The following is a 144179-nucleotide window of genomic DNA, read 5'->3' on the forward strand; positions in this document are numbered from 1 at the left end:
TTCCTCCGCGCCGCATTCGCAGGCCGATGAGGGAACCAAACCCCACTTGTGCATGTTGGAATGGAAGCGACCGACTCCGGTTCGGATTCTGTTGAGCTTGACCCAAGTCGGCCGAGGCAGGTCCATACCAGGGGGGCACGCCACCGGGTGAGGTATAAATCGATGTAGTTTCGTGTCGGTGGCACACCACGCTGCATTCCAATTGTCTTCCATGAAGTGTGCTGCGCTGATGGCATGATCGCTGAATGGATGTAGTAATTCAACAGCAGCTGGCACAAAGGGGTGTCTTGACTTTAATTGCCGGGGAGATTCCTGAGGTGGGATGTTAAGTTTTGCATGAAGCAAGTGGTTAGGATCCCCCGCCCGGCGAGCCAGGTGTATAAGGGCTCCCTTTCGGCGAAGCTCAGCAGGTTGGATGCCTGCGAGGATTGGTAAATACTCTGTTGGAGTTGGGCGCAGGCATCCAGTTACAGTTCGCAATGCGTCGCTGATTGGGCTGTTGATGAGGCGGGTGTGGGCACTGCGGCACCAGGCAGGGGCGCAGTATTCAGCAGTGGAGTGAACCAACGCCAGGGTTGCAGTGCGCAAGGTGTCAGCACCTGCACACCAAGTTGTGCCTGCCAAACGTCTCAGCAGGGCGACGCGAGATGTCAGCTTTTTGCGTAGTGACTGTAAATGGTGACGGTATGTGAGTGACCTGTCAAGTGTAACCCCAAGGTATACCTGAAAACACCTGAAAAAATATTATAAACTTAATCTTCAAAAAAACCTCAGAAAGGGTTACCCCCATCGGTTAACTCAAAAGCCTCAACTAAAGCGTCCGGACGTTTTAATATTATGAGATAGCCTGGCCTACATGAAAGTATGCTTTCTTAAACCACGGTGGCCCAACACACCAGCATCAGCCTACGTGTTGTAATATTTTGCATTCTTCAAACTGTAAAGTGGTTAACTGCATATCTTTTTGGAAAAGTAATCGTTGTAGGCTACAGGTAAAGACTAAACATTTTTGAAGATGCAACAGCCATTAGGCTACTAACTTTATACTTCGCTATAGTGTATTTTCAGAACATTATTAAAATTTGATAGATCAACCAACTAAACACTAATAATTAAATCGCAGCTAAAATTTGTTGCATAGCGTAGGCCTACCACGCGTATAGCCTACTGGTAGATTTGCACTGAAAAGAAGTGGTGTAAGTCAGGGCTTCCCAAACTTATTTGCTCCTGACCCCTTTTAATTTTTTTTTAAATTTTGTGACCCTTACAGTTGAAAAGATAAACAGTGCGAAATATATATTTGTGATATATGAAAGCTGCATTCGAACAAAACTACTGTAAAAACAAGCTACCGGTACTCGAAACCTGCTACTTTACACGTTGCCTATTGGAAAAAACGGAATACACATTTATTCAGTGTGATGGGTGAGACTGCTTTCTACTAGAAAGCAAGTTAGAACGGTATTTTCTTGCGATTGCGATCAACTTTTAAAACGTTAACTCGCACAGCAGATACATGGAGAAAAACGGAAGGAGTGCTGTTACTGCTGAGTGGGATAATTATAGGTAGGCTATTCTGCACTAACGAGCCAAAAAGTGTGCTCTTTTTAGAAAATTCAGGCCGCAACTCAGAATCAGAAAATAAATCGGCAAGTAATTTCTAAGATTTGGAAAAGAGGTGCATTGTCTAATTCTGGAAGAAAATAGCCTAGGTAGCCCACTTCTAAAACTGTTTCAACAAATTGAACAAATGGTCGATAAAAACAGACTTAGGCCAAATAACATTTTGTTTCACACCATTACCGCATTACAATTTTGATAGAGAGGTGACTTTTTTAACCATAGACAAATAAAACCAGTTGGCATTTAGCATAATTACATGAAAATAAACTAAAAATTACAAACGTTTTCGGCCATACTCCAGTTAACCCTATTCAAGTACCGGTAATCAACTGACTGAGGTTCTTCATAAATTGAAATTACAGATCTGATCTACATGGGCCTACACAAAAAACAGAAACGCATAAGAATGAAACGGCAAAGCAGAGGAGAAGCAAAATCACATTGACTTGGAAAAAATACAAATCAATGATGCAAATTGCGTGAAAGCATTTAGCAGATAGGAGGCGCCTGTGGCAAACAGCTGCCCATTGAAGCGAGGATTGCAAAATTTTATGAGCAAAGCCTCATCGATTTTAGTATCAAATCCGGTGAAGCATTTACGAACAATTCGAAAAGACTCCTGGGATGGTTTATTGCTTGAACAAGTTTGACAATCGAGTAGCCTATATGATCTTCAATGGCACTGTTTCTGTTGAGAGCAGTTAAATCCAAATGCTCCCTCAGTCTTGTGGCCAAATGTAGGGTGGACATACCAACGTATGTACAGTCCGCGTCGAACGAACAAGTGACCTTGTGTTACGGACAATCGTAGGTCTACTTAACCTGGAGTCTTACGTCATTGAATATTGCTAAAATGAGCAGAGATTTCATCATTCTTTTGCAACACCTGTGCTGAACTATTTCATCATCTTAAATCTTGAATTACGAAATGTTGCATATGCCAAATTTACCTCGTGCTGAAATGACACAACAATACTATCGACTATTACGTCACAGATGCAAGGTATGTGGTTTGAAATATCCCAAGTCAGTTTCGTCATGTTAGAATAATTGTCGCTAGAAAGGTTGGTCGAATATTAAAACTGTTTTGCTTGTGCTTACCAACTAGACGAAATTCCGTCTTTTATCCCAGAAATCTGTTTTGTGTTGACAAGTTTTTTAGCGCGTACTTGTTGCGTCTCCTTTTTGACAGCCTGTGGCTATTCTTTGCTGAAATACAATTCGTGAAAAGACGTTTTCAGAATTTTGTTTTACCAAAATATAATGACTGAATTCTAGGTTTAACTTCTTATTATTTTTATCACGTCTATTTTAACTTGAAAATTACTGTGTTCGTGACTAGAATTACTCGTAACCCTTGTGAGTAGTCTAAGTCCTCACCAAATCAAATGTCTTGCCTATAAATGCCAATTAACGCAAACGCTCTTGTCAGAAACAACCACCGAGGCTCCAGGAAAGCAACTTGCAAAGTTGCTTTCCCCAGGTTTAAAAACGTCAAAAAACGCCTTCGTTTTATCCAATCTTCACTCGTTTTGCTAAACGTCACCAACTGCTTAGCCAATCAGATGTGTTATGGTTAGAGTTGTTTTCCCAGTGACGTCAATGCGTAGCCCACAATCGCCAGACCAACGGTGGGCAAACTGCGACTCGCGAGCCGCATGCGGCTCTTCAACATAAATTTTGTGGCTCTTGTATTGAATCGTAATATTACAAAAAAATTAAAATTATACTTTATAAATACATTATCTCGGACTGACAACCAAGCAGTGGCGTACCTAGGGTATAGCAGGTATGGCTCGAGCCATGGGTTGGGTGCCACATTGATAGGGGGCAAAAATCGGTTGGTATAAATTAAAACTTGTGACTTAGTATAATGTCTTCAAAATCTAATTTGCGGCCAATACAACACAAAGATCAAAAAAGAGTCTCTCTTTTACTGTAGCCATTGCTAAACAATGGAATTGTGATTTTGCAAAAGCAACATTGTGCTTCTGGCTCATTTTGCGTTCAGTCAGCAACAATTGGAAGTTTAGTAAAGTCGCTAAAAGCAGCGATTAGTTGAAGCTTAGAAGTAGTACCAGAACTTACTTATTCATTTTTACAAAAATTTATAACTTTGTAAAATCAAAACATCGTGCAACCTTGACAAATGAACACTTGGAAGAATTAATTCGCACAGCATTAACAACTTAGGGTATCGTCCAAATTTTCAGAGATTAGTGAGTCAAGCACAAAACTCATATGGATAAACAATCATTGTGTTTTTATTGCTGTTATATTATGCCAACTGATTTTGCGGCTCGCTGGTGTTGATGGTTTATCCGCGAGCGGCTCTTTCTTTGAACAACTTTGCCCACCCCTGCGCTAGACTATCTCGTCATACGCACAGAATGGTCTCTCGTCACGGTACACAGCACAGCATCATCAAGACGAAAAGATTGTTGCTGTTTTTTGATGTCTTCTCGCTATGTAGGGGAGAGTGGGGCTAGTCGGAAAGTTTTTTTTTTAAAGTGAAATTTAAAACAATTGGTGCATAACCTGACAACTTGAAGCGGCTTAAATCATCATCTATGATGTCCTCTATCATACAACCAAAAATAAGTATTGAATCAATTCAGCTTTTAATGAAAATTTAAAATAAACAAACATACAATTGATTTTTCAACTAACCCCATGCCTGGGGTTAGTTGAAAAACGTCAGTTTAATGCCCACTAATGAACTGGATACTCTTTTTTCAACCAAAAAACATTTACATGGGGTTGTAAGCAAATACAGGGTGGTCCACAAAAATGTGACATATTTTGTTTATCAGTCATTTCCATAAAAATTAATTTTACCTCTTGATTTTCAGGTTAGTTATGGAGTACAGCTATAAGTTTTATGTGTAGCAGTATGGAGCCGGGATATCAATTTTCAGTGGCTGAGCGGACAAAAATCATTGAACATTACTTTTCGACAAAATCTGTAATTTTGACCCAGAGACATTTTCGTCATGACTTTCCTGGAAGGAAAACACCGTCTCGGAATTCTATCAAACGCTTGTTGGAGAAGTTCAGAGACACTGGCAGTGTGACTAACAACAATAAGAACCATTGTGGTCCACCTTCCACCGCAAGAACTCCCGAAAAAGTTCACGATGTTCGAATTCGTGTGGAGAAGTCTCCACAGAAATCCACCAGAAGACTTTCTCAGGAAGTGGGGATTTCAAGATCTTCTGTCAATAGAATTATTCATGCTGACTTGCAACTTTTCCCATACAAAATTCAGCTTCTTCAGACTCAAAGTCAAGCCAACAAGGATGAACGATTTGAATTTGGTCAGCAAATCAGTGAACGGATTGAGAACAATCCCGGTCTTTTGGATGTGCTTCTCTTTAGCGACGAGGCCCACTTCCATTTGAGTGGCCATGTGAACAAAAAAATATGAGATTTTGGGCAGAAGCACAGCCTCATGCGCATGTGCAAGCACCCTTGAGTGTAACAAAAGTCACAGTTTGGTGTGCAATAGGACATAATGGCATTTTTGGTCTCTACTTTTTTGAGGACGACGAGGGATGCCAGGTGACTGTTAACACTGAACGTTACATCAAATTGCTCAGACGACAATTCATTCCAGCAGTAAGGAGGAGAAGGGGGACCGACTTGAATACAGCCGTATTTCAGCAAGATGGTGCCCCACCACATTGTTCCAATCGTACCCTTGAGTATCTGCATCAATACTTTCCTGGGGATCGATTGATTTCAAGGAGGACCAACAACCCCTGACCGCCATATTCACCTGATCTTAACCCTCCTGACTACTTCTTCTGGGGATATCTGAAGGATAGAGTCTACCAGGACAATCCTGATACCATTGACAGACTGAAGGAAAACATTAGAAGAGAAATTAGAAGAATTCCAAGGGACATGTTAGGGAGAGTAATAGACAATTTCAATGTGAGAGTGGCAGCGATGATTCAGCAGCAATCGAACATATTATCAAATATTAAAATAACTCAGAAACCGGTTCGTTTTTACCAAAGCGCTTTTGAGGGCAAAAACTTATAGCTATGACCCATCTCCGGCTGAAAGGATTTTGAAAAATCTTCAGATTTGTAGAAATTATGAACAAACGAAATGTGTCACATTTTTGTGGACCACCCTGTATGTTTACTTGCTTTAAAATTAAAATGCAATGAATTCTACATCTAATCATCGGAAAAACATTTTTTTAATAAACGCATTGTTAAAACTTGTGATGCCGCACATATAGCACTTTCCAAGTTATTCAAATTAAAATTTTACAATGTTTGTCTGCTTAAAACAAGTAGGCCTACATTGGAACTTATACTACTTATTATCATACCACGACGATATACTCGTATCATACTACATAGTTATGCTGTTATTAAAACATTTTCCAACTAACCCCACCCACTATTTTCCAACTAGCCCCATTAGCATATGACAAACTATTTTCCTAAAATATTCAAGCATGGTGCATTAAACTAAAATTTGTTTATTTCTTAGTGTTGTAGAACACCTACAGCTGACACACACCAAAAACTTCTTCCTATCTTTATCGATATCGACGCATGAGATGTTTTTATATACGCTAAAAAATTTACTTCGAAAGTAAGAAAACACAAAATTGTCAGCCAAACAAACATACCTTGACTCAACAAATCGAAACTAACATGTATTGTGTGTTTTTATAAACTACTTCACATGTTTGCAGTAAATATTTAAAAAAGTTATGGAGAGTTAAAAAAATGATCATTTTTCAACTAACCCCGCCTTTTAAGTAACCCCACTCTCCCCTACTTTAGCCTAATAGCTTTCATAGTCATGCCTTTGCCCTTTTTACAGCGTTGATATAACGTTACTTCGCCAATGAACGTTCAGGTGCGGATGCAATATTTAGTTCGTTAAGCTTCTATACGCAGGAGGCAAACTTATCCAGCTTTTTGTACAAATTGCTTGCGTTTTCGAACGTTTGCGTTTACGCTGACGTCGTCAATATTTTTGTATGCGCGTACATCACTGGAAACAGGTTTCATTTGGCCTTTTTTTATCTGCGTAGCCGAGCGGTGAGAACGTCTGCGCGACGTTCGAAAGGACGTGGGTTCGACTCCGTTCCAGAGCACGCGGCTGTGTCTCGGCGAAAGACTTTTAATTAAAGGCAATCAATCATTTTATTTTTTGTCATTAACGCGTCCGGGACGAAAAAGATACTAACTACAAAAATCTATATAAACCTACCAGCACGTTAACGAACGGGAAAAGGTGGCAAAACCTTGAAAGGTTTAAAACGTGCCTGAATGAAAAATTATGTAGTAGGCTATATATCAGTAGCCTAGTTAGCACGGCCACAAAACCCAAAGGCAAGCCAAAATAAAGGGAGCAGCTGACTCGAAGACTATATGTCACTTCGCTGCTTCCTGTCGTCTGTTGTATCGCATCTGTGATCGCAGTGTACTGTATGTTATCGCAATGGGCGCAAATAAAAGCATGATTATTATTATCTAGTATTTTCCTTGTTTTGGCCTTATTTTGTATTATTTTGGCTTTAAGACCTTTTGATAGTCTGGCAACTCTGTTTTATACAGCCAATGCCAATATGCTACTTATTGCCAAGGATGCCAGAGCTTGGTTTTTCCACCTAGATCTGGGTTTTTTTGACCACATCTGGGTTTTGAGTTTTTTTTTTTCAAATTTAGGTAAATCTAGGTTTTTTTTGTTTTTAACTTTGTACAGGGCTTGCACGGTATTAAGGCACTGGAAACCTTGGTAAATGGTTGCATCAGCTACCGTACTGTACGGTAGTTAGTCAGTGAGGTACAGTTGGTAAGCCTAGTCTAGTGAGTTGTTGTGAGCAGGTTTTAATTGATACATATATTTGTCATCATTTATTACGCTTCTCAGGCGTATTGGTATTAGGCTGCGTAAGCTATAAGACTCAAATACGACTGTTAGTGTAGACCCAATGTTATAAACTTAACTAAACTCTTCTTCTACAGTACCGGTATTCTTAGAAAAATGAGTGATGAAAATGAAACACCCAAAAAGAAGCAAAAATTATGGTATGGACAATCATTTAAAAAGGACTGGCTAAAAGTACCTGAATTCAAAGATTGGTTGCAAATGAAAGAAGATGCTTCAAATAAAATCAACTGTTATTGTAAATGTTGCAAAGCCATACTGAAAAATGCTAATAAATCAATGTTGTTAGCTCACAGCAAGACTGAAAAGCATAAACAAAACTACAGTGCTGCAAAGTCTCATGTGAAAATCAATACCTTTTTAACACAAAATTTAGCCACGCAGTCAGATCAAATTGCCAAAGCAGAAGCATTGCTTGCTGGTTATTTTTCTGAGCATCATGTACCATTCACTCACATTAATCATCTTGTTGATGTTTGTAGGAAAGCATTTCCTGATAGTGCGATTGCAAAAAAAATAGATATGAAACGCACCAAGCTTTCATACACTATCCAAGATGGTTTAGCTTACCATGAAAAGTTGGCTATTGATGATATATGTCAAAATCAAAAGTTTTCCATAATCATTGATGAAAGCACTGACATTTCTGTTACTCAAGTTTTGGCTATTGTAGTACGATACTTTGACCAAAATAAAATGGATGTTGTTGATGCCCTTCTTGACATGGTTGTAGTAGAAAATGGGACTGCAGAAGGGCTGTTCCATTCTGTTGAATGTCTTTTTGGTAAAAGGAATATTCCTTTAAGTAATGTTATAGGATTTGGAAGTGATAATTGCTCCACTATGACAGGGAAGAAAAATGGTTTTCAAAAGTTGCTGAAGGATAAATTGCCATCAGTTTTTATTTGTGGTTGCATTTGCCACTCTTTTGCTCTATGTGCAAGCAATGCTGTGTCTGTGTTACCTTCATATTTGGAGTCACTATTAAAAGATTTGACATCTTACTTTTCTAGAAGTAGTAAAAGGCAGAATGATTTTTCTTTGATTCAAAAAGCTGCTGATACAGCTCAACATAAAATCCCAAAATTAGCACAAACACGATGGCTTTCTCGAGAACAGGTCATCAGCAGTATATTAGAGCAGTGGGAAGCGTTGGTTTTGTATTTTCAGTCTCAATGTAAGACTGACAAGGTTGATGGTGCAAAACGGATTTATGATGCACTTGTTAATCGTGGAACAAAGCATATGCTTGCTTTTTTACAATATGTTCTTAAAAAGGTAAATAGTCTCAACCTGGAATTTCAGTGTGAGCATTTTCGTTTGCACAAGTTGTATTTTATGGTTTCTACAGAATATAGAAATATTTTGAGTCTTTTCATCAGAGAAGATTACATCATGCACAGAAAATTAGGAGAAATAGATCCAAGCAATGCTGAAAATCATAAGAACATGTCAGCTGTGCACCTTGGTGGACGGACAATGGCCCTGTTGGAACAGGAACCCCTTTCTGTTGAAAGTGTTTGGAGATTTAAAACTGATTGTGTAAGATTTCTTGTGGAACTTTGTTTGCAATTTAAAAAAAGGTTTCCATTCGATGAAAATAGCTTGATTGCCAAGTTGAGAATTTTAGATCCCACCAACGCATCTGGTATGCCATCTTCCATTGCTAATGTAGCAGCCCATTTTAAATCACTGGTCACAGAAAACGAGTTAAACGATCTAGACGATGAATGGAGAAATTTCAGAATGATGATAGAGCTACACTCCAAGTGTGAGAAAAACAAAATTCCTGAGTTCTGTTACGAACTCCGAAAGCTAACTGATGGTGTTGATCAGCCAAAATTTCCTTTGTTATCTAATTTTATGACAAATTTGACTGTCTTGCCCCACTCATCAGCATGTGTTGAAAGAATCTTTTTTCAAGTTAATTATGTAAAGACAAGTACCACCAACAAACTTAAGGTTCAAACTACCACAGACAGAATTCTTGCAAAGCAGATTGTGACAAAAAACAATGGCACATGTTCATCATGGGAACCTGGAAAAGCGTTACTTCAAGATCTGAAAGATGGAAGTGCTTACAAGAGGTATGCTCGGAGACTTGAGCAAGCGAAGGATGCTGAAGAAATGATCCAACTTTATGAAAATGTGGATGACTAAAAATTGGAGTAGTACAGCTATTTGTGTTACTGAACATTTATTTATTGTGAATTTGAGTTATTCTTTTTAACGTTATGTTCTAATGAAAAAGGCTAAGCAGGGTATATTGCTAAGAACCAAGTTAGTTGTACACCAAACTGTAAGCAGACATGATGATTCTCCTCAGCCGCAGTCTACAACTCACACAGCGAAAAGTTTAGTTCAAAAGTCAAAACTAACCTAAATAGCTAGTCTATTCAATCATACATCTAGTCAGTTTTAGAAATTTTGGTTAAACACACATTGAACCTTGCTAGCTAGACGCTTTACCATAAAGGTAATTTTGAGCCAAAATCTTTGCTGTAAGCCCATATAGGCTTACCAAGCTCTTGTTTTTGTATATAGTTATATTTCATATTAACTAGGCCTACCATATTGTATACTGTATAATTATGGGTCCACGTCTTTTAGGCGCTGACAGTTAGGCGCTGGTCTAATAGGCGCGCACACTGTGGCGTCTGGATATTTAGGTGCGGAGCACTGTGGCGCCCGTTCATTTAGGTGCTATTCCTAGTAAAGTCTGTAGATTGTATCAGCTTAGCAGGTAGAGGCGTAGGACAATGCTTTTCACACAAAATATTATATTGAACAGGAAAATATATTGTTTTGTTAATGCGTGTGCGTTGTTGGTCATGGCTTCAGTGAGTGAAGTTGCTTAATCCGCCAATGCTTTTTCACACAAAATGTTATATTCAACAGAAAAAATATATGGGTGAAGCTGCTTAAACCGGGAATGATTTTCACACAAATTGTTACATTGAAGAGAAAAATATGTCATGGCTTCAGTGAGTGAAGCTGCTTAAACCGGCAATGATTTTCACACAAAATGTTATATTGAACAGAAAAATATGTCATGGCTTCAGTGAGTGAAGCTGCTTAAACCGGCAATGATTTTCACATAAAATGTTATATTGAACAGAAAAATATGTTGTTTTTTTAATGCGCGTGTTCAGCATTTATTTCTTGTTAGTCCAGGTTTGCGTTGGTGAAAGCTTTATCAATAAATTATTCAAGTTTCCGAACATGTATGAGTTCACTTTTAGTTAAGTCAAATAATAATTACACTAAACATCAGTAAAAAATGTATCGTAGCCTGTATTCAACCGGGCGGTAGGCTTAAGTGAAGACTAACTTAGTTTTCCGTCAAAACCCCGACTAGGTTTAATAACGAGCGAAGTCCCACCATTATGCTTGAAAAAATTGCTGCTGATGGCTTCATGTATACGTTGCAGTGTTTGATTGCGCATTTTTCGTATTTATTAATTGTTTAATAAAAATCTTCATCCTTCCACCTCGTGTAGCCTACCTTCTCAAACAAAAGAGCTTGCTATGGGTTCTTTGCTGTAGCCTAGGCTACTTCCAAAGTCAGGCACTGCACACCAAAACTTTAACCACCCGCTTCAATATAGGCTAAGGTATGATTTTTTTACTGATGTTTAGTGTAGTTATTATTTGACTTAACTCTTTCGCACCACCGAGGTCAAGACGTTTAATCTAAATAACCAGACATTTTTCACACAAATCTGTTGTATTTACGCCGTAAAAACATCTCATGTGATCGACGTAGACGCACAATCTTGACATCAAATGAAAGCATACATCTTCAGCTATCCGAAGATGCAAAGCTTTGCAATAAAATTTAAAACATTCAATGTACAACTAGCAACTTTCCATACGGTGTTTTTTCTAATTTCTAAAAAAATTAAAAGTTGGCAGAAAAGTGTACTTCATTATAATCTTTACTACCCAAGCATGATAAAATAATTTGAAAATATATGTAGTTTAATCGAATGCCAAAACAATCCTGCACATGAGAAAAATTTTACTTCGTTTCTGCGCGCAATGCTTTAGGAGGTACAGCAGAATGATTATGGAGAAAATTTGGAAAATTTTAAGCAAAAAGTTTACGTAATTTAGCCTACAGTCTTTTTGATCGAGAAACATTTTGTGTGAAAAGCATTGCCGGTTTAAGCAGCTTCACTCACGGAAGCCATGATATAATTTTCTGGCAAGCTTACTAGGAATAGCACCTAAATGACCGGGCGCCACAGTGCTCCGCACCTAAATATCCAGACGCCACAGTGTGCGCGCCTATTAGACCAGCGCCTAACTGTCTGCGCCTAAAAGACTTGCTCCCATAATTATATACACGTGTTATTATTTGCAGCTTTCTAAGGCTTCTGTGTAATGATTTAAAGTGGTGCTAAAAGCATACGTAGGTTTTTTTAACTGCTTTACTACATATTTTCTGGACCTGGGTTTTTTTTGTCTCATCTGGGTTTTTTTTAGCACACAATCTAGGTTTATTGGAAATTTGTCGCTGGCATCCCTGCTTATTGCAAAGGTTAATGTGAGTGTGAGATCTCATGTGGATTCATTTTGGGCAGCCCATTTGCACAACAACGGGTTGAATTTAGTTTGGGTTAAATTTCCCACATTAGTTCAGAATATTAGTAAGTTAACTTAATTATAATAGCAACATAGATATTTTTACACATTTTCCTCTTTCACCTTCCCTTGAACTACAAAGAAAAGCTGCTGTATACAAAAACAGAGAGAAGCATACCTACATGTAGTAAATGAATGACAGCTAATAATGAAAAGTGTTGTGGATTGAATTTGCCAGTTCCAATATTGATGTGGAAGAGCAGTCATAATAATAATAATAACTTGTTGCTTTATATACCTCCGCACTTACAAGTTTTGCCATAATAATATTAAGATGCTATAATAATTAGATTTTACAATAATTCTTATTTCCAAATTCAAAACTCTATTGATTCTAAAAAACTCTAGTTCAAAAATTGGTGTTTTAAATTCTGCAATTGGAACTCATGAAAAAAAAAATTCTTTGAGACTCATTCCATTACCTCTGTGTCATCGAAGCTTAGTTGTAACCCCAGCAGCGGTTCTTCTTTCATCATGGGATTATAAGCGTTTCAATAAATTCAAAACCTAAACCCTGGCAGATGTTACGAAGAAGTTAGAATAAGAGCTTGAAAAACAGGGTGCTGATGGTTAAAAAAAGGAAGTGGCTCCATTTACGGCGCCGTAAATACTGTACAGCCGTTTCATGCCTTTTTTTTAATCTTTACGTCGCGCTGTTGCTGGGAAAAAGTGCATATATAACGTTTAAATTCAGCTGTTTTTGCCAAGAGTGGCGCATGCGATCTTTGTCTGGCTCGTACTCCCAAGGATATGAGTTCGATTCCACCATAAGATGATTTTTTTTTAAACTCAATTTTAACTCGAAGTGACTCAATTGTTAGGCTAGTGGTCGTTCAGTTTAGTTTGTTTTTAATTCTGACCATCACAACAAAAAAACAGTATATATATGACAAACATAGCAGAGGTCTAGAAAAAGGTAAAAGCGACAAAACGCGGACGTTATAGCGTGCATGATAGCAAAGCAGGACAATCAGTTTAAAATATGGCACAATCGTAACACCTAAAATTTTTATAATTTAGAATTTTTTTTTACTCATTTTAATAGTTTAAGAAAAAAACTCATTAGCCTTTTTTTCTTTTTGTTTTAAATTTTACAGAATTAACTGAATTAATTAAAGAAAATTAGTTAATTCTTTTCGTCACTATAGTATATTTGCTAGTATAGACGCCTTATCAGTTAAAGTGCAGATTTATACTATACTTTTATCCTTTTAACCAATATTTTCGTATTGTTGATGTGTTCCTGGTTAGGCTTATGATGGTACTATTCTATGGGTGCAACCTAGTTCGTACCCTGAACAGTTTGTACCCTCAGTTTGTACCCTGAAAAGATCGAAAGAAAAAATTAAAAAAAGCTGAAGTCGCTGATCGCAGTTTAATAGCACAAAGCCGAAGTCGCTGATCGGAGTTTCCGCAAACAAACTTGAGAGTTAGGGTTAGCGGAAACTGCGGAAAAATATTTGCAGAAACTGCGATCAGCGAGGGTTAGGGTTATAGAGCAAAGATTACTCGATGGTTAGAGTTAGGGTAAAGGTTAGCGGAAACTGCGGAAAAATGTTTGCGGAAACTGCGGAAAAATGTTTGCGGAAACTGCGATCAGCGAGAGTTAGGGTTAGAGCATAGGTTAGTCTATGGTTAGAGTTAGGGTAAGGGTTAGTGGAAACTGCGGTTAGCGGAAGCTACGGAAACTGCGATTTGCGAGGGTTAGGGTTAGAGCATAGATTAGTCTATGGTTAGAGTTAAGGTTAGCGGAAACTGCGGAAAAATGTTTACGGAAACTGCGATGAGCGAGGGTTAGCATTAGGGTAAGGGTTAGTGGAAACTACGATCAGCGACTTCGGCTTTGTGCTATCTTTCTCTCGGTCTTTTCAGGGGGAAAATTTTTAAATGTTTGCGGAAACTGCAATCAGCGACTTCCGCTTTTTTTAATTTTTTCTCTCGATCTTTTCAGGGTACGAACTGAGGGTACGAACTGTTCAGGGTACGAACTAGGTTGCATCCCTATTCTATACCATACTCCTTCGTTCCATTTCCTTGTATTTCGCCTGTGATTGTTAGTTTTTCCATCAACTCTTTGACGTAACAAAAGTAAAACGTTTTTCATTCTTTTGCACTTTCATAATTTGATTTTTTGTGGTGTTTGCTTTCAGTTTAACTAAAGACGATCTAGCTCAGTGGTTCCCAACCTTTTTGACCTTGCGGCACCCTATCAAAGAGATAAATAGTTTGCGACACCCTGGCAAAACTGGATCAATTTTATGAGGTTTCTGTATTTCAAATAACTGTATGAAATAACACAGAATGAGTTGTATTTTACAGTATAGCGCGCGTAAATAAATGTAGGCTAGGCGTAGCAACCGCTCTCCGTTCCCATCCTTGCAGGCATCCAACCTGCTGAGCTTCGCCGTAAAGGAGCCATGATTTCCCTTGCTCGTCGCGCGCTGGACCCCGGCCACCTCCTCCACAGTACACTCCAACGCCTACCTGGAGGGCAGCAGCGACTGAAATCAAGACGCCCATTTGTGCCCGCCGCACGACAGCTTCTGAACAACGTTGAAGATTTTGGAATAAGTGCGGCACACTGGACGAACTACACATGGAACATGGAGTGGCAAAACAACACCTCCCGACTCCGTGATTTCCTACCCGACGTCGATCCCCACCCTCCGGGAATGTCTCTCGTAAGACTTGCGTGGGTCCGGCTAACCGCCTACGAACCGGCGTTGGTCGCTTTCGTTCAGACATGTGCAGATGGGGCCTGGCTCCCTCACCGGGATGCGAGTGTGGCGCCACAGACCAGACAGTAGATCATGTCGTCCATGACTGCCCAATCCATCAACCACCACATGGAACGCTTGGACTGAAGGCCCTGGATGATGAGACTGTCGAGTGGCTGATGACATCATGCCCAAGCATATAGTCCGGAAGAACAGCTCATACGACGAAGAAGAAGACAGTGAACGAATATTATGTATTGTACCACCCTGGCGAGTGACGTGTCATCTCGTACTACAGATGCACACAATGTAGTATTACAACATAAATAAATATTAAGCACACACCGCATGCCACATTTATTTTTTATGTTTTAAAATTGCATTGTTTGCGTCTGTAGTATGAGAAGGTGTTTTTGTGCGTATTGTTGCTCTCTTGTGCGTACTGAAATCTGAAAGCCTTTACTTTAGTTGGTTTCAGTCTAAGCCAAAACACTTATCTTAATACGTCATCAAACAAGTGAAAAGTCAGTAAACTGGTCGGACTAGTGAAAAATCATGCGGGCTATTGAAAACAGGGAGCAACTAGTCCAGTGGGCTAGTGAAAAAAAAAGTTAAGATCGACCCCTGAAATGTTATTTGGCATCATTTAGCCATATGTTACAAATTTTAGCTCAATATCTGTTGTAGTTTTAAAAATATGATGCTTTAAAGTTTTAGGTACCGTACCCCCTAAACTTTTCCGCATTCGTTTTTTTGGACCATTTTCAATTAACCATATTATTTGCTCCGAAGGTTGTATAAAGTTTATTTTTTGGTAAAATGGTTCACTTTTAGCTACATTACATGATTGGATTGATTGCCTTGTCAAAATGTAATTAATTTGCAGCATTATGGAGTAATCAAGCCTCAAAGTAGCTCTTTTCTTCACCAAAAACGAATTTTGTGCCATATTTGGAAGTCTGTAACTCTTTTATGAAAAGTAGGGTGGTTATTATATTAATCATGTATGCTCTTTCCCTACCAGGCAACAACTTTACCAAGTTTGATAAGTAACATTATAATATTTATTAGAAAGTTACAATGCATAGAAATATGCACCCCGAGCAAAAAAGCCAAAATAACGCCATCTTGTGGTGTAAAAATACCCCCGTAAAAAGTGTTTACAAAATAATATTTTTAACCTGTTGAAGAACATTACCTTAGGAACTTGTGTACAAAGTTTTGACTTTGTCACTCAACTATTAAGAGGTAAGTGGGGGGCCAATTTTAACTGCCCATAATAAAAAATTGGCTTTTTTGCAGAGGAGTCATTCCATGCTTAATTTAGGGAAAAAAATATTAGTACACCCATGGTTCCAGAATTTTATGATATATTGTGTTCAGATAGAGCTAATTGAGACAACTCTTTAAAAAAAAAATTAGCGTTCTATTACCTTCGGTTCTTGCGATATTGAGGATTGCAATTTGGCCACACGAGGTGCAAATTCTGGTTACGCATGAGTGATTTTTAAGTATATATAGACACTCTTTTCGTCTTTTGCTTTGAAAGAGATAAAGAAAAAAATGCCTATATTGTGACGTCATGACCGGTCAAATAGTGTTTCAGATTCAAAGACCGGCGCCGGTCAAATAGCCAGTGCCTATTTCTTATATAGATGGTAGAGAGAAGAAAATTGCTATTTGGGGGTTTTCAGGGGCACTTAATTCAATAAAAACAGTTCCAAATGGCTCAGAGCAGTAGTTTTGTCCCTACAGTTATTTTTTGCTCCTTCACTTCAACTGCTTAAATGGTTGAGTGACAAAGTCAAAACTTTGTACACAAGTTCCGTTAAAGGTAATGTTCATCAAATGGTTAAAAAGATTATTTTGTCAACACTTTTTTACGGAAGTATTTTTATACTACAAGATGGCGTTATTTTGGCTATTTTGCTCGGGGTGCATATTTTGATGCATTGTAATTTTCTAATAAATATAATTTTACTTATCAAACTTGGTGAAGTTGTTGCCTGGTAGGGAAAGAGCATACAGGATTAATGTAATAATAGGGGGGTATGTTAAAAGACGAATTTTGAGTACAAACTCTGAGTACCCCCCAAAATTATGCCACTGGGAGTAAAAAAACATATTAGGAAAAAAGGTTTGGATTGCCTCTCCGGGAACTCCCCGCTATCGGGGGGTTTTATGAGCGATTGTCAAAATACATGTGATTTGATACCTAAAATTTGAACCGGTTGTCATAGAAGGCTGGGACCAGTCTCAAAATTTTTGTTTTGAAAAGGTAAGATAGGAATGTAACTGTTTCAGAAGTGTCAGGTGTATGGACAGGCCCATTTTGGCCCAAAACGTCCTATTTGGCCTATCACAATTGTATGAAATTCAAAATTTTACCTCAATAAGTTTGAAACCGGGGTAATATTTTGTTTAAAACGTTATGATTCGAATTAGTACTTTTAAATGAATCATATGCATGTCTAGTTGTAGAAAATTGATTGATTATATGACGTCATTACGTTTAAAATCAGAGACATTTTGGGTAATGTCGTAAAGATTGTAATATAGGCATACAGCCAGTCATTATAAAGCATTTTCAATTTTCTTGCCCATGTTTGCTCTTTTGGAATATAAATATAATATGTACGTGTCAGTTACCAATGCGACATATATATATTCAGTATTATATACTGTTGTGTATATAATACTGATAAAATAATAAGAACAGGATGCTATGTTTAATATTTAATGATAGTTTATTTGTGCATTTGCAGTTTGTGTATTATTTCGTTGTTTTGTTTTAGATATGGACAGCTTTGTCTGACGCAAATAAGTATATAATAATAATAGTTATGTTTCAAAGGTCCAATGTTATAGAAGTATTGTGTAGTTCTAGATATCAAATTAGTGTTTTTTTATCTTTTCATTAAGAGCTTCATTCAATAGTTGAACTGTTTCATTTGAAACACAGCATTTGATTCGGGCAGATCTGACATATGACACACTGACACAGTAACAAGAAGTTCAGGATTTTCAGGGAAATCCATATTTCTCCATCTCTACTGTTGCCAACCTTCTTGAAGTATGTAAGTAGTACGGTAAGGCATCATCATTCACAACTTCAACAATGTTAGCAAAGTACCAGTGTTATTAGCTTCCTTCAATCCAGATGGCAGCTATGAACTCACCAACTTGATAGGCTTGTGCTGCAAAATCAGATTCTTGGTCATTTGATGTGGAGCTTGAATTTGCCTCTGTAAGCAATGCATAGCAGAAAGCACACTTTGGAGGTCTGACATTGTTATAGTTGCACATGAACGTGAATTATCTAACTAGCTGATAAGGTTGTTGGTATAGTCTTCAAATCTGGAATTTTTATAGTCTCGCTTCAGTCGGAATATTGAAGCACTTGATTTTAGGGAGAGGCATGTCTTCTTTGCATAGCGAACTTCAGTGCAAAGTCTTTTGTTCTTTATGTGATCTGTTACAGCATCGCTTTGAAGGTAAGCACTCACTTCCTCAGAAGCGGTAAAAGGCCCTGGTGGATTTTGCGCTTTCAGGAAATCTAAATCAGCAAGTTTACTTTGCTCTGCTCTGATATTAAGAGCTTCTTTTTTAGAGTAACCTTTTTCTTCATAAGCTTTCATCTTTTCATTCCATTGCAGTCTAATTTCTTTGCTGTCTTATTTCTGTACTGGTTTTTCCCATTTCTTTTTGTCAATCTTCTGAATATTTTCAAGTAAATCCGTGCTTTTATTGAGAACTACGCTTCTGGAGACTGTATCAAGATTTCTTTCACCATAAATATTTATCTTGCAGTTCGCTAATCCGACACTACGTTCTTCACCCAGGTTGTGGACTGGCAGATCATCCAGTTTCTGTAGGACATCATCACTTGCCGATCCAATTTTCAACAGTGATCCTGTGTCCTCATTTGCAGCAGGACCAAAACCAAACAGAGACCCTTTTTGAGTTGCCAAGCCTTTTGCAAAAGATTGAAGGAATAGAGCAAGCAAGCTCTTAACTTCGTTACAGTGTTCTTGCAAGCAAACATTGATCGAGCTGAGAATTGTTGGTTTAGGCAATGTCGATTTGAACATATCAATTGACGAAAAAGAAGTAACACACTCTGATGTTTGCAGGAAATGATGTGCCTGAAGTCAAGTCGGGCATATGTGACTCATGAAAAAATATTACAACCCTATCATAGCTTATTAATCAAAAATTTTAGGCCCATTGCCAACTCATTAAGGCCAATTATTGCCAAATTTTCGATTTTGTACCATCGCGGTAGGCTAAATGGGTCATTTTGGGCCAAACTTGGTTTGTACGGACCAAACTATACACCTGACACTTCTGAAACTGTTACATTCCTATCTTAACTTTTCAAGACGAAACTTTTGAGACTAGCCCGAGCTTTCTATGACCACCGGTTCAAAAGTTAGGTGTCAAATCCCATGCATTTTGGAAATCGCTCGTTAGACCCCCCGGTAGCGGGGAGTTCCCGGAGGGGCAACCCAAAAAATTTTTCATAATATAATTTTTTACACCCAGTGGCACAATTTTGGGGGGTACTGAGATTTTTTCAATTTTAACATACCCCTCTAGGATGGTTATTACTAATAACCATCCTACTTTTCATGAAAAAGTCACAGACTTTCAAATATGGCACAAAATTCGTTTTTGGTGAAGAAAAGAGCTAGGCTACTTTGAGGCTTGATTACTCCATTATGCTGCAAATTAATTGCATTTTGACAATGCAATCATGTAATAAACAACACGACACGTCGCAAAAGGAGATGAGAGCTTCATCAACACCATCAGGACATCATCATCTACCAGCTCATCCGTTCCATCACTCACCAGGACAAGAAACAATAACTTAAACTGGATATCAAACCTCAATCGTCTTAGGCTACTGTGTGATGTGCAGTCTAACCATAGAAAGAGCTCAACACCTGCTCTCCTGGGCCACATTGAAACAGGCTTTTGCCTGAGGATGGGTTTCTTTTATGTCCGGTTTTCTTTCTCCATCCTATTATTATTATTATGACTGCTCATCCACATCAATATTGGAACTGGCAAATTCAATCCACAACACTTTTCATTAGGCTGTCATTCATTACTACATGTGTGCTTCCCTCTGTTTTTGTTTTATTTTTTGCTATTTGTTTTTTTTGGTTTTGTGGCCGTGCTAACTACTGATATATAGCCTACCACATAATTTTTCATTCAGGCATGTTTTAAACCTTTCAAGGTTTTGTCACCTTTTCCCGTTCGTTAACGTGCTGGTAGGTTTGTATCAATTTTTGTAGTTAATTTTTTCTTTTTCGTCCCGGACGCGTTAATGACAAAAAATAAAATAATTGATGATTGATTGATAATATAGCTAAAAGTGCATCATTTTACCAAAAAATAAACTTTATACAACCTTCAGAGCAAATAATATGGTTAATTGAAAATGGTCCAAAAAGTCGAATGCGGAAAAGTTTAAGGGGTACCTAAAACTTTAAAGCATCATATTTCCAAAACTATAATAGATACTGAGCTGAAATTTGTAATGCATGGCTAAATCATGCCAAATAACATTTTGACCAAGTTTGAGCAAAATTGAAGAGGGTCAAACTGATAGGTCTAGGATGCTTGGCATGGAATGACCCTGCTACAACATTCACCCTTTATGCGTTAGGCTGCCTAGGTGTAGGGGATTACCTGTAGGCCTAATTGCTTTTATAAAATTTGGTTCCTGAAAGTGACAGACAACGTACCCGCCTCCATTTTTCTGTTGATTTAGCAGCTGATGACGTTGAATCAATGACACATATCCAATATCCATGTGTCTTAACTATGAGCAGTTTTTGTATATTGCAACAAACTATGAGCAGTTTTTGTATATTGCAACAATGAAACACCCTAATGTGCGTATTTGCAAACGTTTTTTCAAGGACCTTTGAAAATCGTATTTGTTAAACAGTTACTCTTGTTTTTATTGGAAAAACATTTCCATACTCTTATCTCTTAAGCGTGTAATAATTTGGTGGTATTACTGTGTGTATTAAAATTGCACATTTAATGATTGCTGTTTTAATTTCAAAATGCGTCCAAATCACCACTGTTATTCTGGCAGAATAATTCCATGTGATCCACTTTATATAAAACAATGCATAAAAAAGGAATGATTGATAATGCGATGACAGCAACAGGCCTCGAAATTCGTTTTTGTTGACGGCGGACAAACGTGTCCGGTCTGAGCAGCTATCTCGGCGGACAAATTAAGTCTCACGGCGGACACACCAGTTTTAGCGTCGATCGTCATGCTTAATCACTTTATCTTGATAATTCTTCACCATTTGGGAACTATAGCTACGGTTTAGAAGGCTTGTTAAAATTGCAGTGAAGTCACTCTGAAAGGCTTTTATCAGACCAACGACTTGCGCTTGAAGAGTCAAAGCGCCCTGTAGTTGCTTAATACGCCGCATAACTGATTAACTTCCACCGAACGAGGTCGTGTGGCTTCTTGCGTCACAATGCTCTGGGGCCTGGGCACGAATAGGAAAACTTCTACACTAACGCTACTATTTTCTGCTGTGCAAAGTTTCACTAGGCTTTTTATTTAGGTTTATTTTTGCGTGTCATGTGAGCGAAAGTGAATTTTCCCTAGGCCTTTTCTTTCTTACTGTAATATCAAAGCTTAAAAAATTTTGTAACCAACCTTGCCTTATCAATATTACTCGGAGATCAAAGCCAGAGATTGTGACGTAAGACGTGAACAAAGTTACGCGTGAATAGTGTAGAAGTACCGTACTCCCATCGATTCTTGGCGAAGAATTCACCTTTGTTACGCTGATTCAATGTCATCAATCGTTGAAGCAACGTAAAAATCGAAAGTTTTCCTGATTGAATGGAAACTAAGGGTTACGATACAATATTCACATTTTCTAGATGCGTGCTAGAATGCGAGGGAAATTATATTCTCGCACCAATTGTTCGTGGTATGCAATGACGATTTGTATCGCTAGTTCCTGTGTTCTTTCTCGGCGGACAAATATGACCGATCTAGATGGTACTTCCCGCGGACATCACATGCTGTGACGGCGGACATGACCGCCGTGTCCGCCGTGAATTTCGATGCCTGCAGCAACAACATGAAGGACCTGAAAAAAGAACTTCTTGACATAAATATTTATTTTTATGCGAATCGAAACAGTGTGTCATTGTTTATATTATAAAAAATGTAGTTAATCAAAAAACAAGTCACATAGTTAGTGCAAAAAAGATAAATAGATAAAACCAAGCAACCACACGGCATTTAACATAATATATTAAACTGAACATAAACTATAATTTACGATTGTTTTCGGCCATACACATGTTAGCCCTTTTCAAGTAACAAAAAAATAACTGATTTTACATCTACATTGAAACAAATAACTGATCTACACAATAAATTGAAAACGAAGTGCATAAACCTTACACAAGTTGTGAGCTTGTGATAACATTATTGATAAATAAACTGTTAAATTTTTTTTTTATTAAATTGTTTTGCAAAATATTTACAAGTTTGTGAAGTGTACTCAATTACGTCAATGCTTGCAAATACTCACATTGTCCTTAATATGAAGCTATGTTTCGGATATAGGAAATTAACATTCCTTCTCACATATCTAGGCTGGATGAGATATATATTTAAATTGTCATTCTTGTCCAATTACAGTTAGATAGGCTACTAGGTGAAATACATGCAACCATTTTTTGATGGGATAGATGGACAATGCATAGTATGCTAACATTATGATAGGTAATGTTTTGAAGTTTGCTCGGCAGGGAATATGGGCATCATTATCAGGAGGCTGTTATTACGAATCCCGATTTAGCAACTTTGCTAATGTATTTCATCTGTATGCCTGGTTCTTTCTCTTGTGCTTTCCTTTTACTGTTTATTTGGTAAGTAGGATGTTTTTTGAACTTTTCACTTCACATTGTAAGCTATTTTGTTTAATTTGCTTTCATTTTACTAATATATTTAGTTCTAACTTTTTTCTTTCGTATGAAACAGGATTATTCAAATTTTAGGGCAGGTAATGGAAAGCCAGGTGAGTGTAGCTTTGTCCAGTGCTGCTATATCATGCATTTCATTTGGTGCTTTGAATAATGTGGGACATTTAAGAATGATATGGTCAGCAGTTTTTTCCTCTGTCGCATTTGCAGGTTGATGAGGGAGCCAAACCCCAGTTATATAATACATGTTAGAATTGAAGTGGTCGACTCCTGTTTGGATTCTGTTAAGCTCAACCATAGTCATCCTAGGCAGGTCCATACCAGGGGGGCATGCTACAGGGTGAATAAAACCATGGAATTTGCTGGCGGCAGCACCAGGCCTCTGAGTATTAGGCCTCTAAGCTTTTTTATTTTTCCGGCGACTAAGCACGATTTTCTGGCCACCAAGCATTCTTCCCGGCAGCCAAAATAAAAAGAACCTGTTAAAAAGTTGTGGTTTTAAAAATCTGTTGGTTAGGATCATGTTGTTTTGCGTTCACTCACGTTGGAACAACGCAAACAAGGTCCTGAAACATATTTGCAGTTGTATTTAAATGTATATAATACTGCTTCCCAAGTACGGAATGGCCCGTTTAGGTGAGTCCGATTCGGCGAGTTCCCTATTCGGCCATTTTTTGAAATGTTGGGTAATTATTGGGTACCCTAGCCTAATTATCATTGCCGTTTTTACATCGTTTTAACGTCGTTAAACTTTGAAATCGTGCAGAAAAAAATAAAATGTTTGAACTATTAAATTAAAGTTCGTCATGTTTACGTCTATAAGTTAGAAATTTTGAATAGTTAAAATGATTAGTTTGGATCAACAAATGTGTGGCCTACAGCTTGGATTGAAAAGAAATCATCAGGTACCGTAGCCTAGTTATCCGGACCAGCAGAAATTGCCATTTTTACATCGTTTTAACGTCGCTAAACATTGAAATCGTGTAGAAAATGCACAGCCACCAAACCTAGAAAAGAAAGCGAAAAAAGAAAACTTTTATTTTGTCGATTGTAAAAGAGACCTACAATTCACACTTGCAAGAGCAACAAGGGCGATTTAACACAAAAGAAATTCAAAAAGTGGCAAGTTTACCGAAGTTTTTACTTTGAGAGTCTCGCATTCAAAAACTTGGTTGTGATGTCATAAAAGACTTAAAAAAATAAACATTGCAGGAAACCGGCTCAATGTGACTATCCGGATTCAGAAAAAAGTAAATAACAATAGAGATATATTTAAATGAAATAAAATACAGACATACCACTTCTGTTCAAATAAACTTTGTTCAATCAATTTCACTTTCCAAAAATTTTACAAAGGTTACAAGTGAAATAATTTTATGGCGATTTTAATGCAATTATACTGTATTTTCACCAAAATGGTAGTGATAAAATTGCAAAAAAAAATTGTAGTCAAAAGCAAATTAAGGAGAAATATTATAATTGCGACAATTTGTATAAAACATTAAAGCTACAGAAGTAAAGTAGTTTTGATGATACAAATTTTGGTACAAAAAATGAAAAGGTCTGGCAGCACTACTTCTAAAAATATAGTTAGGCTAGTAGGTAATTTGATGACAAAAATAACTAATATATTCTAAGTTTGCATACAGACGGTGACGTAAGATTCAAAGGACCCAGCCTAACAGTTCGTATTTACATTGATTCAATGTCTAAATATTGAATAATAGTCAATCGTTGGATTTGCAGAAGGCGTCTTTGGGTTTTCAAAAAATTCGCCGAATAGAGAACTCGCCGAGAAAGGCTCTCGCCGAATTGGGTACTCACCGAAGCGGACTTACCGAATAGTAGCAGACCCTCCCATGTAGGTGTAGACTCTAGAGCTATACTAGTTTTCATTGGGCGAGACCCAGACTTTTTGTGAAACTTTTATCAGCAATATTTTCATCGGCTTTTTAGAAACTTGCCTTGTATGTGAAACAAGGTTGCAAATGCGAGTGAAGAGAAAACACACACACATACAGGTTTCACACACAAACAGGGCTGCAAGTTTTTCTTTCTTGTCGAACGACCAAAAGTTCTACGTTTTTTGTCGAATAGTAATATGACGTCACAAGAATCAGATAAGCATTTGGTCACGAATTACCACACAAGTTGTGTGGGTGTACTTCAGTGTCACATAAGTTTTTAATCGCATGCTGTTTGAGTGATTGCAAAGGAGTATCAAGCGCTAAGTTGCAGGGTTGAAAAAAACCCGTTTTTTTTAAAAGCCCAAACCGCATGGGTTTTTTTGAGTTTTATTTAAAAAAGATGCAAAAAAGGTAGATTCATGCTTATTTCACCTCAAATACTACTTTTTACCAATGAAGTGCCTCTCACTCACAGTACATGCTGGCATAACTCAATAAAATAATGCACTAGGGCTGTTTAACTATGAGGCCTTCTTGCATAAATGAGTTTTAGTGTAGTACCAAGTGGCATTACTTGATTTTTGTGTACAGAAATATCCACTGTGTTTTCAATTTATCCTTGGAAATTTCCTTCACAATCACATCCTTAAGTTCTAATTTGAAGTTTGTTTTAAGTATCTTGAAGTACTTTGGTTCATTTTTTCAATTTTCTGATAAAAATTGGACAAATATGATGCTCTGGGTTTTTTATGTTTTTTTTTTTGGTTTTGTGGGTTTTTTAAAAAAAAAAAACCCGTTTTTTTTTGGGTCGGGTAAAATACCGACAACCCTGCTAAGTTGTCTACTTACCGTACGTGTATATTATTTGTTTTGCTCCGGTTTTAAAAGAGAACTGTTTTAAACACGAAACTGAGCATTGCAAAAGAAAAAAGCCCTTAGGCTATACCGCTAGCGTAACCTACTGCGTGATAGAGATTTTTCCTTGGCATCTTTTTAGTCTCGCAGTCTCGCTCAGTAAGTAAATAGTTATGTACATACCCAGTCCCGCACGCAAACACAGTTAGGAGCAAAATATGCAAGTTACCAAGAAACACAGCGAAGATAAAGCGAGAAATGAATTACAGGTAAAAGAAAACAGAACAATACTACGATAATAATAATAATAATAACAATATTTATATAGCGCCACATCCACAATCAAACTATGCTCCTGGGCGCTGTACATGACAATGGTGATAATTAATGCGGTAATTTCAGTCATAATGTTCATTGAAGTAGAACGTTTTCAAGCGAGTTTTGAATTCATTTAAATTTTCTGCTTCTTTCACACAAATAGGCAAACAGTTCCAGCAACTGGCAGCAACAACTGGGAAGGTACGATTTCCATACTGTGTCTTATATGAAGGGTTGCACAAGAGCAATTGATGTTGAGAACGCAAAGTTCTGGCAGGTTTATAATGAACAAGCAAAGAAACAACGGCGTAATGTTACAGCGTTTAAGGTGTGCCGGGATGGCAAACAAGCCTCTTGGTACAACATTGCAACAAACGAAATGCAATGATGTTCGAATCACGAAACTAAATGCATACAAGAAAGAATTAATTAATAACAGTGAAAGGAACGAACATTAGTAATAAGACAAACATCAATGCCAGGGCATGCTTGCTACTAGATCTTAATTTTGCTGCCTCTGCATGACTTTAGACTGGAGATTTGCGTTATGTATTTTTTTAAAGATAAAATTGCCAATCGTTTCAGAACAGGCAGTCAAGTGCTTTTTGCAACAATGGTTTCGCCAGTGAAATCGGTTGGCCGCACATGCCAACGAATAGTTCATCTTGAATAGCTTCGTCAGACAGCGGCTTTAATCGCGAGTCGTGCAGTGAGTAGCTGGAGCAGAATGACTCGACGATACTTTCGTTACAACAGCGCGACAGGTACTTCAAGCAGAAGTGCATGAGCTCACTTACATCCTGGCAATTTTTTTTCTTTATGAGGACGTTGTACCACAAACTTTCAATTGAAGCAAAAAGCTCTTCAGATGCTAAGCGCTAATGAAGCGTGTGGTACAGTGAAATGAAGGTTCCTGGTTAACATCCGCACCTGCGGGTAGGGATGGGCAAAATAGAATACCGAATATAGAATAACCGGTTGTAGAGCCAAACCGGTTTCAAAATGCATATGAAATCGGATAATTGAAACCGCTTTAACGATCGACTTCGTTCAAGTCCGTTTGATCGCAACGAATTCGCTACAGCGAAAGTACAATTGTTTATCGATTTAGTGCGATGCGGCGTAGGAAAAACGCACGAGTTTCATTGTTCGCATTAAAGAGATCTTTCTTGTCAAGCGCTTTGTAGTCCTCACAATCTTGCGGAAGTGTGGCACGAAACAGCTTAATCCGCTTTCAGGATTTTTCTCTATTTCGGTACCACAAACCTAACTTGTTTCTGGTAGAATAGAAGGGTCGACTAGCCTTCGCTCAGCAACTCAACATCGCGAGCTCCCATTCTCGCATGTAAGGCAACCTCTCCCCCACCGGGGACCCCTAACGCTAAGCTTCTCTTCCTCGTGGGAGACCCCAAAGTTTATCCGCTCTGCCTACGGGCAGACCGGGTATAGGAGTCAAACGTACCTGTGTTACGGTCACGTGATGGAGACGTGGGCGCTGCCTGGCTTTATAAAACTTCTGTCGCCCGGCCCGTCGTCAGCTGACCTTTTTGCGTTTGCAGAAAGCAAATCCCGTCTCCCTGGCCCGTTCCGCCATTCTAACTTTTGCGGACGAGTCGCACAAAAATCTCGATCCACACTTTCCTTCCACAGGTACCTAGACTCCCCAGCCTGGCCCCCGCGACCTAAGCTGGTGGATTTCCCTTCCGGGTGCATCGCCACCCCATAATCACGCCGCTCCCCGCCTCCACGGGGCGTGGCAGGCCGGTTCTTTAAAGTCTCTGACCTGGCTATGTTTATTGTGTTCTTCTCGCCGTGTCAATTATTTTGTACTCGTGCGTCGTTGACCAAAATAAAACAGTTCATCATCTAGGGTTGCCAGACACCAGCATGACCTGATGTCTGGCACCCTATTTGGGGTACCGTATTTGTCTGGCACACCTATTTGGTCTCCCACCCTATTTGGGGCAAACTTTCAGAAATCTGGCTGTTTGGCCCCCAAATTTTGGGTTGGCTCTTTATGAGCAGGCTGAGAATTATTTTCTAGATTTTAATGTCAGCAATATGGCAATCAAAACGTGTTTTTTGGCAACTCTTGACTTTCTGATTTTTCACCCTGTTTTCTTTTCACACCCGGCTCGACATCAGCATGACCTTTTTTAGTGAGTTGAAGGGTTAGCTCTCCAATTTTGGTTGGCTTATTGGCCCTTTTTGAAAACCAGTTGGTTTCCTAAGTTTTAATTTAGCCCTTTAGCTTTTTTGGGCCTTGTTTGGCCGTTTTCAAAATGTGAGGGATTGTGGAATGTTTTTTGCAAGTGATTCTTTTTGCCTTGTCTTCTGGAGAAGGTGGTAACAGAACACTAGTAAGGATACTGTGGCAGTGTAATACCAGTACAGGTGTACTATTTTATTTCAATTGTGCTTTTGGACTTGATCCAGGAAGACTAGGATGCCAAAGAAGTAGAAAGCAGGATATGAGAGCGGTACCGGTAGGAAATACAATAGTAGGCCTGTGGTAATTGGAGAAACTTCGGATGGAAGGATGATAGTGAATTGAATGTGGAAATGTTTATTTGACTGTTGGATAACTTGCTCGGGGGAATTTATTGGGGTCACATTTTCTGCATGCCTTTTTGTAAATTGTTTATTTGTTATTGTTGTGTCTCTCCAGAAGCATGATCTAACATGCTGTATGGTCTGTGACTGTATATGTTATGTTTCAGTGCTGAAATGTCTGTATTGCTAAGAGTGTGTTGTTAATTCAGTGAAATTGCTTCTTAGTACTTGAAAATTGAGCTGGCCCTATTTTTGGCACCTTGTTTTAGAAGTTGGCTCTTTTTTGGCCCTTTTTAAACGTGCAGTTGGCTTCTTGCCAAATTTACATCTGGTAACCCTGCCTAACGCTCAGAACAATGCAGGGCACTCCACCTTTGCATGTCTCGGGAAAACCCAGCCCTGAGACACTGGTGGTGGTGGGGTGTTATGTGGCACGAAACAGCTTAATCCGCTTTCAGGATTTTGCTCTGTTTCGGCACCACAAACATAAGTTGTTTGTGGTAGAACACAAGGGTCGACTTGCCTTCGCTGAGCAACCCAACATCGGAAGCTCCCACTCTCATATGTAGGGCAACGCCGACCACAGGGTGTGAGGACTAGCGACCCTCCCCGCAGAAGTACGTACGGGTAGCTGGCTTTGTCTTAGCTTTTACTACTGGTATGCCGGTACAGTGACATGGACGACTTGTTGAGCGGTGGGATTGAAGATGCTACATGCAGTAGTAAAGATGAATCAGCAAATTTGGTTTCACCACCTTTAGAAATAGATACCTATCTCACGTTGTTGAACGCATCGACTATATCTCTTCAAAATGCCCTTGTTTGGTGGAAAGCAAACAAAAACCAATTTTCTTGTTTATGTCAGTTAGTTTCAAAATATTTTTGTGTACGGTACCTGCTACATCTGCTTCTTCAGAGATGTTTTTCAAGTGCAGGTTTAACTGCCACTAAGTTGAGATCTCGTTTGACTGGTGAAAATTTAGAAAGCCTAAATTTGTTACACTGCGATAAGCATTTTTTGTGATGTTCATTGTTTTTGTAAAGTCATAAAAATCATTAAAATGTGTCATGGTAAAAACTGTCAATTATTCTAGAATAGATATCTGTATTCTATATTCGGTTTCAGTATTCTAGAATATTCTAGAATAGCTAATTATTCTATTTTGCCCATCCCTACCTGCGGGCTCTAGAAGATGGCGAAAACCAGAGAGCTCATCACTTGTAGGTGTTGAAGAGCGTGCTGACATGCTGCTGTTGCAATAAGTATCTCACAAAGTCAATTTTATTAATTGGCTCATACGGCGAAATGCAAACTGGCAACTGGCATAGATGTTCACAACTAAAAGTAGTCTACTACGGTTATTTTATCTATAAAAGAAACTCATTAAATCGAAAAGCACGAAACGTGCGTGGCAAAATGTTTGATGCCAGGCGTTAGAAATTCGATCAAAGCATTTTTCCATAGTGTTCAAAATGTTTTTCTGGAAGAGAACTTCTTTCCATAAAAATAGCGGCTTTTTCATCTGTATTTTTGAACATCTGGTTGGAAATTAGGCTGTTTTCTAGATGTGAAAAACTTTCGTAACAAGTATGCAACAGATTCATTTTAACTGAGCAATATGGTTGATTGGCTTATACGACGAAATACAAACTGGCATAGACGTTCACAACTAAAAGTAGCCTAGGTTATTTCATCTATAAAAGAAACCCGTTGTGTTAAATAGCACGAAACGTGTGTGGTGAAATATTTGATGCCAGGTGTTAGAACTTCGATCAGAGCATTCTCCCGCAGTGTTCAAAATGGCGGCGCAGACGCCTTGGGAGTTTCTTGCGTGAAGCGTCGCTTTTTGGCTTTGCCTTGTAGCACCTGGCGCAAGAAAACTTTACGTAACTTGGCACTCTTATGATTGCATCACGTTATGCCCCCCCCCCGATTGTTCTTCAATCTGACGACGTGTAGTCCTCTCTCAGTTATTTTTTCTATTTTTATTTTTTCCGTAAGGCTTGACGTTTGTAGAATAGTGACGGCGCGTGTCAAGCGACGTCGTTGCCGAAAAAGGCAAAAATCGCAGCTCTGCACACAAATGGTAGAGGAAAAAAAAGTTTCTAAGACCAACGGATCGCATAAATGTTGGCTTGTGGAAGCTGGTGATCAAACATGGCCTATCGGTTAAAATTGCAATTTTTGAAATGTACGTAGCAATTCTGAACCTAAATTTTGTGAAAAAATATTTAATCTTACTACTTTTATATGTACCTGAAGGCCACTAAATCACCCTTTTTGACTTCCATTTAAAAAGAAGGGGTAATCTGCAGCTGTTAATACTTCCACCACTCTTTTATGATACAGGATTAACATTTTTATAACATGTTTTGCTATTATCGAATACTTTATGTTTAATGATTTACTCAAATTCATGTTTTTCGATACCAAAATTGCAACTCTGCCCAAACTACATATTCAATTTTCCGAAATTTTACAGCAATGCTTGTCGAGTTATGAGCCATCAATTATTGGAGCGTTGTAAAAAAGATTGTTTGTGAAGGCTAGTAGCTGGCTAAAAATTTTGGTAAACTTTCAAATTTCAAAGTGCTTCTACCAAAAATATTATATTTCACTACAGAAGCATCTTTTTTCAAACAACCTTTGTTAACTTATTTATATATGGCCATATTATTTCCAGATAAATTTACAAAAAATATTTTAAAAAGAAATTTTTCCTGAGGAGTTGTGCCCCTTAAAGGCATGCTGTTGATTGCGGAGTGGCACCCTTTCAACTATAGCCTTAATTTCTCTCATTTATATACAGTGAGCTGCTCAAAGAAGAAATGCTTAAAGCTTACTTCTTAGGGCGTTGGCTTGATGCACTCTAACTGCGTTTAAGTATATCTCTTCCTTTTCCTAATTTTGTAGGTATGACTGTTAATATGCACTATATTTTCACTGTACAAATTAACAGCACTGATTTTAATGAATGTGTTATACCGGTATGTGCTTTTTTGTTTTTGGCTTAGCCATCTTTTTGTTTTACTGATGTCACTTTTTGTGTATTTGTGATGCGTTTAAGTGAAATTATGTATCACAAAACTGTATGTTTACACAACACACTTTATATTGGAGTGATGAGGAGACCATAGACTCAGAAGCTAACTTACTAGGCCTATAGCTTTGCCTAATAACTTACATGCATATAAAAAGTTAAAGCCATTGTTCAAAATGCAAACTTTTTAAGTACAGTATCAGTTCTGTATGAGAAAGAGGGGTGCACTTACAAATTTTTATCGGATTGGCCCATAAAGCAAGAGCAGGATCTACAAAGGATACAGGTAAATAATGATCCGTGCAGATGTAGACTGTGATTACAACTGTAATCGACATCGAGCAAGTGACTGTAATCTCTTGCACAAGACATCACTCTAATCTTCGTATAGCTGGACTTCATTAAGGCGAAAGAACAATCAAAAGGAATGATCACACTTAGAAACATCTATAATCATAGAGCAGCTAAAGAGATAAATTGATCGTACAACATTCGAGAGTTTTCAGACAAAGAACTGTGTTGTGTAACACAGTGCATACCAATTCTCCCAAATTTAACCAAAATTACAGAACTTGTAGGTGTGCGTCACGCAGTTGTAATGTCCATTGCAACCAAGTTAGCACACACATTCCCAACAATTACGCACAGTTGCACAATAAAATGCACAATCATAATAAACTTTTTTTCTGGAGAAAATTGGTTAAACACATCAATTGAATAATCTTATAAAAACGTGTTGCAAGTAGGTGGTACGATTAACTTATTTTGTTTGTATAGCCTATTAATTTTCGTATATCATAGTTGTATCAAATTTTTATTAAAATAATAGGAAAAAAGGACCTTCGACTCCAGAAACTCATATGGCGATGATACTTTTTGTTTACATATATCATGTTCAGTTTGTATTCAAGCAGGCTTAAAATAAGACACATCATGGTGAAGTCCTTGGTTAGAATGAGATGGCTTGGGCATGTTGAACACAGCACTAGCTGGATCTCTTTAAGTCATATGCGTCAACATGCCATGCCACACAGCGGGGTCAAGGTAGACCAAAAATTTCTTTGGAAAGAACTTGTTAAGTGTGACATGTATAATTGTGTATTTTATGCCGGTGGTCTTACTACAAGGTATTTGGAAATATTTAACTTGCAACAATGCAACATCTTGTTCATTGTTAATGTTTTGTTTATTGGTTTAGTTGTCATCATTTGAAGATGCTACTGCATTTTGCTCATATGTCGTAAGTTTGGGAATCTTGTTCACTGTTTTGAAGTTGGCAAACTATCACCTCCACCGGACATTCGATCACGGAGAACAGCTGCAACGACAAGTTGCTGATAGTAAAGGTATGTTAAACAGTGGACTAGTGGACTCATCACAGACCTGTTACCGGTATTGCTCAATCTCGTGATCATTACATAAAATAGATCACGTTAACAAATTTAAATCAAGTAAGTTTCAGAACCTAAATCTCATTATATACATGGAGTCAATCTCCCCAGTCCTACTTTACTCTCCTTTGAGCAACATTGTTCAGACTGTTTTTAAAATTTTTATTTAAAACTCAATGACATCTATTAATACTATGTGTTGTAGTGGTTTTCATAGTGACACAAATTTAGTTGTTATAACTAAAACATAAAACTAACATTGATTGAAAAAATTGCTATTTTCCACTTAACATCAGAGACTAGAAATACTTTAAGTGCTGAATACATTTTTTCATTAATACAATTGTAATGAATATATAGACTGTACAAAGTGTACAACTGTACATGTATTGTATAGGTATACATTCATATATACTTTTGAAAGTGAAATAATTATAAATTCTTGATCAAGTTCACTTTACTAGGCTACTTGTTTAGCTAATGTGCACTTGTGCAGTATCCATTCTTTGACTAATTAGATAACCACTCTATTCTACCTTTCTTTCAGTAATGTCATTTATTGAGCACTTTCACTAAACAAGTTGCATACTATCATACAAAGTAAGGAAAGCTTTTAAAAGCAAAATTTTAATGTAACTCGACATTTAATGGATATTTTGACCACTTGTATTTTAAGTATTCATACTATATTGATATCTTATAATAATGCTCCCTAAAGAAAATGTAAATTTTAATTAGCATGTGATTCGTGAAAACAAAAACAACCAGTATTCAACTTGATGTGCAAAACTTTGTTTGCTTGTTCACTTTATTTAATAAGATTCCAGCAATTCTCAGTCAATACAAAATCTATAATGTTTTCTGCATGATTAGACGAAGAAAAAGATGCTGAAGACAGCAATCTGAATGCAGTCGCCCCCATCGATGAAAACTCTGTTTTAGTTCCTGTCGAGGACCACAAAGACGAGTAGGTTACCTTGTAGACCATCTCAATTGAATGGCTCTTTTTTTTGGCCTTATAATGAAAACATCAACTTTAAAGAACAAACACTGCAATATCATCACTAACAATTCAAGACTATCATAACTAACATGCTTGTTATTTCAACTAAATCAAATAGAAATAAGTACAATAAAAGGAAGAGCAGTGCCTCATGTACCATTGTACCATGCCTTGCCTAGTACCTTGTGGAAGATTTCAATGCAAACTAACTTTTATCAAAGTAGACGTGGATTTGTCCGCAAAAGTACCAAGTTTGCAACTAGGATCTAAAAGTTAAACAAAACACTCCAAAAACTTAGTTTCAAACAAAACCAAGTTGGACTATCAAACCAAGTTGGATATCAGTATCAGTAAAAATGTAACTGCAGACGGGAGCACGTCTTTTAGGTGCTGACAGTTAGGCGCCGTTCAAATAGGCACGCACACTGTGGCGTCAAGATATTTATATGCTAAGCACTGTGGTGCCCGGTCATTTAGGGTGCTATTCTTAGTAAAGTCAGCAGATTATATCAGCTTGGCAGGGGAGCAAGTCTTTTAGGCACTGACAGTTAGGCGCTGGTCTAATAGGCGCGCACACTGTGGCGTCTGGATATTTAGGTGCGGAGCACTGTGGCGCCCGGTCATTTAGGTGCTATTCCTAGTAAAGTCTGTAGATTGTATCAGCTTGCCAGAAAATTATATCCTGACTTCCGTGAGTGAAGCTGCTTAAACCGGCAATGCTTTTCACACAAAATGTTATATTGAACAGAAAAATATATTGTTGTTTTATTGATTTATTACTGTTTTAATTGTTGTTAGTCCAGGTTTGCGTTGGTGAAAGCTTTATCAATAAATCATTCAAGCTTCCGAACTTTATTGAGTTCATTTTTAGTTAACTCTTTCGCGACCACGGACGTATACACACGTCTTGGGATTTTTGCCATGATGACCAAGGAAGTATCCCTACACTGTCCAAGGTTGAAAGGTAGCCTATTTCAAGTAAAAAAAATGTAAATGATGGCAAATAAAATTTTTCTCATGTGCAGAATTGTTTTGGCATTCGATTAAACTACATATATTTTCATATTATTGTATCATGCTTGGGTAGTAAGGATTATAATGAAGTAGGCTACACTTTTCTGCCAATTTTTAATTTTTTTAGAAATTAGAAAAAATACCGTGTGGAAAGTTGCTAGTTGTACATTGAATGTTTTAAATTTTATTGCAAAGCTTTGCATCTTCGGATAGCTGAAGATGTATGCTTTCATTTGATGTCAAGATTGTGCGTCTATGTCGATCACATGAGATGTTTTTACGGCGTAAATACAACAGATTTGTGTGAAAAATGTCTGGTAATATTTAAATTAAACGTCTTGACCTCTGTGGTTGCGAAAAAGTCAAATAATAACTACACTAAACATCAGTAAAAAAAATATCATACCGTGGCCTATATTGAAGCGGGTGGTTAAAATTTTATTACATGTAAACTAAAACATTACATGTAAACTAATAGGAAAATCTATCTAATAGTTTTTAATGTAGGCTACAGTTTTTCAGGCTATAGCTTAACCGCTTTGGACATCTCAAGTTTGTACACACCATAGCATTAATTAATCAAAGTTGTGCGCTTTTAAACATTTTGAAAGTCATTTAACAAACAAGCACTGGTTTACTATTGACCTAGTCAAGAAAAGCATTTATGTTGAAAAATAGGCTACCTGAATACACTATTACTCAGCGCTGCCACTCAGCATTACTCAGCAACTTCACTCACTGAAGCCATGACCAACAACGCACACGCATTAACAAAACAAATTTTTTTCCTGTTCAATATAATATTTTGTGTGAAAAGCATTGCCCTACGCCCCTACCTGCCAAGCTGATACAATCTACAGACTTTACTAGGAATAGCACCTAAATGACCGGGCGCCACAGTGCTCCGCACCTAAATATCCAGACGCCACAGTGTGCGCGCCTATTAGACCAGCGCCTAACTGTCAGCGCCTAAAAGACGTGGACCCCTTGGCAGGTAGGGCAATGCTTTTCACACAAAATGCTATATATTACATATTGTACAGAAAAATATATTGTTTTTTTAATGCGCGTGTTCGGCATTTATTTGTTGTTAGTCCAGGTTTGCGTCGAAGAAAGCTTTATCAATAAATTATTCTAGTTTCAGTCTTAGAAATTAGCATATATTAATTTTCGGTTGATTCAACATTCGAGTTAATTTTCAAATCGATTTAATTTTCCCGGCGGGATATATTGCGTAATAACATTGTCGAATAAGAAATTTACGTTTGTTTTACTTTAATTCGACATCTAGCGACGTTGAATTATCATAAAATAATGTTGATTGCTCAACTAGGTACCAGTAACAAATTAATAGCTCCCTGCGAGAAGATTGCCTCGATTTACGTATACACTAACATAATTTCGGCACAATTGGGATACTGTGAGCAACACAAAGTCTGTTTGATAAAGAACTAGTTTTCAGAATCATCAGATGCTGTATCGGAGAATGAAGTTGTCGCGTCATCACTGGAATCAGACGCATCAAGAGGTTCATCGCTTGGCTGTAAATCTACACTGTCTTCGCCGTGGCCTCGGCACTTTTATTGCTGACGCTAATGCGCCATTCATGCATCTGCGTCGGCAATCACTTCGGCAATTGCCGATTGCCGAAGCTAATTTTGAAGACTGAGTTTCCGAATATGACTGAGTTCACTTTTAGTTTAGTTAAGTCAAATAATAACTACACTAAACGTCAGTAAAAAACATACCGTAGCCTATATTCAAGCGGGTGGTAAAAATTTTAATGTGCAGTGCCTGACTATGCAAGTACAGCAAAGAACCCACTTAGCAAGCTCTTTTGTTTGAAAGGTACACGAGGTGTAAGGATGAAGACTTTTATTAAACAATTAATAAATACGGAAAATGTGCAATTAAACACTGCAAATAATAAAATAACCAAATAAAATAATCCCCCTAAAAAACACAATGTAGACGTTACTAGGAATAGCACTTAAATGACCAGGCGCCACAGTGCTCCGTACCTAAAGGCTAAATATCCTGATGCCACAGTGTGCACGCCTATTTGACAGTCGCCTAACTGTCTGCACCTAAAATACGTGGACCCCTGCAGACTGTGGCATACTATTTCGTTTTTTTTTTCTTTTTTTGCGCAAGGCTCAGATTTCAAAATGGATTCCACTACATCTTGCAGGTTTACAATCTTCCATATTATGAAATGGATCCTGTTTCCTATACCGTTGCGGCCTACCAGCCTCAGTGCAGTAGTATGGCCTGGGTATGGCCACGGAGATATATATCTCCGTGTGACGTTTTCCCATTTGTGGAATCCAAAGAGGTCCAAAAAATTGTACTACCGCCAACCCTGCCAAAGTGCTCGAACTGCAGGTAGTACTTCAGAACGACCCAACGCCAACGTGTGAAAAGCATTGCCAGTTTAAACAGCTTCACTAACGGAAGCCATGACATTTTTCTGTTCAATATAACATTTTGCAATCGGCAATTGCCGGCGTAGATGCATGAATGACACATTAGCATCGGCAATAAAAATGCCAAAGCCACGCGAGCGTTTGTAAGGACCACAGGATTACAAAAGAAAAACTAATTTTCTTAGACTACACCAGACTAGGATGTTGATTCAATCTTACCATTGCTGGATGTTTTTTTTTGGGTTACTTCCTACTTCGCCGGCGCTTAGACACGTGCCCAGCTGGGAGAATTGAATCTTTTTTAGAATCATCACCCTATTTGCACTGATTTAACGCTCAGTAGAATCAAATTATTGTAAGCATCTACTCCTTATTGCGCCTCGCTTTCTGATATCTCGCCGAGCTGATAGAGCATCTGATGATACCGATTCTGACCAGTTCTTTATCAAACAGACTTTGTGTTGCTCACAGAGTCCCAGTTGTGCCGAAATTATGTTAGCTTATACGTAAATCGAGGTAATCTTCTCGCAGGGAGCTATTAATTTGTTACCTGTACCTGGTTGAGCAATTAACGTTATTTTATGATAATTCAACGTCGCTAGATGTCGAATTAATGTAAAACAAACGTAAACTTTTTATTGGGAATTATTGTTACGCTACATAACTGCTGGGAAAATTAAATGGATTTGTGCTGACTCGAACGTTGAATCAACCCTAAATCAACCTTAAATAAATCCCCCCCCCGTGAGTTATTTAACGTGAATTACCATAACAGCGTGCGTATCGCGTTGCTCGCTTTATTGCTACTTTTAGTATTATTACATCACAACAAATCAAACAATGCGGTCATGATAGACTACTCTAGTTAGTATATTTTTTGCTTCTCATTTTACATGTTTTTGTACAATCTTTTTGTAATAAATGTTCACAGCAATTTCCGAGGCAATTTCAACATTTGCCGTTTGGCCTCGGCAACGTTTTTGCTGAAGTAAAAATATGCTAATTTCGAAGACTGAACTAAACAACATATTTTTCTGTTCAATATAACATTTTGTGAGCATTGTCCTACCTGCCAAGCTGATACAATCTGCAGACTTTACTAGGAATAGCACCCTAAATGACCTGGCGCCACAGTGCTCCGCACCTAAAGATCCTGACGCCACAGTATGCACGCCCATTTGACAGGTGCCTAACTGTCTGCACCTAAAAGACATGGACCCAATATGGATTTGTCAGTAACCTGTCATTTCCAATGGCATTGAAAAATTTCAGTGTGTTTGTTATTGTGTTTGAAAGTTCTTTCAACAACAGTTCCACATATTCACAAGCTTGATAAAAAAATGCAGCACCAAATACAGTATATCATTGAAACTAATTTCAATAAGTTCATAAAAGATTGCAATAAAGTCAACTAGTGAAAATGGGAAAATGTAGCTTTTATTCCTTGTTTTTTGTCTTATCTATCCAAGCTTAAAACGAAATGAAAATAATAATTTGAAAGCAATATAACAAAAGCAGTAGGCTTCATCAAATATAGAAGATTGTATTTGAATAAGGACCTTCTGATGATTTCCTTTTAGTTTGAAATAGGCTATAGAGGTTTTTAGTGAATAGTAACTATGTTTGATGTAATTCGCTCTGCTTGGCTTTTTGCTTGGCATTGAGCACTTTTTCTAGTGTATTAATATTATTTATGGTTTAAATGTTTAATAAAAGCAGTACAGTATTAACTATTAACATTCCAAAACAAAACTTCGTGTCTAAACATTTCATCAAAATTTCCTATAACTTAGCTGATGATCCACTGGGATGTGCGGTGTGACAAAACTTTTTAAATAAAGTAAACAATATCACACCAAATCAGAAGAACCAATTTATTAAAATATAGAGCTTTCGCCACACAAGTGTGGCTTCCTCAGTATAATCTTATTCAAATAGTAGAATCTATTTGAATAAGATTCTATTTGAATAAGGTTATACTGAAGAAGCCACACTTGAGTCTATAAGCTCTATATTTATTAAATTGATTCTTCTGATTTGGTGTGATATTGTTTTCTTTATTTAACTACTAACATCGTAAACAGAATAATGATTGCGATTTTTTATTTTTATTTAACAGAATAAAAGAGCTGCGATTTTTTCTTGTTGAACGACCAAAAATTCTGCATTTGTTTGTCGAATAGTAGTATTGGCCACAAATTACCGAAAGTTGTGTGGATGTACGTCAGAGTCACTTAAGTTTTTAATTGCATGCTGGTTGAGTTATTGCAAAGGAGTATCAAGCGCTAAGTTATGTACTTACCGGACATGTATATTATTTGTTTTGCTCCAGGAAAAGAACTGTTGTAAATTCGAAACTGAGCATCACAAAAGAAAATGAGTCATTATGCTATACCGCTAGCGTAATCTACTGCGTGATAGAGATTTTTTCTTTTGGCACCCCTCTAGTCTCACTTAGTACGTAAGTGGTTATGCACCTGACCGCACGCAAACACAGTTAGGAGCGAAATATGCAAGTTACCAAGTAGCACAATGAAGATAAGCGAAAAATGAACTGCAGATAAAAGAAAACGGAACAATACTACGGTAGTACGAAACAACGGCATCACAAGCCTCCTTGTACAACATTGCAACAAACTAAATGCTATCACTTACAGTCCCACAAGAACGAATTAATTAATAACAGTGAAAAGAACGAACATTAGTAACAACACAAACATTAACACCAGAACATGCTTGCTACTAGATCTTGATTTTGCTGCCTCTGTATGACTTTAGACCGGACATTTCCGGTCCTTTTTTTTAAATGTAAAAATGCCTACCATTTGGGAACAGGCAGTCAAGTGGTTTTCGCAACAATGGTTTCGACAGTGAAATCGGTGGGCTGCACATTAGGGTGGCTCGTTTTTGAAATTTTTTTTTTAATTCTCTTGGGATTATGGGGAAATGGTGCCAATGAGTGAGAAAAAACTCATGACAAAATTTGAGATTTGTAACAAATTGTCTTCAGCATCCTCATCGGGCTCAAAAATCAAAAAATGGGGTCAAAACGCAATTTTTTGTAAAAATATTTTTAGTTTGGGTAGATTCAATAATGTTTAGATATATCTAATTAACCTAAGAAAAAAATTAGAGTCATTTAACCTCTTTCTTCAGCTTTCTCACAGTTTCTGAAAACTTCCATTTTGCTGAAAATTTTGCAGTTTTGTGTGTGGTTACATAATACATAATTCAGATAATACGAAACCAAGGAACTTTCAGAAATAATTAATTAAACTACCATTCAACGTTTTATAGGCAGAGAATTATTGCGTTCATAAACGTAGTTGCACTGATGAGAATTTAATATTCGAAAACGCGTTCTGCAACACTGTTTTTTTTTTGCACTCTGCAATGCTTGATGCAGATTTATCTGTAGATTTCCATCACGCATTGAAGCGGTGATCTGATAATGAAATTTTCTACGGTTTGAGAAAAAGTTTTCTCTGCCTATAAAACGTTGAATGGTAGTTTAATTAATTAATACGTAATTGCGTTAGACATTTTGCCAGCTATAAAACGTCATTGTATTTCTCTTTATAGACCTGCCCTGAGCTGTTGCGTCATTTTTTTTAAGAAATCGGGTTAATTTGGTAGGAAAAGTGACGTCTTTTATTTGAATTTATGTCACTGACAAAGTTCGTAGTTATGTAACCACAAACAAAAATGCAAAATTTTCAGAAGCTGTGAGGAAGCTGAAGGAATAGTTCAAATAACTCCAATTTTTTCTTAGGTTGATTAGATATATCAAACAATATTGTATCTACCCAAACTAAAAATATTTTTGGAAAAAATTGCGTTTTTGATCCCATTTTTCGATTTTTGAGCCCCATTAGGAGGCTGAAGACAATTTGTTACGAATCTCAAATTTTGTCATGAGCATTTTCTCACTCATTGGCATTATTTCCCCACTACCCCGAGAGAATTAAGAAAAAAGTTCAAAAATGAGCCATCCTACTGCACATGCCACAAATAGTTCATCTTGAATAGCTTCGTGAGACAGCGGCCTTAATCACGAGTCGTGCAGTGTGGAATCAACAAGTATGGCATCCAACAGAGTCATTTTAACAGAGCAATATAGTTAATTGGCTAATACGGCGAAGTACAGTCTGGCATAGACGTTGACAACTAAAAGTAGCTTAGGTTATTTCATCTATAAAAAAAACCGTTGTGTCGAATAGCATGAATTGTGTGCGGCGAAATGTTTGATGCCAGGCGTTGAAGCGACATTTCTTGCGTGAAGCGTCGCTTTTAGGCCTTGTCTTGAAGTACCTGTCGCAAGGAAATTTACATAAGTCGGCACTCTTATGATTGCATCACCTGATGCTCCCCTCCCCTGATTGTTCTTCGACCTGACTTGACGTTCTCTCTCAGTTTTTTTTCCGTAAGGCATGGCGTTTGTCGAATAGTGACGGCATGTGTCGAGCGGCATTGCCGCCGAAAAAGGCAAAAATTGCAGCCCTGATTGTGAGAAAACGTTTTTTGTTTTGGTTTTGAAGTTTGCATGTTAGTAAAGTGAAATGCTATATAACTCCATATCACGCTGGTTCGACTCTCGGAGTGTGCACTTGAGACACGCATTTCAAAGACAGCTCACCCAGAAGATGGAATTGTTTGAAGACAGTAACACTTAAACAACAATAGGAAAACTATACTTTATCAATCTCGGTGACCAGGTCTGCCTTGGTGGTTCAAACCCTCTAAGGGTATAGTACGAAACTGCCAGGATTAATCTTTCAAAGTTTCTAAGCTTTCCCAGCCAAGGATAAAGATTCAATCAATCTATCGGCATGAATTAAATTTGGTTAAATTTTGCATCAGATATGCTGTTATGTTTGTCGGCAGTCAATTCTAGCACGGAATGGCCCGATTCGGTGAGTCCGATTCGGTGAGTTCCCTATTCGGTGAGAGCCTTTTTCGGTGAGAGCCCTATTCGGTGAGTTTTTTTTTTAAATTATTGCGCGCCGTAGCCTAATTATCATTGCCGTAATAGGGTTAGGGGTTAGGGGTTAAGGGATAGGGGATAGAGGTTAGGGGATAGGGGTTTGGGTTTGGGTTTTTTTTGGGTTTTTTTGGGTTTTTTTTGGGGGTTTGGCTTTTTTGGGGGTTTGCGTTTTTTGGGGGTTTTGGGGTTTTTTGGGGGTTTGGGTTTTTTGGGGGTTTGGGTTTTGGGGTTTTGGGGTTAGGAGTTTTAATTAGGCTACGGTACCCGATAATTTTCAAAAAAAAATTCAAAAAAATCACCGAATAGGGCTCTCACCAAAAAAGGCTCTCACCGAATCGGACTCACCGAATAGTAGCAGACCCTATGTAGCAAGAATTGATAGTAATCGACACCAGTGTTTCGCCCATGAGGTTGGGCTCATCAGTATTGCACTAATTATTCATGCTGTAGCAGACAGTATATAATTTAGCTTATCTGCCCATACCTAGAAACATACCTAGAAACGCAGAGCGCTACACATGCCACAAATTCCTTGCTGTTCTAGCAAGTTCAGCCTTGTGCTGACTGTCAGGAAGAGCACTTCTTTTTACAGACGAATTTATTTTCACACGAGTCAGTTCAATCATAACCAGATAAAAATATTTCGATCAGCTAGCAGCTAAATCATCAGTTAATCTGAAACCAAACAGCACAAAAAATCAAGTGATGATGGTGCAAAAGGATGAAAAAGGTTTCACTCTTGTTGCGGTAAAGAATTGATGAAAAAGATTAACAACTAAAGGTGAAAGAAATGAAAAATGGTACGAAAAAGTATTGTATAAAATTGTACCATCATCAAGCTTTGTTGTGGGTTTGACACATGCCAGAAGATATTTCATTTGCTTGATCCTTTTTCTACAAATATGCTTTAATTGAATATTTCTATGGGTGCCCGATTGTGTGGGGTCGCCAGACTGCGTTGATTGCTCTGAGGGGTTTGCAGTGCAAGAAAGGTATAAAACCTCTGCTGTATGCAAAAATGGCAGGACTAAGTTCTCAAAGCTTTTTCAGTCCGAGAATAATGATTCTCAGAATTCATCTATCTCAATTTTCTACCTTCAAAGCTGAAGTAAACAGAGAAAGTGTTTTTTCTTTGCCGCTACGAAACACATTGATAGTAAAACTAAAAGTAAAAAAAATGTTGTTTCAGGACGACCAGTGGTAGCCCAACTGGCGAGCTGGGAGACGGTGATGGACCAGGACACATTAGCTTGTGGGACGAGCTGGTGCAGCAAGTGTGTAACATGTACCATGTTTAAGTGTGTGTGCAATCTATAATTATTTTTACAATTTGTGTGAATGTGATACAGGTTGCGATGCAGTTTGTATGCAGCAGGTTGTAATAATGTGTACTTGTGCAGGATCGTGAAGATGAAGCTCAGAAGAACTCGAAGCACAATGTTCTCTCCCAATTGGAACAAGGTGAGTGTGGATGAGGCCTAGCAGATAATAACTGGATTTGTAAACCATCACTTAATGGCGATAATTACCCAGACAAGTATCCTGAGCTTGACAGCTGCTGAAGTCATCTGTTAACATCAGAGCTATGAGGCCTGCAGGTATTTGCGATTCCGGAATCAGCCAACATAAGCACCACTGACAGAAAAGGAAGAACATAGAGAAATATGAAGGTTATGATTTGGGCACTTTCTGAGCTGTAAATGTATTGTCAGTTTAGTCATTGTATCACAACTCTGAAAAGCTACTTTCTTAACAAGCTTCCTAGAAAGTGGTTTCTTACACAATGAGTGTTTTCTTACACAATGAGTGATCTCTTACTAAAAATGCAAATAGTATCTGAGATACAAAGGTCGTACATACGCTGCTAATTGCCGAAGTCTCATTTTTTCATTCTTGTTTATAGAACCGACTGTACTGGAACCTACTATAAGTTCGAACCGATGCAAAATAAAGTACTAGTGATTACTCTCCTGTGTAATTGAATAACCGTGGTATCCAACCAATGGGACGCGACCACACATGGGTCGCCTTGCAACATTTTCTGGGGTCGCCATAACTCACCATACGATGTCTATACTAGTCTATACTGGTGTCCTCACTTCTATTGCTTCCATCTTATTCATATCTTCGATCATTATAGCCCATCTTTCAGTTCCATAGCACATTGTAGCCTACTTCTTATGCAGTTATGCACGTCTATAGCTTAAACAATGCCTCTCATTTTACGAGAAAGTAGCCTGCACAGAATCCCGAGCACTTCCTTAAATATTTTCCACCAGCTCTTATTCTTAATATCATTGAATCTTGCACTCTTCCATCCATACTCAGGACAGCTTTGAGGTGGCAGAACTTTTCAACCACTTCCAGTTTGTCTCCACCCAGAGTGACTGTCTCTTCATGTCTTTCGTTTTCCTTCCCTGGACAACATTTGCTTTTACAGTCTTCTATTCTTACCCGATTGATATTCGGACACGATTGGGATTAACACAAGGGCAATTACCAAATTAAGACATCAACAAGACAACATGAGCTACTGGACACCTTTGTTGCAACTACAGTAGCCTACGGTACTATTTCAAATTCCAATAGGCCGAAAGTTACTTAAATTACCAAAAGCTGTAGCTTATTAGAAGAGCTTAGACTGAGAACTATCACACACGCAACAAAATGACTAAGTTGTTTTGTATTAACACTCGTACCAAATTGTATAAACAATGAAACATTACAATTTTTCCATTTTCCAAGCAGAAGACGTGTTACCATTCGAAAAAGAATTATTAATTATTTTCAGCTAAATTCAATAACACATGCCATTCAACAACTCAAACATTATTATATATTCTAGTCAATGAAAGAAAACTCTTCATATCTAAAAATGAATTAATTTTGTAAGACAAAAAAATTAAAAGTGATATATAATTACTACGACGACATTCTGATGCTGTCCAAAGAACAAGACAGATCCTTATTTGTCATAGATTCGCAGGAACTGCCCCTACGTGTTGCGAAAGAATTTTTCTTTTATCTCACTTGAAGTGATATACCCAAAGGTCTAAGTAAATATTTAACTTTGGGTGTCATCGCACTAAACGTACCTGACTATGTCAAATTTTGTTAGTCAACTACTCATCCTGTTTGCAACCACAAGGTTTTGTGAAGCAGGGTCCAGCGCAATCACTACATTGATAACAAAATGAAATGGGTGGGGAGTAGGTAGAGCATGACATACGGTTATGCTTCGCAAAGCCAAGCAGCGGCATCAAAAACTTATGGACAGTATGCACTGTGCAGGTTCGACCAACGCAAATTAAATGTTGAAACAAGTCAGCAATTTTGTGTTCTCAAAATCAATTTCATGTGTTAATGGAAACTGCATAAAAACAATCATTTTGGAATACCATTTTATTTTCAGTGCTGCTTAAAATATTTTTCCACACTGAAAAACACAATGAAGTCGTATGTAAACTCTCATTTCATTTTCTTTTCAGTTTGGCCCCCTTCTTAAAAAGGTTGAGAACCACGGAACTAAAGTCTCACTGTAAACTGAAAACGAATTCAGTGTATCTTAGAGCTTTTTGCCACACATGGCTTCATCAGTAGATGCTGCCTCATACCAATTAAAGATCGATGTTGTCATCAGGTACCTACAAGATCGAGATGTAAATTTACTAAAGCATGTATGATTGTATGTAGGCTACTTGCCATTACCGTACAAATTAGGACACAACAAATGGGATGAATTTTATTCTGAGGCTGCTGCTCTTCCACAAGATGATCATGCAGGATGCACCGGAAGTCATGTCCAGGAAATTCAAGATTATATATTTTTTTTGGTTGCAATGTTAGTCATGACAGGAAAGTACTACTCACCTTTTTTGTACTCCATGCTGCACGTGCAATGGAGACTATTGGCTGTGCTTGCATATCTCTTAAGATTGGATGACAGAATTTTTATGTTCTATCTAGTTCCACTGTGAAATGATTGATCATTTCTCGTACCTCTTTTTAGAATGGCTGAAAAGTGAGTCATCACCTACAGAGCAAAATGTGGTTTAAACCCGGTAAAGAAGTCACAACTTCCTGCATCATTTTTTAGTTAACCCTAATTATTAGGCAACTACGCACTGCTATACACAGACATTGCAACCAGTAACAATTCAGTTCAGTTTATTTTGCTGGCAAAAAAACAAAAATATACAAAACACAAATAATTAATTCGCACAGCAGGATGGCAGCAAAAGACGAAAAGGTCACCAAAGTCAGCTGCTACCCAAACATATAAACAAACAACACCAACAATGAAGTTTATACATTAATAAACACAGATAATACACAATACTTTAACAGTAAAATAACAGAGCAAAGCAGCATAAAATATAAAGATTATGTGCAAAGAGATAAGAAATGATATGTTTTAATTTGAGTGATTATTGGCGAATTTCATTTACAAAAGTAAACCAGCCAGCAAAGGTCCGTGGCAGCATTTTATGTACATGTTTGTACATAAACTTTACAGTATCTAATTTAATAATATCTTCAATTCTGAGCACATTAAATTTATGATAAAGAGTACTGTCGTTGTACTTGCAAAAATAAGCACGATTGGTCAAACTTGTTCTGTAACACTTAAATTGGAGCAAACAGTGTAGAATTTGCTCTTTTCCAAATTATATTCGAGTATTGAATCTTGGATTGACGCAAGGCATATTATAAAATTTCTAGTATTGTTAATAGAGCAATGCATCTTGACTTAAATGCTGGCCTATACCACAGACCTATGCAAACTGCTTTCTGAGATATGACATACCAAAGTTTGAATCATGGCAAAGAGTGTAGTTGAAAAAAGGATGCATTTGAAATGTCATTCACATACATAGGCGTCAAAATATGGTGGGTCGGGTGGGTGGCGCCCACCCTGCCGTGAAACAAGGGTGGGCAAAATATGTTTCGCCCACAGCGGCCCACCCTGTTCTCATGACACTTAAGAAGTGTTCGTTACAATTATTTCCGTTTTTCTTAAACGCTGAATTATCCAACCAACTGCAGCGCAACTTCTTGTTTTACGCTATGTCTCTCGCTAGATATCTGACAGAACAAAGCAATTCCGCAACAACGCTGCGTTGAAAAAAAGGCGATATAATACTCACTGCATTGCTGTTGCCCACGGCAACTGCCACATGCTGGCAATTCCTGATGAGAGAAAGCCACGTTTAATCTTTTCTCCGAATGGTCTCATTTTGGATACGTCACAATCAAACTTCAGTTCCGGGTCAGCGTAAGAGAATATGAATATGACATCATAATGAACATGACAATAAAATAACCGATACAAACCAAAGACGTATATACTGAAACAATCGCTTTTTACAAATCTTTCCTCACAAACTTGTTGCTGGGTATAAATTGGGGCACCGCGCGATGTTGCCATTTCATTATTAAAAAGTTAAACATAATGCAAAGTCAAACATCTATTCGCGCATTCTTAAAACCAGCTTCCAAAAGGCGTCGAGATGATAACGCTGAAGAAGCCACATCCAACACAAATGAACGTAGAGATGACATTGATGAAGAAAGCAGTGCTTCAAGGATGGACAGTGGTGAAGTCAATGTCTCAGGCAATGCACCGGTAGTTTGTTTGAAGACAGCATGAGCCATGGAAATCTACCTGCTCCATTTGACGTTAGCATGCTGCCGGATCAGCTTCCGGCTCGGAAAGATTCCGACAGCACAGTCAGCAGCCACCTGTCCGAACATTTTGCGGCAAATCCGAAGGCGCCACTTTAAACAGGTCACGAGTCACGCGCTTTTTAGGTTGCAAAGGAAAACATAAAAGAAGTTTGTTTAGTTTACCAGCGCTCATAAGATCGCAAGGCGCAAGAAAGCAAACATCAAACCTATTAAAGCTTCATTGTTGCAGCGACGCTAAACACAGTTTTCGTGAGAAAGACTAACCATAGCTAGATTGCGAACATACACATTCAATGAAATCTGTTTGAAAACTCTCGCCCACCCAGAATTCCTCTCTTCTAAGAAAAAATCGACGCCTATGTTCACATATATACATAAGAAAAAGCAAAGGTCCAAGAATTGACCCCTGCGGGACACCACATTTAACAGCATTGAAATTAGAATTTTTACTGTTAATTTTTGTTCTGTATTTTTCATTCTATTTGTTGGATAAGATGTTAAAAGTGATGCAAACACTCCTGCACCCCTTGCAAGTTCGTGGTGTAAACTTCCCTTGACTATTAAGAAACATATTTCGTTTCTTCGCACAAACAGTGTACACGAAAAACAATGCTCGATGCCGTCCCAGGCTGCCGAATTGTTGAGATAATCATTAGTTTGGTTGAACAGATTGAAAGTCTGAATCTAAACATGCTGTATTGTTTGCTTCGGAACTTTGGGAAAAATCTGAAATACATCTGTCTAGCTCTTGCGCAATTATTTCAGTTTTAAAAACAGTTTACAAGTAATTCTCATTAAGCGCTTTTGAAATGATAACTTTGCTTTTCGAGACTTTCTTTACGCGGTGGTATTGTTGCAGCTGCTGTGATTGTTCATAACGAACCTCAACTTCTTGCGGTTCAAAAGACGACAGTGGCACCTAGTGAGAAGACACGTTACAAGCAACAGTCAAAACGCCGGCGCAAGGAGGCACTATTTGCTGTGGACCGATGTGGCAGTGTTGCCAGCAGATCAGCATCCAGTGACTCGGACTTTCGGGGTGACAGCGATTCTGAGCAGCGCATGGTGAGCATTGTTAAAACGTTTGATATCAATTGCTCACTGCTGTTGCACATCCATCCATAAACATCCATAAAGGTGTTTCAACTTTTCGTGGAACTTGTAAGTGAGCTTCGCCCTAAATCTTCGGCCGCATCGATTGAATTGATCCTTGGCAATCAGTTCAAGATTAAGCAGCACAGTCCAATCCTACCAGGCTTGTATTAGCTGGTAAACCACTACGAGCTGTAAAACTGCCAAACTTAAAGTGTAGAATGGACTTTTCCCAGTGGGAAGATTAAATTTTTCTCAATGCCATGTCGGAATTATGTCACATTGCAGACAACATCAGCGTCATCCAGTGGTAATGAGGACCAACCATCAACATCCAAAGGTAATCTGACTAATAATTGACTAATGTTGTTGAATAAGTAAGAAAAATGCACGTGCTTAGTATCCTACGTGTGGTTCATAGGCGCCGACTTTTCAAAAAACCTTGGGGGGCGAAAAAGGTGATGACGTCATAACCATAACGCTATTTTACTCAATTAAAATGGTCTTTGATTAAGCTTGGTGTCTTGTTTATATTGACACCTAAGTCGCTAACCGAATTTATTAGAACCGCTGCTTGAAACGATTAGTTTTACGCATGCAGTACGCCTAGTCATAAAAATTTTGATATTGTTAGCTCATAATTCGAACAGTTGGAAAACAAGCCGATTCATTTCCTTTTTGTGCGAGCGAATAACAACGATCAAGACAGCGAAGTTATCTAAATAAAACGCAAAAAATCATGATCTCAAGCAGAGTGAAAACCGGCTATCAGTTTTATTAACCTCGTTTTGCTAATTACTTACCTTCAAAACGCTAACAAAGACGAAGTGTTTTCTCTTCTGTTTTTTATCGAACGTCTTTATAGTCTTTTATCGAATACCGTATACTCGAACTCGAGTATAGGTCGAGATGTTCGCAAGTGATTTTTACCTCAAAAAGACAGGTTCAACTTATACACGGGACAAGCTGTTGTCTCCAGCACGGCAGTTTTCAAAACGAACGCATTTTACTGCTGCAAAATCATTGCCGACGTAGATTACGGAGTTTGAAATGGCGTCGGCCGAATTAAAAGTTTTGAATACGTTTATTTGCAGTGATTCGAACTTAATTTTCAAATTTAATGATTTCTTGTCAATTCTAAACTTTATGCACTTGTTGAGCAATATGCAAAGCTCACGAGACAAAACAGCGGAAAGAGCTGTTTTAAGAGATCAATTTTTTTATTTTTGCGTGTAGGATATAATCGTTCTTATTACGTAACATTCCATGATCGTTGAAGTCGATGTCAAACCTTAGCGGCCGCATAAAACAATGATGTCAGGTTAGCTAGGTGATAATAGCGGTAAGAGACGTCGTTAATGCAGACAATATCTGCGACCAAGACCATTAAACACCTTTTCTTTTATCGGTTTTCGATTTAATTCTCACACATTGCGAAGTGCGAACAAAACAATGTGTTCTGTTGAATCATAATTGATCTCACAGCGGGAAGACCTCGTTGAAATTAGCGCGTCTAATTTAGCTGGTTTACTTAATATTGCTGTGAATAGTTACGTGACTATTCCAGCAGCGTAATCGTCTACTTTGAAATTTCAATACCGTATGAGAAAATCATGCGATCAGCTGCTGTTTTGCGGGGAAGAGCAACGTAGGCTATTTTTCGCTTTCGGCATTCTTTAAGTCCGTTTAAATAATCTAAATCTCTTTCGCGAAGTGTTTTATCTTTGAAACACCATTTGTAATAACCATGTTTGTTGCTCCTCAGCCATAAGGTTAGGAGGGTTAGCCCACGACCCCCCCCCCCGGAAGTCGGCGCGTATGGTGTGGTTGCTGCATTACATCGTTTTTGTTTTTCTTAACTTGTAAAAAATGATGTCGTAGCACAGTTATCAAACCACACTCTGCGATTCATTTGTTCTATCCAAGCCTTTTATTCGATTGATAAAACAGAAAAGCAAAGTTGATTTCGATTAACTGCTGCGTTGTTTTGTATTTATTAGTTTTCACCTTCTTTGCACATTTAATGTTAGTTTGTGAACTGATTTCATTCGACGATCAAGCTGACCTTAACCCTATATGCTTTTTGAAATTAATTTTTTTTGTTGATAATGAAATGGAGCTTCATGTTTAGGTATAAGGAACAGGAAGACCCGTGTTGGATTTCGAAATCGCTCGCGACCTATACGCTTCAGTGGTCGCGCACTGACGTATTTACTGGAGCAGCCATCTCCCTCGCCCAGTAGCTCACCAGGTTGGTAATCGAATCATTCGATCAACTTCTTTGTTTGCTAATTGGATGAGAAACAGAGTAGATGCTAAATGCATTAAATACCTTTTCTTCATTCCCAACACCCGCTCCTAGGATTGTCCCTACCGAGGCAGGCGTAGCTACGTTTCAATCATCTCCTCACGGACACCTGGTTTTTCCGCTCAAACGCGCCCCAATGGGAATATACCCAAGTTTCGGGCATGTGCAAACTTTTTTACGAGTAGGCCGAATACGAAACTTAGTACGATAACGCGGCCGCATCAATTCTTTTAGGAGAAAATTTAGTATCGTTTTCTAGTGAAGTATGTCAAACATTTTTGACGCAGTTCACGACACATATGTGTGACAATGCATTGAAAAACTGAATAAGACTTCATTTTACAGACTGTACGTGTACAGAACACAAAACTGTTTAAGCTTTGTACAGGAGTAATATTATCAACAATATTCAGACCTTGTAAAAGCTGTTGTGCACTTTTTTCATTCTCATGTTTTTGTTTTGTGGTGATACTGTTTCTTTGCTTGATTGACCGACAAAATTAATCCTAAACGAAAGTCATTCGTCGCGTTGTATTTCACCAAGTCGTACTTACGTCGTCGTCTTACCTAACATAAACCTACCCATTTACCCACATAAACACGCGAAGGTTTTGGCTACATGTCTTTCAAAGCGTTCGGTCAACGTGGCGCAATTGCAGCCAAACTAAACGGTGCACAAAAAGGAAAATGTTACACGACAATAGCGACAGACGTGTCCACAGATAGTGCATTATCAACACTTTGGCTAAAAATCGGCAACTTTAAAAATAGCTTTCAGGATTACTTGGAATTCTCCTCTTTAGGAATTAGCTTACTTCAGTAAAAACCGACGCATATGCTTGCGTTGATGTGCACATGCGCCATGCACATCAAAGAGTGCGCTCAGCTATTCACAAAGTGTTTGATTTATTGCTCGCCTCCCTCAATCTGATTCTACCGCCAAGGCTTGAACAGGGATGGATCCAGCCTCTAATTTTTGGGGGGGTGCCGCTGAAATCTATTTTCATTCACGGAGGTCCATCAGTGTGGCACTGTCAAAATGTGTCTCTGCTGTATTTGGCATACTGATAAGCGGATGCAATCTAATTCATACCATGAACAATTCGTACCGTCAATTCGTTCCTTGAAAAGATCGAGAAAAAAAATTAAAAAAAGCCGAAGTCGCTGATCGCAGTTTCCGCAAACATTTTAAAATTTTCCGCAAACAAACACAAATTCTTAGGATCATTTCCAGAAATTTTTAAATGTTTGCGGAAACTGCGGAAAAACGGAAATTGCAATGTTTTATTTTTTTCTCTAGATCTTACCTAACCGATACTCCGATACCCTGACCCTTTTAAAATGTTTGTGGAAACTGCAATCAGCGACTTCGGCTTTTTTAATTTTTTCTCTTGATCTTTTCACGGTACGAACTGACGGTACGAATTGTTCATGGTACGAATTAGGTTGCACCCCTGATAAGCATTCATGTTGTTAATACAGATGTTTTTGTTTAATATTAACCCATTTACGGCCGGTGTCCTTTTAAAAGGACATCGTATTGAATGCATCAGTATTGCATCATCTTATTTTGATTGAATCATTTTGGACTTGCTAGTAGTTGTTTAGGGTCTGTTTTGAAAGGTGTTGATAAATATTTGCGAACAACGTACTTTTTCTGAATTTTGTGAAAGTTTGAAAATTGTTGAAAAATGAGAAAAGCCAGAAGAAGTGAAGTGAGGAGGAACATGCATGTTTTATTGCCTATAGTAATAGATATGAATTATGTCTCTTCATAGTTTGACACTCTATAATATTGTGCTTCCTACTACACTCTAATTTGTGTAAGGTTTTGGTTCTTTTATTAGTTTATTTTGCTTTATATTTGTTGTTGCCTTTTAAAAGGACACCGGCCACATGGCCACATTTTTTTGGCTGTTTGTCACACTGTCAAAGAACATTGAACATCGTGTAAATGCAGCACATTGTGCCTATGGAAGACTTAACCATCGTGTTTTCAACAACCATGCTATATCTATCCGCACAAAAATTATGGTCCTCTGGGCAGTCGTTCTATCCACCCTTCTCTATGCTTGCGAAACCTGGACATTATACCGCTGTGACATCAAACGTCTTGAAAATTTTCAGCAGAGGAAACTGGGTCAAATGCTAGGCACTCGTTGGAAAGATTGTCTCACTAAAGATGCAATCCTTAATCACGATAGGTTGCCCAGTTCAGAAGCCACCATATTGTAACACTGCCTTCGCTGGACAGGACATGTCATGAGAAAGGACAACGGGTAGGGACAACTAGAGACATGAAAAAGCCCCCCCAGAAGACCAAAAATGAAATACAAAGATCAGCTGAAACAAAGTCTCCCTCAACCATGCAAACATTGATCTGGATTCATGGGAAACATTGCTAGTGACAGATTACTCTGGAGAAAAAGATGTAAGGAAGGCACGGAAGTTTTCGAAAGAAAAGGATACAAAAAGCCCAAGAAAAACGAACACTAGAAAAGCTAAAACTACCACGTCCCTCCCTCCATACAATCCATACCCTTCATACGCAATGTGACTTTTGCCCACGTTTTTTCCATCATAGACTGGCCTCCAAAGCCATATATGACATCACCATCCAAAGCCAAATTCGATTTGATGACGAAACCAATGCTCGGTCACGAGCTGGAGCCGACGGCTGTCAGTGGCGTATGGCTATGGTTTGTGCCGCCCGCAGCGGACCATGATTTTGCACCCCTGAACGCGTGAAGTAGGAACAAGCAAATAGAATTCGAGCCAAATCCGTTTCAAAAAAGATTTTTATTATGGTTTTTCGTTTACGTTTAAAAATATTCTGCCGCCACAAGCTTCCGACCGGGGGGGGGGGACTGCCTACTGTGGGGGTGCACCCTCCCACTAGCTACGCCGATGGTTACCTTGAATATAATATGTTCATACAATAACTTTGAAACGTCCTTCAAGAAAGATCTGACAAATTTCTACAGAAACAAACATCTGCTTATGTTAAGCTATCGCGAGATTTATATTTGACCATGTGGCCGGTGTCCTTTTAAAAGGCAAACAAAAAAATGTATCAAAAAAGCAAAAATCTTCAAATTTTTTTAAACTAATTAAAAAGTTACGACAATACAACTTTGTGGCTGAAATATTTCCTAAAAAGAGCAATGGGAACTTGTAGTGGCTTTTAATGGGTTAATAAAGACCTGAAAAAGGAGAGAGTGTGCATGAAAAATCAAGTCTTAAAAATAAGCATGAATAAAAAAAACTTATGGTATAACAAAATTCAAGAACGTGATGAAATTTTGGGAAATATTCTAAAGTTTAAAAACATGAGCAGTACAAAACACATGATTATTTCCATTGATATGATACACATTCCATAATCTACTCAGCATCAATTCGTTACATGCTGAAAGCTGATATAAAATGCTGTGATCTATCAAAATATAAAGTAATACTAGTAGATCTTAATACCATTAGTTAATACCACCCCACCTTGGATCCATCCATGGGCTTGAAACAATGAGGTATAATTTGTGATGGTTTGTATACAGTATGGGATGCACTTTCAGTATTATGTTAAGTACTCCGTCAGTTGTGCATGTCTGCAAGTACCACAAAGACAGTACCGGTAATGGTTTCGATATGGTTAAAATGTGCCAGTGACCAGTGACTTGAAGCTGTGTCTTGAATCCACCCTTCTCGGGCTGTTAGAGTTAATCATTCTCAACAGCTTCGCAATTCACAAAATTGACGTTTGCAGATATGGAGTTCCATGAAGGAGACGGAGATAGGAAAGCCAAAGACTCGCGCCGTGAAGGTTCCCGTACCGAGGTGAGTTGTTAATGTTTGGCTACTACCATGTTTGATGCTGCAACTACTTCATCAACACCGTTGCAGGTATCATTGATTAGTTTTCTACACGCCATGTAGTGAGAAACACCAGCTGCTCCGCCACATGCTCAACCAGTTTATTTAACGCAAAAATATCTAATCAAAGCAAACATTTCTAACTGAACGCAGTGTGAGAAGATTATTGTCATTATTGAAAGCCAGTTTCGAATTTATTGAAAAATTCACTGCCATTTTTTATGAGTGATGTTTATCAATAAGTTATACAAGTTTCAGAACCAGGCTGATTTTATTTGCTTGTGTCATGCTTCAACCATTCTTATCCGATTTTCAAGTTTGCGAAGTTGGGTTCGTTACCTTATTATTCAATATATATTTCATGGCACGATTACAAAGTTCCCAGTTTGCCTGACGTGGACTGATCACACCACAAACTTGTATGCAGGGTGCTACATCCATGCAGCTTGCGATGGAAAGGAGTGTGGTCGGGATTCTGGTTGGCAAGAATGCGGGTGATAGAGACGAGAATGATCTAGGTGCATGTTTTTTTGACTAAACGTGTCTTAACGATGATCCACTGCTTGTGTCTAATTTCATTCGGTGGTTGCGGTGGAATAGAAGGTTTACCACCTTCATAATATAAATAAAATCACTGAATAATAGTTCCCTGTGTGCCGCCTCGGGAAGCTGGGTAAAACGAAACGTATTACTTTTAGAAAAGTTAAGTAGCGTTAGTTAAGAACAGTTGACAAATTCTACAAACGTTTACGAAACGTGGCAAGTATCACCGGTGGATTTGGAGGGATGTTTTTGCTATCTCAGAATCGATTCTTTCGTAAATAAGTAAAATTGAAAGATGGATCGTTACGTCATGCAAATGCCGTGTTTGGAACTAAAGTGATGAATGCAGATCAGTGACACCTCCTTGGCACTGAATCATGAATGCTATTTTACCATTTAGAGATCTTGATGGAGTTTACAATGCGCCTGAATGCGTTTGCAAAGATGACGGCGTCAGTACGAAGAGCGCTGTGCATGGTCATGATGCACGCATCTGTCTCTGGTGCTTCCAGCACTATTTTGGAAGACAACGAACTGGTTAGCTACTTTGCATTGTGGATTAAACGTCTTGCAACGATCGGTGGCGCCCGAGTTGCTTTCTTGTCTAATTAACGAACTATCATACAGCTCGATGCGTGGTCGGTGATCATTGAAGGTCGTGTCATGGTACGAGACGATAGTGGCGCTGTCATCCTTGGCAAGGGTGATAGCTTCGGTGTGCTACCAACCATGCAGCCGCAGAACCACAAGGGTCATATGACTGCGCTCACGGACCAATGCCAGGTGAGGTATCGCTTTAGCATGAGCTGTGGCACCTGATGCATGTTATTATTAAGTCCATCAATGTGGAGTCTGAAGAGTTGTTTGTTTTTATCTGGTATGCAACGAAAATGGAAGCAAAAACAACTGCAAGGAAAAACAACTGTTTATGGCGCAGCCGATTGATTGCGCCGGCAATGCGGTTGCATTGTAGCCATGACAATGCGGTTGCATTGTAGCCATGATGCCGATCGCTCTGTTGTTGAATGTGTGACACGACAATACTGCGATGATTTACTTGTTTTAGTTTCTTGTTGTCTCACAAAATGACTACTGCAAGATACATCAGCGTGGAATAGACAGTCTACATCACAGGAGGTCTTTTGGGGAGCCAGAAGGAGGAAGAGGAGCAAAGAAGGAACGTGCCAAGGTGCCAAGTGTAGGAGGAAAGGTGAAGTAGCATGAGTTTGTTCATTGTGAAACTTTCACCATGGCGAAAATGTGAGCACAGTTGCGTAATCTTCCTCATCTGTCTTTAGTTTAGTTTCCACGAGTGGAAGTGGTTAACTTTCTTCATGTAGCAAATTTTTTTTCATTGCATCTTCCACTTTAGTGCTAAGTCGCAACTTCTGTTGGAATAGGATACGACTGATAACTTATTGTTGTTACCTGGAAGGAGTTCGTTGATTGCGATTTTTAGAAAGTCTGCAGTTGTTCGTTTTTGTCTTGTGCACAGTTTTTTCTTAATCAAATGTCTGTGGTTCATCTATTTGTCTACAATCTCGATTCTAGAACAAGAATGTCATTGCAATGAACTGTTCTCATTAGAGCGTTTGAGTGGTGTGACGTGGTATTTTCTTGACTCAAACTTTGTGCTTTTTGTTAGTGAAGAAATTCCATTATTTTTAGTAAAGTTTGAGCCTGGCTGCAAACTATGTACATTGTACGTCATACTCCATCTTGAAAAAAAATACCATTTTTTATTGGTAAGACATCATAATGGTAATTCACAGCCCTCACAAATTAAACTTGGCATGAAGCTGAAGTGTACAACGATTCTGATGTTGTCGAATGGACTGGAAAGCTAAAATTTTAAACACTTTTGATCTTTCTGTTATCAACATTACGCCTCAGACATAATGTGTTTACAGCCACAGCCAGATGACGTCACCCAACCGATGACGAAGTCTTGCATCAACAACGACGGCGGCGTGACGTCACTGCAGCTACAAAGCTCCGTTGGGCCATCGCTGGGCCCGGTGGTGGCTTGTAGGTAAGTGCTCTTGTGCCGGGCTTCACCAACAGATGTGTCGTCCGTATAGAAAGGATCGTTTTATGAATTAGCACAACACAGCACGTGATTTGTTACAACTAGGGATGATTGGAGCAGTGTACGCTCAATACTGGCCATCGGATTCTTCATCCTACAATTTTCATCGGTTAGCATGCATCTAGTCTGTTGTAACTTAATTGGTCAATGATTTGGTATGGCCACGTACAACGAATGGAAGAGGACTCCTGGCCTAAAAAGGTTCAGTCGATGGGACTAGAAGAACGTAATTCACATGGACGACCATACAAGAGGTGGTACGATAACGCGCGACCTCCGAAAGGGGAACCTTGTGGCTGTCAACGTTCAAAATAGGAAAACCGACATGAAGCCGGATAAAAATTTGCTGACATCAAACCCTCGCAATACGGGTCCACGTCTTTTAGGCACAGACAGTTAGGCGCCAGTCAAATAAGCGCGCACACTGTGGCGTCTGGATATTTAGGTGCGGAGCACTGTGACGCCCGTTCATTTAGGTGCTATTCCTAGTAAAGTCTGCAGATTGTATCAGCTTGGCAGGTAGGGCAATGCTTTTCACACAAAATGTTATATTGAACAGAAAAATATGTTGTTTTGTTAATGCGCGTGTGGAGAAGAGGTGCGAGACAACGCTCTACTACTCTTGATATTAGCACATCTCCACAGTACATTTGCTTTGCATCCTGAACACAGGTTGCAGCCAGATATAACTTTACTTAATCTGTTATCTTTCGCTGGATTGGTCGTGTGGCGAGTACGTATGAGACAACGCTCTACTACATGAATACATTTCTATAGGGCATATGAACCCTGGCTACAAGTTGCAAGCATAATAGTGCGACTTGTATGTATAGAAGTATAATGCGTAATGGTGCGACTGCGTAATAATGCAAGCGTAATGGTGCGACTTGTATAGAAGTAGTATTCATGTCATAATGGTGCGACTTTGCTCGTTATTAAACCTAGTCAGGGTTTTGACGGAAAACTAAGTTACTCTTCACAATCCTACCACACGCTTGAGTATAGGCTACGGTATATTTTACTGATGTTTAGTGTAGTTATTACTTGACTAAAAGTGAACTCAGTCATGTTCGGAAACTTGAATAATTAATTGATAAAGCTTTCGCCGACGCAAACCTGAACAAACAACAAATAAATGCCGAACACGCAATTAAAAAACAATATATAATATATATTTATCTGTTCAATATAAAATTGTGTGAAAAGCATTGCCGGTTTAAGCAGCTTCACTCACGGAAGCCATGACATATTTTTTGTTCAATATAGCATTTTGTGTGAAAAGCATTGCCCTACCTGCCAAGCTGATACAATCTACAGACTTTACTAGAAATAGCACCTAAATGACCGGGCACCACAGTGCTTAGCATATAAATATCCAGACGCCACAGTGTGCGCGCCTATTTGACCGGCGCCTAAATGTTTGCGCCTAAAAGACTTGCTCCCCGCAATACGGGGAACAAAGGGCGTCAAACCTTGCACTAACTAACTAACTATTTGATTGTTGTTTGTTCAGAAGCAACTTGGAAATGGCGCACGGAGACGGAGTTTTATGCCACGAAAAAAGTCAGTATTGTTGCATCATTCACTTATCTGCCTTGTTGTTCAATTAGAAAGATCGACTGAATCTTCTTGTTTCAATAACCGGCAGGGTCGTTGTTGTGATCTTATGAGCGTGGCCGCGATATGTGAACAACTTCTGTGTTGAAATGTTTGGGTTGATTATTTTGTAACTTCTTTTACATCAAAGTTTTATCTGCATTAATTAGTTTGAGCTCTTCATTTTTTTTACCGAGTTCTGTGTATTCTCATGCTCAGATGGTGACAAGGCGGAAGAGAAAGAAGAAGTTATGACTTCCACAGAAAGGTTAGATTTCTTCAGTTTCAAGATTTTCTGGAAACTGAAGGATAAATAACAAAAAGCTGTTTAACTTGTGCATTGTTTTTTTTAAAGGTAAATTGATGTGTTGAAGCCGTCAGGACCAAACCTTATGAACAATATGCCATTTATTGTTGTGATGTTGGCCATTTATTACAAATAACGGAGTAAACCTGTTTTTTTTCGGGTTTCGAATAAAAGCAATTTTTTTCTTAAATATTCATTCATTAAATATTCATTTTTTTCACGAAATATTCATTCGGTTTGTTTCGACAAAGCACACTTCTACTTTTCCACTGATTTGCATAACATCGGCGCATGAAAATTAATGTATCGAGGCTTTCGTCAGTTCATTCTATTTGTGAGTTCCGCCACAAACGGCTCCATGGCTGAGAAAGCCCTCTCTGGCTCCACAAAAACAGAATTGCGTGATTGAGGTTCTATAGTCGAGTTTCAAAGTTTGTTCTCCTGTCTGTGACGGAATAGTAATAAACTGATTGAAGTTTTGGCGCTTGTGTGCCTGTTTCCCCGTACTCCCATTTTGCGCTTACGTCACGCGCTAGCGCTCTTAGTCAAGGTGCTGCAAGTGCCCCTGTGTTAATATCCTGCCCTTATCTTACACCCGCCCTGCACCTAGAGATGGGCAAGATCACCTGTTTGGGTTATCTTGAAGATCAAGATCGGGATCTTGAAGATCAAGATCTTGAAGATCAAGATCACTTTCAAGATCACTTTTTAGGGTACTTCAAAAAATGCAGCTCTTGATCGAAAAGGGTGCAAAAAAACAAATTTTACTCGTAAGCAACCTGATGAAAGAATGTTGGTATTGCAAACTTTTGTTTTTAACTACTCGAACACTGGCCTAAAAACTGTGGAAAGTTAATGGCTGTTGCTATCATCAATCGTTGCTGTAGTTTGAGTAGGATCGTAAGTTTGCAACCTCAAGGCCGAGGGTTATTTTTGGACTACTTCGGTCGTGTATAGTCGACCCGTATTGGATGCCTGCGCATAATTTGAGCTGCTATACAGTTATATCTTCATCAAGGGCTTTCAGACCATCCAGCTCTGATAGAGGCAGGCGCAAATGGTTGTCTTGATTTGCATGCAATGGAATAGTTCCCCAATAGATCACGTGACAAAGAAACCTCAAGAAACAGCGCTGGTTCGGCTCTCGGGATATGTGCTTAACTACGCATTTCAAAGACAGCTCTCTGATCAGCGGCATCTAGTGAATGGAATGATTAACAGCCAACAACACCAACAATCAGAAACTTTACTCAACCTATCTCGGTAACGGGGCCTGCATCAGTGATTCAAAGCCTCTACAAGTATGCGAAACTGCCAGGACCAAGCTCTCAAAGTTGGAATAATCAAAGATGGAATATTTTCAAAGGGGAACAATCGGAAGAACATTTTTGAACTACACCATTTTCATCAAAGTATTGTCTGGTTAATATTCAAAGCTTTTATTCGTATTGCAAAGAAGTTATCGCAAATTTTGATTGGATTATACCAACAATAATCGCACTTGTTACCCATCTGGCAACATTGGTGTGACGGAATAGGTGAATATAAAGGCTGTCTGGTGTCTGGCTGTCTACTAACAAAAAAAGCTCAGAGATCTGAGGTCAGATAAACCGCTTCAAACAAAATCAAAAAGTATATAAAAAGGGACAGCATTCTATTTACACATTTTATGTACTATTTTTTGTTCTCAGCCTATATCCTAACAATTCTCAGTCTGGTTCGTTCAATGCAGTGTCAATAAGCCACTTCACATGACCAAAGTCGACTAGAGTCCATCCTAAACTTTTCAAACATCTCAGATTGGATCAATGAAAGTAAACAATTTTTAGAATTCACAAAACAGAAATGTAAACAAATCTTAGTCATTTTTGTCATGCGTTGATATACAGTCGTAGGCTAGGTTACCACAGAAAGCTTTTTCAATTTTGAAATGGCAACACTAACCAAACTCGATTGAGACTTCAAATCGACTTTTATTAGACGCATGAGTCATATTAACAGTGGCTAAATCATAAATGGTAGTAGTTACCACTAATTAAGCTTCCTTGTACAGCACCAGTTCAAAAAAAATGTCTCTATGATATATAGTAAGTCACTTTAATTTTAAAGTGATCTTGATCTTATTGACTATCAAGATCAAGAGTGATCTTAGATCAAGATCACCAAAATAAAAATCACGATCTTGATCATCAAGATCACGCCCATCTCTGTCTGCGCCTACGCCACACACGCAGGAAGAGAAAGCATGGACAGCGAGCGAACATTAAGTGCATGTATGCGCAAACTGCCAGTGAGCGTGCGTGACGTAAGTGCAGATTGAGAGTGCGAGGGAACAAGCACAAAAGCACCAAAGTTTTTTCTTTTGCAACCACCGTGTTGCAATAAATATATTATGATGAAACAGTAAGCAAATAATAAACAATATGAATTGCATTCAACCGAGCCAAATTGCACATTAAAACATTTTATAGTCTTTTCCTAAAAAACCTAGGTTTCTATGTTTTTATAACCGGGTTTCTGCTTGTAAAAAATAGCAAAAAAACAACGGGTTTCGGATTCTGGTAAACCCGGGTTGCAAACACCAATTGAGGCATAACCGTATGTTCAAGCTAGCGTCTAACATGCAACATGACATGTCTTCATTCTCAATCTGCATTTACTGGCACGCTGGACTCACACACATTTGCAACCATAGTTTTTAATGCAAATAACTTCTTTTGTTAAGATTTTCACAGAAAAAGCAACACAAATGCCACTCAACGTTGACAGTACCGGATCATGACGTCAATAGCTACCGCTGATGCCTGAAGTGTCGGCTGCATATCCGAGTGGTGAGAACCATGGAACGGCACTCGAAAGGGCACCGGCTCGACCCCGCTCCAAAGCATGTGGCTGTGTCTTTAGTAGGACGCTTCATGGCATGCTTGAAGGTGGACACGAAGATTGGTTTCCTTTCCTTCCCGTCCACTTAATCCAAATCTTCAACTACCGGGCGTAAGCCTGGATACGACAAAACAAGCCTGGAGTGTTGCGTCAGATGAATTTCGTGTTTGATTCATCAAGTTGCGGAAAATGTATTTTACCATTTACAGAGCTGACACGAGACATATCCAAGCAGTTGACATACGAGTCAACCAGTCAATAGCTAAGAAAATCTGCAAGATTTTGCAGAGAAAAGTGCCGAGTAAACGATTGGCTCCGATTATGGAGCAGACGAGGGACGTTGCGCATGGCAACCTTTTGTTGCGTCACCTGCTACCCGAGCAAGTTTTTATGACATAGTCCAAATGACGTGATCCGCATGCCAGGTGTCATGTAGCGACTTTAATCCGACGCGAAACGTGGTTATTTCTTGTGTCAAGGTCATAGTGGTGAAATGAGCCGACCACAGCAACCTTACTTGGTTGACCACTTGTGTTCCAGGGAGGTGGGCGCAACGTCAGGATCTGACAGCAGGAACGTTGACGAGAACTTCAAGCAATGTTTGCAGAACTTTCAAAAAATCCCCACGCACTCTCCTAAGGTTGGTGATCAGTTGATTGACAAGGTGAAGCCACGTAACCTCCATGCGGCTTTCCGGGAAGCAACTTTTGAAAAGGTACCATTATAAAATCCCCTTTCAACTTGGTTTGGTAATTACAGAAGAAAAAACAGCAACAGCTGTGGTGGGAATCAAACCCACGTCAATGTAATTACTAATTGCTACCACCGCCCTAACCCAATGCGCCAAGCCAGCCGATGGGGAAAGAATGGCTAAACTGAGCTAGAATATACGTTTTCCTTTGTTGCTCAGAGGGGATTTTTTTATGGTACCTTTTCAAAAGTTGCTTCCGGGAATCGCTTGTTTGTCGTTGCTGCACTAGCTCACAGCATTGGGTTGTTTCTTTCAGAGAGTGTCATCGGTGCAGATGTCACGCCCGCGACGGGGACGTCATCGAAGTCGCCCCAAGCGCGCCCACTCCTACCTGTCGACCGATACCAGCCACTATGTGGCGCCTGATGAATCGTTCCGGTTCGAAATTGAGTCGTTGACGTCATCTACTCGCCATCGCCACCCTGCGGGAGAGTCAACCGACGCTGAGATTGTTCATAAACAGAGGTATCGCACTGTGTGTAACTTTCAGCAATTTAAGTTTAAAAAATGAATTGAGCTGTTTGTGGTGCGATACAAAATTAGTTCCAAATTCTCGTTTAGTGGCGGCTTTGTTGGGATCTTTGCCCTGAGAACATTCTGGTCCAGAAGGCTTCACCACCAAACCTGTTGCCTTATTGACCTTCAGTACCATCTCTGTGGGTGGTATCAACCTTTACATTAGGTCAGAAGCTACAAGACGATCGCCGTGCGGACGGCAGTTTGGTGAACATGGTTGGTTAGCAATGGTTAATGAATTTGTGCTGTTTAGACACATTTCAGCTCCTCCCGTTCAAAGCAGCGAATCCGAACTCGTCCAGGCAGCTGCCGACAACGACAAGAAACTTCACCTTGCTACGACGTATGCTGACACTAGCGAAGGCGCCACTCACAGCTTCCAAGGTCAGGTTGCTGCTTGGCTTCAACCTGTGCGCGTCCTTAGGACAAAAATTTAGCGGAAAAATTCGATACCTACAAGTTGATATTATGTGCAACAAATTGATGCGTACAAGTCGACAAGGCGCTGAAGAGCACTATTGACGATGACGCATTGTTGTTACAGACGAACACGGGAACTGGATGACGTATACCTTCAATAGTGAAGGGTCCGGCGTTGCTACAGATCTAACCAGTCACGAGGTGTCGCAATTGCCGACTGGCCGTTCTACCCGCCTCAGATCTCGAAGGTAGCGACGACTGTTGTCACGTTCGTTTCTGCTCAAGCTCGAGGCAAATTCACTGACAAATATTTGCTACGTCAGTTCGTTAGACGTCATCATCATCATTCAAATCCGGTTTTGTCCCTACTAATAGGGGTCACGGATTGTTTCCTTGCAGCGATTGTCTTTCCTCCTATTCTCCATTTCGTTCTGTCCATTGCACTATCATTTCTTTAGTTCGACTTTGTCTGGTTCCTTCTTCACCTGTTCTTTTTGGTCGTCCTCGTTTCTTCTTTTCATCTATCTTAAAGCCAATGCATTTCGAAGAAAGCTTCCTTCCCTCGTTAGCACATGCCCATGCCCTCTTACTCCATTTGCCCTTGCAAGTTGTTCTGTATTATCCTTTCTCAGCTCTAGCATATCCATCACCGTTTTTTCCTACACATTGCTATCACTATTGCTCTTTCGTTCATCTCAGAATTGCCAGCTCATCTTAGCACCCATGTCTCGCTCCCGTACAATATTGCAGGCCGCACACAACTCCAATGCACTTTACCATTTAGTTTTAACCAAAATATGATCTGGTTTGCTCCACAGACGCGCGCGACATGACAGCTCTTCCAGCCAATCAACTCGTGGTTTTAACAATGACGAAGTTCTTGCTCCGTCACACAACGATCGCCTCATGTCCGTAATGCGTCGCTCGACTTCGGCACGCTTCCCTGAGTAAGTCACAACTAAATCATAGAATGCATTCTAGTTTGTGATTAAAATGTAGTTTGTCCCTCACAGCTAATTCTGTATGTTGGATATGTTGTGCAGTCATCAGCAACTTTTCTTGGATGCTTTACGCCGTTCCATCGATACCGGGCAGCGCATGCCCTCCTTTCCCGGGGCAGACACTTCACCATCATCCCTCTTGTCCCAGGTAAGCCTCCGCCTTGGTTGTTGCTGATCGCATTCTGGTTTGACACAAAACGTGGAATATGATTTTCTAGAGCTAACTCCCATATGGTTTGCGGCAAACGAGCCAATGAAACTTCTTCAATGGGAGTAAGGTTACAGTTTATCTATTTAATTAAGGCGAACATATCTTTGAATTATACCTCTTCTTTGCCTAGCAGATTTCAAGCCTTGTCAGAGCTAAGTGCATCAAAGCTCTAATCATGTCGCTTTTTCTCATATATTGATTACATAGATAATTCACAAATTATTTTGTTTGTAAAGATGAAGTGCCGCTTTTGTTGGGCAGTGTTGCCAGACGCGCGTGCCTTTGTTTGCATGACCGATGTTTTGCCATGCCGATCTTTACACACAGGCAATGCCAAAGTGCAGCTTAAAATTTGACTGGAATCCGATTTATTAGTAACCAAAATCGCTGATATAAGTTGATAGCTTGAGTATTAGTTAATAAATAGAGTCTTTGTGTGATTTTGAGCTAATTTGTGTTATTGTTACCATACAAATAATGGACTAGATTTTGGCACTTATGCTGGAAATGCAAAAAGCGTCTGGCAACACTCTGGTAATAGGAAAAGTTTTGTCTTTTTTTTTTCAACGTAAAATTGGTAGTTTTGCAGTGATGTGAGGTTCGGTGATCACATTTTGGTAAGTGGGATTCTCTAAACTATTATTTCAAAGGGATATAAAGCAAATTTAGTTTTGAGTTCAAAATCGAAACTGCATCGGCCTTCAGTTTGCACGTTGTCAAGGTCTGTGTAGTGTGTATACTGTATATAGTTCGACGTGCTTATTATATTTTCCAAGCCATTGTCGTGATTACAAAGACCATAATAGAGCAAGGTTGTTGCAGCTGGACATGATCCAACGTAGTCCATCCCCAAAAGTGAAGCTCTTTTACAAAGTTCGCTTGTTCCCCTTCAAGTCCTTCACCATCCAGTACGACAGGTTGGCTCTCATGGACTTGCTTGACAGGTGGGTCGAGGATTACTTGGTGCGGTACATGCTGAATTAGTCAGTTGAGGAAACAAGCAAAATGGAAAACCATCAAATCAAACTATTTGTATTGTTTTGTTTACAATATACCCGAATGAATGGACGACCCTTAGTAGACATTCTTATCAGTTGCTGATGCGCAATTCTAAAAATAAATGAGAAATTACGATCGCATTGTGAACGATCATGTGAATGATGTGATGGATCAATCATGTGATAAATTGATCATGTGATTAATCAGTTGTGTGATGAATCAAATCATGATAAACCGATCATGTGGTGAATCAGATCACGTGATAAATAGATTATGTAATGAATCGATCATATGATGAAGTGATAAATCGCACATGTGATAATTAATCAATCATGTGATGAATTGGATGATCAAGTGATAAATCGATCATGTGATAAATTAGATCATGTGGTGAATCACACTCATTAATTGCAGGAACATGCTCGCTCTTGAAGCCATCGGGTCTGTAATCCTGGCGATGGTGGTTGCCACTCTTGGATGTCTCGTTCTCCGGACCGGTTTACTCCACGATGTTTGGACCCTCTGGTTTTGTGCCGTCATGGCAACATCACAATACTCGCTTATCAAAAGTGTCCAACCCGACTCTGCATCTCCTACGCACGTAAGTCGATCGTTTATGACTTAAACGATGCGATTGGAATGGCGCAACTCTTTAATTGGCGTCATCTCCTGGTAGCTCTTGCAAGTGATTCTTCAACTTAGTCGTCATCGATCAGTGGCGTGCACTGGTGACGTGCGCAAGGTTCAATCCACTAGTATGTTTGATGCAGCGATGAATTTAAAGAAAGGGATGACTGCTTATGAGCCAGTGGTGTCACCTTACCACAGGCTCTTCCACTTCGGCGACGTCTTGTCGCCAGATCATGATGGTGTTTGTTTAAGCAGGTTATCTCTTCCGTTGAATGGCTGTAGAAGTCATGCCAACCACGCCTTAATGTACCTGCAATCTGCATGTAGTGAAAGTATTCAGGAAGTTAATGTTTCTGTGTGCAGGGACACAACAGGATGATCGCCTACAGTCGACCTGTCTACTTCATCATGTGCGCAGTGCTGCTGCTCATCTTCAACGAGCTTTCAAATCCTCAGATTATTCAATTGAACGGCTTTCCCCTCTACAAGTGGACGCTATTCGACAATCTCGGCTTCACCTTTGCAAGGGACTTCATGCTGAGTCAGTTGGCCGCAAATGCCGCCCATTGATTCTTTGTGACGCATAAAGTTTGTGACGCATAATTTGCTAACGTAGTTGCCATCTTGATGCTTCATATAATCGTATTGTTTTATTTACACGATTTATAATATGACCGAACTGTGCAAGGGTAGCTTACAAATAGTTATGTTTAGTTTTCCTTCTTCTCCTTCCTGTGATCTTCCTCTTCGGGTTCCTTCCTCAGCTCAACACGTTCACCATCTACGCATGCGAACAGATGGAAATCCATGTTTTTGGCGGAGTAGGTGAGATGTGACCAGTTTGTGTTCAGACTAGACCGGAAGATTATGTTTGCTCTGCTTGATGGGATTCTGATCGAAGTTTGTTTGAATAAACTTAGTTCATCATGGACGACGAGACTGCTGAGTGGCTGAAGATTTCCTGCCCTCCAATCTAGCCTGGAAAGATCGCTCATACGCCATCATCATCATCGGCGTATGAGCAGATCTTTCCAGGCTAGATTGGAGGGCAGGAAATCATCAGCCACTCAGCAGTTTCGTCGTCAAGGACCCTCAGGTTATGCCCACCGTGTGGAGGCCGGTGGGTTAGGCAGTGGTGAATGACATGGTCTGCGGTCTGTTCAGTGGCACCACACTCGCATTCTGAATAAACTTAGTTGAAGGCTAAGCACGGAATCAAGCCGTGTGGTGGTTGGCCGACCAGTAGCAGTTATTGAATGGTGAGTCGAAGCAGATTAAACTGATAACAGCTATCTGTCTGTGGTTGAGATGTGAAATTATTGATGTATGATGTTGCTCGCAGCTGCCACAAGCTTGCTGGGTGCCGTGTTCAGCCTCGGACGGAGTGTACTGGCCGCCGTGATCTTATGTGGATTCTGCTACGGCGCCTTGCAAAGCCAGGTGAGCTATCGTGGTTGTGGATGTTTGTTAATGATATTTATTTCAAGCTTTCATACCCCACAGGAAGGAAGCCAGCACATCATGTTTTCCACATTCTGCGGATTACTAGCATCGTTGTCTTATCACTTGAGCCGCCAGACAAGCTCTCCTGCCGCCTTGTGGTGAGTTACATCATGTAACAACAAAGCTTGACACGAAATGAAGTTTTGATATTGTGACGTGATAATAACCAATTGTATTCGTAGGTTTATTGTCAAGTCAAAGATACTGCCGGGTATCGGCCGGTCATCGGTCGACGACGACCCAGCAAAGGAAGCTGATTGTGTGAGCGGCAGATACGTGGTTAGCGCTCTGGTACGTCGGCTGACGAAAATTGTGTCATCACGCTTGATCATATGTTGCTGGTCCTACAATGTTCAGATTTCAATATTGTGAATATTTAAAGTCTTATGAAGTCTGTGATCATCGGTACATCATTGTTGTGCTTTGTAGAAAGATCGGCTGGAGACGGACGTGGTCTTGTGCCCTGTCATCTGTGTGCTGACGTTCGCCGTCCACACCAGCTCGGCCTTCAGCTCGTTCAAGGTAGGCCGCTCTTGTTTGCCTTCAGTGACGTATTGTAGGGTTTTGCCTATCTTACGACCCCAGAGAGTGGCATTTCTGGGAAAGCTTGACCTAGATTCCGTGAGAACAGAATTTAGGTTTTGAATTTGCAGCGTTTAAATGCATTTTTCAATTCTAATAATTTCGGTTAAATGTTAAAATATAAGTTTGTTGCTTAAAACATGGTACATGTTACAGTATCACCTCATCACAATCGCGCTGATTGTTACAGGAAGTTTTGACGCTCATTTTCATCGTTGTCTCCGGAGTTATTGGCCTCTTTGTTCATTACACCCTTCCCCAGCTCAGAAAGAACTTGCCTTGGCTGTTTTTCTCCCATCCCATACTTAAACCGCACGAGCATGACCTACGAGAGGTAAGCATATAGAAAATGTGTCAACTATTGCAGTGTGCCTGTGATAAAAACTAGTCTAAAGGTGGTCTTCTTTTGGTCTGCGATTGGTCGTAGTAAGAAGAGACTCATCGCATGGACACATAAACGAACGGTCCACTTGACTCAGTCCAATGTTGTAACTGGTTTTCCATCATCATCATAATCCATCGTCGGTTTGTTCCCCACTAGTGGGGGTGGCCGATTGTTTCCGCGCAGCAATTGTTTTAATCCCTTTTCTCCATTTCACCCTGTCCCTTGCATCATCTTCCTTTTCCATGCCACTGTTAATTGTGGTTTGACTTTTAACCGCATCACTTTAACCAAAGTAGGGGTAGCCTACAGTGTAGGGCCAATGTCGCACAGTTGCTTGTATCTCACCACGATAACCATCAGACCACCAATATCAGGTCACCGAACCCGCCAAACTGATGTGGTTTGAGAGGATTTACGTCATCGTCGGCTTCATCGAGCGCAACATACTCTTCCCCGTCATCGTTATGAATTTGCTAACCAAGGAGGCTTCATCCATCCATTCCATGTACGGTGCAACGTAAGTGATTGATCACCTCCATCTTGCTGGAGTGTATGTTGCTCCTATGTTTGTTACGAGCCCTTATGCTTTGCTTATTTGGCCTAGTTTTTCCATCGCTAATGTTCATTAATAGCATCAAGATAATGAGTAGATCGCGTTTGCATAAGTGAATTGGTAGCGGCATTTTTTGACGTTTTCTCAGTTTGCATTGTCGTATGCAGCAACCATCTTTTTCCTTCAACAAACATTTCGCTTGCAACTTCAATAATGCGATTTCTTGTAGGTTTGGTTGCGTCATAATTACCGTGATTGGGTTAAAGTTGCTCAGGAATGCCTACGCCGTCCCATCGATGCAGTATCTTGTCTTCGTCTCGTCGTACTTGTTCGTGACTTACGACGCTCCGCAGTATAAAAAGTTCTTTCTTATCACCAACTTTGTGATAAGCATCCTTTTTGTCAAGGTGGGTTATTTGCAGCAATTTCCTACCCGATCCTGACCGTTTGCGTATCTGCAGGTCGCTGCAATAGATGGAGTTTATGAACCAATCAGAAAGCAAGATTTACATCAGCTGATTGAAGTCATGGGACTCATGCATGTGGGAAAATAAATTAATTGACATTTCACCGTCGACAGCGTGGCCTAGCGGCCTGGTGGTTATGGAAGTCATTTCGATGGCGTGGGTTGGATTCCCACCTCTGCCATTACTTTTTTCTTGTATTATCTTGAACAAAGTTCAAATCTAGAATCAAGTCTCTGGCTGAGTACTACAACGATCACAACGATTGCAGTCAGCTGATTGATAGGAAAAATTGTCATATGCTAAACAGCTAAAGTGTCAAAACACTCCAACGTTTCTTATGTCACAAACATGAGACAAGAGAAGGTTTTGCAGGCGACTATTTCAACGGTTTGACTTTTTGATATAGGCGCAGATAACCTAGGGAACCTTCTGTGTTGATTTGGAATTTGTGCACTGCCGTTTTCTCAATCATATTTGCATTTAGTTTCAGGAATTAGTTCTGAAGCTCAACTTTTGGTTGGTGTATGTCGGTCCATGGCAGGTTACCTGGGGTTCCGCCTTCCATGCCTTCGCTCATCCTTTCGCGGTTCCCCACAGTGCGTTTCTAACCGCCCATGCATTGTTTGCGTCACTCGTGCAAGCTCCATTTGCTCCTTTTGTTGGAAGTGCGTTGTTCTTTTCATCTTACATTAGACCCCTGAAGTTTTGGGAGAAGAATTACAAGTGAGTTCTTCGCCTGCGTTATTTGGGAAGGTCTTTGGAAACTACAGTTTTGTTGTTAGAATTTTATTTGTATTGATAAACGCAAACCCATAAGAAAATACTTTGTAGTTAATTGTTGTGTGGTGAACCGTAACGCACTTGATTTAATTTAAATACGCTACAACCACTTGTTAAGATATTTAATTGTTTATTCTTTTGAATAAGTTACATAGCAGAATCAGTGAACCAGGTGGTTTCGGTCTTTTCACAAACATGCGGGGATTGTCAAAGTAAGAAATGTAGTTGGTGTCAGTGCGGTAGGCACGTTATCTATGTCGAACGTTGTCTGCCAACTGACCCAGTCATTGGTCAAGGCAGCCACTAACCTGTGCATTCCTCAGCACAAAGCGCATCGACCATTCCAACACGAGACTGTCAGCTCAACTTGAACGGGGTCCGCACTCTGACGACAATAATCTCAACTCGATATTCTACGAGCACCTCACCTATTCTCTCCAGAAGTCGCTGGCGGGCGACATCAGTTTAGGAAGGTGCCTACACAATGTTCATGGTCTTGTATGTTTTCACATCCACCATTTTTCATTTTGACAAGTGCAGTAGATTAAAATTGGCCAACTATAGATGTTTATTAGGGCTGTGGAGTCGGGCGAAAAGTATATGAAGCCGACTCTTCGTTGCATAACCGGCCGACTTCGGCTTTAGTGTTGCCAGATTTTTTTAGGGTTTCAAGATTTTTTTAATTGTTGTAAACATGTCGGTCTACATTCTGCAGAAGTTAACTTAATGTCAAGAACGTCTCATTTGTTGTCTGGGTAAATTGTGTAATGCTATTTTTTGTTGGTTGACATCTCATGTCCTTCACTTGGAAAATCTGATGCTTTTATCTAATTGTAAACCTACCAGACATTTAACTGTTGTTACTTGGCTGATTCGTAAATTAACCAACTCACATGATACCGGATAAACAATGAAAAAAAACTTTCAATATCATTGCAAGAATTTAGTCAGTTTATTTCGTAATAGAAATGAAAAGTCTGTTTGTCATTCCACACTCAAACTGAATTCTGGCTGCAATGAAACTAAGTGTCAATTTGTAGCATTAAAAGTATTTAAGTATTGTGCACTTCAAAATTTGAAGTTGTCGAAATGTATTCTGATATTAAAGTTATGATCGAAATTGAAACGACGACTTTCACAAAAACGAACAAGAACAAACACTTTGTATTCACTGGTAAAGTTTTAGAGCACAATACAGAAAACAAGAAACTATATTGTGAAAAAAACACTGCAACATTGTTCATCGTTTTACCAAGACGGATTCGGCTTTTTTAAACGACTCCGATTGCACAATGCACAGCCCTGATGTTTATTGAATGTGTTGATAACATGTGGTTAGTCTATTGACGTCTGTTGTATGCGGTGTTGATATTTGTCATCCCTTGCACCCCGGAGGCTGCATGCGAACTGTGTCACAAAACAACCGCACCGGTCAGTCGACTCTATCTTGTTATCGTTTTCACTAAACTTGCTGCAGTGAGCTCCCATTGTTGTGCAATAATGCATTGTCTTTGAGGTGGGGAAATGTCTACTCCGGCGACTGTTTCATCCTCGCTTCGGATTACCTCAACGCCATGGTCCACGTCGTTGAATGCGGCAACGGGGTCTTCACCTTCCAACTGCGTGGCTTGGAGTTCAGCGGTGAGTTCTTCATATTTCTTGGTGACTTTCGTTTAACACAGGGGTGTGCAACCTTTATTACAGGAGGGCCAGATATAAATATCTGGTTGAAACCGCTGGCCGCACATTTATTTAAAATATGCTTTCTAGTAGTTGCAGGCACAAAAAAGTAGTTTTTTTGGTATTCCTGTTATTCTTATGACATTATTAGGGGATATCTCCTTCCAAAAATAATAACTTAACACGCATAAACTCTTTTCTGAAGAAAACTGCTATTCAAATTTATTGTCACACGGTCTGTAAACGAGTTCAGTGAGAAAATTACAGCTGGCTTCTTTTCCCGACGACTTTTTCCAAATTTACTTTAATAGAAGTGCTCGCAATTCGAAGTCCATTTTCCAAGTGTTCGTCTGTCTGAACCGATCAATATTGAGATTTTACGACGCCCATTTAAAAAAAAAATTGTTTGCACAAGTACGTTGAGCCAAAACGAGCTATTTTTGAAGCCATGATTTTTTTCAGATGTGGAAAGTCATCTTGATTGAGATGTTTTCGGTAAAAATTGCCAAGATTCATTTCTAAATATACTTTGTTTCAAATCCGTTTTCTCTTAAAGATCAATCAATTCAAGTTGGATATCAGCTGGTGCTTTGTCCATGTCTATGTTGAATGGCTAAGAGAATACATCAAACAAATGTTCATGAGATTTGAAGTCCTTGAAACGAGCCAAAAAATTATGCAATAATTTTTCAAGTTGGTCTGCAAATTCAGTTTTCTTAAGACGCATTCCATTGTCTTTTAAAGTTGGAAAATGGAAAAGGTTTTCTGTCTGTATGTGGGCTTTCCATCTTTCCAAAGTCGTAATTTGTTCATAAAACCTTTTATGTGACCATTCATTTTATTCGCATACTGATTTTTTTCGCTGCAATCTTGTATTGAGATCATTCAGGTGCGTAGTTATATCAGCTAAGAAAGCTAGATTGCATATCTCACTTTTGTCTTCCATTTCAGTTATTGGGCGCCCTTTAAGTTTCAAAAATTCAAGACTTCTTTCTGCAGTTCGTAATATTGTCGCAACATGCAGCCCTTGCTTAAGCAACGCACCTCGGAAAAGTAGCCTACAGTAGATCTTGTTTATCATCCAGAAACTTTGAAACTGTCGATGGTTGAGCCCTCGTGCTGGAATGAAATTTACTGCCTTAACAACCGGGATCAACGCGTATTTGAACTTCAAGGATTTTGCGCACAGGTTTTGCTGGTGAATGATACAATGAAAAATTGTGATGTCATCATCGATTTTTTTTCTCCCTCCGCACGGCAGACTTTAAGAGACTTATGAATCCTCAATGTCAGTTCCGGACATGGATCGAGCACCATCAGTTGCGATTCCGCATAAGCTGGACAAGTCCAGTTCGAACTTGTCAAAAGCATCAATTACTTCAGTAAAAATGTCAGCCCCAGTTGTCATGCCCTTCATTGACTGTAGTGACAGAAGCTTTTCCATTTCGTTCAAGTTTTTGTCCACTCCTTCTACAAATATGGCCAAATGTGTTGTGTCTCCGTCTGGTCCGTACTTTCATCGATCGCAAAACTCCATGAAACAAAGTTCTTCACCTTATCCCTGAGAGTGTCACTAATATCACAAGCAAGATCATCGATACGCCTCGCTATCATCCACCATGACAGACTTATTTTCTCGAACTCACTCTTCATTTTAAGAGTGCAGAGTTCTTAGTGCAGAGTTCTTCTGCGACATCGATAAAACACTGCTTCACAAAATTACCGTCAGAATAAAGTTTCTTAGTTCAGCTATTCTCTGTGCAATTCTGTGCCTCCGATCTACTGACGTTCCAAATAATTAAATACAATCGGATTAGCGGTGGCCGGTGGGAGATTTCTAAAATGGTTAACAGAAGGTGCGAAATGTACAATAATCCACTCTACAATGAATTGTTCGCACGTACCAGGCTAAACTAAATTATAAACACGTTTCGCGGGCGCACACAATTCAAAATTGGTACATCTTTGCGGGCCGCACAATTTTTCTTCGCGGGCCGCATTTGGCCCGCGTGCCGCACGTTGCACACCCCTGGTTTAACACGTAAATGTTGTTGCTTCGTTGTTGTGTCTCTCACATTGTGACGTCACACACGTTACATACAGTGATGCGCCGGAAGTCCGACGTTCCGGCTGGAGAATTGCAACTCTGACCAGAGACTGTAGTTTCAGGCTCTTGGTAATTAATATCTACTTTATATATGGTGGTTGGTACACCACTGTCACTAAGCATTGAAAGCGCTAACCAAGCCCTCTTAAAGAAAGTGCTTTATGGCAATGCTATAAAGCTTTATAGTGCTTTATGGCCATTTTATTTAAAGTGCTTTATGGCCATTTAAAAGGCTCCATTTAGGTGTAAACGTTTAGGTAGATTTTAAATCTGGCTATACTTTCTATTCACCCGATGTATTATTGACAGATAATTGATAGCAACTTGATTCTGATTGAATTGCATAATTCAAAAACAATATCGTACATAAAATAAAAGATAACTACATAAATTTGAACGTTTTCGCCAAAACTTTCTGCCTTCGTCAGAAAAATAACTTAATTCATCTAAACAAAACAAAGATATTCGTGAAATGTTAATAATAAATGACTGAAAGTACTGGTCCTAGCCTGAGGTTGTTCCAATACACGTATGTGTCGCAACAGGCACGTACTGCCAGCAGCGTGAGGTGGAGGCCATCAACGAAGGGGTGGATAGCAACCATGGATGCTGCTGCTGCAACGTTAGGAAGATCAGAGGCTTGCTGTCATTCAACACGGCCTTCAATCTTCGTTGGATGGCCTGGCAGGTACAACTTCCTTTCTCGTTCACTTAATTCAAATCGTTAATAAACGAAAGAAATATTGAGTGCAAACGAAATGATTTTTCGAACGTACTACTGTACACATTTTAGAAAGTTAAATAACAACAGAGAAGAAGAGTGGTCGCTATGAGTCATAAAGGATCAAATTCTATACGTACCACTGCATAGTTTACACTCAGCATGAAACCAATTTAAATGCCCCAAACAAGCACTTGCAATATTCTTTGTAAATAGCAGGAAAAGAAGCATCATTTCGATTGCGTTTTAAAATTGAATTATTGTCAAACCAATGCATGGTTTTCTGTTGCAAATTAATGTGTAATTGCCAATCTGGTATGTATGTGAACTTGAAAATTATTTTCTTTTCACGAAAATTTCTGAATAAATTGCTTGGCAACCTGTGGGAGGTTTTTGGGTCAATTATGCTCATGGCTGTGACGTCAGCGTTGATGAAAGTTGAACAATCTTTGGTTGGACTGCTTTCGAGTGTGGCGCGATACAAAGTACGGCCGTGCAAATGATCAGCAACCACATCCTGCATGAGCTGGTGATGAGGGATGTATCTTCACTCAGGTCCTAGTGAGCAACTATGTCCTGGATGGATACAGCATCACCGATAACAACGCAACCACCATGCTGGGAGTCTTTGATCTTCGCAAGGTCCTCATCTCGTACCTGGTCAAGGTGGGTTGCTCTACCTGCATGTTGCAGGGTTTGCTTTTCACCCAAGCTACTTTGGTGGCTGCGCACATTGTGAGTGCTTGTTAAAACTTTTTCAATGGCATCTTGAGCAACCGAAACGATTTTTAGTGAAGATTACTTGGATAACTCGGCAAAGCGCTGTAAAAATGTTAACTTTAGCGATCCCTACTTTAGCGACCCCTACTTTAACGATCCCTACTTTAGTGACCTCTACTTTACCGATTCCTACTTTGGCGACCCCTACTTTAACGATCCCTACTTTAGCGACTTCTACTTTAGTGACCCCTACTTTATTCAACAAGTTTTAATCCGGCCCCATTGTTTCCACGGAATCCGCCTGGAGCCGCTGTTTTCCTGATCTTGTGACATCCATGAACATAATTGAGATCGCTATGCAGAGCGTCGTGTTCTTTCTCATCTCCCACGATTCCTTGGAGGAGTGGCTGGAGAATGAAGACATCAGGAAGCAGTTGATCAGCTACGAACAACCAAACTACGCCGACGTAGATCCTTGTTTCACGGTCGCCATCGACGATGATTATGACACGTGGTTATTCGGGGTTTCACGCGCCAACTTTCACGCTGTATACGGAACTTGGATCGAACACTGTGCTCTTCAGCGCCGCGAGCGGAAAGGCAAGGTGAGACTGCCTGTGCAGAACCACCACCGTAACAGCTGCAAAGGATTCTCATAATGTTGCGACGATTGTTTGTGTTAGCAACGTAACTTTAAATAGTTATTTTTGACTGGGCAAGTAAGAGTAGAGATAAAATCTCAGCTACAATAAGTGGTGTTTACCTTACATGGCATAAGTCGTCGTCCAGACCAACCACCCCAGACTGGGACTTATTTACCTTGGGGTTGTATTGAGTCGAACTATATCACATCGATCCTCGTGCTGTAAAGTTGTATGATTTGCGAAGGTATGTTAAACATCCGTCATACAAATTGAATGAGTCTGTTCACCAGGCATTTAGTTAAATAACATGATGCGTTCTACTGGTGCAATTAAGCTAAACTATTACAAGATGTGTACTATAATAAGACAATCTGCTTTTATTACGATGTTTCGTCTATCAGATACGATTGAATTCTTCAAGGAGCTAGACCAGGTAGTGAGTACCTGTCTCACAGGACCATGTTGCTGATATCAACTGGTTGTCACTAAAGCCAGATTGTCACATTATACATCTTGTGATAGTTTAGATTATTTTGCACCAGTAGAACACATCATGTTATTTATTCGTCACACAAGTTCTATGTCTCTCAAACCGGCCACTTGATCTTTGAAGATCTTGAACCGAAGTCCAAACGTGAAGCTGACTTGTTGCTGCCACGTCATAAAGCGATGGCTGGCAGCGCAGTGGGCAAAGTAACTTGATTAAGTTTTCAAAAAGAATCAAATATTTCAGACTCTACAATGCGATGAGCCATCGAGGCTGGTGACCTTATGTTTTGCTATCTCTGTACTTGGAAGGAGGGCGCTTGGAACTGCTTCAAACAACCTCTCATCAAAGTAACGTTTGTTATGCCTTTGTTCAGCCAGACATGTAACTCACTATCCGAGTAACTGTTTATGAGCGTTTTAACCTCTTCAAGGTTTTGTTACTTTCCCAGTGCATTAGCGCGCTGGTGTGTCGCTTGTTGTAGTTGGTGCTGTCTATTACGCCCTGGACATGGAGAAAAAAAATACGAAATGTTTATCACGTTTTAACTTGAAAGTAGGTGGAACGTTGCCCTGTTGAAGTAGCATCAGTGTCTTTTACCCTCAGGAATTCCAATTCGTTTTGATGGTCCATATGCTTCTCTATTCTGCTTGTATGGCATCAAATAATATGTAGACACCCAAAACACTGTCAGCGCAAAATATCTTTTAAAACTAGTAGACGGTTTTATAATTGTTCCAACTTTTCAGTTTTGTGTATTTACTTCTCTCAGTATCAATTGGGTAAGTTGTCATTGCGCACCGCTTAGACAGCGATACAATTAGGCAACTTGTCTTGTTGATGCATCAGCCGTAAAAACTACGTGTTATTATCCCGCTGTTATGTTGTGAATAACTGGCATCAAGGAACCCAGTTTGAAGATACATCCTCTTGGGAGCTTTTTCTTCGTCTTCTGCTGAAGCGAATAACCTTTTCGCGCCATATCGCCTTGTAGCGGACGTTGTACATCGTACAAAACCTAGACTTCAGATTGAAATATTTCAACCAGTGTTATATTCACTGTGGTTTAAAACAATAAAAGTAATTTATTTCATGGCTCCAGTCCATCTTTTGGGATACTCCAGGCCTCCGACTATGTCAAGTCCTTTTATATGGACTTTACCTAGCAGTAATATTGAATTAATGCATAGAATAAATATAAAGCTATGCAGTTCAACTAGGTTCATTCTATTCCCCAGTTTGGATTCATTCCTGTACGGACTTCATGCATTATTTAAGGGGGATTTCCGCATCACCTCTCCCAAGGATGAGTGGGTGTTCACCGACATGAACCTCCTTCGGCAGGTCATTGCCCCAGGGGTTCGGACAGCGCTCAAACTCCATCAAGATCACTTCGCATGTAAGTCTTTGATATCTGAAATCGATCGCCAACATCATGAAAATGTGGAGGAAGGTTAGAGATTTAAATGTCTCTTCAGCAAAAACAGTAGAATGTTGACTTGGAAACGAAACTCCGCCCACTCTTGTGCAGGTGGATTGTTGGAGCTTCCTTCCCCGTGTCACTTTGACAGCAGTAGTTGATTGTTTTGTTTCCGCAAGTGAATATCAGGAGCATAATTCTATAGGTATTGTTGATCAACGCCATGCATTTAAGGTGGTGTGCTACCGAGAGAAGACGCCATTTGTGGAGTAGAGGAAGTTAAATTCTTTGTTTATTTTTAACATACAGCATGTGTAGAAGGGGGTTTCATTTTTTGTGGTCGAAACTCGTGTGGCGCTAAAAATAGGGGATTTCCATAACTCAGTCACGGAATAGGGTAAACAGACAAAATTGCTGTCAAAATGCGCAAATGCCGCTTTCCTATACCTTCTTAAGAGACTTCGTTGCCGTATCTTCACCGCAAAATGAATTATATCGAAAAAACGTTTTTTACAACTTGTGATGCATGGTAGCCTACTTGTTTTGCTCCTAAATAAGTACTTTTCGTAATATTTCTTTAATGGTCTCGAGGTAACTGTTTTGTTGCAAACTTAGCAATTGTATACCTATAGTTACCTAATGCAAAGCTGAGAATTTGCAGAGATAAATTGATACTGGCACGAAATCACTACTGTTAAACTTGCTAATGATGTCTACAGTTAATCTTGCAGTATATTTGAGCGAGGTTTTGCAAAACCGGCTCACATTTCTCGACGTTCTCATTTTCTCATGCTATTGCCTATAGTAACTGATCGTTCTAATAACAAAACAACTCTTTCATCGCAAACAACGCTACTATAATAAGCACTATCATAGAAGAAAATCTCGCTGAAACAAAGTAATGAATGGTCCATGACATGCCTTTGATATTAAATGAATCATTATACATGAAGGAACGTAAACTGACACGATGTAAGACACTAACTTGATCAGTTTTGACTTGTCTGCTGTAGAAAGCTTGTCAAATTAAAAAAGAAACAAGCGAACATGGCTATTGGCAGTTGTTATCCATTTGGAGTTGCATATGGTTTCTTGTTTATAAATCAAACGATGCTTCAAATTGTGTGGTACATCCATAAATGTAGAACAATCCAACACCAGCATGCACATTTGATCGCTCCTAAAATCGTCATTTTGTCCTTTGGTAACTTCCTTCTGTTCAGCAACCCATTTGATTTTACCTTCGAGATGCACTGCAGCTCAAAAGTGAAATGTTGGATCAGTTTCGTCTTCGTCGGAACTTTCCAAGTTAGCCAAATGAGTCTCACTCTCAACTTTCATTATTTTTCATTTTTTAGCTTTGTAGCAGTGATGCAAGGTAAATTTGCAGCAACAGCTCTACTGACGGAAGCAGAGAAAGAGGGAAATCCGTATCCTTTTCTTTCCTCATTCTTTTAGCTTTTTCCATCGCTCGTTTTGAATAATTATCCAGCCTCCATCCTATCATCATTTTTTTTTCGCTTTTCAGATCTAACAAAAATTCAACCTCTATCGCTGGAATACGATCTTCAAATGCACATGCGCACAGAACTTTGCCTTTGCGTAATTCAGTTCGTGCTCATGATTGCATTTGCAAATATCGAATAACTTGCTCAGCTATTCTTCCTCATGACTGCTGGTTTTCCCCACTTTAAAGATAATTTCCATTTTCCTAGCAGATCTTTTAATTTGGTTTGAATTCGGTTCTTACTCAAAATTGGCAGGCCAGACTTAATCCACACGCCTACGATGTCTTCTAGTAACTGCTCTTTTAAGTCTTTAAATCCTGGGGGTTTCTTTTCAAATTTAATATTAATTTCAGTCGATTTGGCTCTCAGACATTCAAAATGCCAAATAATATCTTTATTCAAGGGCGAAACATTCCTCATTCCTCCTTCACACCATCCTGCAGCCATTTTACACTACATTTGTTCTGAATACTACTTCAGCAGTAAACCTGCAACTTTGAACTGCTAGTTTTCTAGAATACCACCATTCTGTCGTTATAAGTATTATTATTTGTTAACAGTTTGTTAGAAGGGAGAAAAAAGTTGAACTCATAGCAACACCTTGTGCATGCAAAATATTGTTTTTTCGATATAACTCGCTTTGGTACGGCGGAAAATACGGCAATGAAGTCTCTTCAGAAGGTACAGGAAAGCGGCATTTGCGCATTTTGACACCAATTTCGTCTCTCTACCAAAGTCCGTTACCGAGTTATGGGAAATCCCCTATTTTTAGCCCCACACGAGTTTCGACCACGCGCCGCCACATCTCAATAACGTAATTGAATAAATAGTACAGTTTTCCAATCAGTGTCCAAAATCCCATTATACGCAAACCCGAACGTTTTTAATTTTGAAAGTGTGGAAAAAATGAAACACCCTGATGGGTGGGATGGTATGATGAGGATGTGCTGTAAAGACTGATCGAGGCTGTTTCATAAACTGAATTCTATGCACAGGGCTGCGATTTTTTATTTTTTGTCGAACGACCAAAAATTCTGTGTTTGTTTGTCGAATAGTAATATGACGTCACAAGAGTCAGATAAGCGTTTGGCCACGAATTACCGCACAAGTTGTGTGGAAGAAGAAGAAGAAGTTCTTTTATTTTGGATCATCAGCACATGCGAAATAACAAAACAATACAAGATTACAATGTGAGCTAGGTTGTTTGCTGATGACGATGGGAGTGACAGAAGGACCGAACTGGTCATCGAGTCTGCCACACCCGTGTGGTGTCATGGCTTATTTAAAATGGAACGGTGTCGAAGTTGAACGCAAATATTGATTGATTGATATATTGATTAATTTTATTGATAGATTTTCGTCATTATATACAACATAAAAAAAATACACATACGAAATTTAGCAGTGCAATATACAAAAAAAAACAGAACTACTAGAAATGATGCAAAAATACAAAATGGCATATACAATATACATACAACACAGCATACTGGTAAGACAAAAGCAAATATACAGTAATTAGCGAGATACGGTGAGAATAAGTAGAAGCAGTTTGATGGTACTATAGGCTATCAGTTACTTATACTCAGACATTAAGTGCAGTTTTAATTTTTTAGAAAACATACTAATTGTTTGAAGTTTTCTTAGCTGTTCCGGTAATTTGTTCCAAGTGTTTGTTCCAAGAAATTTAATTGAGCGTTGACTAAGCTTTGTACGCATTCTTGGTTTGAAAAGCATATCTTTCTTAGCACCTCTGGTATTATAGTTATGAGTTTCCTTACTAGGACGAAAGTACTCAAAAAAAATTGGTGGTAGATGTCCTTTATTGCTTTTATAAACAAACTTGCATACTTCTATTAAAAACATGTCTTCGATTTGTAGCAAGTTGCTTTTATTGAAAAGAGATTTGGTGGGAATTCTGTCCTTAATCTTGGTGAAGTTTAAACAGCGAATGATGCGATTGTGTACTAGATTTAAAGGATACAGTTCCGTTTTAGACGCACGACCCCAACAGATAATACCATACATTAGATGGGAGTGAACTAGAGCATAGTAAACTGCTCTTAATGTCTGGGAATTTACGTACTTTCTTAATCGATATAGAGCACCACAGCTTTGAGAAAGTTTTGTTGAGATTATATTGATGTGCTGTTTCCATGATAACGACTCATCAAATGTTATTCCTAAGTATTTGTAAGTGTTTGTGCGTTGCAATATACGATCAGAGATAACGATCAGAGATACGATCGTTGTGGATATACGTCAGAGTCAGTTCAGTTTTTATTTGCACGCTGGTTGAGTGATTGCAAAAGAGTATCCAGCGCAAAGTTGTTTACCTACCGGACATGCAGATTATTTGTTTTGCTCCAGGAAGAGAACTGTTGTAAACGCGAAACTGAGGATCGCAAGAGAAAAAAGCCCTTAGGCTATACCGCTAACATAACCTACTGCGTGATAGAATTTTTTCCTTTGGCATCTTACAAGTCTCGCTTAGTACGTAAATGGTTATGCACGTACTCGCACGCAAACACAATTAGGAGCGAACTATACAAGTTACTAAGAAACACAGCGAAGATTAAGCGAAAAATGAACTGCAGATAAAAGAAAACGGAACAATACTACGATAGTACGAAACAACGGTGTAATGCTACAGGCCTACAGTGTTTAAGGTGTGCCGAGATGGCAAACAAGCTTCTTCGTACAACATTGCAACAAACTAAATGCAATCACGTACAGTAACACAAGAACGAATTAATTAATAACAGTGAAAGGAACGAATATTAGTAACAACACAAACATTAATGTCAGGGCATGCTTGCTGCTAGATCTTGATTTTGCCGCCTCTGTATGACTTTAGACAGGAGATTTCCGGTACTTTTTAACAAGACAAGTAACAAGACAATGTCGCAAGAAAATTTACGTAAGTCGGCACTCTTGTGATTGTATCACGTGATGTCCCCCCCCCCCGATTGTTGCTCGCCCTGACTTGACGTCCCCTCTTAATTTTTTTTTTGTAAGGCACAGCGTTTGTCGAATAGTGACGGCGCGTGTCGAACGGCATTGCCGCCAAAAGACCCAAAAATCGCAGCCCTGGCTATGCGAGAAAAGCAGGGATTAAGTTGGAGAATCGTTGGACATGGTTGGATGTTGGACACACTGTTGTGTTTGAGGGATATGGAAGATCGTTTTCAGCGGATGGAGCTGCAACAAAACAGACCAAGCCACGCTGCAGTTATAGCCGCCATAATACTAGAAGATATTTCCATCAAATCCATCTGTCATGCCATACTGTTTTTCCAATTTTAATATCTTGTGGGACACCCCGCAACCGTGGAACACCCAGCAACCTCATGCTCCCTGCGAATGTTCGTTTCCTTACAAAGATCTAAAGCAAAACTATTGAAGCGAGGTTGTTCAGTTCCAACTTTGGTTAGGAAGCAGAATTTGTAATGATCTCGTTTGTTGCCAGGCCCGGATGAATACGAGATGCACGACATCCTTTTCAACGCCATCGAGGAATACACGAAGAGTATGGTTATAACGCACGAGGGCGACCCGATGTGGAGGCGAGCTGTCCTGTCGAACACCCCATCACTTCTCGCGCTCAGGTAAAAATCCAGCTGGTGATCGCCACAGGCCACGTGATCGCTCATATCGCATCATTTGTTGACTCTTTGCATTTCTCCCCAGACGAGTAGTCAGTGAGGCTTTCGTCGACCAGTACAGCGTCATCACCCTTAACCACCGCGCATTGGGCTTCACCTTGGTTAAGGTGAACCGGGAGTGCGTGCGAGGTTTGTGGGCCGGCCAGCAAAACGAGCTCATATTCCTGAGGAACCGCAATCCGGAACGTGGCAGCATTCAGAACGCCAAGCAGGTTCTCCGGAATATGATCAATTCGTCGTGCGATCAGCCTATTGGTAAGCAGAACCGTCATCTCGAAATTCAAAGTGTCTTGCTGGTTGTAGACGTCAGCTATGATATCATGTGTGACGCCGCTCATGTCGGTTTCTGTGTTATGGCGTTAATGTTGATAGTTGGAAAAACTTCTTGAAATTTTTCAGTAAATGCGTCGAAGGTTTCATGCCAGTGGTCGGCCACGAGGATCCCTTCAGTCGTGCTGGATGTTTTGAGTTTTAGACCCGCTCGTCATTTGCAGGTTACCCGATTTACGTGTCCCCGCTTACAACGTCGTATGCAACCACGAATGATCAGTACACGTCGATAACCGGCCGCCCCATCACATTCCAGGCGGTCAGGAAATGCTTCAATGGATTCCTAGCATAGTAAGTGGGTTGCTTTAACATCCGGTCGTCAGAGCTTCATGTTCAACATCATCCTGGACTATTGCTTTTGTGGCCGCAAAACGATTCAATGCTTAGACTATCCTTTTGACAACAATTTAAGTAGGTTATATTTTGATAACATTACAAGATTTTCTTCGCATGCATGTACTTGTACATGACCTGGATAGCTGACGATAGATGAGCGATCGTATTTTATGGTTTAGCATAAAAATTGCACTTCCGCACTGCAGTATTGTCTCGCATTGCAGTTAATTGAAACAATGTGACCCACTGCCCCCTAGGTATGCTACTGACATGGACTCCTTAAGTTAAGGACTGGAACCTCCCATGCTCGGGGTTTGTAACTTGAGTCTGAATGATTAACTCCTAGGCAAAAATGACTTCTAGAAAAGCTAGAAACACAATCTTAGAATCCATGTTAGGGTTTTTGAGGATGGCGAGTTCAATAGTGTTACTTTAAACTCCATTTGTGGTCATTTTCAAGGCAAAATATGTCAAAGGTCAAAGTCTGTGACGAAACATGATATTGTGCACCTACTGCATCTATTCCCAGCTAGCAAAATCCGCACTTTTTCTATTGATTTGGAGTCTGCAGACGTTGAATGAATGGAAAAATGACAGCTTTTGCTACCTGGGTTGTGTAAAATATTTTCTCTACACTGCCTAAGTTGTTTGAAGTTCACGTGTTTACGAATGGCGATATATTGATAAATGCCCTTTTTGGCGGCATAGCAATTTTTCCTGACGATTTATCAACTGCAATTGATTAACTGGAAATGTGAGCAAGAGTTCTGTTCATTTGTGAACTTGGTTTGTGACAGCATTTTGTCAGCCAGTTGGGACTTATTTAGTAAGTCGAGATTTGTAGAATTCGAATAAGCAGCTTGAAAGAGATTGCTTCATGTTGTAATGTTACACTTCTGACACCATGTAATGTTTCGCGCACTTCGACAACTTCGAATCAACTTCTGACACCATGTATTGTTTCACGCACTTCGACAACTTCGAATCAACTTCTGACACCATGTATTGTTTCGCGCACTTCGACAACTTCGAATCAACTTCTGACACCATGTATTGTTTCGCGCACTTCGACAACTTCGAATCAACTTCTGACACCATGTATTGTTTCGCGCAATCCTTGACGTCTCACTTTTTCGGACGGACTCTCAAAGACAAGCAGATAACTTTATTTGAATCTCAAAACATAAACTGACAACGTAAACGCCCACATAGCTGCGGCACTAAAACGATTGACTTGCTATTTTAAACTCGAGTTGGAGAATGCCGCATCGCTGTTAGGAAAGCGTATTTAACAGCGGCCAATCAAGAGGTCATGGAAAACGCGCAAGGCAAAATGCGAAACACAAGGTACAAACTGAAAAGGCAACTTCTCAAATAAATCAAAAGTTTAAAGCACGTTTCCAATATTACACAGGTGAGTACAAATTGATTGCTAATTTGGCTTTTGCTTTGTGTTAAACGTCTGACATATCTATCAGCTTCGTACGCGCTGAGTCCACTTGGAAAAAGAATGACAAAATTCTATTGTGCATGATCTACGTATTTTCGACGTATCATAACGCGTTATTTTCATTTGCTAAAGCTGAATTTTAACAGCATTCGAATCCTATGAAATCACTCGAAATTGTGATTTGATAGATTGTTGACAAAAAGATCAAGTATCATTGCAATAAACCATTTACATCCCACTGTTATCTATATTCGATAACAGTGGGATTGCTTTTACGGTCAAGCCTCGTGACATAGAATAATATCACATTATTATAGGACAGTGGCGTATATTCAGGGTGTTCAAGGTGTGCACTGCACACCCCAAGAAATCCAGAAAAAAAGAAAATTTCCATCGGTTGTCGATGTTCTTTACTTTCATGATATTCTAACATCTTGCTGCATGCTGATTGCTTTCTTTTCAATTGCAAAACTCGTCCCCTTCTAATTTTAATACTCCAACGTTTGAGGTCATTGCCTTTAATTTTTTTCGGTCATTACCTTTAAGCTGGGTGTGCACTGACAACTTGGCGAGTGCTATTTAAAATAAACAATTAAGAAAAATGACGTCACAAGGCAGCGAAAACAGCAATGGTTTTAGGTCAGCCAGGCTGTGCACTCGCTGATCTGCACACCTTGGCGCGTCATTGGGGGAATCCCAGGCAATAGCAAGTTTTAGCTTGTTGGATTAGAGTTTGAGGTGATCAGCGTTGGAAACAACTTTTGCTAGAACTGAAGCAACAGCAAGCTTTCTACGACGATGTAATTCAAAAATTTATTGCACAAACAAGAAGAATCGAATTATGCTATAGATGAATTTTCCTTCTGTAGTCGAGGTGTTAAACATTTTCGTTTTTACTAAGTAGTACGGCGGATAAAAGTACAGCCGACCAACATAGCAATCGACTTTCTTTTCTTGTTTATTATCGAGTTGCTTTGCTATTATTTTTTGTTTTAACTTTCACCTGTTTGTTTTTAATTCGCTTGTACATTTCTCAAGGTGTTGCGACCGTGCCTAATCCTTGCATGAAGTAAATCATTTCCATCTCGAGCACGCTTTAACTTTCGCGTTTTTTCAGACTCCTGCTGTGTTATGGCAAGTAATATTGTTCGTTTTGATGGTTGGAAATAAAAAGTGAACTGAAGTATGTGACTTTAGAAATGCAACTTAATGTTTGACATTATTAAGTCTTTCATTCAATGCGCTGTCAAATAAATATCTATTTTGTATTCTTCTCCATTCCGACAACATTATTTTTGTCAGTTCTGTTCATGTTCAGAATTTGTGCTGAAAATGCTCTCTGAACGCACCAAATTCAATGTTATTTTAAAAATTTTCTGGGGGAGGCCCCCCACACCCCCCGCTGTTGCTTTGCCGTCACTGAACACCCTGTCAAAGTGGTCACGGTACGCCACTGTTTATGTTATAGGATATTATCACATGTTGGTTGATATCTATCATCGTTTACTAACGTAGGCTACATTTTGTATGTTTCTCTTTCAGAAGCTGTTTCGCTGGTAATTTCGTAGGTTGATTTCGTAGATCCTTGTGTTGTTTTCTGCTTTGGTGACAATATTCCACGTCGTTGCAGTTGCTTTAGTTGGGTTAGGGTTATCCTTTGTAGATGCACCTTCAGCTAGTAGTAATGCTGCTTGTACCACTTTAGCTAACATTCTATTGAAAGCATAATTATGTCTTCAATGTAAGTGACAAAGAAAAGCCCTTTGACTGTGTACAAAGAAAAGGGATGCCTCAGGAGGCAAGAAAAAGCTTTCCAACTAGTGATAGACATTGTCTATTATAGTGTCATGTTGTTATGTATTGTCACTTTGTGTATTACATTGTAATCATAGACTCATTTAGATAATAGCCATAATGTTGAGCAATACATATGTTGTTTATGTAATAACATGTTTTGTCACGACTTCTTTGAAAATGTTTTGCTTTACTAGTTAGACGGGAAAATGGACAAAAATAACCAGATTTCAGTAATTTGACCTTAAAATATAATATTTTGACTTGAAAATGACCTCCAATGGTGTTGAAAGTAACACTATTAAACTCGTCATCCTCAAAAACCCTAATATGGATTCCAAGATTATGTTTCTAGCTTCTCCAGAAGTCATTTCAGCCCAGAACGCCCAGAATCTTTCAGACTCAAGTTGCAAACCCCGAGATCGTAACATCCCAGTCCTTAACTTAAGTCTATGGCTACTGATCACTGCACACCTGTGCAGGTGGTTCAGAGACAATGATAGGTCTAACAAAACATGTTGAAATTGTGGTGATGATATTATTTGTGACAAATTGTAGCACCAGTGGTAAACACCGCGAATAGTTTTGTTTAGCGACTGACTTTGCCCACACAAACGATGCATCACTAATATTTCTTAATAGAGTTGCCATAAAATTCAGTGTCGAAAGAACTTGTGATTTTATAGATACATTTGATTGAACGAGTTACATGGTACCTGTTACAGATATTACCTCGATTTCACTGCAAGTAAAATCCTTTTTCAAATATATCATATCAAAACCTCGTTTCATCGCTCCCGCGTAGTCTGTTCTTTGTCACAGTGTCTAAGCTTGCGGGCCATCGCGCATGGCCAGGCTGGCGGACAAGTACCAACAGATCAGGGAATTGCTCAAGTTATTTGGCGGGAATTGCTCAAGTTATTTTTGCTCAAGTTATTAGGTTATTAGGCGGCCAGGGTATTATTTTTTTTATCCAACGAAAATCTTTTAAAAATAGTTGAAACAAAACTTGTTTCGGCAAAATTCTTGATAGTTTTATTTCGCTTTAAAATGTAAGCAATTATTATTTTTTTGTAAGTTCAAAGAAACAGATAACACACAAGAACCTCAAATGCGGAAGCGCCGTAAGGTGACGCCAATAACTGGAACAGGCTTTGCAGCGTAGGAGATTCGTCGAAGATGGGCATATCCGCATATATTACGTCACCCGATGGAAATATCTGATCTTGGTCTGTTCAATGCTAAAGTTAAAGCGATGTGCAGGTGACATTGTACCCCCGGAGCGATATGCAGGTGACATTGTACCCCCGGAGCGACATGCAGGTGACATTGTACCCCCCGGTTGTCGTGACGTTGTGGATCTTTGTATTTCAGCTTGCAGAGGACATGTTCAGGAAGTTGCAACAGTGGCGGAGGTCCAGGAAACCCACCTCCTCAAATACCAATGGTGCGGATCTCATCCAATCGAACATCAGGTGCGTGATGGATCACGACTACACATGAGAAACAACTTCAATCGATCAGATTCTATAATACAGCAGTACACAATAAGCATACATCACAATAACATGTAATTCACAAACATAGAGGAACGCATGAGTGCGCTCAATGTTGAAAAATTCCATTTGATTAGCCAGGAGCAGCGAAAGGTCATTTGGTCACCCAATCAGCTGCTGCAAAGTAGCAGCAAGAGTGCGGTGCATCAAAGCCGTGCTTTTTACAAAACCACTGTATTTTGTTTTCGGCCACCAAAGAAAGGCACCAAATTTTTGACATAAAATGAACGAAGATCATTTCTTGTCAGGATCGGGGCGAATCCCTCCTCAACATCACTTGTCCACAGAAGGAAGGTCGGAGTACTTGTCCACTCGATTGTCTTTCATTCCTTCTGCATCTTCCGATGCGGCCACTCCGGAGGATCCTCGACAGAGCTCTTTGCATTCCTCCAAACCAGTGCTGTTCAGGTGGGCGGTCACTGACCTTCATTCTCTTCACTATTCTTCTCTGCGTTGTGTCTCAGTCTCATCAGTTGCCAAAACCTCATGATTGGACCTTGTCATTCTAACCACATCCTGTGTATTTTTTTTGCGTCGCAGAAAAACAGAAAGCCCGCGCAGCAGCGGCGCCGAATCGACACGCCGAAGCGACGACTCTCATGACACTGTGACGTATAACAAAAGCGGGAACCAATCGAATTCGAATTCCTCACAACTTCGAAACTCACGTGATGAGAAATTTGTTCTCTCTCTGAAGACTTAGGACTCCACCATGTGTTTTTTTTCATTCATTGTTATGTCATCATGTGATTTTGTGTCGTTACAATTATAGCAATGATCGCCTGCCGTTCACACCAGGCCGCCGGTTGGTTGTGTTTGCAGATAGGTCGGTCGTGTCCTGTTCATTGCTTAACAAGACCACCGCGATGAATGTGCAAATTGTGCATAATAACAAACTGAGGATATAAACTGAGGGCGTATTTGTAATTTGTGGGTCTGCAGCAGATGGAGTATGTTGACCGGTTGATACTTTAACAAAGGACAATTTTCCCTACGAACCAGCTGACTGCAATATTGTGACCGTTCTAGCGCTCATCCAGAGAGTTGGTTCTTGCTTTGAAGTTTGTTTGCTAAATAAAAATGAACTTTTTTTTTCTTGGCTTTGAGGAATCCAATGAAAAATTGTTATTGGTCGTTTTCGCCCATTAACAAAAGCAGTTTCATAGTATTTCGACCAATGCCTTTCACACACTGAAGTGTGTTGTGAACACTGTACTGTATGTTTTCACGTGGAATGCTCTTGATCCACCGATCTCTTTCTTCTTCATTTTTGGAAGTCTAAAAACAGATTCTTTATTTTGTTTGTCATAGCTTCCATTGTATCCAGTCACACAACATTTTCGAACCATGTTAAATTACTTATTGATACAAAAGCACACTTTCAAAACTTGACTGTATTTAAAACACAATGATAATGATGCATCTTGAAAGAAAAACTTGCATAACATTACAACATCATGACATGATTGGATGTCATTTAGCACATTACCTAATTCTGGCTACAATTTATAAACTCTTTTATTACTATATTATGCCTGCTACAGTAATATAATTTTGCAAGTTAGATATGGACCTTACATTCAATTTTTTCTAGCCTAAGCTTTTAAAGTTGTTTTTTAAATTTGACCGACTGATGTGCTTTATAGAAATTAAATTACTAAAATAGTCAGTTAAATCCACTAAAAACTAGCTCAGACTTCTATTTTATGCAAACAATCAACAAAACCATTGCTTATAGTGCAGTCGTGGGAGGTTTTTTGTGGGAAATTTTTTTATCAAGCTAATACTTTTCTCAGATCTTCCCCATACTATGCAAATAGCTCAGAAAAAAATCCCCATCAATCCGATGATGGGAAACCCCCTTTTGGGCCCTTTTTCCAAATGACGTCACAATTCCTTTATGAAAATTTCAAGTTTTTCAAAATAGGGCATATAATAAATCATTTTTTAGATTTTTTCAAGGGGAATAACTTTTTCTATTAACCAGAACCCTGAAAATATACAGAAAAAGAGTTATTGCCGATTAAGCAAAAGGATAAATCTATGAATTCCAGGCAAATTTGAAATTATTCGTCACTGTTGGACTTATTCTTCTACATTCGTTAACAAGAATTAAACAAAGTAAACGAAACAAAAATTGAAGCTATCATCATCATCAAAAACGTCAAAGATGTTGCTTTCCTTCTCGTCCTGTCCCGTTTCATCTTCATTGTAAGAGCACTCCTCTTCGGTACCAACATCGACGTTTTGCAGAAGTGAGAAAAAGTCTTCATTCTTAAGTTTTTCGTCTAGTCTCTGGAGTATGTCGTTCATACTAATTATTACTTAGATACGAAAAAGATGTGAAACTATCTTTGTATTTGAAGCATACTTACTATACTATTACATTCAACACCATGACTCCAGGTATTGCTGATAACTGCAGAATTCTCTTTTCATCTATGGTTGTAGACCTACGATCAACTCCTAACCGAGCAGCATACAGTAAAGAGGACAGCAAAAAGCTTCACCGGAATTTGGAAAGATCTTGCGATCGAGCAAGCTCTTACTTATGCGCTCAATTCAGTCACGTGGAGGATTGACGGAAGGAAAAGTATGACAGAAAGTGTTCGACATCTTTGGGTTTTTAGTGTGAGTCACTCGGCAAGTATTCATGAAGCAATGACGCAACTAAACAAGGCTCAGTTTCTATGAAGTTGGCTAACTAGCATGAAGAGTTGGATGCTTCAAGAAAAAAGAGGGATTACGAAGATTGTAAAAGTTTCTGGCCTGGTTAACAACGAAAAACCCATTCTTGGTACCAGATGTAAACCTATCTTCTCTTTCAAACGGTCTAGTGTCCATCGCTGGAAAAGATGACGTCAATTGTGAACAAGCGGAGCAAATTGGTCAAAATATCCAAAAAGGTTTAGATGGGGTAGCAATTACTATCGCATCAATCAATTGATCAAGCCATTAGAATCCTTAATGGAAGTAAACAAAACAAAAAGTGGTGCAAGTGGTATTGGTTCGAAATTCATGTTCAATAGGATGTTTGCTGTTGCTGAAAGCGGGGAAAGCCTTGAGCAATTTTTCGAAGTCGAGTTGACTTCAGAGCCAATGTCGATGTACAAGGAAGACATGATCAGAAAGCCTGACAAACCCTCTCTTCGAAAAATTCTTTTGTCTGGTTCTTCGTCGCATGCTTAAGAGGAAATCAACAAGCAACTTCTATTATCGACGGTGGTGCATTACTACATAAAGTTCGCTGGAAAAAAGGAATGAAGTTTTCGGAAGTTTGAAATTCGTATGTGAAATATATCCAAAACCATTATACCCATGCTGTTGTTGTGTTTGATGTCTATCATGACGAAAGTACTAAAAGTCACGAGCACTTGGGCCGAAATTTCGTTCCACAGAGCACGTTTGTGAAAATAGATCCGAGCAATTCACTTCCTTTTACTCAAGATCGCTACCTCAGCTGCATCGAAACCAAGACTGAATTCATCAAGTTTGTTTCTACCCTTCTGAGACAATCCGAAGTTGAAGTTCACAACTGCTCTGATGATTTTACAATAACATCTACATTGAAAATAACTGATCTACACAATGAATATTGAAAAACGAAATGCACAAGAATGAAACTGCAAAGCAGAGGAGAAAGGCACATCGCATGGCGGTTAATTACGCGAGGCAAAATGCTCTGCTGATGCTGACGGTTCCATTGTAGCGAAATCCCTTGGTTATGCTTCTCTTCGAAAAGGTCCAGTAAATGTCATTGCTGATGATAGTGATGTAGTTACTATGTTACTGCATCATTGGAAGACTGACACTCATGATGATATTTACTTCGACCAAGGAGCGCTTCGACAAAGCCTGGAGAATCAAAGAAGCCAACCCAAGTATTAAAGAAGATCTTCTTTTCCTCCATGCATGGTCAGGATGCGACACAACGTCATCGATATTTGGAAAAGGGAAAAGAAGTTTGCGAAAATCAGAAACGCTGAAAGAGAATTCTGCAATTATCAGCAATGTCTGGAGTTCCCAAAACGAGGTCGGAGAAGCCTGTATAACTGCATTCAAGATCTGGTATTGTGGCAATGAAGATTCAACGCTTACTAAACTCAGGTAGTATTTTTACATAGGGATTATACTGTTTACAATTTTAAGATATTGTCCAATTCTAGATACCCTGTATGTAATATTTATCTTTGTTTACTTTTAGACATGACAAATACATGTAGCCTACGTGGCATGCGAAGGGATAATGGCATCGGAAAAGCTACCACCAAGCCAAAGAGCAGCCTACTTCCATGGGCTACGTCTTTACTTGGTGAAGAATTTAAATTCAATGTTTGTGAATGGGGATGGAGAAACAATAGCAACAACGAACTTGTCCCAATAATGACGGATATGCCTATAGCACCAGATGCAGATGTAAGAAATCAACAAAAAATCCATGTGGAACGAAAACTTGCACCTGTCGCAATTATGGAATGGCATGTGTTTCTTCGTGTGGTGAATGTCATGGTGTTGAATGTAATAGTATAGTAGGTATGCTTGAAATACAAAGATAGTTTCACATCTTTTTCGTATCTAAGTAATAATTAGTATGAACGACAAAGACCAGACGAAAGACTTAAGAATGAAGACTTTTTTTTCACTTCTGCATAACGTCGATGTTGGTACTGAAGAAAAGGAATTCTTGTACAATGAAGATGAAACGGGACAAGACGAGGAGGAAAGCAACATCTTTGACGTTTTTGATGATAGCTTCAATTTACGTTTCGCTTACTTTGTTTAATTTTTGTTATAGAATGTAGAAGAATAAGTCCAACAGTGACGAATAATTTCAAATTTGCCTGAAATTCACAGATTTATCCTTTTGCTTAATCGGTAATAACTCTTTTTCAGTACATTTTCAGGGTTCTTGTTAATAGAAAAAGTTGTTCCCCTTGAAAAAAGATAAAAAATGATGTATAATATGTCTTATTTTGAAAAACTTGAAATTTTCATAAAGGGATTGTGACGTCATTTGGAAAATGTGTCCAAAAGGGGGTTTCCCATCATCCGATTGATGGGGATTTTTTTCTGAGCCATTTGCATAATATGAGGAAGGTCTGAGAAAAGTATCAGCTTGATAAAAAAATTTTCCCACAAACACCACTTTTTAAGGTCCCACGACTGCACTACTTAATCTTTCTAAGGTATAGCTGTAGGCTATGTAATCAACAACATAACTTTAAAGACTGGTGTATTTTCACAACAAATCAGCTGTTTTTTTAAGCAGCCTAAGCCAGCAAGAGTGCAACGTACCACAGCATAAATGTTAACAAAAATTATATAATCAATATTTAAACTCTTCAAAATGCTTCAAGCTTTCATCAAAATACTGAAATCTAACTCAATCTCTCTAAACACCAGAATAAGACTTTTACATGTGTACATTTGGTCAGTTCTGCTATATGGCTGCGAATCCTGGACTGTATATGCCCGCAGATAAAAAAGATCAACGGTTCTAAAATTTGGTTCATTCGAAGAATGATGGGAATTAGCTGGATGGATAAGATCACTAACGAAGAAGTGTGGAGACGCTCTGGGTGCACCCCTGGCGTTCTCATCACAACTATAAAAAAAAAGGCAAATGACATTTATCGGGCATGTCTACCGCAAACGCGGAATTGAACACTCGGCAATGATGGGGCGACTTCCTGGTCAGAGGCACCAGGGGCGTCCACGTTTGGAAATTTTCAAAAATTTTTCAACATGGACAATCCAAAATTTTGAAAACCTAATTAGAACTATGGACATTGGACAATCGATCGTTGTGGAGACTCACGGTAGCCGATGATGATTTAAACTCTGACTATTATGTCATAATAACGAGTTCAACCATGCCACGAAGAAAGTGGAGCAGCCAACTTAAAACGATGCCAGACAAAAACTTCTGACTCGGCAAACGTTTTGCCTCCAGTCACAAAAAATGGCGCACATGTACGAAGATGGCTATGCATTGGACCAATGAGAAGTTACTGGAGAGAAAATACGCAAACACTTCTAATATAAAGTAAAATCGGTAAACGTTCTAGCGTGGTCTAGTTGGTTAAGGCCAGGAAATAACTTACATTTCGATGTTGGTTCGATTCCCAACTAAACCATAACTCTTTTTTTCTTCTGTAATCACCAATCAAAGTAACAACAATTCTCCGGCTGAATGCTACATGACGGAAATCACTCAAACATATGTTCTGAATCTGATTGGTGTCTTACGGGAAATTGTCATGTAACAAATCCAGCGGTTAGCCTATAGCAGTGGTTCCCAACCTTTTTGTTGTCACTGACCCCTTTAGACAAATTATTAATTCTGCGGACCCCTACCTCAATTTTGCCTAAAACTCAATTAACATACTATTGTAATAATTATGCTACTCAGTTACTGTAATGTGTCATATTGCATTGTCGCTATGACTCCTGCGGCAAATATCAGGTTAAACAGTTGCTCAAATAAAAATATGAATGAGTTGTTCAAGAAATGTCAGCAGTGTTTGAATATTAAGGTGACCCATAGTGCCATGCCGAAACTTTTTCAACGTAAGCAAATTTAATGAGAGGGCTGTTGTTGCTTTTCCTGAACTAAACGACTGAACTGTGGTTGAGTTTTTGACAATGCAACACGCATGTCATCTTCAACGTCCAGGCGATTTCGATGTTTAGTTTTTATTGTAGCTTAACATTAACAAGAGCTGAGAATCCTGCCTCGCAAAGGTAATTGGTTATGAATGGTAACAAAACAATAATCGCTTGCTTTGCCAAGAATGGGTAGGTTTGCAGTTGTGAGCACCCAAATTTTTCCACAGTTTTTGAATAAAATTCAATGCGTAATAACTCTTTTGATCTCAAATCAATTAAGTCATCTTTACTGAGATCTGAGATCGTCATCCGCTATAGTGCAGTCGTGGGAGATGTTTTGTGGGAAAATTTTTTTATCAAGCTGATACTTTGCTCAGACCTTCCCCATACTATGCAAATGGCTCAGAAAAAAATCCCCATCAATCGGATGATGGGAAACCACTGTTTGGGCCCTTTTTCCAAATGACGTCACAATCCCTTTTGGGTCCAACATATGAAATTTTCAAGTTTTTCAAAATAGGACATATTATACATCATTTTTTAGCTTTTTTCAAGGGGAACAACTTTTTCTATTTACCAGAACCTTAAAAATGTACAGAAAAAGAGTTATTACCGATTAAGCAACACGATAAATCTATGAAGTTCAGGCAAATTTGAAATTCATTCTTAAGTTTTTCGTCTAGTCTCTGGAGTATGTCGTTCATACTAATTATTACTTAGATACGAAAAAGATGTGAAACTATCTTTGTATTTCAAGCATACTTAGGCTACTAAAGTATTACATTCAACACCATGACTCCAAATATTGCTGATAACTGCAGAATTCTCTTTTCATCTATGGTTGTACGATCAATTCCAAACCGAGCAGCACACAGTAAAGAGGACAGCAAAAAGCTTCACTGGAATTTGGACAGATCTTGCGATCGAGCAAACTCTTATGCGCTCAAATAAGTCACGTGGAGGATTGTTGGAAGGAAAAAGTATGACAGAAAAGTGTTCCACATCTTTGGGTTTTGAGTGTGAGTCACTCGGCAAGTATTCATGAAGCAATGACGCAACTAAGCAAGGCTCAGTTTCTATGAAGCAACCAGCATGAAGAGTTGGGTGCTTCAAGAAAAAAGAGAGATTACGAAGATTTCTGGCCTGGTTAACAACGAAGCAACCATTCTTGGTATAAGATGTAAACCTATCTTCTCTTTCAAACGGTCTAGTGTCCATCGCTGGAAAAGATGACGTCAATTGTGAACAAGCGGAGCAAATTGGTCAAAATATCCAGAAAGGTTTAGATGGGGTAGCAGTTACTAACGCATCATTCAAACGCAAAGATTGATCAAGCCATTAGAATCCTTAATGGAAGTAAACAAAACAAAAAGCGGTGCAAGTGGTATTGGTCCGAAAGTTATGTTCAATAGGATGTTTGCTGCTGCTAAAAGAGAAGAAAGCCTTGAGCAATTTTTCGAATTTGAGTTGACTTCAGAGCCAATGTCGATTTTCAAGGAAGGCATGATGAGAAAGCCTGTGCCTTGGAGGAAATCAACAAGCAAGTGGCTTCTATTATCGACGGTGGTGCATTACTACATAAAGTTCGCTGGAAAAAAGGAATGAAGTTTTCGGAAGTTTGAAATTCGTATGTGAAATATATCCAAAACCATTATATCCATACTGTTGTTGTGTTTGATGGCTATGATGACGAAAGTACTAAAAGTTACGAGCACTTGGGCAGAAATTCCGTTCCACAGAGCACGTTTGTGAAAATAGATTCGAGCAATTCACTTCCTTTTGCTCAAGATCGCTACCTCATCTGCATCGAAAACAAGGCTGAATTCATCAAGTTTGTTTCTACCCTTCTGAGACAATCCGAAGTTGAAGCTTACAACTGCTCTGATGATGCTGACAGTTCCATTGTAGCGAAATCCTTTGATTATGCTTCTCTTCGAAAAGGTCCAGTAAATGTCATTGTTGATGATACTGATGTAATTATTATGTTACTGCATCATTGGAAGACTGGCACTCATGATGTTATCCCTTTGCATGCCATATGCATGTATTTGCCATGTCTAAAAGTAAACAAAGATAAATATTACATACAGGGTATTTAGAATTGAACAACATCTTAAAAGTGTAAACATTATTATATAATCCCTACGTAAAAATACATACCTGAGTGTAGTAAGCGTTGAATCTTCATTGTCACCATACCAGATCTTGAATGCAGCTATAGATGCTTCTCCGACCTTATTTTGGGAACTCCAGACATTGCTGATAATTGCAGAATTCTCTTTCAGCGTTTCTGATTTTCGCAAACTCGTAACCAAACTTCCTTTCCCTTTTCCAAATATCGATGACGTTGTGTCGTATCATGACCATGCATTACTGGAGCTAATCTGTTTAGGTGGGGGTTGCATAATTCGCCGATATGTGTCTGCGGAGCGGTAGAACAAACAATGCAACACATACTCCACGAATGTTCCATCTTACGACCCCCAAGTGGAATCACTGGTATTCGACAACTGGACCCAACTACCGTATCTTGGCTGCACGAGGAGGCATTGCCAATCTAAGCTGCTACAAGTCAAACGAGAGAAGAAGAAGATGACCATGCATGGAGGAAAAGAAGATCTTCTTTGATATCTTTAATACTTGGGTTGGCTTCTTTGATGCTCCAGGTTTTGTTGAAGCGCTCCTGGACGAAGAAAATAATTGCACAGGAAAAGTTACCACCAAGCCAAAGAACAGCCTACTTCCATGGGTTACGTCTTTACTTGGTGAAGAATTTAAATTCAATGTTTGTGAATGGGGATGGAGAAACAATAGCAACAACGAACTTGTCCCAATAATGACGGATATGCCTATAGCACCAGAAGCATTTACCAAAGTAATTAGATGCAGATGTAAGAAATCAACAAAAAATCCATGTGGAACGAAAACTTGCACCTGTCGCAATTATGGAATGGCATGTGTTTCTTCGTGTGGTGAATGCCATGGTGTTGAATGTAATAGTATAGTAGGTATGCTTGAAATACAAAGATAGTTTCACATCTTTTTCGTATCTAAGTAATAATTAGTATGAACGACAGAGACCAGACGAAAAACTTAAGAATGAAGACTTTTTTTCACTTCTGCATAACGTCGATGTTGGTACCGAAGAAAAGGAATTCTTGTACAATGAAGATATGAAACGGGACTAGACGAGGAGGAAAGCAACATCTTTGTCGTTTTTGATGATAGCTTCAATTTACGTTTCGCTTACTTTGTTTAATTTTTGTTATAGAATGTAGAAGAATAAGTCCAACAGTGACGAATAATTTCAAATTTGCCTGAAATTCACAGATTTATCCTTTTGCTTAATCAGTGATGGTCATTATCGGCGATAATTTATCGGCGATAAATTTTTATCGCTTATCGTTATCGCTTAATTATTTTTTCAGTTATCGTTATCGCCAAAGACAATATTTGATTATCGCCGATAATTAATCGCCGATAAATTTTATGTCTGATCAACACATAAGTGAAAAGACCATGAAAAGTAATATTTTTACTAGCCACCTAGTTCATGAAACTAAAATTAAAACCAGTTCTTCAGTGCCTAAAGTGTGTGTGCACAGGTCGTTGTCATGGGAGGGGCACGCCCCCCCTGCAGCGACGGCCCTGACAACACAATAATTTTTAGAGTTGCAAATTGCAATGCAATGAAATGCATGCAACAAGTCTCTTGTTGTTTTGCTGCAATCAGCAATCGCGAGTGAATTTTACAATTAAAATGTAAGCGCACAGGCCGTACAGATTCCTTTGAAGCGAAGCGAAAGAAATTGGCAAGTGGTTTATGAAAGTGTCGCAATACGAGGCCGCTTTTACATCGGAAACATGGTCTTTCGCGCCACCATCACGGAAACAAGTCATTGCAGAATATGATATTGCTTGAAGCATTTGACATGCAGACCGACATCACACTTTTTGCATCTTGTAGTAGTTTTTGCATGACAATAGGCACATCGAGTTGCGTGGTAAAATTATGCTAAATACAGTATAACCTTTCTCATTTACCTATGCTGCATAGCCGAGTGGTGAGAGCGCTGGAACGGCAATCGAAAGGGCGCCGGTTCGACACCGCTCATGAGCGTACAGTTGCGTATCGAGGTGCGTGGTAAAATTATGCTAAATAGGCTACAGTATAGGCCTACTGTAGCCTATTTAGTAACCTTTCTCATTTACCTATGCTGCATTGCCGAGTGGTGAGAGCGCTGGAACGGCAATCGAAAGGGCAGGACACTTAAAGGCATGCCTGGAGGTGGACATGAAGATTGGCTTCCTTGCCTTCCCGTCCACTTAATCTAAATCTTCAACCACCGGGCATAAGCCTAGATACGACGACGATTTACCTATGCGACATAGCCAACGCTCAATCAAATATTTTTATTCCCACTAATAATACAGTGCCTATATTGTAATTCTTATCTCAACAACTCAGCGTTCTGCCATTGCTTTAATGATGGTGTTCACAAAGAAAACAGAAAAATTTATCTGAAATTATCAGTAAATTACGATAATTATGTTATTGTTCTTGAACAAACACGACTAATTTGACAAGCTTGATGGATTTCATTTCACAGTACCGTAATATATGGGGTAACTTTGGTCCACTTTTTTTGTTTCTTGAATGCTATCACAGAATACTTAATCTTTAGAAAGTGAAATTTTATTCCAAAACATGGGCTTATGAACTGACACAAGCGCTACATACGTTGATACTGAAAATTCAACGTAACAAAGGAGTTTTTAAAAAATAACTGGTGGCCAAAGTTACCCCAGGATGGGGTAACTTTGGCCATGTATATAAAATGCCTTGAATGTCAATGTTAAACCGCCTTAGGGTAACATTGGCCACCATCCAAGTTTTAAAAAAGTGTTTAAAGACTGCTAGGTCTCTGATAATCACACCGGTGCGATATAACGAAGCGGGAAATGCCTTTTTTCAAAAACAATACAATTTGAAGACACAATAAAAGGTTAAGATACCAGCATGGCCGGATGACACACTCTAATCCTCAAACACTTCGAAAAGATTATTACGGGAGTGAGAGGGTTGGTTCCTGGGATCCCACTCAGGGTCAGATCCGGAATCAGATAATTCTTCCTCAATGGTTTCATCATCGTAGTCGGTCTCGGCTTGCCCTGAAACGAAATCCTGCCGTTCATCTGCATTTGGAGGCTCCACTCCTACTGCTTCGGCAACAGAACCATTTGTGTCCAGGAGATTGTGCCGTTCATCTGCGTTTGGAGGCTCCATTCCGCCTTCCTTGGCATCAGAATCACTTGTGTCCTGCTCGTCAACAGGCCCACGAACGCTTTTCCCTGGCTCAACAGTCAACCGACGCTTCTTCGCGGAGCTGTTTCCTATACCTTGTTCCACACCGCCATTCTTGAAGATGGGAGAGAAGCACTTCTGACACTAATATGTTTAAAAAGGTTTTAAATTTAGACAAACATCCTTTGTACCGCATTAAACATATATTTGACCACTGGCCAAAGTTACCCCGAAATGATGTGATTTAGTGGGGGAACTTTGGCCACCCCATAGATTGCTTCTTAATGTAACACAATCATAATATTGCTTATATATTATCAATAACACTTCTTTTAGGATGAGAAAAATGCAAAAAATAACTTATCACACTGACTCAGTTTCACTGCAGAAGTGAAAGTAGACAGCTCAGAAATTTGGTTTCAAATTTCTAACCTTTTTCTGATGGAATTATTCAGCGGCAGATATCGCAAAAACAATGTTAACAGCTAGAAATACGTTATAATGTAATGTAAAATCAGAAACAAAAGGTTATAATTGTCTAAGTTGCCAGAAAAACTGGAGTTGTGCAAAAAACAAAAAAATTCAGATGTGGACCAAAGTTACCCCAGAAGGCTAAAGTTACCCCATATTACGGTATGCACATTTTTACTACCAATAACGCTTAAGATTACTAACAAATTTTCAAGCATTTTGCGTTTTTTGGAATTTTTTTAATTATTGATGACTTTGCTGTAAACAGCCCGTAGAAAGCAAAATAAAAGTTTGAAATTTTTTATGCTATTTTCATTTGATTTAATTATTTTGCCTACTGCACGTAAGCGGCAGTGTAACTCAATTGATAAAAGCATCCAACTGGTAGCTGAAGGTATAATTATAAGCACGCGGTTACCTCAGTGGTTTGATTCTGGATCAAGAGGTTGAAGATTCGATATCTACTGCCGCTGTTGCGATTCTATTCATGCATAACTTACAAAAGTTTTGTCCCTTTACACTGTAAGGGTTCTTAAACTTTTTGAGACATGCCTCCCTTTTACAATTCTAACAAAATTCGCAACCCACCTTGTTTCAAAATCATTAAACATTAAGCAGAACAGCAATTTATTTCCAGGTAAGTTGCATTAGTGCGAAGGATGTAACTTTTTTGTGGAGACCTTCAGTTCAATTTGGTGTTTTTCTCAAGGACAGTATCAAGGTTGGAAAATGAAGCTGCGTTTCCTTTTTGAACTCGTCGATGCCACAGCCCCAGTTTTGCTATGAAAGCATAGATGGCATCATAATTTTTGATGCGATTTGTATTCTTGCCCTACAGGAGCAGATTTAAATTATCATAATAAGGACTTCGAAAATGTCCACGAGGTAGACCAACTCGACGATGCCAAATTCTGAAAGACGCTTTTACAACTTCCGCCGACGACGATTGGCGAAAGCACTCGCTACATGCGATCTTCATTTTTTAGAAAAGTCTTTCTTGCATTGGAAAATAGCTAAAGGTATAGCCTACTTTGGTAGTCAAGGTGTTTTTTTTTTCATGATGACGCTGCAAACGAGTTGGTCTCAAACCGTCGTTGCTCAGATTTTAAAAACATATGACGCATTGTGGTACCTGGTGGACGGTGGTACAACTTGGTCATTTACTACAGCATCTATAAAGCCAAACTTCAGATAATTTTTATCATACTTTTTCTTTTTTTCCACTCATTTTATGTCAATAGAACTGATTAATTAAAAATAAACCTAATTAAATCAATGCTAAAATTAAAAAATATAATTTTCGTTTGGTAGGCCTACTATCAGAGTTGGGAATAGGCTACTGTTGTACTTCTAGCCTCTGTCACTTGTTGGTCAGTGGTTGCCATTATTATTACAACTAAAGCTCGAGGCTGCTGTGTCAGAAAGCCGTTGTGTTACGAGAGAGGTGTCGCGCAAACATTTAGCAACGTCTAAAAAAACATCACAAAGAATGTGAGATGTGACAACAACACGCTCTACGAACACTGTGCCACTGCAACACAAAGTGTCATCTTCAACAATTGACTGTCTACAGTGTCCAGCGTAGTTGTAAAGACATGTTTAGTTATAATTTATGCAGAGTTTTTCAATTTCTTGCGCCCCCTTGTGAGCCTCACACGCCCCCCAGTTTAAGAACCACTGTTTTTACAGTATATTATGTTCGATTTTTCGTCATGTTGATGAAAACAGTTCGTGCTGCATGGGATGGGGCAGCGCTAATCAAGAAAAAAAAATTATCGTTATCGGACATTATCGGCGATGATTTATCGTTTATCGCTTAACTTTTTTTTGATTTATTTGGTTATCGTTATCGCTTTAGGCATTTTTCGTTTATCGATTATCGCTTAACTGAAAAATGAGTTATCGCGCCCAACACTGACTGCAGAATATTGGTTGATGACGAATACGAGACAGCAGTCGGTAGGCTACACACTCACGGTGTTACAGACGGTTGTTCGCCTGGTCAAACGTCATGTAGAAACCGTTCGGGTCTACTGAATATTACGTCATGGAAATTCCTAAAACATGAGCCAAAATTGCACCATCGTCCGTAAGACTCGTGTCAGACCGGTTTAAACCTGTTTGGACATGTTGTTGTGTCGCGCTACTGCTGGCGTGCCTTTGAGTTATCACAAATTTTTCTGATTCATTCTTGAAGTTGTTTGTTGGAAGTCGGTCGCACATTTAACTGGTTTATTTGGTGCTTGCTAGCTGGACAAACTCTCCGTCTTTTATCCAAGTAATTTGTATTGTAGTGACAGTTTTTAGGTGTACGGCGTTGCACCATTTCGATAGCCACGGGCTAATTTTACTGGAATACACTTTGAATAGACGTTTCGAAGGTGTGTTTATTTTTCGGTCATTACGTACAGACAAACGGATCCGGGAACTTTATGTTACAATTTTCCCACGAAGAATTATGGTTTACCGCTGTGACCATAAAAAATAAAAGACGAGTTCTTGTCAGTTGGTAGGTCAAGAAGAAATTAAAGCAAGAAAAATAAAAAACGAATTTGTTAGCTGGTAGGCCAAGAAGCACTTGAAGGCATAAAAATAAACGACGTGTTTGTTGTCAGCTAGTGCAGAAGAACTAATTAGAAGTACAAGAAATAATAAAAGAAGATTTGTTGGTTGGTAGTCTACACTCTTACAGAAGCAAAGAAAAGTAAAGACAATTCTTCTCAGTTTGGTACAGAAGAAAAATAACTTTGACATTCATTGGCAAGAAAGAAGATTAAAAGACAATCCATCTGTGCTTGTAGATTCAAGTGGAAGAATCCAAGCAAGTTTTGTGGACTTTAGGACTTCATACTCGTACAGCTACGGTATCGTGCATTTAAATTCTTTTTTGTATTTTTACGGTCTTTGCAGTTAAGTTTTTTATAACTACTGTAGCCTAATAATTTTGTGTGTTTGTGTAACTTCATTTTTTTTTTAATTGTTAAATTTAGCCCCAACATTTAATATGTCTACACTCGGTGGCGACAAGGACTCGACCGCCGTAGACTCGACTGAGTTTAAGCCTGATGATGTTCTTTGCGGTCGGGCAGGCCATTCTGGGGAGGGACCCAATAACGATGAGGCTAAGTCAGTTCGAGAGGCCCGGCATCTTAGACGGGATATTTTGACTCAAATTGGGGAACTTTCTGTAGCCCTAGGTTCTTTGAGTGATAAGCAGGAACTGTTAATTCTTCGATCTAACTTATCTACTTTAGAAGAAGAATTACGGCATTTCCATGCTCTTTTGACTAAAATCTTTAACTCTGCAATCTTGGCAGAACTTCGTGATAGGGTAGATCCCGAATTTAACTCTTTAAAACATAACTTCGAACAAAAAGAAAGTGAGTTCTCAGATAGGTTGGATGCTGACATACATCCTGAGGATAGCGCCTCAAACGTAAGCACTAGGATGTCTGAGAGCTCGTCACGGATAGTTACACAAATTAACCTACAGTTAAAACGGGAGGAGCTCCAGATACAAGCTGAGGCCGAAGCAAGAGCTGCTGAGGCCATCGCGAGAGCTGAGGCCATACGAGCTGAGGCTGCTGCGAGAGCTGCAGAGGCCGCCGCGAGAGCTGAGGCCGAAGCGAGAGCAGCTGAGGCCGCCGCGAAAGCCGAAGCGAGAGCTGCTGAGTTCGCACTCAAAGACGCTCAGTTGAGGGCTGAACAACGAAAAGAGGTAGTTTTAGCTGAATATCGATCAGAGGCGGGCTCCCGGCGTAGCTCTAAGAAGAGCTCTTCTAGGCATTCCAGAAATGAACATCAATCGCAGTTTAATTTACATAACCTTTTCCAAACGCCCGTTCAACCTGTGAGTGGACCAGGGCAATCCACACGTTTTCCAGCTGTTTCAGGAGGTCTTGGGGCCGCGGCTAAGGGTCTTCCGAATGCTGTAGAGCCAAGGTCTGTGAATTACAACCGAACTCCTCCCCCAGAGCGTACAGGTCACGGGGCCGCCATTAGCAGTAATGCTTTGCCCCCTTCAAAGTTTTCTGCGCCGCTAGTTGTGGATCGCCCAGCTACACGTAATTTGGGTGGTTGTGAGAGGCGTATCGCGTCTCCTGATTTTAACGTGTGTGAGGATCGTGATCGGGTTGTGCATGTGACTGAGCCCACTCAGCCCCTTAAGGGATATAGCTTGTCTTCTCCCGCTAAATCGAGTTCTCAACAGCAGGATTGCTTTTTTGAATACCAAAATAGTAGGACGTTTTTCGATAAGGCGGCCTTGATTGGTTACGATGGTAATAATATGCCATTTATCTTCTTTAAAAATCGTGTTACGGCCTTAATGGCAGCTTCGCCCTTTAAGGGGACTCGTTTGACTTTGTTACAAGCAGCTTGTGTTAGGACAGCTGCGCAAACGATTGCTAATTTGGTTTCTGACACCCCTGGCTTGTCAGAGGAAGACAGGATAGAAATGTCGTTAGCTCGCTTGTCCCAGCGTTTTGGGGTTCGTGGAGGTCTTTTTGCAGAACCAGAAATTAGAAAGTATCGCTATGGTAGCAAATTGACTTCGACCTCTTCCAGTGATCTGAAAGAGTTTAAAGATGAATTATCGCAGTGTTTGCTTTATGCGCAAGCTTATGGTCAGCGTGATAAATTAGAAGGACGTTTTGTTTTGGATTTGGCTAAGCGACTCCCGTTTGACGCTAAGCAGCGTTATCTTGACTTTTTAGGTGATCAGTATGGTGGCACTGATGAGCCTACTTTTCAGAGTTTGTTTGAATTTGTAGTACGGGAGGAAACGCGTAAGTCGACTGATTTTAGCATTATGCTAATGGGCGATTCTGGTGAGTCGCAGCAATTTAAAAAGTTTGGCAAAGGAAAATTGCCTTCATGTCCGGTTAGGCAGACGTCCGTAAAACCCCATGATGATGTGATGTCAGGGAGTTCGCAGTACTCGACTGTTGTTGGCGCACCGCGCGGTGGTGAAGCCAGACGTAAAAACCTACCGGCATGCATTTGTTGTTCGTCACGTGGTCAAGTTGAATATCATTTTTTGTCTAATTGTAAAGAATTTTTGCGCTTGACACCTAAAGATCGGAGAGATGTCATTGTGAAAGCTGGCAAATGCTTGAATTGTTTGCGCCAGCATATGGTTAGGGATTGCGTTCATGCAAATAACTGTCGTAAGTGTGGGCCTAACAACGATAGGAAACACTATTTTCTTCTGCATGATTTTTATGTGACGTCACGTGATTCTCTGGATTCGGTTGGGAAAGATGATGCTCGTGCCAGAGTTCCTGTGCGTAATGTTAAGATTGGAAATGTTAAAGCAGCCTTTAACCGCGTTACTGCTGCTCGTGTTTTGAATCCAATGACTGGCAAATCGAAGTTGGTGTATTGTCAGCATGATCCTGGTTCGCAGTTGACGTTTGTTTCGAGTGATTTGGTGTGTGAACTTGATCTTAAACCGTACGATAAAGTGTCGTTTAAAATGGATACCCTGGCTGGTCAGAAAGCTACTTGTGCTGACCTTGTCAAACTCAACATCCAGTCGTTAGAGACAGATGAACTGTTTTGTGATATAACCTCGGTGGTTAACCCAGCTTGGGCTGATGATGTTAAAACTTTACCGCATAAACAAGATTTAAATGGTTTCCGTCATTTTCATGACGTGAATATGTTTCATTTGAATGATTGTAGTACTGTAGATGTACTGATTGGCAACGACAACGCTTATTTGATGTGTGCAAAAAAAGAGCGTGTTGGTGAAAATCGTAGTGAACCACATGCTTTGCTCACTCCTCTCGGTTGGTTGGCTTGTGGTGGTAAGTCACCCTTAGATGAAAGCGTTGCTAAAGTGTGCAGAGTGCAGACGTCTTCAGAGTCGGATGTCATCTCTGGCTTTCAGCGTAAAATTGAGTCTCGTGATATGGAAATAGCAGACCTGAATAAAGTCATTCAGGATTTGACGTTGCAAAATGAAACCTGTGAATTGTCTCGCAATGATAAGTTGGCTAGAGAACTTGTTGAACCGAATATTGAGTTGAAAGATGGTCGATTTGAGATACCTGTTCCGTTGAAGGAAGATATTGATCTACCTAACAATTTTGTGTTGGCGTCAGATAGAGTTGCTGCTTTAAGGAAGAAAGCTTTAAAACAACCTGAACTTCGTGATTTCCTTACTGACACCATGAAAGATCTTAAATCAAATGGCTATATTGAGCGTACTGGTGAAGCAGGAAATGTCAAGGGATTTGAATGGTATTTACCATACTTTGTTACGTCACAATTAAAAAAGCGCATTGTTTACGATGGCAAGTCTGAATTTCGAGGAACTTGTGTTAATGATGTAATGTTTTCGGGTCCTGACTTGTTAAACCCTCTGGTAGATGTCTTGGCTAGATTTCGGCTTGGTAGATTTGGTCTCATGGCTGATGTGACTAAATGCTTCTTTCAAATAAAGTTACCTGAGTCGCAAAGGGATTTGTTTCGTATATTGTGGTTTGAAGATGATGACCTTGAAAATGGTAGGATGGTACCATTTCGTTTTTGTGTACACCCTTGGGGAATAAAGAGTAGCCCGTATATCGCTTGCTTGGCTATAAAGAAAATGATCGAGCAGAATCCCAGCAGTGCTGGTGAATTGACTCTCTGCAATATTGCAAATAATATGTACATGGATGATTTTATATTTTCGGCTGATAGCTTAGAGGAAGCTCAGCAAATCACTCATGAATCAATTGCTTTGTTTGATAGCCGTGGGTTTAAACTTGGTAAGTGGAGTGCTAACAAGGAGGCTATGATTGTCTTGTCAAATTTGGATAATGAGATGCTTTCACCTTTGATTCGTGACATTGACTTTCAGACTGAAAATATGACTTTGCCATCAGCGAAGACATTGGGTTGTGTGTGGCAAACCGAGTCTGACGAGATGCGTATCGCATGTTCCTTAAAGCCCTTAGCTAAACACACGCGCCGAAGTATGCTCAGTCAGCTTGGACAAAATTTTGATTCGCTAGGCTTTGGAGCGCCATTTTTTCTAAAAGCACGCCTTATACTTCAGCAATTAGCGATAGACAAGTTTGATTGGGACACCGAAGTCCCTGATAGCTTTGTTAAAGAATGGGAGTCGTGGCTTCGCTCTTTGGACTTGCTTAAGGATTTTTCGTTACCGAGATGGTATTTTGCAAACTCTGGTGTGTGCAGTCCGGATGATATTGTTTCATATCAATTGCATGGGTTTAGTGATGCTTCGAATCAAGCTTTCTCTTCTGTTGTTTACTTACGTAGACTGGTTAACGGAGTTCCGAGTGTGTCTTTCGTTCTGGGTAAATCTACCATTGTTGTAAAAAATCAGTTTTCTTGGCCGATAGCTAGGAAAGAGCTTGTTGCCGCTTTGAATACAGCAAGACTCGTGAAGCAGGCCTACGAGGCATTGAAGATGCCCGACTGCCTTAAGTATTTTTGGTGTGATTCTCGTACTGTGTTGCAGTGGGTTAAAAACCCTGATTTACGTTTGAATAAGTTTATTACGCGTCGAGTTGAGCATATTTTATTGTTGTCTGGAGCCCAGGATTGGCGTTTTTGCCCTACCGATATGAACCCAGCTGATGTTGGCACAAGGCCAAATCTTATTACAAAGAAAGAATTTCGAGAGTTGTGGTTAAATGGTTCTAGTCTTCTCTACCAGTGTGAGGAAATTCCATCTGTAGAAAATGCCACTCCAGTACCTGTCCATAGCCTATATCTTCGTGACGAAGAGGAGTCGCTTGACGTTGGACAGGGTGGTCTTCACAGATTGATCGAGGCCGCACCTTCTTTGTATGTTATGAAAAAGAGAATCGCTTATTTGGTTGCTTTTGTTGAATTTTTGTGCTGTAAAACGAGAAAGCGTAGCTTTGTGAAGCCAAAACTGGATGCATCTTATCTTAACAGTGCTTCAGAGTTGGCTGTGAAGTTTGTTCAGAAGAGCGTGTATGGCGATGTGGTACATTTAATGACCAAACGATCGCCGGATGCCCTTGAGGAAGTGATAAAGCGAGGTAGTGTTGGCGCTTCGCAACGTGAGAAGGAACGGTTGAAAGAATTACGTTCACTTAAAAAGTACAGACCTTGTGTAGATGACGCTGGTGTAATCCGCATTGAAGGGCGCTTAAGTAATTCTCCCGAGATCTCTCATGAAGCAAAGTATCCGATTGTTTTGCCTTCGAAGCACCCCTTCACTAGGCTTGTTGTACTGTCGCATCATAATGGAAATGCGCACTGTGGAGTACAGCACACTTTGTTGTCTACGCGACAGAAGTTTTGGATCGCTAATGGTAATGCCTCCGTGAAGAGGTATCTTAATGACTGTGGTGTATGCGCGATTGAGAAAGCTCGACCTATAAGGCAGCTCATGTCTGATTTACCTTTGTCTCGCACAACTGCGCATAGGAAACCCTTTTTTGATTGCGGCTTAGACTATCTTGGACCTTTAACTTTCGTTGAAGGTAGAAGTCACAAAAAAGCTTGGGGACTCTTGTTCACATGTATGGCATCTCGCGCTATTCATGTTGAGCTGGTTACGTCATTGTCGCTGAGTGATTTTTTACTTGCCTTTACAAGGTTTACAGATTTACGTGGGCAGGTTAATGCTATCTATTCCGACAATGGAAGTACCTTTCAGGCAGCATCTAAGAAGTTACCCGAGTTGATAGGATCAGCTGAATTTCACAACGCCCTGAGACAGAGAGAGATAAACTGGGAATTTATACCTCCGTATGCTCCGGCGCAAGGTGGCGCCTGGGAGGCAATGGTTAAACAATTTAAAATCGCATTTTTTCACATTTTGGACTCTTCAAGTCGTAAGCCCAATTTTATTGAACTGCTTACGTACACCAGTAGTGCCGTTCGGATCGTGAACGAACGCCCTTTGGTACCTTTGAGTGACGACCCTAGGGATTTTACTGTCATCACCCCTGCCTCACTTTTGACCCCATACTTAGACCCATACTGTGCTGTTGGGCAACCACATGATCGTGACCAATTAAGAAGGGATTATCGGTTCAATTTGTCACTTTCTCATCAGTTTTGGAGTAAATGGATCGAATTTTACTTGCCAGGTCTTCAGGGCCGGAAAAAATGGCTAAAAATGGCCGAGAATTTGGAGCCTGGTCAACTTGTAGTGGTAGATTCTCTCCAGGACATTGGTAAACGTGGGAAGTATCAACTTGGGAGGGTGCATGAGGTAGTTCCACAAATTAGGAAAGGGAAGCCTGTGGTTCGTAGAGCTAAAGTTGCCGTCTGCAACTATGATGAGAGTACAGGGAAAGTGAAAGTAGACTATGTGTTGAGGGATATTTCGTGCCTCGCCCCCGTAAAGAACACCTAAGTGTTAGGGGTTGAGCCTGGTTTTGTCTGCGGTGGCCGACACTTGTCTGAGCCCAGAACAGTCGGTTATTATCGCAATCATTGGTTATAGCATCATTTTTTGCGTGTACCTAATACCTATGGTACCAATTTCATGTATCGTCGTGTTTATTCTTATTGTTGTTCATTCTTTGCATGCCCTTTGTATTTGCGTATTAACTTAAACGTGAGTGATTCAAACAATTTGTGTATCATGTGTTTTTATTCATTGGCTCACAATTGTCGTCAATTCTTTTTTAGTTATGCCATGTCAGACTGTCATAACTAGGGGCCGCTATGTTACAGACGGTTGTTCGCCTGGTCAAACGTCATGTAGAAACCGTTCGGGTCTACTGAATATTACGTCATGGAAATTCCTAAAACATGAGCCAAAATTGCACCATCGTCCGTAAGACTCGTGTCAGACCGGTTTAAACCTGTTTGGACATGTTGTTGTGTCGCGCTACTGCTGGCGTGCCTTTGAGTTATCACAAATTTTTCTGATTCATTCTTGAAGTTGTTTGTTGGAAGTCGGTCGCACATTTAACTGGTTTATTTGGTGCTTGCTAGCTGGACAAACTCTCCGTCTTTTATCCAAGTAATTTGTATTGTAGTGACAGTTTTTAGGTGTACGGCGTTGCACCATTTCGATAGCCACGGGCTAATTTTACTGGAATACACTTTGAATAGACGTTTCGAAGGTGTGTTTATTTTTCGGTCATTACGTACAGACAAACGGATCCGGGAACTTTATGTTACAATTTTCCCACGAAGAATTATGGTTTACCGCTGTGACCACACGGTTCTGGCCATAAGCCTATTAAATGTCCTGACTACTAAACATTATGAAAAGATGTTAGATCGTTTTCAATCGCTTGGACGTGGGATGAATTTAAAGTCTCACTTTATATACGTAGGCCTATTCTGGGGTTTTCATGACATGTCAGGAAATTTAGTGTTCCAACTTGTGTTAGGAAGAAGTGTTAAAACTTGCTTAAATGGCCTGGATTTTGAAACTAGATCTACCAAGCGCGTTAATTGATGAATTTCAAGTATTTAAGTTTGTTGACTATAAATTGTTTTACTTCTACGTTCAAGCTTCAATTGAGTTTCATTCGTTGCACTTTTGTTGTGCGAGACACTGCACGGTTTCGAAGGAGCGTCAGACACACAATTATTGCCTTCCCATTTTCATGGTTTTAGTTAACACTTGCTCATGTTGTAAGTTAATGTTACTGCAAGTGCTGTGAAGTCAAATGAAAAGTTTGTTGACAAACATTAAATCTCAGGAAAAATATGCGTCGCAAGATAGTGTATTGTTTATAATCTGTAGGCTAAGTTACAATTTTCTTGGAGCGTGTGACAAAATAATTCTATACAATTTTCATCAACGTTATTGTTCAGCTGAAAACTGGCACTTGGTGAAGTAAAACGCAACGACTTCTTGCTGTTTTATATTTGTTTCTTACTTTTCATCCTATCACGAAAAGCGATGGCGGTAATGTGCTATTCTGAATTTATACGTGTTTGGCACGCAAGAATTCATTGTCCGCCCGTTAGCTCAATGGTTACGCGACCGGTTAAAGATCACGCGGCGCAAGTTTGTCTCTCAGGGTGTGCGCTTGAGCAACGCATTTCAGGACTGCTCTCCATTCAGCGGCACCTAGTGAATGGATTAATTTCCCGGCAACAACGCTTCAACAATCGGGAAACTTCACTCTGTCAATCTCGGTAACCTGCCCTGAGTCAAGAGCCTCTACAAGTACGCGAAACTACCACGAATAACCTATCAACGCTTTGTCAGACCGAGAATAAAGATTCAAAACCAACCAACCAATGCGACTGAGACAAATTTGTCAGGGGTTGTGCATCATCAAATATGGCAACCCTAATCTACTCTTGGACAATTTTCCACAAAACTTCGGCCGGACTTCGGCTTCGGCATAGAAATGAAGCGCATGGTTGGAACATTGAAGCCATGCAAATACGTTGCGAAGACACTGGGTGAACCTATGATGGCGGATTACTGTTCCTAACTACAACGCAGCCACAAGAAGAAATATCTAAAGAAAGTTCATGTCTCACTCCCACGCAAACAAGACAGATAACGCATGGCAGTTTGAATAGGATTTTAAAAACCAAATAAATACAATTATGAGTTTAGCCTACTACGCCCAGCACATTTAATGTTACAAAAAATGTGACGTGTTGATAAATTTTGACTTCAAAGTCGAAGTCAGCGTTTTGAATTTAGAAAAAATAATCAAAACATCGTCAATTTTGATTACAGTGGAAGGCCGCCTCTCCGGACCATTGAGCAAAGATGGGAATGACACAATCAGTGTCTTTCAATGCGGGTTCACCCCAGAAGAGGATGACGGATTTGACAGCGAAGAGAATAATTGAAAATTTGAAACGAAAAATATTATTTTACCGCATGTCATGCGGAGTTGGATAAACCGTCATAGCTTACAATAGAAAGTTGGTTATTTCATTATTCAAATTAAAAAACAGTTAACACTCAACGAGTCCACCTTCGATCCAAATTAGTTCGAATGATAACCGTTGTTGTGCTGTATATTGTTATCAAAGTATCATTGAAAGGTTTTTGCGACATGAAACAGGGTTACATTGTTGTACATTCATCATGTTAGTTACATTGGAATAAATCCACACCACAACAGCATTGTCCGAATCCGTATCGAAAAACATTAGCCTACCAACCACGGACACAAAAAGCGCTCACAACTAACATTTCACCAATAAAAAGTTAAGAGTAAAATGTACATCACCGGTAGAATTATTCGCTGAAAAACGAATCAGATTTCCGTTTGCTGTATGCCTCTTGAAAAGCTTTGTCAAACATTTCCAGGTCTCGTTCTGAAGTGAGGACGCCCTTTGGAAGATATCCAAGCAGCTTAGAAGCATGTTCTTTGAGCAATCGCTGCCGCTCTTCTTCAATGATTTGCCTTCTCATCGCTTGAATTTCTTCTTCAAGTCGAAGTTCATCAACTTCTCTTTGTCGATCCATTTTAAATTGTTCTTTTCTGCTTTCAATCAATGCTTCGACCGCCCTCTTGTGCTCAAGTTGCTTCATTCGTCGCTTCTGTGCGTTCATCTGTTCAATACGATCATCTTCAGCAAATTTGGCCAACATTTGTCGTCTGAACTCGTCTTCTTCTATTTGTTCCGCTCTCATTCGCATCTCTTTGAACTCCAACTGCTTCTTGTGAGTGATCTGTAGATCGACCCTCTGTCGGAGTTTGCGCTCCTGCTCTTCCTTCTCTTTCTTCCTCTCTGCTTCCTCCTGTTCTTCCAGATATAAATCTTGCAGGATTTGTTCTCTCTCTTCCTTTTCCTTTTGTTCTTTGTGTATCTTGTTTGCCAGTTGTTGCTGCACCAAGGACTTGGCGTTCTCCAGCTCTTGTTGTTCCAGCATTCTTTCATTCTCTCTAGCTTGTTGAAGATCAGCAAAGTGCGAAATACGTCTATTTTCCTCTTCTAAGCGCTCCCGTTCTAACCTCTTCCATTCTTCTCGCTTTTGCTTAAATTCTTCAATATAGCGTTGGGTAGCATGTTGCTTCTTCAACCGCATTTCTTGTTCCCTTTGATCTTCTTCATAAATCTTTCGCACAATTTCATCAACCATCAATTTTTCTTTAAGAAACTCTTCATAAGCTTCTTGTTTTTTCTGTTCCTTTTCTTCAAGTTGTCGTTCAAGTTCTTGCTGATATCTGATGCCTTCCTGCCATCGCTCCAGATCGCGTTCTCGTTCAGCCTTTTCTGCGCGTTCGTGCTCGAATTTCATTGTGCTGGCTATGTGCGCATCTCGCTGGATGACTTCCATCTTAATTGCATCTTTTTCCGCGATTTGCGCTGCGCGTTCGCGATTCATGTAACCTGCTTTTAACTTCGCTTCCAACTCCCGTAACTCCAAGCTGTTGTCACGTATTTGCTGTCGCATCTTTTCTTCGCGAATTCTTTCCAATTTGATCAACTCAAGCTGTTTTGCAAGTCGTTCTTCTTGAATCATTTGCTGTTCTTGTTGTCTACGATTTTGTTCAGCTTTTAAAATCGCTTCTTCCATTGTCCGCTCTTGTTCTTCGCGCTGCAACCGGCGTATGAAACGTTTATCAGCTACACGTTCTTCACTGGCAAGGTTTGCCTTCAATAAAGCATCATCACGAATATTTTTCAAAAACTCTTCCTCTGCCATCTCCTTCTGCCTGTTCTCGGCATTTTGTTTCTCTTTCTTTGCGTGGGTCAGAGTCGAGCGTCTTTGTGATGCCAACATGCTGCAGCCTTACGTTACAAACACTTAATCAATTACCTAGAAAAAAAATATGGTGAATGATTTCTGATTGATCGACTGCAGCATAAATATGACTGAAAAGTCACTTTACGTTGCTCGCTCTTGTCGGCTGCGTGGCCGAGCGGTGAGAAAGTCTGCGCGGCATTCGAATGTTGCAATGATTTCTCCAGCACCGAGTTCCATTACAGAATAGCAGGGTTTACAAGGGATTAAAAATATGAAAGCTCGAATAGTACTCAATCTTTTTTGATTTATGCCAAAGGCGTCGGAACATGATAACGGATCATTCATAAAGTGTTCGGTCTTTGACAACTAGTTATTAAATAGATAAATTAACTCTTCGTTACGTAACACAGCTAGCACCGCTTAGTTCTGCCAACACCTAGATTCACTGCATAAGAAACAACCATCGTTTAATCAAATAATGCAAAGCAGCCTTTGCACTTGTCTATCCCACTGCTTAGTATTGTGCACCTGCGTGAGGTCAAAGTGTACACATTTGCAACATTGACAGTAACATTAACAGCCCATTGCTAATGATAAGTGGATGCGTCCCTCACACTTTAACGAAATATCTTTCCATCCTCTCAGGAATCCAACTATGTGAGGTTTGCAGTAAGGCTGCCAATCTGTCCGTTGTTTGATGAAATTTGGAGACATTTCACTTCATTTACAAAAAAATTGGAGATACAGCAAACAGAAAAAGATAGCGGCGCAAATCAAGACAAGCATTTGTGCCTCTATTCGTGCTGGATGGTAAGAAAATCCTTGAGATAACTGCATGATAGTTCAAATTATGGCCAAATATCCAGTCCGGATATAAGCTACACAACCAAGGTGGTCACAAACTAACCCTTGACCTTGTGTGTGATGTCCCGATCTTACTCAAACTACAACAACGAATAATATAATAACAAGTATTAAAATTGTTTAGCAAGTGCTCGAGCAATACCAACTACCCTCAACCAGGTTGCTTTCCAGTGAAAGTTGTTTTTTGCAACCTCATTCTTCTTCTTCGTGTGAACTTTCATTGCCACTCCAGGGGTTGAGGGGTTTGACTTTTCATGGTTTGACTTTTCATTGCCACTCTCTGCCTTTTACCAGGTTTGGGCAGTGGCGGCAACTCGGTCTCCATGTTTTGGCATATGCCGAGCAGCCACTGAATTGATTCGTCATACAGTTCACACAGACCACGCACATTATTTGGTGGATGGCACAGTTGCAGATGGCCTGGTCTGTAGTTTGTTCCTCCCTACCACATCCACAGATCGAGGATGGAGCCATTTCCCATTTGTGCATGTTGGAGTGGAATAGTCCAACGCCAGTGCGCAAGCGGTTGAGCCGCACCCAGACCTTCCTTGGCAAATGCATTCCGGTTGGGTTGGGACCAGTGACAGAGATGAAACTTTGGAGTTTTGCTTCCACTCCGAGCTCCATTGGCTGTCCGCCCAGGTAGTGCACTGATAGATTGGTCTTCAGTGGTTTCACCAAGAATTGTGCGGCCTGTACAAATGGGTGTCTCAATTTCAGTTGCCGGGGTTGCTTGCTTGCAGACTCGTAGAGACTTGTCTCATAGGCCTACTACCACTAGTAAAAACGTTTTTACTCAAGCAACAACAATTTACCACATTCATAATATAATAACAATCAGCAATAATATTACAGTATAATAATATAGTCGATAATAATCATTTTAAAAGTGGAAGTTTTTAAAAAAAAAAAAAAAAAGAAAGTGGAAGTTCATAGAATTACAGTGTCTGTTTGATAAAAGCCTGCAACTTTTACTCATACCTGCCAAATGATATTCTGTATATTCAAATGAAGTCAGTCAAAATGCAAGTCAGCGTTTATCACTTATTACAAAAAAAAAGCGCCAAGCTTTTATGTTTAGAGATATTTTAATTACAGTTTTGTAGTCAAGCCCTGTCCATTCTTTAATATCACTATTTTAATCCTGCACACAATCATAATGACGACTTGGCAAGTGTCTTATGCTGAAAGCGTAGGCCAGAAAAGAATGGTGTGTGTCTTACAACATTAGAAGGAATGTTAATTTCAACTTTAACCTAGTTCTCACATATAACAATATAATTTAAGACCTCTGGTGAATTTTGTTGTTGTAAATTTCATCCAAAATCTCCTCTAACCCTAAACGTCGCTTTTAAAAAGGATTAAATTTACATTGCTTAAAAATTGTCTATTTATTTACATCAATTTTTATTTTTGGCACTCCAAATTCAAAAATATTATTTTTTATATAAACAGACATAACCCAGCAACAACACTACATTTAACATTTTAAAAACAATAAGCTAACGTTTTTGGCAAGTCATACAGCCCTTTTCAAGCCTATAAGAAAAATATTTTAAAAAAGTAATACTAAAGAATAATACACTATCACAACACAAATATGGACAAATCTAAACATTTGAGAAACTTGCTTAACTTGCTCACACTAAATGATATCTGAAAATTACGCAGCACAACAGGTCAAGCATTTGAAAGGTAAAATTAATTAATTTTTCAGAAAAGGACTCAAGCAAATTACTCAAGATTACATACGATAGTGCAGGGCTACTCAACTAATGTTAGCAAAGGTCCATTTTGACAAGTTGAATATTTTTGCGGTCCGGTGAATATTTCATATGCAACCACGAAAATTAAACAACCAGTCACCTACGCGCACCGAAACACTTTTCAGGTAGTATATAACACAACTTGGATTTCAGTCTGACACAAACAAAGAAATAAAAAAGGAAAAAATGTATTGTGTTTCTTTGTAGTGTAGCTGTGTGGATTGCATATCAGAAAAGACGGCAAAGCGTTGGGGGGTGTGGGGGCAAAGCCCCCAGCTCCTTGGATAATCACAAAAAATGCTTTTCCCTAATGGAAATCTGTTTAAAGAGGCTCTAAAATGTGGCAATGAGGTTATTCTTCCAGAAGCCCGAGGTCCACCTTCAACACCCAGAAGGTCCGGATTCGGACCGCAGCCCGCCAGTTAAGTAGCCCTGCGATGGTGTATTATTCTTTAGTATTTCTTTTTAAAAAAATTTTTCTTGGAGGCTTGAAAAGGGCTGTTTGACCAGCTGAATACGTTAGCTTATTGTTTTTTGTTTTTATAATGTTAAATGTAGTGTTGTTGCTGGGTTATGTCTGTTTATGGTTTAAAAAAGTTACCTCTCTACCCAAGTTGTATTTTCTATATATACTGTATAGTACTTGATTAAAACTCATCAATATGTTGCAAGACAGTCAGAAACAGTTTTTCTGGTTTAAGCTTTATCGTAAAATACAGTTAAGTTGTCATTACGATTTATGCGAATGACTATGTGCAAAAGCGTGATGCAAACACTGATATTTTGTATAGAAGAATTAGAGAGCACCATACTGAATTGACAAATTCAAGGGTATTGTAGAGGTTTTGCCGCACCACAAGTATGCTTTTATATTGCTACATTACTTTGTAACACAATTCATCTTATAACGTCCCCAATTGTTTGAGATAGTCAGTTTGAAGATGTCATAAGATGGAGAAGGCTGCGTTGGTATGGACACATGACCCTCAATGGCGTCCTAAGAAGCGTTGGCTTGACAACATTCGGGAAGATCTGTGATTGGAAGATCTTGTTTCAGTCGACCCTCGGGACTGGGTGGTATGGAGAAATGCCATTAGACAAAGTAGACATTTGTTGGTGTCCAACCCTCGTGTGATTATAACACTGACTGAGATTAGCTGTTTATTAAATTTTGAGTATTTTGTTCTTGTGACTGTTAAGCACACTGTGCAACAAAGTTTCATCTTTAAAAATCTTCAAAAACTAGTGTGGTTGCTTTTTGTAAATTTGGGGGTACTCATTCCGAATATGGGTTTGTTTTTTTATGATCACTGCAGGATTTAAAAAAAAAACATTTTTGGTTATTCCAACATTACGCTTAAAAATCCAATCAAAGCAACATTGCACGTATGGCTAATCAACAAACTTCAAAGATAAACTAATGAAATCACTTGATTATCCTTACAAACCAACACGTGTTGTTACAAAGAAAAGTATTGAGTGGATTTCACTGAAATTACCCTATACAGTAGCGGACCTGGAGAACACTTGGTCACATACCCTTGCCAAACAGAGAAAAACATGCAATTTTTCTCAATTTCTGTAAAAGATTTTCACACCTAACTAACCAACGGCATAGAAAACATATATTTTCAGTAATAAACAATAAATACTATTACACTAATACTACAAAAAGTGCTCAACGCCAAGCAAAAAGCCAAGCAGAGCGAATTACCATAATACTATTAAGCTAAGCTATAATTTACTGCAAATGTTGTAAGCATGATATCCACTCACAATAAATCAATATTGCAGGCTGATAATAAATCATCTCAGCCTGGTTGCAATTGCAGGGTGAAGCCAGATTGTCCTCTGAATGAGCAATGCTTGCAGAAGGCCGTTATTACCAAAGCCACCATTGACAACGGCCCAAAGGTTCTAAATTACATTGGTTGTTGTGAAACGGCTTTTAAAAAACGTTTCTCCAACTACAAATGTTCCTTCATGGATAGGTCTAAACGAAACAGCACGGAACTATCTAAGACAGTTAACAGACTGGGACATTAAGGACAGGGGTGTTGATCCTAAAATAACATGGTCCATCCATAGCTATGCTCGCCACTCGGCCTTACAGTGGAGGTGGTCGCAATAATTGTGGCCTCTGTCTGGCTGACAAACCAGCCATTCTAAAGGCCGATTGTAACCACCTTCTGAACAAACGCTCTGAACTGGTGGGTAAATGTCGTCATTGCAACAAATTTAAACTCAAATACTTCAAAATAAAACAAATTTTATTGGATTTCTACAGGTTATCTTATCTTTAATGCATTTTGCTTCTTCGGGACATCATAGGTGTTGGTATCAATCTGCTTGATTTTCAGTTTGAACACTTTAGTTGAGGCTTTTGTGATAATGGATGGAGGTAATTGGTATCAGCATTAATCATTTAAAGTAATTATAGTCCATGCGTAAATTTCTGATCTTACTGGCAATTCCGACCAATACACAAATAGGTTGCGCTTCAAAAGGATTTTACAGAAAAAAATTAACAGTTCATTGATAAGTAATGTTTTCACAGCTTGTGCAAATTTTATTGTTTTGCGCTAACTACGTCACTTGTTTTTACTTTTGAAATCAATTTTTAGGAATAATTACCTTTATTAAAAAAATGGTTTCCTGACTTTCATGAGGATAATTCCATTACTTTTTGTGTGGTTAAAGTTTAACCGCTTGGACGGAATTGAACCTAAAAACAGCAATCACAAAATATGCTGTTGTGATTTTATCATGCACAAAACCACCACATTATTACAAGCTTTGGAGCAGGGGTTCTTTACCTTTTGCCTGCTAAGTACCCCCTGAGTCATAAAACAATCAACCCGAACCCCCAATAAGCTGACACCAAATTATTGGTCTTTTGTTTGAATTAATACTTGAATTAAGACATGAATTAATACACTTGAATTAATACTTGCTTCATTATTAAGTACCGTAATATGGGATAACTTTGGTTCACAAGATTGCTAGGTCTGCTAGACTAATTTTTTTAAAGAACCTTTTTTCAAGATGCCAGTCTTGATTGTTTTTTATAAAAAAGCATAGTTTTTCTAAACACTTAATTTGAAAACAAAAAGATAAGTCACACAGTTAGTTTAAAAAGATAAAACTTACACAAGTTGTGATAACATTATGGCAGTGGCTATTTGACCGGCTCCGGTCTATCAATCTGATAACATTATTGATTAATATTCTGTTAAATTTTTTGGAAGTGGATATTTTTACCCCCTTTTTGCCATGGTTAAAATCAGGTGTTGCCAGAGTTAGGATGAAAGTTAGGAAGGGTTAGAGCTAGAAACAAGGTTAGAGTTTTGATCTTTGCCTAGGACTAAAAAAAACTCCAAAGTTATACAAGTTCTTGTTTTCAACAACTTTAAACTTTTCTCAAATTAGAGTAGAATTCCTTATCTGGCAACGCTATTGAGCCAAATTTTTTTCTGTCAAATTATTTTCAATTGCAAAATATTTACAAATTTGTGAAGTGGGTGCAATTGCTTAGAATTAGATGATCACAAATATGCACATCAACCCTATATTATATGCCATATTTATTGGCATATCTGGCCATATTTATACCATTACGAAAATTCTAGTGAAAATACAAATATAGGCAGTGCTCAGTACATCACAAACTAGATGTGATACCGGTAGAAACAATCTGGCTTCAGATTCAGATTTGAAATCAGCGCACCAAAGTTTGCCAAGTGCAGTTGAAAAACTCTTCAATACGTACAACATTTTTTTGTTACACGCTGTTTGTTACCCTTTTAACCCATTAGATGATATTTCAGCCACAAAGTTGTATTGTCATAACTTTCTAATTAGATCAAAAAAATCTGGTGACTTTTGGTTTTTTGAAAGGACACCCGCCACATGGTCAAATATAAATCTCACGATAACTTTAACAGAAGTAGGTGTTTGTTTCGGTAGAAATTTGTCGGATCTTTCTTGACAGACGTTTCAAAACTATTGTATAATCATATTATATTCACGGTAACCATCGGCATAGCTAGTAGGAGGGCGGTCAGCGGTCACCCCCAGTAGGCAGCCCTGCCCCCCCAGTCGGCAGCTTGTGGACCGCAGAATTTTTACATGTAGACAAAAAAGCATAGTAAAAATCTTTTTTGAAACGGATTTGGCTTGAAATCTATTTCCTGACTGCTGCTTGCGATCAGGGGTGGAAAAATCATGGTCCTCCCTGGCGGTACAAACCCTAGCTATACGCCAGTGACAGTCGTCGTCGTCTCCAGCTCATGTCCGAGCATTGATTTTGTCATCAAATCGAATTTGGCTTTGGAGGCCCAGTCTATGACGGAAAAGTCGTGGGCAAAAGTCACATTGTATGGAAGGTGGGGGACGTGGTAGGTTTGGCTTTTCTAGCGTTTTGTTTTTCTTGAGCTTTTTGTATCCTGTTTTTTTTTTTGAAAATTTCCGTGGCTTTCTTAGATCTTTTTCTCCAGAGTGATCTGTCACTAGCAAGTTGTTCCCATGAATCCAGATCAATGTTTGCATGGTTGAGGAAGACTTTCAGCTGATCTTTGTATCTCATTTTTGATCTTCCGGGGGGTCTCTTTCCTGGCTCTAGTTCACCATAAAGCATAAATTCGTGGAAGCCTCGTTGGGTCCATTCGCATGACATGTCCTGAGAAGGCGGTGTTGTAATATGGTGGCTTCTGAACTGGGCAACCTAGCGCGACCAAAAATTGCATCGTTGGTGAGACATTGAGACAATCTTCCCAACGAATGCATTTGCCTCAGTTTCCTCTGCTGGAAATTTTCACGACGTTTGGTGTCACGGCGATATAATGTCCAGGTTTTACAAGCATACATAAGGGTGGATAGAATGACTGCCCAGAGGATCATAATTTTTGTGCGGATAGAGCTCATGGTTGTTGAAAACACGATGATTAAGTCTTCCATAGGCACAATGTGCTGCTTTTATATGATGTTCAATATCCTTTGCTAGTGTAACAAACAGCCAAAAAAATTTGGCCATGAGGCCGGTGTCCTTTTAAAAGGTAACAATAAATATAAAGCAAAATAAACAAACAAAAGAAGCAAAACCTTACACAAATTAGAGTGTAGCAGGAAGCACAATATTATAGAGTGTCAAACTATGAAGAGACATAATTCATATCTATTACTAATAGGTACTAAAACTTGCATGTTCCTCCTCACTTTACCTCTTCTGGCTATTCTCATTTTTCAACAATCTTCAAACTTTCACAAAATCCTGAAAAAGTACGCTGTTCTTAAATATTTATCAGCACCTTCCAAAACAGACCCTAAACAACCACTAGCAAGTCCAAAATGATTCTATCAAAATAGAATGATGCAATACTGAGTCATTCAAAACGATGTCCTTTTAAAAGGACACCGGCTGTAAATGGGTTAAAAACTTGAATAAAGCCATATGTTTTAAATACTGCTTTGATTTTCATGTCTGGTTTTAAGTGAAAGTATTTGAACTTCCGAAATGCTTTGAACAGGTGTAGTAGTCAGTAGTCACACAAAAACCTAATTTGAAAACAAAAGGATGAAATATGATACATCTAAACTTCTTATATTTGCATTTTGTTTGTACCACAAGCAAAAATAAACCATTTCTCTCTTTGGTAGATTGCTACAGTAATGCTATGTGCTGTGCCTGACTGCCTGTAGCAAAATTATTGAATTTTTCAGTTGTCGTCAAGGTAATCTATTGGTGGCGCTAGGCTCAACCGAAAATTGAATACAGATTTTCAAAGTTTGTTTTCTGTTAGGGACTAGCTTAATCAATTTGTTTTCGGCTTCAAACTGAAAAAATTTGAAAACTCGTGTATGACTGCAACATGCATATGTGGCTGGAATGTGTGGGCTTTACATAGGAGTCAGTGCCTCTCTTAAAATTATGCAAGCCCATAGTGCAAGACTATAATATGATTTTATCGAACAACTCTGTTAGCTATTTGACTATCTTTTGTTGATTGTAGGAATCTTTGTCTTTGGACTGAGAAAACTTCATTGAAAGATTAATCTTGGAAGTTTGGCATACTTGGACCAAAGCCACTATATAAGCCTACAGAGCCATTGTATAGTGGCTTTGCTTGGACTACTGACCAGAGAGGCTTTGAATCATTGACGCAGGCCCGATCACTGAAATTGACAGAATAAAGTCTTCGTTTGTTGTTGAAGTGTTTTCTGTGAATTATTCCATCCCATAGGTTCAAATTGCGTTCTGCAACAATGCTGTCCACCAACGCTTCTAAACAGCTCAATTTTAAAACTTACGCAATAATGATCCATATCAGTGGCGTATATTCAGGGTGTTCAAGGTGTGCACTGCACACCCCAAGAAATCCAGAAAAAAAGAAAATTTCCATCGGTTGTCGATGTTCTTTACTTTCATGATATTCTAACATCTTGCTGCATGCTGATTGCTTTCTTTTCAATTGCAAAACTCATCCCCTTCTAATTTTAATACTCCAACGTTTGAGGTATTTAAAATAAACAATTAAGAAAAATGACGTCATAAGGCAGCGTAAACAGCAATGGTTTTAGGTCAGCCAGGCTGTGCACTCGCTGATCTGCACACCTTGGCGCGTCATTGGGGGAATCCCAGGCAATAGCAAGTTTTAGCTTGTTGGATTAGAGCTTGAGGTGATCAGCGTTGGAAACAACTTTTGCTAGAACTGAAGCAAAAGCAAGCTTTATACGACGATGTAATTCAAAAATTTATTGCACAAACAAGAAGAATCGAATTGTGCTGTAGATGAATTTTCCTTCTGTAGTCGAGGTGTTAAACATTTTCGTTTTTACTAAGTAGTACGGCGGATAAAAGTACAGCCGACCAACATAGCAATCGACTTTCTTTTCTTGTTTATTATCGAGTTGCTTTGCTATTATTTTTTGTTTTAACTTTCACCTGTTTGCTTTTAATTCGCTTGTACATTTCTCAAGGTGTTGCGACCGTGCCTAATCCTTGCATAAAGTAAATCATTTCCATCTCGAGCACGCTTTAACTTTCGCGTTTTTTCAAACTCCTGCTGTGTTATGGCAAGTAATATTGTTCGTTTTGATGGTCGGAAATAAAAAGTGAACTGAAGTATGCTATGTGACTTTAGAAATGCAACTTAATGTTTGATATTGTTAAGTCTTTCATTCAATGCGCTGTCAAATAAAGATCTATTTTGTATTCTTCTCCATTCCGACATTATTTTTGTCACTTCTGTTCATGTTCAGAATTTGTGCTGAAAATGCTCTCTGAACGCATCAAATTCAATGTTAATTTTAAAATTTTTCTGGGGTAGGCCCCCCAGACCCCCCGCTGTTGCTTTGCCGTCACTGAACACCCTGTCAAAGTGGTCAAGGTACGCCACTGATCCATATAGATTCAATACGAAACATAACGTGAATCGTGAGACATGTCATACATACCCGTATGCAGAATAAAGTTGAATTTTGAGACTGATGAACAAACTCTTATTCATTAGTTCTTGAGCTAAAATTTTGTCAAAGTTAAACATCCGAGGTAACTTTGCAACAAGAGAAGCAGCAAATAAAAGAAAATCACAAATATACAACAGTAAAAATGCAACAATACGCTTAGCTCAATTATCAAATCAAAAAAATATAGAGCGCAAAATGTAAATACTAAACTCATGTTCAGCAAAAGTGTCAAAAACTATACTGCCTTCATCTTCAGTGCTATCAATGTAAGCAATCTCGTTCTATTACGTAGTTGCGACTTTATGTTAATTTATTTTCTATGCATCACGATTGGTTTGGATTCATGTTAGGACATTTCCCATGATAATTGCAATGGTAGGTTAGGCGAACTCTATCGTTGAGATAGTTTGCTTTATCAAACTCTGGACTTCTGTTACTTATCATTTCATAACAATTTGAGTTTTTAGATGGACGATAAGTGGCTCCCCGTGTCTCATTTACACACAAGCAGATGAAAAACGAAACTTGTCAACAAAGAGCCTCTACCCGGACGACACAGCTGCAAGAGGAAATTCGTCGTTCGTATAAAAATTGATAACTTAAGTTGTTTCAAAAATTGATTTATGAGGGTGTTTTAAATATCTTGTCAAATTGTGTACAATTTTGTGAGATTTTAAATACCTGTCGGTGACGGTTGGTCACAGCGGTAAACCATAATATCTTCGTGGGAAAGTTGTACAATAAAATTCCCGGATCCGTTCGTCTGTATGCGATGATCCCGAAAAAGAATACTCTTCTGAAACGTCTTTTTCAAGAATTGTATTTCAGCAAAAAATTGCCACCGGCTGTCGAAAATTAGTGTAACGCGTGTGCACTACGCAGTAGAAAACTTGTCACCACAATACAAATTACTGAGATAAAGACGGAAATTTCGTCTAGTTGGTAAGCACCAAGCAAACAGTTAAATATCCGCCCCGTTAGCTCAGTGGTTACGCGCCGGGTTCAAGATCACGCGGCGCTGGTTCGACTCTCGGGGTGTGCGTTTGAGCAACGCATTTCAGGACTGCTCTCCATTCAGCGGCACCTAGTGAATGGAATAATTTCTCGGCAACAACACTTCAACAATCGGAAAAACTTCACTCTGCCAATCTCGGTAACCGGCCCTGCGTCAAGAGCCTCTACAAGTATGCAAACAAGTACCAGGAATAACCTATCAAGGCTTTGTCAGTCCGAGGATAAAGATTCAAAACCAAACCAAACCAAACCAACTGCACGGGGGAAGGTCGGGTTAGTTGAGCCACTTTTTGCATTTTTGCAATTTTTTTTATGTGAGTTGCTTTTATTTCTTTATTCACAGTGCTCTACCTTCTGCGTATATTAAACAATATTTGAAGGAAGTACAAGCCTTATCGAACGACGACAACTGGGTCCACAGGTGTTTAAAAACTTAGTAGTCAAATGGCTCAACTAACACCACGGTAAGTGTTAGTTGAGCCACAGACTGGGGTTAGTTGAGCCTCATTCATTATTTTTGAAAACACAAATTTAACCACGTGTCTTTTCCAAGCCTTAGTTTATATTTAAAGTAATAATATCAATATATGAAAACAGGTTAACAATTGTTCCAAGAGTCGCTCGTAACTCATTGTACACATCAAATAATGAAGGTATTGCTACGGCATCCAAATAACACCATTTCATTAAAGCTTGACCAAGTTTATGTGCCTTTGTTGAGTTTTATGTACAGTAGTTCAAAAAGATTTATTGGACCGTAAACAGACTTATCCAACCGCTGCAATCTATGTAAGGTGTGTGGAGGTATCGTAAGCATTATAACGCCCTTTTAACACTGGCTCAACTAACACCAAAAGCAGTGGCTCAACTAACACCTTAACTATACCGCCATGAAAATGTTAAAACTACAGCAAAACTTCATTGCACACTATGCCGCTTTTTATTCAGAACGTAGCTTGTTTGGTAAGCTACCAAACAAATTAAATGAAACTGTCTCAGTAGCCAAGTATAAAAAAATATTATTGGGCATATCTCTATTTTCAAAATCTACTTTCCAAGGTCAAAACACAACTTTTTAACTTCAGCACCACATATAACTTAATATCAATCGTCAACTCAAACCAGATGGGAGACCACGCGATGAGAATCTTTAAGATCACGTAATGATAAAATGTGGCTACCTCACCACATTTAAGAATTAAAAAGGGTGGATCAACTAACCCAGTGGCTCAACTAACCCGACCTTCCCCTAACCAGCTTATGTGACGTAACAGTGATAAACATTGTTATGCAATTTCACAGGTATTGAAACGGTTTGTGCAATGTTTTACAAGTCTTACAAAGTACTGTAGGTGTTGCAATCTCGGCTCATTTTTTAGCAATTTCCATGACGTAAGACGCCAGCTAGGTTAAGTAGACCATAACGGTTTTATGCGACGTTTGATTTGGTGAACGATTGTCCGGAACATAGCGTACCCTAGTTATGACAGTCTGACATGGCATAACTAAAAAAAAATTAACGACAGTCGTGAGCCAATAAATGAAAGACACGCGATACACAAATTGTTTGAATCACTCAAGGTTAGGTTAATACGCAAATATAAAAGGTATGCAAAGAATGAACAGCAATTACACGACGATACATGAAATTGGTACCATAGGTACACCTAAAACGACGCTATATACAATAGTTGCGATAATAACCGACTGTTCCGGCTCAAACAAGTGTCGGCCAACGCAGTCAAAACCAGGCTCAAACCCTAACTCTTAACCCTATATTGCCCAGGTAGTGCTGAATCAACACCAAGCACTTCAAATTTGCTGTCGCGGCTTAACCACGGCTTAACCGCGGCTTAACCACGATTCTCCTTTCAAGATCACGGAACTGCGTAATGCAATAAAACTCATCAAGACTGGTAAATCTCAGGGTCCGGATAAGATACCTCCTGAGTTTCTCAAGCATTGCCCTACCAATCTATTAGAATGGTTAGTTAAGTTCTATACAGCTTGCTTTCAGCAATTGAAACTCCCTAAAATATGGTATAAAGCTTCAGTGATGGCTATTCTCAAACCAAAAAAGCCTGCCGATGACACCAAGAGCTATAGACCAATATCTCTCCTTTGTGTCCCATTTAAACTCCTAGAACAGTGGTTCGCAACCTTTTTGTCTTGGTGACCCCCTTTAAAAATTTTCGTAGATACCACGACCCCCACTTATATTCTTTCCTAAATGCAAGTATCCTATTAACAAATAATACAACAAAAGGCAGCACTAAAAATGTTTAACTTTCGCGGCACTTGCATCATCTTTTTACATGTCCCCACCATCTTTTTTACATGTCCCCGCCATCTTTTTACATTATTTTTATAACGTAAAAGGGAAAATATTAACCGAATGTCACAATTTTATTAGTCAAACATTTAAAACTTGGAAAGCTATTAGTTTAGTTAAACTAAAGGTTTCTGGGAAATTCAAGTATCTGTACCTGAATCTTTATTCTGAAGAGTCTTCGCCTCACGCTGCATCAAAACTGAAACCAATTTTTCCAAAAAGATGGCTCATAAGTGCAGCTGCTGTAAAAGCAGTGCTTGATAGTTATAAGTCAGCAGCCTATAGGAAGCCTTGGAAGCAGCTGTGAGTCAATTTGATTTAAATGTACCAACAACTGCTAATTGACTTTTGAAATCTTTTTCTCGTGGGTCGAGTGTGCTTGGGTTGTTAGAGGCATTGTCTGTCATTCAGTGTATGGAACGTTTTAACAAAACCTTGCAAGGTTACACGGTGACTGTGGCTGGTATTCTTGAAGGTGTTGAACTTTGTAGTGCTCCACTGCAAACTCCACCATCTATGCAGTGAAGAAGAATTTCATCGTGTCTTTGTAAATGCTGATCGAGAGACTAATGGAGGATTGCAACCTTGAGTCATTGCAACTGTCACGTCCAAAAAATATCCCAAATCGTCTTCAGCATGGACATGGCCATCGCCAACCTCCCCTACTTCAAATACCGGAGACGAAATATCGGTCAGAGTATTTTGCACTTATTGACAGCGCGGCAACAAAATCTTACTAAGTTATTTCAAGTCGACCGATCTTGAGCACTACAAAATTCTGCAAGAATCACTCTTTAGTGGAAAGCTACAATCACATGTGGTAAACGATTATCCGGAGTTCTCTGATCTGACACAGAGTCCCTTGCACAAGAACTATGCTTCTTTCGATAGCAGTTTTGTTTGTTTTTGTTTGTTTATCTTTCCCTGCATTGCGGGAAAGCGGACTTGAGCGCTATGCATCGGTGTACGCCTTCCGACGTAGGCTACACCTGACCCACGCTGCAGCCGACCGCAATGTCTGTTTCCGGTTGTCTACTCTACTTATGACTTAAATTTGGTACTACCCATTACTCGTAATCGATCACTGGGTAGAGGCAATTATCGTAAAGTTTCTTGCCCAGAGAAACAACAGCAAAGTGCGCGTGGCTGGAGTCGAACATGCAGGCTCTCGACTGCGAGCCCAACGCGCTAACCACTCGGCCACTGCTGCCGACAATGTACTGTATAATGGAAAGTCGGTGGACAATTTTCGAATGATATTCAAGAAGATGCCATCCGCTGTTGGGTAAATGTTTCCGCAAGTGGAACTTTTTGTGCGACTTTTGCTCATATCACCAGCCAGCTAGTGTTCAACTGAAGAGTCATTTTCAACGTTGCGGCATGTCAAAACTTGGTTACGATCTACCATGAAACAGCAACTGCTAAATCATGCAATGGTCTTCCATGTGCAAAGCAAAGTTTTGAATTCGATCAACCTCCATGACCTCTCCAAGGACTTCGTTTTTAATTCGCCGGAGACTCGTTGCTGAGTGTTTAGACGTCTGCTGTCCAATGCTGACACTGACAATTAAAATATATACACATCTCATTAGACTTGTAGTCTTGTACCTACTGTATTTGTTTGTTTGTCAGAACAGACCCCCGATCTTTCTAGCTCGCTTCGCTCGCCGCCCCTCCCCACCTTTTCTAGTAATGTCCCCAACAATTTTTGAGAGTGATCGGCGCCCATGGGTGTTTGGTTTCTAAATGGCGTTTCAATTTTGATGATTTCAATGATTCTGCGCTAAGAACAACGTTGCAGAGAACACACTGTGGCTTCTCAACACCATTGGTCAATAAAGAAGTAAAGCCAAGATTAATGCACTCTTCAACGTATTTTCGTTTTTTCTCCATGGAACGATGCTCCCTTTAACTATTTTTTAGCAATCTCGAGTATTAACTGATCTCTGTTGTCTAATATACAAGGCTACTTCCTTAATATTCTATTTGAATAAGTTTCAGGTAAATGAGTGCCTAGGAAGTCTGTGTTAAAACTACCATTAAATTTTCATTCAACTAGTTTACTATTAATTACGGTACTGCAATGGGAGGTAAAGAAGATTTGAGAGTTATGATGACAGATGTGTTGAACAGCTTGGCTCAAATCAAGGAAGAACAAAAGGTTCTCAAAGGTCAGTATGGTAACATAAATTCTGAAACTAAAACTGATACTAATCCTGTCCCTTTTGTTTCAGGTCCTAAAAAAAATGCTGTTGAACGATTAGACAAACGGATAGATGACCTTGCTAAGAAGATTAGTGGAATATCTTCTGCCATACAAAACTTTGAAGAACAGCTGGACAAGCAGGAACAGTATTCTCGGCGTGACTGCTTGATCATTCATGGCTGCCCAGACATGCCTGATAGATCAAGCAGCCATGCCTCATTTGTTAATTATGTTTTAAATATATTTAATGGGAGAATGAGCACTGGTACTGACTACTGAGGTAACTGCTTGGGACATCATTATTTGCCATCCACTGTCCCAAAGGTCTAAAAAACAACCTATGATTGTAAAATTTACCAGGCGGTCTATTCGTGACATGATATTTAAGTCAAAAACAAAATTGAAAGGTACAGGAATGGCAATCACTGAATCTCTAACTAAAAAAAGGCTTTTATTAGTTAATCAGGCAAAAGAGAAACTTGGAAAAAGTAATGTCTACACATTCAATGGCAACATTTTCGCCTATGTCAAGGAAAAAAAGCACCAAGTTCAATCAACAAAGGACATTGAAGAGTTAAGTAAATAGATAAACTTGATTTTAACTACATCCATATAATAACCTACTTTTTATCAGCTTAAATTGTAAATAGAAACTTGTTCTTTCTCAGATAATGACATATTGATAAATAAACTTAGTAAAATTAACTTTATATTGATGTCCATGTATGAATTTGCTACCATCGCTGTAATGGTGTCCACTTCAAAATTTGCAAAGATTTTGCAACTGAAAATAATTTGACAGAAAAAATTTTGTAGCTGTTTAAGTTAACAAATAAAATTTTTAAAGATCTCTGAAGAAAAACGGTTGCAAATTAGTACATGGACTACAAGTCTGACAATTAGAAAAATATGTTTTCTGTCAACTGACATTAGTATTAGGGGTGTTCAATTTCGATTTTCGATTCGATTTCGATTAAGGTGATATTCGAAATTCGTTTTTCGTATCGGACATATTCAAAATTATAGCCGCCCTTTCGGCTGAACGCGGTTGAAAGTAACGCGAGTGGCGCGAAATCTGTCTTGTCGCATTTTGCAAGCGAAAAAAGACTTCGACGCATGCGCATCGTCGATCACGTGACTATCACACGCTTTCACGGGTCCAACGGCCGGTCCTGCACCAGGGATGCCAGGTTGGCATTTTTAATGCCAAATTTCACAAATTTCTCTCAAGAATGAAGATAGCTAGGTTGTGCAATAGCAGAAAGTGTAGGCTGAGCTTTGTCGCATTTTTATCCATTTTTTACCGAATTCATACGCGCCTAAGCCGTGGGGGCAAGGCCGTAGCCAGACCGCAGAGCAAGGGGGGGGGCAACTTTTTTTAGGGGGGAGAGAAAACATTTAAATGGGCAAAATCATTATAATTGTAGCTGTTGCTCGAGAATGTTGAGATTTTGCCAAGAAGGGGCAAAATTTTTTTCAGGGGGGCGAGGCCCCCGGATGGCTACGGGCCTGCGTAGGGGCCAGGCCCCCACGCATATTTCTGTGTGGGGGCAACTTTTTATGCGGTATTGATACATAAAACAATAGATGAACTAGCGATCGGCAGCAGGAAAACACTTTTTGAATGCAAACCGCAACAGCTTCGCGATAAATAATCACGAGAACGAGTTGCGATGCTACAATCCAACACCAGACAACAAAATCTGTCATTTTTACATTGATTTAATGTCTGCAGATGTTGAATCAATGTAAAAATGGCTGATTTTGCTGCCTGGGACATAGCAAAAATCTACCATTTTGTGTCGATTCAATGTCATCAGATGTTGAATGCACCCAAAAACAACATAATTTGCTACGTAGACGGAGCGTGCGTTTAGCTTTATGCGCTTGAAAACATACTCGATGTCGCTTTCGAGTCGAAACCTCTGCACTCTGCAGTGAAATGTCGCGGCAGTGAATCGCTCGCTGTGAAAATGAACTTGAAGTGTTTGGGATCCCAGCGACCTCGGCTCCAGCGGAGCAAAAGCTGACCTGACCGTCACGAAGCTGAGATTCCGACTGACGGGTGACCATGTCGATCAGCTTGTGTTCATAAACACCAACATGGGCCTGGAGCTGTAGACATTATTTTGTGTTCTTTTTTCGCAAATTTTTATGGCTTTTTTTCGCGTTTTCTAGCGAATTTTCATGTCGTTTCTTTCAATAAAATCAAATTTTGAAGTGTGGTGAATAGTTGTGATATTCGAAATCGAAATTCGGAAATCGAAAATAAATTGAATTTCGAATATTCAAATAATCGAAATTGAACACCCCTAATTAGTATATTTTATTATTGTCCTTTTGATCAATTTATTCCCAAAATAACAATAACACAATAATAGTGCTTTCAGCACTAAATCAGTAAGCTACATTTTTTGCATTTAATTTGGTTTGTTTTTTCACAGCTATACAGGTAAGTCCTTATTTGTTATGCTTAAACCCAAATGTAACATATGTAATAAGGTTGTTCGCAGCAACCAGAAATCCACCTTTTGCAGCATGTGTGGCTTTTCTTATCACTTTAAATGCACTACCAGTAATATCAGAATGCCCACTGGAACATGCAAATAACTTGATCATTCTTACTTATGCAGAAGTTGTCTGCAAAACTCTTTACCCTTTTTAAACTGTGATGATACTAATTTCTCAGAACTGTTCATACACACAGCCCCTCAACCCCTCAGCAATGAACCTTCAGTACTTAACAAGCTTTTTTCATCTACAAATGCAAATGAAATTGCCAGTAATGATGAACCAGATCTATATTTTGAAGTCAATGATGTGTATATCAGTTCATCTGAAGCAAGCTCATTATTATCAAATATGCAAATAAATGAATCCCTGATAACTATGCATCTAAACATTAGATCTCTATCCAACCCAAACAATTTCTCTAAACTTCAAGCACTTGTAACCTCAATGAAAATTAAACCACATATTATATCCATCAATGAAACATGGCTAAAAAAAAATCAGAGTGGTGAATTTACCTCCCTAGCAGGGTATGTTTTTCTTGCAAACAGCAGATGCAAACAAAAGGGCGGAGGAGTAGCACTGTACATTAAAGATAATCTTATGTTCTCTGTAAAAAATGATTTGGCTATTATGAAAGAAAAAAAGTTTGAATCTCTTTTTGTTGATTTATTTGTGAACAAAAAAATGTTAACTTGTGGTACTATTTATAGATCACCTCAATCACTTTGTGCTGTCAACTCTGATTTTCTGCAAATACTCCTTCCAACTATCCAAACAATATCAAAATCAAATGCACAATGTTTTATTATGGGAGATTTAAATTACAATCTATTAGACCATAACAACTGTCACACTAGTAACTATGTTGATGCAATGTTTGAATACAGCTTTCATCCATTGATAACTAAACCAACTAGAATTACTTCATCCAGTTCCACAGCTATTGATCACATATGGACAAATGTCTATAATGCCAAAACAAATGCTGGTATAATAGCTGACTGCATTGCTGACCATCTGCCTGTAATACAATGCTCTCAATTAGGTTTAATTCAAGAATTTTCCCACTTCAAAGAGAAAAGGTGCTTTAGTAACACAAACATCTGTAATTTTGTTAAAAGACTATCAGAGTTTAACACTAAAAATATTATGGAAGAAACTAACGCTGATACAGCTTACAATAGGTTTTTTAACAATTACTTCGAATTATTTAAAAATAGTTTTCCTGTCAAATCATTAAAACACACCAAAACCCAATGTTGGTATGATGCTGAACTCTGTGAACTTCATAGAAAAAAACAACTTGCATATAAAAAATACATTAGAAAATCATCTGAAATAAATAAATTCCGGTACAATGCTCTGAGAAACTTTTATGTTAGATCACTGAAACTCAAAAAGCAAAATCATTTCAAAATTGCTCTGTTAAAATACAAAAATAATCTGAAAAGCACCTGGAGTGTTTTAAATCAGCTATTAGGGAAAAGCAAGTGCAACAAATGGTCCCGTCTGGTTGCTGGAGATAAAATCTTAATTCACAATAAAGATAAAGCTGACTGCTTTAATGAATATTTTTCTTGAAATGCATCAAAGCTAATTGATAAAATTCCAAACACAATTTCACAATTTTCAGACTATCTTTCCAATCCTATTAGTAAATCAAATTTTTTACAGCCCACCACCACTCTTGAAATTAAGCAAATTCTCTCTTCCTTTCAATCCAAACTAAGTTGTGGCATTGATCTTCTTCGTCGTATGAGCTGTTCTTCGGGACTATATGTTTGGGCATGATGTCATCAGCCACTCTACAGTCTCGTCATCCAGGGTCTTGTCCAAGCGTTCCATGTGGTGGTTGATGGATTGGGCAGTCATGGACGACATGATCTACTGTCTGGTCTGTGGCGCCACACTCGCATCCCGGTGAGGGAGCCAGGCCCCATCTGCACATGTCTGAACGAAAGCGACCGACGCCGGTTCGTAGGCGGTTAAGCCGGACCCACGCAAGTCTTGCGAGGGACATTCCCGGAGGGTGGGGATCGACGTCGGGTAGGAAATCATGGAGTCGGGAGGTGTTGTTTTGCCACTCCATGTTCCATGTGTAGTTCGTCCAGTGTGCCGCACTTATTCCAAGATCTTCAACGTTGTTCAGAAGCTGTTGTGCGGCGGGCACAAATGGGCGTCTTGATTTCAGTCGCTGCTGTCCTCCAGGTAGGCGCTCGAGTACACTGTAGAGGAGGTGGTCGGGGTCCAGTGCGCGACGAGCAAGGGAAATCATGGCTCCTTTACGGCGAAGCTCAGCAGGTTGGATGCCTGCAAGGATGGGAAGGCAGTCCGTTGGAGTGGGACGCAGGCATCCAGTCACAGTGCGTAGTGCGTCATTGATGGCGGTGTCAATGTGGCGGGTGTGAGAGCTGCGGCACCACACTGGTGCGCAGTACTCAGCGGTAGAATGGACGAGGGCCAAGGTAGCTGTGCGAAGGGTTTTCGCATCAGCTCCCCAGCCGGAACCCGCCAGCCGCCTCAAAAGTGCAACGCGCGCCGATAGTTTTTTGCGCAGTGACTCCAGGTGTCGTCGGTACGTGAGTGACCTGTCCAGGGTTACGCCGAGGTAGGTGGGTTCGGCGCAGTAGGGAAGGTGTTCGTCATCAGTGGTAATGTTGATCTCACGTTTTGCTTCCTTGTTGTTTAGATGGAAGGCCGCCGACACTGTCTTTGCCTTGCTGAGCTGTAGCTTCCATTTCTGGAGATATGTTGATATAGTTGACATGTCCTGGCTTAGGTTCCTCTCCATTGACTGCCAGTCTCCGGCTGGATGCAGGAGAGCCAGATCGTCTGCGTAAGCATACTTCCTGGAGATGGTGTCAGGCAGGTCATAGATGTAAGTGTTAAAGAGGAGGGGAGCCAGGACAGAGCCCTGTGGGACGCCGTTCCTGAGTCGACGTAGTCTACTTCGTCGGCCGCTACCGGTGGAAAGAGTAAAGCTGCGGTTTTGCACAAGTTCCATAATCATATGGACCATGTGCCTGTCAGGAAGGAGACGAAGTAGTTTGCAGGTAAGGCCGCTGTGCCATACAGTGTCGTAGGCAGCCGTGAGATCGACAAACACGGCGCCAGCCTTCTTTTTTGCCGAGAAGCTGTCCTCGATGTCTTGGGTCATCAGGGTGACCTGGTCTACAGTTGATCTACCGTGGCGAAAGCCGGCTTGTTCCCGAGGGAGCTGAGGATCTATTATCGGTTCGACACGGGCGTAGATAAGTCTTTCGAGTATCTTGAAGGGGATACAGAGCAGAGAGATGGGACGGTAGCTCTTCGGATCCCCTGGGGGCTTCTTCGGCTTTGGGACTGCAACCACTAGGGCTCTTCTCCAGATTCTTGGGATGCGCAGGTGACGCAAGCAGCAGGAAAGGAAGTCTTTTAACCAGGACCTCATGGAGGGGGCAGCTTGGAGTATTAGTTCCGGGCATAGGTGGTCAAGGCCCGGGGATTTGCCTGGCTTTAGGTGCTGGAGGGCGGAGGCAAATTCTTCTGGGGTAAACTCACCAGAGATGTTGCCCTCGACAGGTGTTGGGACCTTCCAGAGGTCCGTCATTTCCTTGAGAACGGACTTGTCTGATTCACGGTCTCTCGTTCTGTGCACTCCATTTTTCACAAGTTGTGAGGCGATGGCATTTGCTGAAATGGGGCATTGGCGACGAGAGGCACGTGATCTGCCAGTGAGGTTGTTGAGTGTACTCCATGCTGTGCGGCTGGAGTGCGTGAAGTCGATTGAGTCTATGGCTTCTGTCCAGCGCTTCTTCCTCTTTGAATCCAATCTTGCCAGCAGGGCTGTTGCTGAGTTGGTGGTGGCGGTGCCCTGGGGGGAACGGAGGAAGTCGCGGTAGAGCCTGTCGCACTCCACATCCCAGCAAGGTATGTAGTTTTTCCGTCGACCTCGCGGGATGGAGTCTTTTGCCGCAGATATGATTGCATCACAGAAGTCCTGGTAGGCTTCATCCACTTTGATGGTGTGTGGGGATGGGAGGTACTGCGTAGCTTCATTTGTGAGTAAGCTGTAGTATTCCCAATCGTCCTTTCTGAAGTTCCATCGCTTGACAGGCTTGCTCGGAATAGGTGTGGCAAGCAAGGGGGCCGTGATTAGCGAGGGTCGGTGTTGAGACCTTGAGAACTTCTCTAGCACACGTCTGTCCGGCTGGCGATCATCGGGGTCATCACTTGCGAAAGCCAGGTCTGGGTTCGTGCCAGTGTTCCAACGACCGGAGTGGAAGCTCGGTACGCCCTTAGGATCGTATAAGAGGGCGAGGTTGTTGTTGGTTGCCCAAGCGGCCAGACTTTCTCCGTCGTTGTTGATGGAGTTGTAGCCCCAGTCAGTGTGGTGGCAGTTAAAATCGCCAGCGTAGAGGCTGGGGTGGGGGAACACTGGGATGGCTGTTGATGTTATCCGCGAAGGTGGAGGCTTGTAGACATTGACGATGTTGTAGCCTGCTACATCTACACAAAGCCACTCGATCTCCGATTGAGCTTGGGATTGGTCAACCAAGGACCAGCTCAGCCGGTCATGGACAAACGTGGCGAGGCCGTGTTTCCTGCTGCAGGTTGCGCCTGCGAGTGTGAAGTTGGTTATTACCAACTTGTCCACAGATGTACAGTGAGTCTCCTGGAGGAGGATGATGAGGGCTTGATGCTTGGTGGCCAGGTGCTCGATGATGTTGAGCTTGCTGGCCGTGATGCCCTCGGTGTTCAGCTGCAGTACGGTGGGTCGTCGGTACTTTTCGACAGTTCGAGCACTGCCGTGCCCTGAAAAGGGCATTTCCCTACCCACCCTGCACTGAACAGTCTCATTAGCTCTTGTTTGACAAGTTTCGTTTCGCATACGTATTTTGTATAATTTCGTATGTTACTGACGGGGGGGACCACGTGAAGGTACTTGTCTTCCTCCCCATTGGCATTGATGGCATTGATGAAATACCAACAAAAATTATAAAAGCTTCCCCAGACAATATACTTACTGCACTTGCACATATATTTAATTTATCCTTAACGAATGGCAAATTCATATCATCATTCAAAACATCTAAAGTAATACCTGTATTTAAAAAAGGGAAAGTAGAAGACTGCAGTAATTATCGACCTATCAGTTTATTACCATCAATTTCAAAAGTACTTGAGAAAATAATGTACAATAGAATATACAATTTTCTAGAAGGCAATAACTTCTTCTATGGTCAGCAGTTTGGTTTCAGACAAAATCACTCAACAAGTCATGCAGCATTACATCTTATTGATAAAATTTCAAATGCAATTGAAAGAAAAGAAACAACACTAGGTATATTTTTGGACCTGTCCAAAGCATTTGATAGTATCGATCACCACATTCTGCTAAACAAACTTTACTATTTTGGTATTAGGGGTATAGCTCATGACTGGTTCAGAAGTTACTTACAAAACAGATTTCAAGTTGTAGAAGTATCTCACTCAATGTCTGCTAAACAAGAAATATGTTATGGAGTACCACAAGGATCGATCCTTGGACCACTATTATTTTTAATCTATGTTAATGATTTTTCGAGATGTTTAGTACACTCTGAATCTATAATGTTTGCTGACGATACCAATTTATTCTTTTGCAGTAAAAATTATGATAAACTTATCGAAATGGCGAATGAGGAAATGACAATAAACTTTACAATACAAATACAAATAAACTTTCAAACCTCTCTTACACACTGTGTGTCTATATGCAATCAACCCATTGAACGTGTCAACACTATCAGTTTTCTGGGCATTCTGCTGAGCGAAGACTTGTCATGGAAACCCTACATGCTATCCTTACTGCAAAAACTTCGCAAAAACTTTGGAGTGATTTGCAAGGTTAAGCCCTACCTAAACACCAACAATTTGATTTGTCTTTACCATTCCTTAATTGAAAGCAATCTCCGGTATTGCATAAGTGTATGGAAGCATGGTCATGTAACTGTTTTAAATAAGCTTCAAAAGATTTGCAACAAATTTATAAAAATGATTGCAAAACATGAATCAAATCACTCTGAATCCCATAATTTCTTCACAATTGACGAACTATACACAATAGAAACTGCAAAATTTATGTTCAAACTCAAACACAATCACTTACCCCAATGCTTTAATTCTCTATTTCAACTTAATAACAATTTGCACTCAATATCAACCAGAAGTAACAATCACTTTTTCCTCCCCTACTTCTCCAAAAGACTGACTCAACAATCCATTCAGTTTAGTGGAGTTAAAGTGTGGAGCAATCTCCCGAAAACCATCACTGAAATTGAAACCTTTTCAATATTTTGCAGTAACCTGAAAAAGCACATGCGTTCTGAAAATTAACCTCTAACAACCTATGCTGTAACTCTTTAATTAATTATCTGACTGTATTATTGATTGTTGCACCAAATCCTGGTATAGCATGCCTCTCCAAATGCCACTTTTGTAAATTTATCCTACATATCATATATTACTATATTATACATTAACATATCTTACTATTCGTATATCTTACCATATATTTCACCCGACTGGATAGGGATGATGATTACTATCTTTACTCTTCCATGAATAAGCTACTATACCATATTGCATAATTTAATATTTGCCAGATAAGAATATATCACTAAGTTACTACCAGCTTGCATCTAATTACCCTGATTATTATAAGCTATTATGTTCGTTCAGAGGATCGCTTGACTTTTCGTAAGATTATTATTTAGGTTGGTTTGGAAAAGATGCTTGAAACAACTCAGACACTACATCCTTCATCGGCACTACCAAAGAATCTCCACCTCTCATTGGCGATACCAAAACACTCCATCCCTCATTGGCGCTATAAAAAATGATTCAACTCTTATTAGAAATACCGAAAACACGCTGCTATATCATCATGTTTCTTATGCTTTTACATGCGCAGGAAATTAATTTAAAAAACAAAGCTTTTTTATCTATTTTATCTTGATAATGAGCTGTCATATTATGTATTTGTTCTGCAATATATAGGCTACTTAATATCGTTGCTGCAAACACTTTATTTCTGTATGAAATTTGTAAATAGTCCTTGTTTTGATAGTCCGTTACGTAATTTTAATATGTGTGTGTAACTGTGTATATTAGTTTGTTTCTGTGATGTTGTTGGGTTCAGTCGTGTTCTCATTGCTTTAAGAATTGGCGCTCCAGTTGTTTCAGGAACGAGGAGGCGACTGATTCTTAACTCATCAACTTATTTTAAAGTATCAGGTTTGGTGGCCGTGCTTAACTATATTTATTGATGCAAATACTGCAATATTAGATCCTTTCATGCACGTCTTAAACCATTAAGGTTTTGTCACCTTTTTCTTTTGTTGGTTTAGTTACCGTACACTGTTAATCAAAAGGGTGGAAACCTTGGGATGGAAATTTCCATGGGTGGAAATCTCTCGCGGCAAGGGTGGAAAGCGAAAAGAATGGTGGATATTTCCACCGTTTAGTATTCAATCCACCCTAAACTGTGGAAATACACACGCTGTTAACAACGAGGGTGGATAGGCTGAGTTGGAAATTATTGAGGGTGGTTATTTCTCGCGGCAAGGGTGGAATGAAGGAAAGGGTGGATTGTTCCACCCATCTGAAATTTGTTCACATCACAAAATAGAGACAATTAACGTATAGCATCAGTAGCTTTGCGGTAATCATTCTTTTTTTTAATTTAAATTAAATTTTAATGCAACGTTATATGATTTCTTGCGAATATGAATAATTTGGAATAATTTTTTTTGCAAATTAAGCTTGATAGAGTTCCTATTTCTATTAGCGTTCAGCGTTCCTAGCAATTGAATTTGAACCACGAATCTATCGGAAAATATTCTAACTTATTTTTCATGTGTAGGGTACGATCATATTTTGTCGGTGGTTCAGGTTTTTGACGATGCTGACTGCACGTTTGGCTCACCATCGGAAACAACAAACACAGTGATGCAAAACAATATAAGGATTGTGAATTTATGTAAATATCGAATGACTAACTTTGAACTTACAGAATCAAGACCAAAACAAATATTGATTGCCAAAGCCTATTGCTCACCATCCCTATGGAAAACCATGTTGTGCTGACACATAAAGTGTTCCGTGGCTCAAAGAAGGTTGAAAAACACTTGTGCAAGGAACACTTTTCACGCAACCTGGCGGATTGGGAGGTAGAAATACAACGAAAAAATACAGCAACACGGAATTTTTGCGATAAACAAACGGTCTGAATTATAGAGTGGACATTTCCACTTCAAGCAAAAGGAATAAGGTAAAAAATAGGACCATCCTAAAGGGTGGAGCACCGGTGGCTCAGTGGTTATCGCCTTCGGCTCTGGTGCTGGTAGCCCTGGGTTCGATTCCAGGTCGGGTCATACCAAAGACTTCAAAAATAGTACCGATTGTGTTCTTTCTTGCATAAGGCAGTGAGGATAAATCGGGTAATAATCTAGTGACATATCATCCTCTTCCAATCTGCCTTGAGCCAGCATGGAAGCAGTACGGCTCATAAAATCACATGGAACCCTGTCAAGTAACCCATGTTGATGCGCAATCTGCTGCAAGCGGAGATAGAGAATGATTATTAAAGGGTGGAAATTTAGACACCCTGAGAGTGGATGCTGCTGAGGTGGAAATTTCCACCTCAAATGAAGGGTGGAATTTTACAGCTTTTGTGATGGAAATATCCACCCTATAAGTGTATAGGGTGGGTGGAAGTTTCCACAGTTTAGGGTGGATTTTGTTGGGGGTGGAAATCTCCACCATTGGTCAAGGGTGGAAATATCCACCATTTTTGGTGGAACGATCCACCCTACAAACGCATAGGGTGGAAAACAGAGACCACCCCTAGGGGTGGAAATTTATACACCTTTCACTTAACAGTGTATTTCTTTTTCACAATATCTTTTCTTTCGCATTCTGACAAAGAAAAATAAATTGAATTAAATAGAGTTTCAATTTACACTTTTAGAGTGAATAGTCCTGCAGACCTACATAGTATGCGTCCACTGTGATGTAATAAACGTGACTGTAGGACCTACATTCACGCTTATTACATCACAGTGGACGCATACTGATGCATGCAATAATGCTGTGCCACAAGCAATCCGAATGAAATGGCTAGCGGACCGGTACCTCGTCCTACTTATATTCGCTTTTGTTGTTGCATGAGCAACAGCTTCGCGACCCCTTACAAAATGCTCTGCGACCCCCAGGTTGGGAACCACTGTCCTAGAACGACTACTTCTTTTACGTCTTGAACCGATCATTGAACCTCAACTACCGAAGGAACAAGCTGGTTTCCGTCATGGACGATCTACAGTTGATCAAGTTGTGAAACTCACTGACGACATTGAAGATGCATTCGAACATCGAGAGAAAGCTGGCCTGGTAGGCTACTGGTTGACCTAACTGCAGCCTATGATACGGTATGGCATCGTGGACTGACTCTCAAGCTTCTTCGTTTTATGCCTAGCCGTCACACAGTTCGATTCATTTTGGAGATGATCTCTAATAGACGCTTCACACTTTACACCAGTGATGGACAGAGTAGTCGACCTCGCTCTTTGAAAAACGGCGTGCCTTAAAGGATCAACCTTGTCACTACTGCTATTCAATATTTACATCAGCGACCTCCCCTGCACCAAGTCAAAGCAATATGGTTATGCCGACGATTTACCCCTACTAACCATTAATAGAATCTGGTCCAATGTAGAGCACTCACTGGAGTCAGATATGAAAAGAAATTCGGAATACTTAGATACGTGGAGACTGCAACTCAGTGCTACAAAGACTACCGTCAGTACTTTTCATCTCAATAATCACCAAGTCGACAGGAAATTGAAGGTCGAAGTCAATGGTTGTCAGCTACCGTTCAAGAGTCAACCAACTTATCTCGGGGTGAAACTGGATAGGCAACTGACGTACAAGCAGCACATCCAAGGCCTGCGTGCAAAAGTAACTGCACGCAATGGACTTTTGAGGTGCTTGGCCGGCACAAC

General features: G+C 39.5%; 2 protein-coding genes across 2 annotated transcripts; one reads left to right on the top strand and one right to left on the bottom strand.

Moving 5' to 3' along the window:
• Positions 1–22505: 22505 nt before the first annotated feature.
• Positions 22506–90768, top strand: LOC145776954 (pecanex-like protein 1). The gene is made up of 47 exons (XM_082588202.1): positions 22506–22844; positions 32771–32918; positions 33837–33930; positions 43580–43664; positions 43791–43851; positions 48938–49143; positions 49459–49510; positions 51302–51421; positions 55242–55312; positions 55776–55866; positions 56292–56428; positions 56519–56674; positions 56958–57101; positions 57802–57923; positions 59494–59543; positions 59796–59844; positions 63307–63406; positions 63774–63982; positions 64287–64417; positions 64578–64701; positions 65272–65400; positions 65497–65602; positions 66488–66609; positions 67079–67265; positions 67658–67835; positions 68009–68119; positions 68637–68734; positions 68798–68895; positions 68980–69088; positions 69227–69319; positions 69570–69713; positions 70139–70281; positions 70547–70724; positions 71269–71507; positions 71888–72037; positions 73081–73205; positions 75897–76039; positions 76628–76738; positions 77155–77397; positions 78170–78273; positions 79162–79322; positions 84321–84459; positions 84542–84771; positions 85011–85137; positions 89801–89901; positions 90231–90390; positions 90523–90768. The coding sequence occupies exons 1-47, from the start codon at positions 22692–22694 to the stop codon at positions 90683–90685; spliced, it is 6195 nt and encodes a 2064-aa protein (XP_082444328.1). The 5' UTR covers positions 22506–22691; the 3' UTR covers positions 90686–90768.
• Positions 90769–113853: 23085 nt separating this feature from the next.
• LOC145776998 (meiosis-specific nuclear structural protein 1-like) lies at positions 113854–116065 on the bottom strand. The gene has a single exon (XM_082588263.1). It carries the CDS (start codon positions 116031–116033, stop codon positions 114540–114542), a length of 1494 nt encoding a protein of 497 aa, XP_082444389.1. The 5' UTR covers positions 116034–116065; the 3' UTR covers positions 113854–114539.
• Between the last annotated feature and the right edge of the window lie 28114 nt (positions 116066–144179).

The sequence above is a fragment of the Aplidium turbinatum genome, chromosome 9 (assembly GCF_918807975.1).
Source record: "Aplidium turbinatum chromosome 9, kaAplTurb1.1, whole genome shotgun sequence".
NCBI classification, from domain to species: Eukaryota; Metazoa; Chordata; class Ascidiacea; order Aplousobranchia; family Polyclinidae; genus Aplidium; species Aplidium turbinatum.

Coding starts and splice junctions, on each gene's coding strand:
- LOC145776954 (XM_082588202.1), top strand. CDS start 22,692: ATGATAGGTAATGTTTTGAAGTTTGCTCGGCAGGGAATATGGGCATCA. Junction 69,714..70,138: donor ACGAGCATGACCTACGAGAG/GTAAGCATATAG, acceptor CACCAATATCAG/GTCACCGAACCCGCCAAACT. Junction 89,902..90,230: donor CTCATCCAATCGAACATCAG/GTGCGTGATGGA, acceptor ATTTCTTGTCAG/GATCGGGGCGAATCCCTCCT.
- LOC145776998 (XM_082588263.1), bottom strand. CDS start 116,033: ATGTTGGCATCACAAAGACGCTCGACTCTGACCCACGCAAAGAAAGAG.